Raw genomic sequence first — 144,179 nt, 5'->3', positions numbered from 1 at the left:
TTGTTTCTTTGTTTATCAAAATTATACATGCAAAGATTAAAGAAATAATTCAGAATAATTTAGTATTGAAAGTAAATCTTTATTTCTTTCTCCTACTCTATCCCATTCTTTGTATATCCTTTACTATTAAGAACACAGTCTGTTCTAGAACCGTTAAGATTTCTGTGTTTGACTACTGTTAAGCTGTAAAATTAAAACCTGGTAAAGAGTATTTACATTGTTGTGACTATATATTTGAAAATATTTTTATATAAATACTATTATTTTAAGTCATAAGCATAACAACAATAAATATATATAACTATAATCATAAGAAAATATGTTCTAAAATCTATCAAGGTTATAATATTATTTTACCTGAGACCCATGTTAGGTCATATTCTGAGTCAAGAATATTAAATTTTGCTAATGTTCAGTTTTATCTTACAGTTTTTATAGAAAAGCTGTAGTGAGGTAAATAGTACGCACTGAATTCATCTGTTTTTATGTTTTTCCTCCCTAAAGCAGAAGCTTCAAATTTATTTTCTAATATTTAAATTCCCTAGTTAAGGGCAGAGACAAGAAGATTTAAAATGTCTAATCTCTTAGGGTTTAAAACTACAAGCAATTACGGTATGTTGGATTTATTAGTTTTGTAGATTAAAATCAGTGGGATTTTAGCAATTAATGACAGAATTGCATATAATGGTCTTATGGTATTAATAGTTTTAGTAAGCCATCTGTAGCAGTTTTCAATTCTCAACATAATTGCATAGAGTAGTTTATGTTTTCTAAAGAAAAATCTCTAGACAAACTGTGCCTTGTTTTACTTCTGTTTTAAGTTTATCCCCTGACTGAATCTGAGATCTATGAGAGTTATTCCTCTTTGGAGATTTGGGAATTTTCAGAAGTATAGAGATAATAAAATTGTGATTTGAAAAACTGCATACTATTTAGAGGTGGCAGCTTCTTCCTATGCCAATATCAGTGTTTGATTGTCTTTTTTGCAAGTGGGGGACAGGGTAGAAGAGAGAAATACTGTTCTCCCCTTTCATCTGGGTGTTCAAGTTTATCATTTGGACATAAGAATGTTTCACCCACCTGGAAATCAGTTTGGGAGAATAGAGTCTGTCAATTGGCATTTAGTTACATGACACAGATGGTCATTTCTCTTCTAACACATGGATGTGTGCCATTGACCGTTTGTTTTTCTTAGTGTGAACTTTAGGTGCAAGAATTGAGTTAATCTTAATTTACGGCAATCTCATCATTCCTTAATATCTTTTATCTTCTTTAATGATGTTTTCTCTCTTTATCTTCAGTCCTTACCATCATTCCACTCTGTCTATAAGCACTCACTTTGTTGAATTTAACATATTTCTTTCTAATCTTATGTTCCTGTGTTTATTCAGGTATACATCCTTAACAAACATGCTGCTATTTTTGTGTGTGTGAGGTTTTAGTTTACATACATGGTACTAGGCTGTAAAACACACTCCTGATTGATCTCCTCAACATTCAAAATATATTTTATTATTATAAAGTATATTATTTATTATTTATTTTTTCCATCATATACATTTATTACATTTTACTTACCTATTCTTTTAGTGATGGACAGCTTGGAGGACCCCAGCATTTTAGTATGAGAACAATGCTTCAACAATTATCTCCTAGGTGTCTCCGTAAGGATGATTGTTGGGTGCCAGGATATTTATACTCTGACTTAATGTTCTCCCACCAATAGTTCATGAGGCTTTTAGTAATTGATGTTATCTGATCTTTTAAATTTTGCCATTCTAGTGTATGTAAAGTGGCATCCTGTTCTTTTAATTTGCATTTTTCTGATTACTAATGAGGTCAAACATTATATGCTTATTAGGCGTTAAAGGTTTTTCCTTTTGGAAATTGCCTGTTCCTAACCTTGCCCATTTTACTTACAGATTTCCAGTTTTTTTCTGGATGATTTATAAGGATGCCCTGTATATTGTAATCAATCCTTTGTCTTAATTATCGTGACTGTTTTTCCTCAGTCTGTCACTCATATTTTGTTTATGAAATTCTTTATTGAACATGAACTTTTTACTCAGTTTAAAACATTTTCAATAATTATTTTTTTTCCTGCAAATGTCCTTTTAGTTTAGGGTAATTCCTAGATTTTTGCTAGCTGCTTTGTCATGGCTGTCCCTAGTATCTTGTTTTCTATTATATCATTTAGCTAGTTGCTATTGTTAAAGACAAATGTGTAGATTTTCATGCTAATGTTTTACAAGGTTTTCTCAACTCATTAATAGACGTATTTTGTTAATTTTCTGGGGTTGGCTATGCAAGAGATAATATTTACTAAATAATAGTAATTTTACCTTCTTCAAAATCCTCATACTTGTAATTTCTTTTCTTTGGCTTATGGTTTGGGGCTATGGCTTTCTTATGGCTTATGGCTTCTAGTACAGTGTTGAGGAGTGGCAGTGTTTCTGATGTTAAAGGGAAAATGTCTCCACTTGTGCCATTGATTACGTGGAAATTTGGGCAGATATTTATCAAATTAAGCAAGTTCCCTTCTACTTCAGATTTTACAAGTTTGTTTTTTTTTTAATAATAATCCTATAAACTATTGAGATTTGTGTAATGCCTTCTCTGTCTCTGTTGAAATGATCATGTCTTTTTTTCTGCTTTAGTCCATTAATATGGTGCATGATGGTGGTTAGATTGTCTGATGTTACAGTTTCTACATTCCTGGGATAAACTGTCAAATTATGATGTACACATTTTAATATAGAATTAGAGCAGTTAGCTTCCATTTTATTGAAGATTTTGGGATCTATGTTCATGTATTGAAATGACCCTATAATGTCATTTTCTTGTATCCAGGTTTGGTTTTAGGTTAATCCTTAGCTTTGCAGTATAATCAGGGAGCTCACATTCTTTTCATACTTGCTAGAATTTCTTGAACAAGACAGAGATCATCACTGCCTTCAAAGCATTTGATAATGGGCCCAGAATTACAGTTGATCAGCAGGAAACCTATTGACAGCTTTGTATCTGTCGTAGTAATTTGTTGAAAATATTTAATAACAGGCTCTCTGTGGGGGGTCGTGAGGGGAGGGGGTGGCTTCCTGATTTAAGTCTTTGCCAATATCTGTGGTGTAAATATTGCCGCTGTGTCCGATTTCAAGCTAACAATATGGTCTCTGAAGGATAAGTTGTGAAGAAATGAGCATAATGAACTTCTGTTGTCTGCCACAGGCTGGCCCCAGCATAGCACTGGTCTGTCACCACATCTGACTATGACAACCTTCAGAGAATAATGACAGTACTTCACTTCCACCTTCCAAATCTTTTACACATTTCTCTTTTGGCAAGAGCTAACTCAGAATCATTCATGGAAGGGGATTCTGGGAATCTTGTCAGTTAACATATCATTTTTAGCTTAACAGAAAACAAACTGCCAGAATTACCACTTACAATTTATTTGATGGCTCTTGGCCCATTCAACTTTCCTATTTTGATATTTTACATATTTCCAAAAATGTATGCTTTTTGTCTAGGTTTCACATTTGTTACCATAGTTTTCCATAGCATTTTTATATTTTTAATACTTGTTATATTGTAATAATTTATCCACTTTAATTCTGATATATACATTTTAAATTATTTTTCTTGATTTGTCTTGCCAGGGATTTGCTAATATTAACTTTTGGTTTTGTCATTTATTTCCATTTCATTGATTTCTGTCCTTATCTTTATTATTTCCTTCCTTCCTCCCTCCCTCCCTCCTTCCCTTCCTTCCTCCTTCCCTCTCTCCCTCCCTCCCTCCCTCCCTCTCTCTCTCCCCCTTTCCCTCTCTCTCCCTGCCCCTTTCTATCACTTTTTCTTGTTTTGATTTTTTACTCCTTTAACCTGTTTATAATATCCTTTTTTTTGTTCCTTATGATGTTTTTCTCCCTCAGGTGTATGTTATCTGAAATAAATCTGTTTCCCTGACTTTATTTGGCTTGATAGTTACTTGGTGTATCCAACTTTATTCCTCTCTTTTCTTTTTGTAAGAGTTCATTTGCTTTTATTATGAGTATCATAATATTAATATTCAATATTATAGTCTTGGATTTGTTTCTACAGTTTCATTTAACAAATTAAAATACCTATTTTTCAAACATCACAAAGATTTAATGATACTTCAACATATACAGCCCACTACCATCAAATATATTATCAAATATTTTATTTATGTGCTGTTTTTCTAACCATACAAATTAGATGATATTTTCATCATGCTCACTAGAGTAATTTTTATTTTATAGTAAATTTGATCTTAGAGTAAATTTTTATCCTCATTTATCATTTTTTTGTTCAAGATTTCTTCTTGCATTTTAAGCCTTTTTTCAGCAATCATTTCCCAACTTGCTTTTTTTTTAAAAAATAAATTTATTTATTTATTTTTGGCTACGTTGGGTCTCCATTGCTGCATGCGAGCTTTCTCTAGTTGCGGTGAGTGGGGGCTACTCTTCGTTGTGGTGCGCAGGCTTCTCATGGCGGTGGCTTCTCTTGTTGTGGAGCTCAGGCTCTAGGCACATGGGCTTCAGTAGTTGTGGCACATGGGCACAGTAGTTGTGGCTCGCAGGCTCTAGAGCGCAGGTTCAGTAGTTGTGGCACACAGGCTTAGTTGCTCTGTGGCATGTGGGATCTTCCCGGACCACAGCTTGAACCTGTGTCCCCTGCATTGGCAGGCAGATTCTTAACCACTGTGCCACCAGGGAAGTCCCCATTTCCCAACTTTCTAATGTACGTTCTTTCAGATAACTTTAGTGAGTGTATATTGGTTGTAAAGTTTTGTCTGAAAGAAATGTATTTGTCCTTTGTTCTTGAAATTGTAAATTTTGCTAAATTTACAGTTTTGGATTAACATTTATTTTCTCTCAGAACTTTATGGAGATTTTATTACTGTGTCTTCTGGCTTTGGTTACCAGTCAAGTGAAGTCAACCATAGATTTGTCTTTGATCTTTGGCTGCTTGTCAGATTTTCTCTTTGTCTTTGGTATAATTCAGTTTTCGTTACTATGTCTTTTTTTTTTAATCTGTTTTTTTATTGGCGTATAGTTGCTTTACAATGTTGTGTTAGTTTCTGCTGTACAGCAAAGTGAATCAGTTATACATACACATATATACATTCTTTTTTAGATTTCCTTCCTATTCAGATCACCACAGAGGATTTAGTAGAGTTCCCTGCTCTATGCAGTAGGTTCTCATTAGTTATCCTACTGTATATATAGGATAACTAATATCCTATATAGGATATAAGTTATATATAGTAGTGTATATATGTCAATCCCAATCCCCCAATTCATCTCACCCCCACTTCTGCCTTGGTAATCGTAAGTTTGTTTTCTAATCTATGACTGTATTTCTGCTTTGCAAATAAGTTCATCTGAACTATTACTGCATGTCTTTTTTTGGTGATTCTTTTCATTCAAACTTCAGATTTTTGTTTCCCAAACCAGAGTATTACTGTCCTGAAGCCATCGTAAGTGTTCTCACTTAAATGTTTTTTCTCCTTCATTTTTTTCCCGTTATTTTTGGAACTCCAAATTTAAGTGGTGGAATTTATACGTTTTCTCTTTTAATTTCTTTTCATATTTGATTTTCTTTAACTCTATGTACTTACTACTTCTGAGTTGTTTCTTCGTTTATATTTTTCAGTTCATTAATCGTCTTGCCAGAGGTGTCTAATTTTCTGTTTAATTGATCCAATATATTTTAAATTTTACTTATTATTTTCCATTTCTAAAACTTCTCTTTGGTTCTTTTTCAAATTCCTGATAATTTTTAATAATCTCTTTTCCCCCTCTTTGTGCTTTCAATTTATTTTTTTCTAGTTCCTTAAATGCTTTAAATATTCTTAGTTTGTGTTCTAGATCTTCTAGTCTTTACAGTCTTCAAGTATGTGTTTTCATTTAATCCTCACCATAATTATGTCAGCTTGTAACTCTCATTATCCCTATTTCCAGGTAAGGAAAACTGAGGCTAGGAATACTAAATAATTCACCCAAGGCACAAATTTAGTGAGTATCTGGGCTGAGATTTTAATGCTGGTCTTTTGACCTTAAAAATGTTGATGTGATTACACCTGATTCTTCCATTCACTATTTATTGAGCAACTGGTATATGTACCATTAGAACTCATACTAGACTGAGTGCATTGAGGGTGGGAATAATGTCACAATCAATACTGTATCCCAAACATCTATTATAAAACATAAAAGACTGGAGACAATATTTGTTGAGTTACATAGTCAGTTATTGTCATTGGATCTCATTTATGCATCTCCTATTACTGTAGAGGCAGTGAGTTTATAGGATCAGTTAATATTTAGCTCATTAATTGCAGACTGCCTCTGCAGTAGGGCATGAGGGCTGATGATAGAATATCTTTGGTGTCTTCATTATGTTCATCTTTCTTTTTCCCAGTCCATTATGGACACCACTGCCGCATTATTCTTTCTGTAGTATAACTCTCATCATAAAATTCCTTGAGTCAAAAACTTTCAGTGTTATTTCTCTCTTGCCCACGATACACTGTCCAAACTGTTCTCCGTGGCATTCACACCAGTCTTCAGTATGGTCCCAACCTTCTATTTCAAGCTTATCTCCCACGACCTCCATACAGTAACAACCGCTAACACTCACTTTCCAGGTATGTGGTATCCTCTTAAGAGCTTGATATGTATCATGTCATTTAACCTTTGAAACAAATCTTGGGATATGTACCATTATCCTTATTTTACAGATGAGGATGCTGAGGTTTAGAGGGCTTAAATAATTTGCACAAGTTCACACAGCTAACAAGTGGTCAAGCTGGAATTGGAATACAGACAGCCTCGTTCCAAAGCTGATGTTGTAAATCACCCACTGCATATTGCTTACCTGTACCCTGTTTTGAAGCCAAAATCAATCATTCATCGGGTCCCAAACCTACATTGTACTTTTTTGTTTCTGTGCCTTTGTTTATATTTTGTCTTTCTTCTGGAATGCTTTGTGAGTCACATGCCAAAATCTACCACAGGTCTAGCTTATATTTCATTTCTTTCAATTCTTCCCTCATTTCTCAACTCCTAAGGCACTAGACATATCCTTCCTTATAGCATCATCCCAGAAACATTTATTAGAGTGATCTTTATCTTTGCCCTTTCTCCCTGGCTCAGGGATCCATTTCTGGAGGGTAGGTGATGTCTTTGTTTTTTCCTGCAGAAACTTGCATGGGGATTGGAGTCAGCAGAAGAGAGTTTAGCTGCTGCTTCTGCCATTTGGTGGGTGTGATCTCGAGCAGACGGCTCAGTCTCGATGCATCTGTTTCCTCACCTGTAAAATGAAGATGACAACCTTTTAGGGGCTGTGATGAGAGAGAAACAAGGAAACCCAGGGAAAGCTGCTGGCACGTAAGTGGTGGTCATCCAATGCTACATTCTCTCCTCCCACTTAGTGCAAGTACAGAACCTTGTATATATTGCATATTTGGTAAAAAAAAAAATTGCTGAGAAAAAGAATGAATGTTCATAAGGTCTCGTGTTGATGGACTCTGCCAGTGTGTCCTTCATTGAATTCTTTGCATGGGATTTTCCTGATGTTGCGCCTCCTATTTTCAAATAAAAGCTGCTGGCCTCCTGGTGCATTTTTCAGGCCACCTTACTTTTTCTAGGTGATAGTGACTCTAATTGTTTCAAGAGATAAACTAGTCCTTTCTATTGAGTTAGTTGTCTAATGTTTCTTTCTTTGAGGACAAGTAAGTCTTCATCCATTTCAATGCGGAGACTCCTATAAATAATGAATCCTTGTGGGAATTGCCTGTCAGGTTGAAAGGGAGTTTCTTGGGTAGATGGGCTTTTTTTTGAGCCTATCGCTCAAGAGTGTTGTTCTCCTTATTCAGAGGACTAACGTTCTTTCCATTTCCCCTTGTCCCTGTGAGCGAATGGTATAGGGTTTGTCCTGTGGATAACTGGGGAGTTGGAAATAGGATTCTTCATTGCTGAGATCACCTTCAGCTTAATAGATGAGAAGAGAAAACCTTTCATTTGTGGGTGCTGTATGGAATCACTATGATCAGCAGGTCACAGTGGGTCCGGTCGCAACTGGATATGGAATTCTCTCTTCCTACTCAGTGTCACTGTCTGTCTGCCCTCTGAGCAGGTTGTAGGGAAATTTTCCTGGAGCTGTCAGCCTCTGAAGCAAATCCAGGGTCCTACATGATATTCTTCTCAGGCATTCTTCTATAACAATTTTCATTTAGGAGATGGAAAACATTTTTGGGGGGGCTCTAAAATAAGGTGTTTTTAAAAGGTTATTGTGATATATAGTCTTTAAAGAACTTAGTTTTATTTGCATATTAGTTTTCTGATACTCTTTATATCACAGTTTAAATAATAAGAACAGCTCTTATGAATGCCTTGGGAAAAGAACACAAAAGCATCCTTTTGGACACTTTATAATAGCTACACTATGCAGACTCTCTCTGCAAATGTAATCAAATGAAGCAATCTTTTATACACAGCAAAATAAAGCTGTTGTTGTAATTAGTGTGAACATACCAAACAAAACAAGGCTAATTACTGGAGGGGAAAAAAAACAGAATGAATTTTGTGAGAAATAGGCCATCTTCCTCACTAGACAGGATTTTTTTTTTTTTTTTTGTTCCCCCAACTCTGGAGAATAGGAATTTTGATGACATTAACACAGCTTATTAATGATCATTGTAACTCACTCCATCCACCTAATTAAATCATCAGCTACAATTGGTAACAGGGGAGCATAATTTAAATGGAACTGTTCTGACAAACTAGACGCCACCACACTCCTAAATATTTAATACTCCCTGTGGCTGGATTCACGGGAATGTTTGAGTCATTTAACCACGTCTTTCAAAGGTGACTGACAGACGTTTTCTATGCCTTTTAAAATAAAAGACAAATTAATTATAAATACACTTCTGATTAAAATCTTTTGTCTTTGGGTATAATGTAGATTGAGAAATTATAATTAAAACCAGTTTTTTTTACTCAATTAATAAGATGACTGAGCCCCTGAAGGTAAATTGATTTTAAGTACTTTATTAAGACCAGGAAGTAGAGATAAAAAAAATACACAATTGCGTTAAAAAACTAGATAAGAAGCATAAGGAGGTTTGTTTACTGAGCATTTACTATGTAACAGCACTAAGGTAGGTCGTGAGGATGTAATAGAATGGAATGATCCCTGCAGTATGACAGCAGGGAACACAGATATTAATAATTACAAGTGGAATGAGTGCCCCCAGGAAGACAGGGAACGGACAAAATCTTCGACCTGACACTTATTCTAGGTCTTAAAAGGGGGAGAAACCGTGTAAAATTATGCCTGCCTGCCTCCCACCCCGCCCCTCGCCTTGGATTTTGTAAACAGTCCCCGTTTAAATTTTATTTATTTATTTAAATTTTATTTTTTTCTGTTTTTATCCCTTTGGAGAAGTTTGGATTATGTTTCCTCTATGGATTTGTGGAAATCCAAAGTATTGTGTGCCTTCCTGGCACTTAAACAAGAAAAGAGTGTACAGATCTGCCGTGCTTGCTACCAACAGCAATCCTTACTCGTGGTTGTTGGGATCAGTTTCAGAGTTTCTGCAGACCAGAAGCTTCCACCTCAGATGGCTCCTGGCCTCTTAGTTAGTGGCTGTTTCCATTGCTTTTCTGGTTGCAAGGCTGGCACAAAGGAGCTGGGCAACTTTGGGCTCCAGGTAGCAGGGAAAGCCTGATGGGCATCAAAAGTGACAATGAGACGGGAATAGAAAGTTAACATTTCCTAACACTAGAGCCTCTTCTGTATCTTGTTGAATTTCCCACAATCTATTTGCCTTATGAATCAGGGCTATTTTTTTCTGACGGTTCCTACCAAGGTCAAAGAAAGATTGGATATGCCACTTTGCTCTTTCAGGATGGCTTTTGTATATGTGTGGCTAAGCATTTGCAATAGGTCTTTTGGATTATTTCAGACAGAAAAGAAAGTGTCAGAAAAGAAAGGGAAAAGCAGGGAGAGTTTTTCTGGCAGTAGAACAGCACCTGCAGAATCTTACAAAATGTCATCCTTGAAGATCGGAGAGAGGTGCACCATGCTAGAGAGGAGAAAGTTGTTTGAGGTGAGCCTGGAGAAGTAAGCAAGATAAGCTTTATTTTCCTCCCCTTTGGACAGATGTAGAGATTATAGGTTCGTGGTTGCCAAAAAATGTCAGGCCTACTAGGTTTTTAAAAATAAACTTTTAAATCTTAGAATAGTTTCAGATTTACAGGAAAGTTGCAAAGAGAGCACGGAGAGTTCTACCTCACACCCAGGTTCCGCTGTTATTAACATGTTACACAGGTATGGTGAATTTGCCGCAACTAATGAACCAATATTGATGTATTACTATTAACTAAGTCCATACTTTTTCAGAGTTTTTTACTTTTTACCTAATGCCTTTTGTTTTTCTATTCCACTCTCCCATCTAGGATACCACATGACATTTAGTCGTCATGTCTCTTTAGGTCCTTTTTTTGGGAGGGGGGGTGGGGAGAAGGTAACTATTTTTCTAAGATTGTTGCATTCTATATGAAGTAATGATTTTGTCGTGTACTTAACCCATTTACATTTCAGGAGTGTTTTTGCTTTAGCATTTTGAAATTTAGATGAACCTATTACCTTATACCCGCCATTTAAAAAAATTTGGTATCGTCCTTTCCCAGCCTTCCAAAGCAAGTCAAGTTTTGCAGCCTGTGCTCCCATGGCAGTCTCTTCATCTGTCTAGATGGTCAGTAGGTCTCCATATTGGAGAAGTAAGATGAGGGTCAGATTGTTTACTGCTGATGGCACCTGTAGAATTTGGCTTGTTGCTCATATAAACACTTGAAATTGTTATTAGGCAAAGACTTGTCTTTTTTTTTTTTTTACAGCAGTATACATATATATGTTTATATATATGTATGCACATGCAAGTAGATATGTATGCATATATACCTGCATATGTGTGTATGTGTATATTTCATTCCGTTATTTTTAAGTCAGTTGCTGAAAAATAATCTCTCTTGTGTAGGCACTATAGCCTAGGCAAAGATAGTCCATGACTGGTTCAAGGAACCTTTCTTTGTAGATGAATGTGAAAATGTAATGGATCAGGTATAATGACTACTCTACTCTTTTATTGCCTTCATTAAGGATCTGGGAGCTTGATAGTGCTTAGAAACTTCAAACAGATCTTATGAGTGTTGGGTCTGTAGAGAAGTTCCAAGCCAAACACCATGAACACTGACAAATTTCTGTGTTTTAGTTGCATTTACATGATGGATTGTCAAATAAAAGGGCATGGATATGACAGTTTAGTTTCACATTAATCAGATCCTGCTTTATTGCCGTCACAAAAACTTCTAGGGTCAGGATCCAGAGGGCCTGTGAGTCTGAGACTCATAAATATGGTTTTATAATGTCCGTGTGAGGTTATTAATGTTAATTGCTTGTGGTTTTTCCCTTGGTGTTAAATTCTCCATTGCTATTTGTGGTTTATTCTGAATTCTGTGGTTGGAATTCCCGGTGTTCCTGAGACGGTACGCTAATATGCATTTTTGACTTGCCATTTACTATCTTGAGAGGCATAGTGGCTTTTTGGCCTCTGAACAGTTGTCCAGAAACAGAAATGCTTAGTGTTCTTGTTAAGTAATTTTTCTTTTTTTTGTGCCCATAAATTTTCCTGTGTGGGGATTTGTTGGATCACTTTTTAAAAATCTTTGTAAGGCTCAGTTTCCTTCTGTAAAGCAAAGATAATAGCGGTACCTTCTTCACAGTGTTGTTGTGAAGGTTAAATATGCTAATGTGTGTAAGGGGATGAACCTGATGTGTGGCATTTATTAAGTGCTAAATAAATGTCATCCACAAAAGCCATTTGTACTCTCAGGATTAGATAACAGGCTATTGCAAAACTTGAGCATCTGTGGTGTGTTCCCACCTTTTTTTTTTTTTCCTCCTCAACAATGCCTAGCCCTAGACCTCAGCATCAGGTAATAAGTAGCAACCTCTGAAAGGCCCATTAATTTTTAGAGGCCACTTATGCACCATTGGGTAAACTGGCTCGCTAGGGTCTCTAAATGGCATCCTGGAAGAGTTAACACTTCTTTCCAAAAAGGAAAAGTAGTTGATTCCTTTCTCACTACTATTTTCAGAGCCATTAATAATAATAAAAGCCTCTAAATAATGGTGAGGCTTCCATGACTGCTTTGAGGAGTACACTATTTTTTATTCTCTCTCCAAAAGACCTATTACAGCTCTATCGAGTTGTTTGTTCTTTGATTTCCATCAAAGAGTAATTCCAGCAAAGGTTAACAAAGGCCTCTCTCTGTCTCTCATATTGCCTTTCTGTTATCTGACTTAACATTTACTGATTATGAAAAACTTACATCACCAAATAGTTTAATAAAATAGTTAAATAGAAGAATTGAGTAAAATGAGAAGCATAGCATCTGTCAAAGGCTTAAAGGACATCGTGGGCCTTTTTTTTCTTTTCTTTTTTTTCCTCAGTGTACACAGCTAGAAGAAATACTAATTATCAGGATAACTCCTGGATTGTGATTAGGAAGGATGAGGCGAGAAAGGGAATAGAATTGTCCTTCAGGTGTAAGGAACTTTCAAGGTATCTGGTCCACCATGTTGTTGGAAATGAAATTTACAAAACCAAAAAGACAAGTTGCTTATGAATTTTAGTAACTTTAAAAGTTTAGATACTGAACATGGGCTGCAATCTTTCTGCCTGTTTATATGAATAGGTTGTGTTTCTTTCTTACTTCATCTCTCACACTTGGCCTCGGAAATAGTGGGGGAATCTTTTCACAGATTCACAGCCCTTTAGAAAGAGGGCTCAGTTGACCACAGCTAGCAAAGGCATAGCATTTAGTAGTTCACCTTGTCTCCATTTGTGTTGGTCACTGATTTTCACCAAAGTGGACAGTAGGCTGGTAGGTAATTAACTTACACTCAGATTTCTAGGTACAATTTTACCAGTAACCTTCATTTCAGAGCTCTTTTTTATAAAAACTTCAGGATTAATACGATGCTTCCAGTTGAACCCTGGGTAGAAGAGGGACTTACTTTGGGGTCTACTAGATTAATACTCCAGGACTTGTGAATGATATCAAGGGAGGTCATTCTCCAATGCTGATTATGATTTTAGGCAAAAAACTTCGATTTACAGTGAAACATGCTAAATCTTGGAGAACCCAACCCCTTGAGGATTGCTGCAAGCAGAGGATATTGTGACATGTCTGCAGAAGGTTTTGCCCAAGGTCCTCCATTACTCTGGGAAATGCTTATTTTATTTTATTTTGGTCTTTTCTAGTTACACCTGATCTCGGTGAGGTTTCTTTTCCTCTGCTCCTGGCCAGGCTGCCCTGCTGTACATCATTAACCCTACACTCTGGGGAACTGATCCCCTGACAGCCTCTTTGATATTAGATTAGATCCCTTCCAGGCTGCATTTAATTGACTGAGTTCCTAGGGGGAATAGCTGGTTCCCATTCCCTCTCTCTATTTTACTTGGCCACTCTTTTTTAGTAGCTGGCTTGCAAATTCATTGTGCCTCTGTGAAGAAGGAAATGTGACAGATAAAACAAATGCTTATGATTCCAAATTCTCCTTTTTTTCTCCCCCTTCTTATGTCTGTGGTTAGACCTGTCAATGAGCTGCTTTGTTCTTTTTGAATTCTCTTCCTCCAAGTAATAAGAAAGTGGCTTCTTTCCTCTTATGTCCTTCTCACTGTACTTTATCTATTTTTCTGAAAATGAAAGACGAGAGGACTGGTAATTAAAACACCAGTTCTTTTTCCTTGGCTTGAATGTCTTCCCTTCTGTTTTTAAACTTTCAAAATCTTTTACTTTTCTTTAACGACTCCTGCACTGTAAATGTTTTTTCGTGATCTTTCATTTTCTTGCAGTGATTAAAAAATTCAAACCACCTTGTTTTCCCCAAATATAAAAGTAATATATGCTCAGTGTCAAGAAGTCAAACATTAGAAAGATACATAATGTGGAAAATAAAAGATGCCTGTAATAATAACTCCCCATTTCCCCCCACAAACCTAATCTTTATTTTATTTTATTTTTTTAAAATTAATTAATTTATTTATTTTGGCTGTGTTGGGTCTTCGTTTCTGTGCGAGGGCTTTCTCCAGTTGCGGCGAACGGGGGCCACTCTTCATCGCGGTGCGCGGGCCTCTCATTGTCGCGGCCTCTCCCATTGCGGAGCACAGGCTCCAGACGTGCAGGCTCAGTAGTTGTGGCTCATGGGCTTAGTTGCTCCGCGGCATGTGGGATCTTCCCAGACCAGGGCTCGAACCCCTGTCCCCTGCATTGGCAGGCAGATTCTCAACCACTGCGCCACCAGGGAAGCCCTAATCTTTATTTTTTGATGTGTAATCCTCCTCATTTTTCTATAGAGTGTTAATTTTTAATAGTAATAATAATATCACTTTCCAACAATTAAAAAAAAGTTTGGGGGGCGGTAGTTAAGATTCATTCCTGTCCCTTCTCTAAGACACATCTGAAGGCTCTCGAGCAAACACCCTAGAGTCCAGTCTGAATTGAAGATTTAGAAGTGGTTGAAACACTTAAAATCTGGTTGAATCATTGAAACCCCTCTTTCTTAATCCTTCCATCCCCCAGTAGAGCTCTGAGTTGTTAACCATGGTCTGTAATGTCACAGGCCAGTTATGTCCACCTCCTTGTTCCCTGCCCTTGACCTTTTTTCTCTCATGTGTCTCCCCTTGACATGAAAGCTCAGGGAGAAGACCACAGAGATGTACTGGCTTTGAGCTTTGCTATTTACCACCTCTGTGGTCCTGGGAACATGTCTTTGTGTTCAAAATGGAAAGCATGCCAATTATTGTGGTTGCTATTACTTGAATTTCTCTTTGTGTCTGAATAATTGCAATTAAGAGATTATGAGAGACCCATCTACAAAGCACTAGTTCCCCTTCTCCTTTAGGGAGAAACAGGACTCTGAGATGGAGATAAGCCAGGCAGTGACTGGGTATACCTTCCAACTCCCCACAAACTGTGCTTCACCCTGAAGCCAAATTGTTTAAGCCCGCTTTACCCACCCACCTCCCACACCCCCGTGTCCAGTTTTATGAGAACTTTCTTTTATCGTTTGTTTTCTCCTGGTATAAGAACACGAATTAGTCATACTTCAAATCCAGGGCTCTTGACGGTGACTTTGCAGATAGTCCAGTGAATTTGAAAATAATTTTGTGCCAATCAACAGTATGCTATCAGAGAAATGCTGTCATCTATTAAGCTTTTATTCCTAAATCTCTGTATAAGATAAAGTATAAGAAAGCCTCTGTCTTTTCTTCTGGGTCTTAGGATGAAATAACCCCAGAGGAATTTTCCCTACCCTTCTTTCTGGTATATTATCTTTGGAGGAGAGGCACCAGGCAGAAGCTGGTTCTGCTCAGGTTGAAGAAGTTGTGAGAGGCCCTTTAAACTCTCTGAACTCTAGATACAGACTAGAGTTTTTGAAATTTTTATTATATCAAATACATTAAAAAAGAAAGCCCCAAGACTCTACTCAAGTTCTTTAGCTCCTCCAGGGATGGGAAAGATGTTTTTTAGAAGAATCATACCATGAGGCTCACTGTAAGCTACATTCATCCCAAAACATGACACGCCCAATTCTTGAAACCAAGGGTGGAAGAGTTGGTGAAGGGGGCTTGGAGATTAGTGATATTACTCTTTTTTTTTCTGCTTTGTTCTAACACACTGATGAGTTGTTCTTTTTTTTTTTTCTCTTTTTGTGTCCTTTTAAAAAACTGCTTAACATCTGAAACCAATTAGGTGACTTAAGGAAAGTTAGAAAATGGTGGGAAATGGAGTTAGCCCACCCAAGTCATTCTCTGACAACTTAACTGGTACCTGTAACCACTTAGGAAATTATTGCTCTCAGGATGGTCCTGGCACCTTTTAGGGGCACCTTGTTGCCTGTTTATATTCTTTCCCTGATCCTCAAATTATCCTTGTCATTCCACGGTAATAAAAGTTATCACTTTGTGGTCATCTCTCTTGTCTTCATCTGTGATGACTTGGTTATTCCCAAAGCCAGTGGTATTGAGTCCCTTGGTGGGGATGAGAAGAAAACTTGATACACAGGTATTAACACTTTTTAATTTGGCTCCTCAATAGGTACTCCTTACGTTGCAACTCTAGATTTGCTTTTTCAATTTCTAATTGTCTCTAACCTTGAAAAACTTGAGAATAAATTCTAGGGGCTTTGTTGGAGGGTAACTCAAATAGCATCACGCAGTTTCATATTTAAAATTCTTTCTCTATTTATGCTAATCAGAGCCTCAGGATTGGGTTAAACATTTTAGCTCTTTGTTTACTTTTAGATGACTCTGTCAGTTATTCAAATACATTTATGTCATGTCTGTTATATGTCAGGCATTCTTTTAACATTGAGAAAAGACAGTTTCCCTGCCCTAATGAAGTTCTTGTATCCATGGGGGAAATAGAAAATAAACAAGAAAACAAATAAATGTATAATTATTTTAGGAACGATAAGCACCAGATGTAGAGTGTCATGTAGAAAGGTAAAGCTGACTATAAAATAAGAACTGTTACAGGAGAGAGGGATATTTAGATGGGATGATCAAAGGATGTGATAATTGATCTCAAACCTGAATGAGATGCAGCATACCTCTTTGTGAAGCCCTGGGTAAAGAGAGTTTTTGGTGGAGGGAACAAAGTACAACAGAATCCCAGAATGAGCCATGAAGACCTCATTCTTCCAGGGAGGCTGGAGCAGAATAGGTGAAGGGTAGGGTGGCCCAGAAGAGCCAGAGTAGAAACTGCAAACCAGACTGTACTGTAGGTCATGACAAGGAGTGTGGATCCTAAAACTAGAGAAAATCATTTCTACTTATTTAAGACTTTCTGTTGTGAAGTTGTCTGAAGAACTTGCCTCATTATTTCTCCCTGGAGATCTGTCAGGGCTTCTCATGACACGATATTTTATTGATTATAAGCTGAGTTTTTTTTTCATATTTTTTACATCTCTGAATTTGGAATGTGAGAATGTCTTGGCTTAGTGTCATCATTTATTTGATACCATTTGTATTTCCTGGTGGTAAATAAAATAGTGGAGCATCTTATAATTGATGTCTTAGATTTGGTAAAATATGGTACGTCCAGTTTTCCAAACTGGTTCATAATTGACATCTCTCCCATCTCCCTAGCTTGATGGAACAGAGCAACAGTCAGAAGCTCTTAAGTACTGAGATATTTTCTTAGAGAATGAGTGCCTTTCAACCATATACCCTTGGCAGTCAGTCCTAATCGTGCCATTTTCAAGATGATGACTGACTGGAAACAGAAATGTAGCTTATGGCTTTCGGGCATAGTTTATCATGTGCAGAGCTAACTATCACTATCCTGACTTTATTGCTAGTCTGCACTAACTGACTGAGCTAAGCAGATAATAATAAACCATTTGTGTATTTAGCATGTAGCAAATTTAGCATTTAGCAGATAATGATAAACCATTTGTGTATTTAGCACAAAGTTTCCTAATTCGCAAACAACTTTGATGATTCTTTCATTCTCTCCTGAAGTTTTAAAACCACATACGGGATCTTCTTTTGGTGTGAATGGACCAGTGGAGCTCCCCTATTAAAATAATTGTTTGCTTTCTTTCTATATTATAGACTCTGAGCTTCTTGAGGGAAGGGACTGTGCCCTTCATTTCTATATTTTGAGTGCCTACTAGAATGCCTTGCTCATGGTAGATATTCATTGAAAGTTGATTAAGTAGATGAAAGGAATCACAGTTCATCAGCTCAAGTAGCTTATGGTCTAAGGAAGAACTAACTTTTTTTTTTTCTTTTTAAAAGAAACTTTATGTATTTATTTGTTTGGCTGCATTGGGTCTTCGTTGCTGCACGTGGGCTTTCTCTAGTTGGGGCAAGTAGGGGCTACTCTTCATTGTGGTGCGCGGGCTTCTCACTGCAGTGGCTTTTCTTGTTGCGGAGCATGGGCTCTAGGCGTGCGGGCTTCAGTAGTTGTGGCACATGGGCTCTGGAGCGCAGGCTCAGTAGTTGTGGCGCACGGACTTAGTTGCTCCACGGCATGTGGAATCTTCCCGGACCAGGGATCGAACCCATGTCCTCTGCATTGGCAGGTGGATTCTTAACCACTGCGCCAACAGGGAAGTCCCGAGCTAACTTCTTAACATATTGAAAACTTAAATTCCTAGTTTAGGAGGAATGTCTGTATTTCAACCCAGATATCAAAATAAAAGTGGCTTTCTTTATGATTTTTATAACTGATCTCATCTTGTTCTTGGACTCCCATTTCTGCTGACAACAGAAAATATTTAAACTTCATGTTTAAAATGAACTCAAACTCTTTGGATATAAAACAATCTTCTTTGGGTAAATATTCAGTCAGTTCAAAGTTCAGGAACTTTATCAAGTCTATTTTTCTTATTAAGCAGCCTTTCTTCTTCCTTCCCAAGATGACTTGGTTCAAGTGATACACTCTGTTTCTTGGCTGGTCTCCAAGGAGATGTTAGTCCATCAGTTTACTGGGTGTCTGGGCAAGTGATACCGAGGCATAGCATGTTTTGGTCTTTTGGGAGACATCATATTGGTTTCGTACTGCCATTATGTGAGGAAGCCCAGGCCAAGCAGAAAGGCCATGGGTATGTATTCCAACTGACACTAGCCGCATCTCGGTTCTCCAGTTGATAGCCGCCATTGACTGCCGGACCGCTGAGTCAGTGAGACTTCAGATGCTTCCAGACGTCAGCTTTCAAGTCTTCAAGAAGAGGCTTCAGCTGACTGGGAGCAGAGACAAGCCATCCCTGTTGTGTCCCATCTGAATTTTCAAAAAATTTATTTTATTGAAGTATAGTTGGTTTACAATGTTGTGTTAATTTCCACTGTACAGCAGAGTGATTCAGTTATACATATGTATACATTCCTTTTCATATTCTTTTCCATTATGGTTTATTACAGGATATTGAATGTAGTTCCCTGTGCTGTACAGTAGGATCTTGTTGTTTATCCATTTTATATATAATAGTTTGCATCTGCTATTTCCAAACCCTATCTGAATTTTTGACCCACAGAATCCATGAGCATAACAAATGGTTATGCCTCTAAGTTTTGGAGTAATTTGTTATATATTCCTTGATGATATGCAACCCTTTCTCCCTCCTTCTTTTCTCTATCTCCTTCCCTTCCTTCAAAAAAAAAAAATTTTTAAAGATTCACAGTATTTGGTGGACAGTCTTAAAAGTAAGGAGTATTTCTTCAAGTCTATAAATAATGAGTATTTTAACCGTGAGGTGCTTGGAAAATGTGTTACAGAAAAGGATTCACTTTTTTTTTTTTAAAGGACTTTTGTTACAGCCAAATTATATGAAGAAAAAAAATTAAACTCAGGACAATTCCACCAGCCTCACCCCAGGCCAAAAGCTATTTTCATTAGAGGAAAAAATGTTTTTCATTTCCTCAAATGTGGTAATATGTGCACCCAAGTAAGTACAAAGTTGAAAGTCAAAAGTTGTGATACAGCTGGCTGCATTACTTGATCTCTATCTGAATGTTAGTCGCATGATTATTGGAGTTCGTTGTCACAGCAGGGTGGGGAGAGGATGTGGCTGCATCTAAAGGAAATTACATTTGCTAAAAAAATATGGGTGAAAATGTCTTCAGCAATTACCACAGGTCATCTCTGCTGCATACAGCAAATGGCAGAGAAAAAAGGCTGTGCGAAGGAGCAGAAAGGAGGGTTAGAACTGGGCCGTTGTGCTGTGCAGAATCAAAAGGGACCCCCCCCTCATAATGCAGGCTTGGAGTAAACAGCAATAATATTAGTATAATGGGCTGTAATAAATTACTAGCAGTTTTTAAGATTTCTGTTTTGTTCTTTCAGGTCAGCAAAAATGCCATCATCTTTTCTTGCTTTGTGTCGTCTGCACTACCCTTTTAGACCCAGATGATTCCCATTCTATTCCAGCTGGCTGCCTTTAGATTTTTGAATTAGCACTCAATATATTTTAATTCAATTTGGAAACTAATGGATGCCTGAACTTATTTAGCCCATCCATTCAAGCATCTTGAAGTGCAATTCTAATTGAAGCAATTTTTCTAATTACAATTTAATTCTTCATTTTTCTCTGTCTCTCAAAAAAATTAAACTGCTCCATTGATGGCTGGAAAATTCTAGGTAAGCAGTAGAGAAAAGCAAAATCCCAGTGTTTCTTCCAGATTTTTTCCTGGTAAAGTGGAAAAGATAAGCATTAAGTAATATTAGATTTATGTTGATTGTAACAGTCTTGTGTACAACTTGGCTTATTTTTTGTCCAAATTTTATGGGTAGTCTGGAGGTCAAATTGTGTTTCTACCCAGAAAAAAGACATGTGAAATAAAGACATAACTTGACATGGTTAAGCTATCAGACAGGTGTTTCTCTTGTTACCTAGCTTCCAGGGGTTTCAAAGGGTTCAGATATTTGCATTTTAAGGTCAAGATCAGCATATTTCCGCTTCAGTAAGCTAAGTACATATTCTCTATGTCCCTTTGCTTTGCTTTTTGAAACTTTCTTCCTTCACAGTGGGAGAGAGATGCTTGAAGCCAAAACAGAAAGTGAGGCACTGCTCTTCCCACGTCAACAATAAAATGTTATTTTCCTGTGTCACCAAGAGTAAAGTGTCCGGACAGTCTTTTAGTTGGGCCATGTTGAATCAGCTAGAGGGAATAGTAGTAGCTCTTTGCTGGTCTGCTCATCAAGCCTTTCTGTCTCTTTTTTTTTGGGTAATGCACCTAGGCTCCTGCACACTGGAATGGATGGAACTGTGGTCCGCCTTGGTTCTATTATCCATCTCCCTGGCAGCAGAAATTGATCCTAAGCATGGGCTCATGAACCATGCAAAGACCACTAGAATCCTTACGTGATATTGGTATATAGACACTGGGAGAAGGAGGCTCACACCTTCCAATAAGGGTACTTGTTTGGCAACTGTTCCCAGGGTTCCTGCCATTCTGACTAACCTATTTTAGTTGGAGGATACATAAATACAAAGAGAAACAGTGTTGGAATGAGTGGAAGATGGACACAGAGAGAATATGTGTCCCACAGCTTGGAGTTGCTCATTCTTTTCCCTAGGTCCTAGATTTTTGTGGGCTTTTCATCAATTCTGTAACCTACTTCAATATTCAGGTGCATGGCCAACACATTTCTCTTTTGTAAAGGTTATTTTGAGTTGGGTTTAACTTGCAACTAAGTCATATTATGTTGGTCTGCGTGGGTATCTGGGTATACGTAAGTGTGTATTTCCTTCTATCATGAGAGATCCATGGGGCTGGCCATCCCTATTACCTTTTTTCCCCCAGCACCCTTATCATTTTTCTATAAAGTAATTCCAGAGATAGTCATTAACGACTGTGTCCTGGTTGTTGAAGTTTCAAAGACCAATACGAAATGGGTTCTACTCTTAATGATGTCAATCTAAAAATATTAAGAGGCAATAATCAAGCAAAAGCATTTTTTTGGGATTAAAGAATTGCAATTCAGAGTACACAGATTTGGGAACAAAAGTCATGGCGTTTTAAAGACGAAAACGGGACTGTTTACATACTTGGCTTACAAAGAATTTTGATTGGTATTGGTGGCAGAAAGCTAGTCTTGGCTAAACATGATTGGTTGCTAAGGCTATCACTAAGCAGAAGTCTGTACCTGGAGCAAGTTGCAGGTATTCTTGTGGAGTTCTTGGAATATTTGGAATATTTGTGGTTTAGCCCAGTTCAAAAGTTCATGTTTCACCCTGTGAGGACGTGAAAGGCCCACTTCTAAATGGCCTCCTAGCTCTATTTTAAAACCCCTTGACATAAGTGACTTAATTTTATTTCATCTTTCACGTCTAGCTTTTTTGATCCGGATCTTTCTCTGAAGGCATTGCTGATCAAGCATAGATTTGCTTAGGCCTGTGTTGCTGGGATGAACATGTTCCTGAAAGTCATGTCCTACGTGGGGGTAATTTTTAAATCTCTAATGGTTATTTCAAGGAGTCAGTGTCATAAGGGTTAGGCCACATTTGAGCAACAAGAAAGCAGTCAGGAAGTGGTTGTTAGGTAGTTTCCTTGCCTGGGAACTTCATTAAGCCACCAGGAAGTTTAGATGAATACGCCTTATTTATCATTTCAACCTGTTGAGTGACTGTAATCTTGGTGGTTGTAGAGGTTTTGGAGAAGAACTGAGTAAGTAGTAGTATAAGAAGTTTAAACACAGGTACATATAGAAAAAATTCCCCAAAATTATCACCGATCATATTTTAGATCCTGATCTTAACCTATTGCCTATACCTGAAGGAAGCCAGCTAAAAACATCAATAGGGAACCAGAGGGTGCCATTAAAAGACATTGGAATGGAGAGATCTTGTGGTATTTTTCTAATTTTCTCAAGTTCTAATTCAGTTTCACCAGAAGTATTGATCCAGGTACAGCAGGAGGTGTTGGTTATGGCATAGATGTTGTCTTATTCTGCAAGGAGATAATAGAGTGTTATTCCTTGCTAGGGAACCCAAGGATTGTTGCTGCTGAGCCAAGGCTCCAGCAGTGGGGTTTGCTAATTCAGCTACAGTTAGGGGTAAATTTTTTATCAATAGGTCATTATGGATCACACCAATCCAAGGAACAGATTCTTTGCCACTGGTAATCAATGCAGAGTAGATGGGGTTTGAAAAGAGGGTTGTCAAGTTTTATTTACTTGGGTTTTTTCTTTAACACTTGAAATGGAATACTATGGTAGCCCAAAAGACATTGTCCTGCCATACGCCAACTGTCTAGACATTCATAAGCCCATGGTTCTCCTCTGTAATCACATACAAAGGTGTAACCAGAAGGGGTACATAGTACATCACCAAGAGTATAGTTATTTATGATTTCTTTGATAGATATGGATTTAGGAATATGTTCCAGCCAAGAAGGGCAGCTGGGTAATATCCATTTGCCATACTTTAGAAGGTCCTTTAGGTAAGTCAAAATGTCCAGGAGCTGTGTGGATAGTCTTCCCTGGATTGTATTTAAGACATACAATACAAACCAGTCGTGCCTCTTGAGCAGCCCTAGAAATATATCCCCATCTATTGTTTCGTGAAACTTACAAGTTTATCAACTGCCCAGTGGGTCATCTGATGAGCCATTTCCATGAGGGTCATTTTTTGGACTCTGGCAAGGCAAGTTTCTTATTTGGGCCAGACCATAAATTGTTCAGTGGATTGAAACTGTAACCATTGTCAGCCCGATAAAGATTTTCCTTGCGAGGTGCCCTAGATTGGTCATCCTTAATAATGAATTTTAGATATTCCGTCAGGAGGTAATTAATGTTGGCTATAAGAGCCTTGGTTTTGATAGATTTTAAGGCAGCCTTCACTGGTTAATCAGCCAAATTGTTGCCTTCAGCTTCTTCTGAGTCTAATTTTGAATGTCCAGGAACTTTGACAGTGGTCAAGGCAGATGGAAGTTAGATTGAATCTAGTAATTCATTAATGAAGGATCCATTCTTAATTTGAGATTTTCCAGAGGTTAGAAATTTTCCCGGTTTCCAGAACATGCTAAAATCATGAAGGACCCCAAAGGCATAATGATTGTCTGTATAAATGTTTGCAGTTTTACCTTTTGCTGAAGTCCAAGCTTTAGTCAAAGCCTATAGTTCAGCTTGTTGAGCTGAAGTGGCTGTCAGCAGCAGAGATGCTTTAGCCACCTCAAAAGGAGTTATAATAACATACCCAGTGCAATATTTCCCTTCATCATTTCTTAAATAGGAACCATCGGTAAACCATGAAAGTTTGGCATTCATAATAGGTTACCCCAAGGCATTTCCTTCCTTTTCACATATGAAAAGGAAGAAGGAAATTGATAATTAGGGTGTCCGAATAATGTAGATAGGCTGAGGAACCTTTCTTTTAATTGGCAGGAGGTGCATGAACATTCTTTTCCCATTCTATAGGGTTAGATTTATCAGATTTTAGCAAGACATAGAGGGGTTGAACTATTAAGGAAAAATTAGGTATCCAATTTCTATGATATCCTACCAGCCCTAAAAATCCTCTCAGTTGTCTTTTAGTTTGTGGTTGCGGGAAGTTTAAAATGCTTTGGAATCTCTCAGGGTCCAAAAGGAGTCCCTGATCTGAAATTAAATGTCCCACATTTAACTTGAGTTCGGACAAATTGAAGTGTCTCCTTGGAGACCTTATGGCCTTTGGCTGCTAGTAGCTCGAGGAGGTGAATACTGTCCCATTCACATGCTTCCTTGCTTGGAAGGAGAGCAGAGGAGGAGGTCATCAACATACTGCCAAGGGTTGATTCATATGGGAAAGTAACATCTGCCAAGTCTGACTTTTAAAATCTGTGAAAAGTAGGATGGGCTCTGTATAGCTGTGTGACTTGACAGTCCAAGTAAATTGTTGTCCTTTCCAAGTAAAGGAAAACAAAAACTGACTTTCAGGATCTACAGGAAGACTGAAGAAGGTGCTGCAAAGATCAATTATAGTAAAGAATTTGCTTTCCATACGAAAGGAAGTTAGGAGAGTGTGGGGGTTAGGGCCAACTGGATATTGAGAAATGACAATGTTATTAATGGCTCTGAAGTCCTGGATAAATCTCCATTCTCATCCACGGTTTTTTGGTTTTTTTGTTTTTTGTTTTTTTTAAACAAGGAAGATGGATGTGTTACAAGGGCTAGTGCAAGAGATTATAAGACCTTGGGCATTATATTCTTTTATAATTAGTTTAATTCCTGCAAGGGTCAGATGGTCAAAAGAATCTGATGTTGGGGAGAGGCTTACTTGGATTTATTTGAATTTTTATCAAGAGTGCTGAGTGAATACACCAGGTATCTGTGGTGGCTTTTTGACCAAAGCTTTTCAGGAACTTGCTCTAAGAGGGTTAAGCTCTCATTATTTTCCTTAGTTGGTTTAAGGTTCAAAACTGTTAAGGACATTGAAAGGTCTTCAGTAGTGCCAGGTGAATTGGAGGCTAAGTTGAGTTCCAGAATTATTTCTCCCTTTTGAGAAAAAAAGATGGCAGCATGGTATTTTTCTAAAAAGTCTCATCCTAGTAAGTTGACAGGAATAAAATTGATCAATAGGAAGGAATGGTTGTCCTGAAGGGGGCCCAGATGGAAGGGTAAAGGAAGGGATTTGTAAGCTGTAAGGGTTTTATTAGATACTTCCACTATTTGAATGTTTTCAGTACTCTGAGGAAGGGGTTGTTTGAGTTTGGTGAGGTTGAGCATGGAAAGTGTGACTCTATATTGATTAAGACAGTAATGACCTTGTTTCTGATCATAAGGGAAGTTTCACCTGGCTGAGTAAGGGAAAGATCAGAAAAACTCCTTAATTGTCTTTGAAGGAGCTTTCATCCATGGAGGAGCTAAAGGCTTAACATTGGAGGATTGTTTAAAAGTGTTTTAGGTTAAGACAATCCTTTTTCCAATGACCAGGTTTTTTGTAAATAATGGCAAACATTTTTAGAGTTTGGAGGCTTTGATTTAGTTTGCCAAGGACTTTGGGAGGAGGCTGATGGCTGTTGAAGCTGGAAATTCATGATTTTAGTGGCCTTTCATTTATTTGATTTTTGTATGGTTTGCACCAGTTGTTTGGGCAGTTTAACCAAATCAGGAGTTGCCATAGTTTCCCAATTAAGTTGAGCTCACTTTACTAGAAGTGCAAGATCTTCATCTAGGCCATTTATGAACATAGAGTTAAAAGACCTCTAGTATAGGGGTCTCCAACCCCCAGGCTGCAGACTGCCAGTCTATGGCCTGTTAGGAACTGGGCCGCACAGCAGGAGGTGAGCAGCGGGTGACCGAGCGAAGCTTCGTCTGCCACTCCCCATCGCTCCCTATGGCTCGCATTACCGCCTGAACCATCTTGCCTCCCCGCCCCCCTCCATGGAAAAATTGTCTTCCACGAAACCGTTCCTGGTGCCAAAAAGGGTGAGGGCCGCTGCTCTAGTAGATTCTGTGTCTATAGGGCATCGAAAGTTTTCCTTAAAAGCAATTTCAAGTCTGTTAAAATAGTCATGCATACGTTCATTAGTCCTTTGAGTGCATGCTTGGATTTTATTCCCATCAACAGGTTTTGGGAGGGACAGAGGGATGGCTTCATATAAGACTTTTGCTCTTCTTGGTGCTTTAGATTTATCATTTGACATGGTTTATTGAAGATTTCCATACGGTGGTGGCCTGACCTTATCCCATGAGCATGTAAATTAGTTGACAGAAATAGGAAAACCCAGGTTCATAGGTTTGAATGACAATGTTAAATTTCTCTGCTAAAGAGTGAGTAATCTTGGGAAATTCCTTGGCTATAATTTGTAATTCTGCCTTAGTCCAAGGTTTATAAGCTACATTTAAAGGGGTGCCTTTATTATTCAATATTAGGTCTTAATTTAAAGGGATGAATTTAAACCAGTTGAGTGGAAAAGGTTGGGGCTGGAGGATTGAGGGGACCTTCAGGGTCTTGAGGATACAAAGGAAATTCAGCAAAAGAAGGGTAAAGAGAAGGAAGAGAGGTGGAGGGTAGAGTACAGCCTTGAATAGCAGAAGGAGGTGACAGAGAAGTGTTATGAGTCTTATGTAATTGGGAAATCTTTTTGGAGAGTTTAGAATTTATGTATTGGAGAGAAGTGATTTTGGATTCATAGACTCATTTAGAGGCTTCTAAATACCAAATTAAAGCAAGCATTCCATTCAGTTTGTTTAGTTCTATGGTTTTTAAGTTTATTGTGCAGGAAAACAAGTTTGGGGACTTCAAAAAAACTCCATTATGGCCATTGTAATTATAAGTCATCCTTGGTGTTGGTCCATTGAGATATAAATTTAAAAGATAAAGGACCATGGTTTTTAAACATAAAACCAGCTGACTTCCCTAAGGGAGGATAATCCTCTTGGGAGGACTTAGGAAAAAACAATCTCATAATTAAAGGAGCATCTAAAAAAAAAAAAAAAATTAAGAATGCACCATAGGGATGTAACCATGAGGCAGCACCACAAGATGATCATCTCCCAGGACAATTGCCCACCTGATCCCAAAGAACCTCAACCAAAGGAGGGAGGTCAGAGCCTAAGAGGACTCTCAGTTGAAGGAGATGGTAGTTTGTGGAAGTGGTGTGCACAAAAGGCTCAGGTGGGTACCGCAACTGGTTCCAGGTGATGCTGGTCCTATGGCAGTGAGGTGGCTTGAGATCCCACTTATGACACCAGTTATGTCAAACTAAAAATGTTAAGAGACAACAATCAAGCAAAATCATTTATTTGTCATCAATGAATTGCAATGTGGGGTACACAGATTTGGGTAGCAACTCAAATAGTGTCCCGCTAGGGAGCAAAAGTCAGGGATTTTTAAAGACAAAAAAGGGAATGTCTGCATAATTCTCTTAACAGAGAATTTTGATTGGTGTTGGTGACAGAAAGCTAGTCTTGACTGAACATTATTGGTTGCTAAGGCTATCACTAAACAAAAGTCCCTTCCTGGAACAAGTTGTAGGTATTCTTGTGGAGTTCTTACAATATTTGGAATACTTGTGGTTTGGCCCTTTTCAAAAGTTCGTGTCTTACCCTGTGAGGATGTGAAAGGCCTACTTCCTTAATGGCCTCTTGACTCCATTTTAAAACTCCTTGACATAGCGACTCCATTTTATTTCACGGTTCACAACGAGCATACAGACTCTTTGTGGGGACTGACATGTAGATAACAACAAAATAAGCCACATTTCCTCAAATATTTTGGAAACACTAGCCCTACAAATTATTTTGTAAAGAAAGGGATTCCTGTCTTCAAGAATTTCATGACTACATAAATTTGAAAAATACATTAAACCATAATATCTTTTTAAGTTTTACAGTGCATAAAAAACTCAGAAATGCTACAGAAATGGTACATCTTTAGCCCAATATTTCATAATTACTGAAAATGGAAACCCTTGGTTCCTGTATGACCTATTGACAGTCTATGAAATTAATGGTCCTCAGAAAGTATTTGAATAGAGATAAATAGACAGCTATGGCAGAATGGAGATGGTAGAATGAATTCACCTTGGCAGGGAATGGAAATGACTTCACAGAGGAGGTAAGAATTTGAATTGGGAATTGATGAGTGAGTTCACCAGCTTAGGAAAGGGAAAGAGTATTTTGGAAAAAGTTACAAGATGTGGAAAGTCAGAAATATAAAAATAAAACTATGCTTTATCTGGGAATATATAATATTCCCATGGGATATTGGAAAGGGTACAGAAAGGAATAATAACAAGAAAAACAAGAAAAGAAGATGGGAAAATGTAAAATGTCAGGTTAAGACAGTGGGAGCTCATGCTGTAGTGATGAGCCACTGAACATTGTTGCTTTCCTGGAGCATGCATTTTTTTCGGTCACTTAATATTTTGGGAACAAATATTTTTTATTATCTAGGGCATTTTTTTCCCCAAGTACAGTGTTTAAAATTTTGCTCTTTGTCAGAGTAAACATACTAAAATGGAGGAATCTGGTTTAGAAAGAATGAGTTTTGTTTTCTTCCTGTTAAAAAAAAAAAAAATAGGAGTCTTTTACCCCCAGCAACAACAAACCAAGACTTTATTGTAGTTTCAGCCTCTCCCAGAAAAGTGACCCTAGAAACAGTCAATCTGAAATTTCGTGATCAACACTGGTGAGGTAATCTGCATGATAAAGACCCGGAGGACATGGCCTGGCCTGACACAATCCTTTCTTTTCTTCTTGCCCCACCCTCCTTCTGCTTAAAAAAACCTTCCACTTAATACAGCCCCTCAAGTGCCCTTCTATTTACTAAATGAGATGCTGCCTAATTCATGAACCCTTAAATAAAGCCAATTAGAGCTTCAAATTTACTTGGTTGAATTTTGTTTTTTAACATTCCAGTGTCCAAAAGTTTATCTCCTCTAATATTCTGTCTTATGTATATAGAGCCTAGCTTTAAATTGGAACACATTTGGTGATAAACAATTAATACCTTTTGGTGCCAACCATTAAGGATATTTGCATGTTATTAAGCTTTATTGAAGATAAAAATTTTTGGAAAGTCCTCTTCATTCCATTGTACATGTTTAAATTCCTCTGAATCTGATTTAGAAATGTCTTCCCCAGCAACTCTATCCACTCATTTATTTAATAAGTATTTTCTTAGTGCCTAATGTCTGTTAGAATCTCTGTTAGGCACTATGGTGGGAGAGCTCCCAGACTCAGTGATCTTTGAGTCTAATGGAGAGATAGAGAAGTAAACAGAAATTCCAATTTAATATTGTTGTTGCAGGAAGAGGAACCCCTTCCAGGGCCTGAGAGTGGGCTCTTATCTGGCACTTGGAAATGAAGTGTCCCAGGAGACACACGTGCTGACAAAGCAAGAGACTTTATTGGGAAGGAGCACCTGGGCGGAGAGCAGCTGGGTAAGGGAACCCAGGAGGACTGCTCTGCCATGTGGCTCGTGGTCTTCGGTTTTATTGTAATGGGGTTAGTTTCTGAGTCTGCCACGTGGCTCATGGTCTTCGGTTTTATTGTAATGGGGTTAGTTTCTGAGTTGCCTCTGGCCAGTCATTCTGACTCAGGATCCTTCCTGGTGGTACACACATCACTCAGCCAAGATGGATTCCAGCGAGAAGGATTCTGGGAGGTTGGTAGGACTTATGGACTGGTGTCTCCTTTCTCCTTTTGACCTTTCCCGAATTCTTCTGGTAGGTGGTAGCTTGTTCGACCTCCTGCTGTAAGATAACTCATGCAAGTGATTACTATTGTGCCTGGCCAGGGTGGGTGGTTTCGGTCAGTGGTTCCCTTAACATTATGATTAGGGTAAATACAGTATTCTGGGGAGTCTGTCTGATGGGATACCAACTCTCTTCCTGTCTGTCTGTGTGAAGGGTCAGAGAGGGCTTCATGGAGGAGACCATGGCATTCAAAGTTGAATCCAAAAGGATGAACCAGATATAAGAATAAGGAATAATCCAGAAATAAGAAAATGAATGACAGTGAGGTTGTTCTGGGCAGACAGAAGAGAATGTGTCAAAGATCAGACAGGAGACCTCAGCATTCAGTTTGGCCTTGAATTTGCAAAGGAAAGGTTTTCAGGAGATAAGACTGAAGAGGTAGGCAGAGTACAAAGGACTCTCATATCATTTAAAGTTATTTTGATTTTATTCTGAAGCCTATTCAGCATTATCAAAGTGGTTTCAACACTGATTCAGTTTGCATTAAAAAAAACCTAATTCATGTTAAGTATGGAGAGTGGCAAGCCTGGAGGCTGTCAGGCTGCAGAAATGTCTAGTCAAGGCTAGAGATGGTGGTGCCCTGACTCATAGGAGGGGCAGTGGTGATGGAAAGAATGTGTTGGAGAGAGGTGGAGAAGGGGGAGACAATTGGTTTTGGTGTTTGATTGGATGTGGATATGAAGGGAACAGAGGAGTGGAGATCTGATTGAATTTTCTACCCTATAAACTTTGGTAGCCTTTGAATGCATCAGCTGTCTGATAACTAAAAATATTTATCTCATATATTTGTTTATTTTCCCTTCTTGTTTATCTTTTTTCTAAGCATAAGACTCAAGGGGGAGGGATGAGTTTTTACTTTATATAGTACCACAGAAAGCACATAGAGGATGCTAAAAAGAAAGATAGTTAATTTTTTTTTCTGAATAAAGAGTCACATTGGCTTTTTTCCTTTCTTTCTTTCTCCCTTTCTTCCTCCCTCCCTTCCTCTCTCTCACTCTTTCTTTCCCTCTCTTTTTTCTTTCCCTTCCTCCCTCTCTTTCATTTCTTTCCCTCTTTCTCTCTTTTCTTCCTTCCTTCCTTCCTTTCTCTTTCTCTTTCTCTCTCTTTCTGTCTTTCTTTCTTTCTCTCTCTTTCTTTCTTTCTTTCTCTTTCTTTCCTCCCTCCCTTCCTCCCTCCCTCCCTCCCTCCTCTCTCTTTCTTTCCTTCCTTCCTTCCTTGTTTCTTTCCCTCCCCCCATCCCCCCCATTCTTTCTTCTTTTATTCTTTCATTCTTTTTTTCAAGAAGCAATAATTGCTATTTGCCACACTGGGGTATTTCTTTCTACTTAAATACTTAAATACAAACTAACAGCATTTAACTAGATTCTTGAACTTCTCTATTACTTTATCCGGATGTTTAAAAAGTATTTTTGGTTATTCAGTTTTCTTTTCCAGTTGCCCTCTATGGTCAGCTAAGTGCTTTTTATCTTCTCTCACTAATCATTGCTATCATCTCTGGCAAAGTTATCACTGATATTCTCACTTTACAGGTCAATTCTGTCCTGTGGGAGCAAACTGAATGTAGAGTGTCTGATCTGGCTCTTCTAAAATATAAATGAGGAAAGGGAGGAATGCCACTGGTATCTCAAAACACCCTAGCTATATAGCTCCACTGAGCTTTGCATGCTCCTCATTAATCAAAAACAGGGAGTCATGGGACACTATTGCTGGATGCTCCAAAAGTATGGGCCTTGTTCAGAAAGTCTAGCTAAGCAGAGATCCTGAGGTGTCGGCAGAAGTGGGAGAGGAAGACCCGTCATTTGTTTGCTACTTGCTATGTACTAATCACTGTGCCAGCAACCGGTGGATTAGATATCTGTTCCCACTTGACAGATGAGCAGACTGATGCTTAGAAATTTAACCAACTTGCTCAAAGCCACGCAAATAGCAAAAGAAACAGCTGGGATCAGCAAAGCCCTTAGTCTGTCCATTACCACTTGCTTCCTGTATTCTTTGCAGCTGGCTGGGGTATAAAAACATGTTGCAGATATTTATATCACTGAGAGTGTGTGAGCAATACTGGAATGAGGAGAAGGACCCAGGAGAAGGTTGAATTGTCCCTTATTCCGCCATGTTCATTTGGAGACCTTGGTTGTGGTTCTGTCTTTGTTTCTTTCCAGGTTTCTAATGTTGAGCAATTCATTTAACTAACTTGGACTTTACTCAGGGCTGCTGGGTCTCGTTCTGCAGTTGGTGCACTGCACACGAGCACTAGGTTGAGAGGGTGATTGTGATGATCAGCCCTGAAATGAGGCTGCATTTATCCAGAGCTTCATATAGGCTAGCAGGGGCCCTGACTTTAGTTTTCTTATTTTCAGACTAGGCAAAATCCTCATTGAAGAAGATTATTATCTTTCAGGTAAGTGGAACAAGCACTTGTGTTCTGTTCAACATTTTACAGGAAATCTTACCATTTTCTTGAACCGATGTTCTCTGTGAGGAAGTATCTCCCAAGATATTACAAGGGCAGGAATGAGGAATGTATCTTTGAATTTTATAAAATGAAGATTGGATTCCTAGCTCTACCACTTCCTAATTTTAGGACTTTGGGCAAGTTACCTCTGTAAACTTTAAGTTCTTTGTCTGTTCAATGGGGGTCTTGATAATACCTACCGCACAGGCTTGTGAAATTAAAATAAGTTAATAGATGTAAAATTTTGGGGGCAGCACCTGGCAGAAATTACATTTATTGAGTACTTACTGCTGTGACTGTTACTTATCATTTTGTGTCTTCCTCCTAAAAGGAGCTTTCCTCACAAACAGTAAATAAGTTGTCAATTTTGACTTTTTTCCCATTGGGTATGGTATCTGATTTCTTTGCAATACTTTTTTCTGTTAGCAGGACTTTTTTTTATCAGTCAGCTCAAATTGACTTAAGCCCCCCCGCAAAAAAAAAAAGAAAAAAAAAAGGATTGGTGTTATATACAGCTGGAGTCAGAGGTTCAAATGATGTTGGAGGATGGAGGCCTTTCTGTCGGGTACCTGTTTTCCTATCTTAGCTTCATGATTAAGCAGGATTTTTCTACTCTCTAGGCCCATAGTTCCTGGCTTTATACCCTCTTTTTAATCTTCAAATTCAGCAGAAATCGTGTTTTTCTTTTCCCAAGCAATCTAACAAACGTCCCTGAACTGTGAATCTTGACTTTCTTGGAACATGTGTTTATTTCTGAATTGGTAGGAATACTCTGATTGGTCAGGTCGGGTGCACCTGCCTATTCCAGGAGCTGAGGGAGAAGATGGGGTCAAACAACATTCAAAAACTGGGGAGAGGTGGTTCCTCAACAGAAAAGCAGGGTGCTATTGCCAGAAGAAGAGAGAAAGGGTATTAGGAAGGCAAAAAAATGAAAAATGACAAATGTCCACCACATTCCCTCTGCCCTTTTATTTTACTATTGGCTTTTGAAATCTATAAAAAAAAATGGACCATCTTACAATAATATTCCTTTAAACTGTGTGGAAAAGTGATTTACATTGTAGCTTGGACAGTGTGGAGAAAACATAAAGTAAGGGAGAAAACAGTGGTTTGGGATTTTTCTAATTGTCCATCTGCCTTGCATGAGTTGTGTGACCATTGATATACACTTGTCTTTCAATATACACTTGTATTTGATCCCAGTTGAGGAGGCTGGGATCAATTTATTAGGTGAGCTTCCAGCTCTAATTCTATGATATTCATGAAATAATGCCCATTACTGGCAATCGCTATTAACTTTATCTCTTTTTCCATCTGACAGTGGAGAATGGTGTATGTATACCTTGACAGACTTTCAAATACCATGAAATCTTTGATCTGTTGGCTTTTCAAAATCAGAAAGAACCCTGGTATAAGACACCAGCTTTTCTCCAGATTCGCCTAGACTAAAAACCCCCCCTACCCTTAATAGAAAATGTCATATCAGGAGAAAGTCAGGTTTTATCTTCTACTCCCATCTTCCCTCTCTGTCCTGCTTTGCCTCTGTGCAAAGGAACGGGAGAGAGGAGCTAATATTTGACTTGGATGGAGTAACTCCCAGGGTGCCCTTGGAATTTATATACTAAAGATGGCAGGGTCACTTAACCTGGTTTCCTAAATGACTGTACGGAGTAGGGCCTCACTCGCCTATCCCCCATCCTCCATTTCCACTGGCCCCAGCAGATTTGGACCTACTGTGGACTGTTATGTGAGAGTGAAATAATCTTTTGTTGTGTTGAGAGCCACTAGGTATTTGGTTGAATTTCTTACTGCAACCCAATCAGCCTAATTTAGAGTACCATGGATTTTGGAAGGGGAAATACTGGTTAAGACATCACAACTGCAGCTGCACATGTTGGCCCATGCTGTATTTGTTTTATTTTTTTTATTGAATTTGTTGCCAATTAATTTTATATAAAACTTAGATTTCCAGCTTTTTTTGAAGAATTAGAAGAACTTGGCAATTCTTTGGCAAAATTAGAAGAACTGGCAATACTGAGACTTCGTTTCCCCAGGAAGGCGGTCTTTTGGGAGCTCAGTGATAGTCGCCTCAGTGAATGGAGCCCCTGTGCTAAGTTTTCCACAGTCCATACCATTGCCTTGTACTCCCTGACCTAGCTGGCTTCACTCATTTATTTATTTTTCCTGACCTGTGTAGGGATTTGAGCTTATGTCCCTAATCTAAAGGGTAAGCCACCAAGTGCTCAGAGGCTGGCCCTAAAACTATGGCAACCATGAGTACAAAAGGTTGGGAACCTGCCTCACTTAGGAATAAATTCTCCTGTGCTATTTTTAAAGTTGTATGTGTAACACATGGTGGTTGATGGGAAAAAAGCAACAGTCTTAATGCTCAGAAGCAGATACCTGCAAGAATTTGCTGTGGTCTTTTCCCAGAACTTTCTATGTCAGAGAATTTGAAAATGGGAAATGATGGATTCGAAGTTTGTAGTCCCAACCAAGCTAAACCCGAGCAGTCTGCCTCATGGTGCAGGTAGGACAGAAGTCAGGATGTTTGTGACGGCCCTTCACTGTGAGGGAATTTCCGTGGCGTGATTCCATAGCAGGGCCACGTGCCAGGCAGCATGTGTTCACGTCTGTACTTCTCCTGTGTGAAGGAAAATAACGCTCTGTCCTGCTGCCCCTGGCACACTGAGCTTCAGTTCTTCTTAATTTAAATCCTCTTAAATGTCTGTAGGAAAGACTGTGGAAATTCTCAGTCATTTGCCATCAAGGATATCAAGATGATAGGGGAGCACTAAGTGGAGAAGGATCCCTTGGGCGAACCACCTTCCTACCCTGCTGCCTGCAAGAAGCATTTCCTTTTTCTCAACCTGGGGAGCCTCTAAATGATAGTGCAGGGGGCAGCGGAGAGAGATTATTCAGAAGAGGCAGCAGGAAGAAAATAACCTCATGTATGTTTTAGTTGTGTTTGCTGGTCAGGATGCTTTCTGGAACCAGAAGCACACAGAATTCCACCTTCCCTGACCCCTACCTGTCCCCTTGTCTCCCAGGTCACTCGTCAACACATCTCCAAGTCTTGGTCTCTGGCTTGGCTGTGGGTCTGCTCCCCTGTGCTGTCCCATCGAATCTCCTGTCAAGCCCGTGGTGTTGGCGTTCGCACTGCAGGTCGTGTTTGTGTTCGCTTCTCGCTTATTACTCTCTTAAATTCAATTAGTACCCTCTTGCCGTGGGAGGCCAGTGTGCTCTCTGAGAGCAAGAAAGAAGGAGCCCTAGAGCTAGTCTGTGGCCCTGTCTTGGCATTTTCGTGGAGTCCTTACCTCCTCTCCAATTTAAATTCAGTCCACAGCGAGGGTCACAAATCAGTGGTTGTTAGAATGTATTATGAAGAAATAAACATTTATCAAATTGCTTTTCGAGAAGGTGAATAATTTAGCAAAAAAAAAAAAAAAATGACTACTACCAGCATCACAACAAAATTGTGCTACTGACTGACAATTTATTTTATTCCTCTGAGATGCTAGGAGCTGAAGCATGCTGAGTGAATATTGATCAGCTGGATGCAGATAAATACGGTTCTTTATAATTCTTGGGTTACTAACTTGTTGCCGATTAAGAGCTAAAAAAAAACATTTAAATGCCCCCCACAGTATTAGTATGGACCCTGGGGACCCTGGGATGCTAGCTTGCATTGCCAACTTATTTTTTAATCACCACAGAAGCACAAGTTACTGTGGGAGTACTCGGGAGAAGCCTTACTCTTTGGTCTATCCGTGTAAAGCTGTGTTCCCCCCAGGGAATGTTTTTCTGAACATTTATCATTATTCTCTTTTCTAATATTTATTGAGCACTGGAAGTGTGTTAGGTACCATATTATTTCTTTTATGTAACTGACCTAACAGTCCACCTAACAACCCTGTATGGTAGGTGTTGTTATTTTCATTTGACTCATGGGAAAACTGATACTCAGGGAAATTCACTTGTCCAGGGCTACACGGGTTGTGAATAGCAAAGCAGAGATTTGTGTCCAGCTCAGTCTAATTTCAGAACCCTTGCTCGTTAAACACAGCTGTATCCCATATTGCTTAAGATGTGAACCACTTATGACTGGCTCTAAAACCATCTTCCATGGAAGTTTATGATTTGGAGGAGTCCATTATGGCATCTCTCTTTTCCACAAATGGGAAATGAGTAGAATTTCTCTAAGCCTAAACAGAATCAGCAACCTCTGGAAACTCACATAGGGAGGCCTTCACATGTGAACAGAGCCAGGCTGCTTGTTCGGCGTTACATCTAATTCGTTGGTCGCCCATTAAGCACCCACTGTGAGTTCATGTGTGAGGATGAAGGCAGGACAGTGAGAGATTTTGGGCTTTGGATTGATTAGGGGGCAATGTAAGATTACGGGCATTGGAATCAGTTGCACAGTGTTGAAGTTGGAATGTAGAGTCCATCGCTTATCAGTTATCTAGCTTTGGGTAGGTATCTTCACTTTCAGCCTAAGGCTCCTGAACTGGTAAGTAGAGTTGATGGTAATTATTGTGCTACCTATTTGTTCTCAGAGCCATTCTTCACTCTTCTGTTCTACTCCAAATCCAGGCGGGGACTGATTCCGCAAACTCCCTTGTCAGCTGACTTGTGCTGGATTTGGCCAATGGGATCTGCTGGTGGGAGAGTGGAGGGCTGGAGGAACATAGAAGTTAGGGTATTTCTCCCTCTGTCTGCTTCCTGCAGCCTCTCTGGCAGCAGCTGCATCTCTCCCAGGGCTCCAGCTCCCAGCAGACAAGTTGGTTATGGCTTCAGCTTTCACCACTGAGGTTGACCCGTGGGCTCTGGTGACATGCCCTCTCCCTTATCTCTCCAGCCCTGAGGTAGCAGCTTCCTGTTTTGGCTCAATTCTGAGCAGCCTTACTATCCCTGTTAGGCTTCTCAACTCTCCTATCACCTTCGTGACTGATTTCCTACTTTAAATGCTCTTGGTTTGGAACACCTAGAGTGTTTTCTGTTTTCCTAACTAGACTGTGACTTAATCTTTCAGGATTAAGTAAAAAATGCATTTAAAGCCCCTACTATGTAAGAGATGTTCAAGAAGCCTCAGAATGATTAGGGATCAGGGATAGAAGGAAAGTATAAATTAAAAGATGATAAAGTGGGTTGTAAGTGAGATAGTAGAAAGTGCCTCCAGGCAGACACTGGACACTTGGGTTTAACTTCTGCCTCCGGGTTAAGCCATCTATGAGAAATTAGGTTAATACCTTAAGTGCTAAGGACCTCACTTTACCTACCTGTTCAGTAAGACATGTAAAAAATAATGTATTTCTCAGATACAAAAAGGTAGATATTAATTCGGTTGGGGATAAATGGTGGGGATCCGGGAGAACTTCATGAAGGAGGGAAAATTGGCCTGAGTCCTGAAGGATGACTAACCCAGAGACTATTGATGTTACAGGCAGACTGGAAAGCTGGTGAGGGTATAAACATTCTAGATAAGGGCATTAGAAAAGACCACATTAGATAGCCAGACAGCTCTTGTTAGGAACCAAACAGGAGCAAGTCTATTGCAGATGTTTTGGAATCTTCAGTTAGAAGAGAAGGAATAGGTTGGATGACATTCCCAAATTCCTCCCATCTCTTTTCTTTATCCTTCACTTGTCACAAGCCCTAATCTTAGGAGTCATACCAAGAAATAACCAAGAGGACTTCTGGCAAGTTGAGAGCTTTGATTTCTTTGTAAAGATATTTGTCCTCTAGTTCTGCTACTCAGTGGATAATTTGGGGTTTCAAATAGACTCTCAAGAGAGATCATTCCATGGACCTAGAGATTATCATACTAAGTGAAGTAAGTCAGAAAGAGAAAGACAGGTACCACATGATATCACTTATATATGGAATCCGTGACACCAATGAACTTATCTATGAAACAGAAACAGACTCGCAGACATAGAGAACAGACTTGTGGTTGCCAAAGGGGAGGGGGAATGGGAACGGGATGGATTGGGAGTTTGGGATTTGCAGATGTCAACTATTATATGTAGGATGGATAAACAACAAGGTCCTACTGTATAGCACAGGGAACTATATTCAATATTCTGTAATAAACCATAATGGAAAAGAACATGAAAAAGAATGTGTATAACTCAGTCACTTTGCTGTACAGCAGAAATTAACACAACATTGTAAAACTATACTTCAATTTGTGGCTTCCCTCCTGGTCCAGTGGTTAAGACTCTGCTTTCCAATGCAGGGGGCTCAGGTTCGATCCCTGGTTGGGGAACTAAGATCCCACGTGTCATGCAGTGTGGCAAAAAACAAACAAAAAACCAAAAAAAAACTAGACTTCAATTAAAAAAAAGATTATTTTTTTATATCCTGAATCAAATAAGAGGTTGGTGGGACATTGGATATTCAAACTTTTAGGTCACGTTTGTAAACTGAGGGAGACCTGTAATAACAGCCTCTGCAGACACCCTTAGAGCCTCTCCTATTTAAGTAAGAAACTATAATCAGACATGTCAGTATTCCTGGGATGCAGACTCTTCTTCAGTGCTGTGACTTATTTTAATGTCCTGAGATATATTTGAGTAAAAAAACTCCAAACAACTCATGAGTTGGAGATTGGCCTGGGACAGCTGTTTGGGAAACTCTTCCTTTAGTATTTTGGATGCATTATAATTTTTGGCATTTGCAGTGGCTGTAGGCTGAGAAAATATTTATTGGGTGCAGAACATCTTTGCATCTGTGAGTGAAACCTGTCTGTGGTCTGAGGCTGGTGTTTTCCCCTGGGGGCTTTCTCACATGGTGTTTAGGAGGAAGGAGTCAAGTTGGGATGAGTGGGACTAAAGGAACGAGCATTTCCAAAAAGCTGTTGCACTTTGCAATTTGAGCTTCCACTGCCAGATAACTTGGCAGGCACCAGAAACAGCTACTGCAGGACTAGAAAGTTACATGAATACCAGAGGGAGAAAACTGATTTGCTCACTAGGAGGCTCTATTAAGTGAACATCTGTTAACTGTAAAAATCCCATGCACCAAATGGGAAAATATATAATGAAATTCAGAGCTTTTGAGCAAATTAAAGTCGTAAAATACCAGTGGGCAGGAATCACTGTGTGTTTCACTATTCTGAAATTTACATGGAAACTTGGAGCAAGGTGAAACAACGGGGAAACACTTAAGATTTTTTACTATGGGTATGGAATAGAGCTATCCTTTTGCTTTGGGAGGAAGCTGGCAGTTGGGGGAAAATGCACTCAGTGAGGAAGTTCATATGAAAAGCTCCCCAGCTGATAACTGTTGACATAATAAAAAACTGTGGCTCTGCAGTAGGAAGGCTTGAGTCAGAACAAGGAAAGTCTGGGATGTGGCTCTGTCCTTTGCAGAGTTGGGGACCATTACAGATTTGTGCTGTCCAGATGCTACTGAAATCCTAAAGGAGGGAAGGGAAAGAGCAGGGGATGCGTGGTTTTTCCATATGGTGTGCGCCCAAGACAAATGCCTTAGCAAAGTAGTATGTGGAGGGAATTGTGTTTAAAATGCTCATCTCATTTGGTGCAATGAATACAAAGGACAGTGCCTGGGCAACCTTTAGATAGGGATTTGGTGCATGCTCACAGTTGTGGAAATTCCACTAGCTGTTTCCTTGGTTGTTTTGAATTGTAACCATCCTAGACTAGGCAACAAGAGAAGAACACAGGTTAACTAGGAAGAACAGATCTATGTGGAAGATAGGGTGAGGTCAGTTTAATTTCAGTACTGCGTAAATCCCTGTGGCCACTTGGGCGTTTGTCATATTAATGGCTTTGAACGTTTTAGACCTAGTGGCATTGGAGTTATTTAATCTTGTGATTATCTTTGCTGATTTCCTATGGGAGCAAAGGAGGGGTAGGGAGTTAACAAGGGGATGTGAAGCATAACAAAGGGGTCAAAGGTACCTAGCACACGAGAAAAATTTTGATTATTGTCAGGTGCATATAAATGGAATGGGCTTCTGGACGGATGTGCTTTGCCCCACGTTTTGCTGAGCTCTAATTGGAGACCTAGCTTCCCTAATTGTGTGGTGAGGTCTAGTTACTCTAGTTAAGAGGGAAATTGTGTATCAGAGGGCAGAGGGTAAAGCTTTTAAATAAGGCTTCTTTCCCAAATGCCTAAGCAAGAAATTGGAACAGAAATATACTGTAGAGCTAAAAAGTCTTAAAGTGCCTCTTAAATCTTTACTACAATTACCATAATACAGAATAATAGAGCTGATGCTATTTTTAAAAGCTTTTGAAGGTTGCAAGTAGCAGCCATAAATTGTGGGTTGCAGAAAATCTGTAACTGTAGTTTTTCAGGGGCTTTTTATTTTAATGAAAGAGAAAAGGTTTTAATAAAACCAGAGAGAACTAACAGGGGACATTGTGAGATAATGGGACTGTCTCCTTAGCGCTAGAAGTGCAAAGGAGTCTAAATGATTGGCGAGTATGTGCTTATTTAAAAAAAAAAAAAAGAAATCAGATTCTCTTTCCTGGCCACATTTGGGGACATTTGGGTAAGTTTGATTTATTAGGTCAACACCATGGAGGTAGCCAAGCATGAGAACAAGAAAGAATCTGACATTAGCTGAGGTGTGAATAGTTGAGAGAAAATGAGGCAGATATTCTGGCTCCCTTTGTGAAGGAAAGAACAAAATGCCATTAGCATACCTTGCTGTAAAGAGAAGCTCAGTAACAATGACCTGATTCACCTGGAGAAAATTCTTCCCATGTCTGCTGAGATTTGTTGTGGGTGAGAGTTCTGAAAGAAAAACTTCAGTGTGATGGGATACTTTCAGATGCCTCCCCTCCCCCACCCATTTCTACAAATAGAAAGAAAGGAGGAAATAAAGACACCTCACACAGTATTATGTTTTTCTGCCTCTGCATTCTTTGCCCAGTCTTCACCACAGCAAGCTGAGCTGAAAAGCGTTTTGTAGTTTAAACCATCTGGGGCTCCATCTACCAAACTTCCTTAACAAACCCACCTGCCATTAATAACAATGTTCTCTTGACTGTCAAATTATTATTGACTTTTAGTTGATGTACTGTGGATACAAACATCAGTCACTGATATCCAATGGTATTGATGTTCTTGGTTAGTCTCTAATTGTGATATATATAGTGACAGTGGGGGGGGGGCAGCACCCACCCAGAGCATCTGAGGCGGCGGGGTGTATTAATTTACCTGAAAAAGTGACTTCGAAGGGGAGTTTTATTGGATGAGTTGCATAGGGATGAAAGGGAGGAGGAGAAAGTGGAAGAGGGAAGGAGGAGGAAAAGTGGAGGGTTAAGACATTGCATGTGTGGTGGGGAAAAGAAACATTTGAAGTGGACGGGCGAGTAGAGGTCAGACCAGAAAGGGTGGTGGACATGGTGCCTGATACCCAGGATCTTTCAATAAATATTTACTGGAAGAATTAATGAATATCTGGCTAGTTGTTGGCTTTTAATTGTTCAATTAAAGGTCCATCTAGTCACTTTCTGCCTTTTTCATTTTTACTGATGGTGTCAAAGAATGCATATGTGTACATCTTTCACTCATGCCATTCTTTACCACATATGTTTTCCAAACATCTTTCAAGCCAATGCCAGTACTTTCTTCTCCACAGAGATTTCCCTTCTATTCTCTTTAGGATGTAAATATTCTGTACAATTCCATGATAAGGACTCTTGGTACCATCCATGCCTCTTTCCTCCTATGATCTTGTTAGTGCGGTTATTTATAATTCTCTCTTTTCGCTTGTATGATTCTAATCTCCTTGAGGGAAGATAATCTGATTTTTGTTTTTTATTCAAACAAAGTCACAAAAATTATAATCATCCTCATCAATTTCACTCAGTCCCATGTAATTAATTATTTTTTTCATCTTGATCTTTTGTTAGCACTTTTATGAGTTCATCAGTTTTCCATTAGAGTTCTGAAAATGCTTATTCATTCAGTTCAGCAGTATAGTCAGTTAACAGAAACCTGTACTTGTCAGAGGCTTTTCCATGAATTCCTTGAAGATGAAACCCTTTTATAGGAACATATTTGCAGAAGCATCAGAGTACACCCAGAACTGTCTGTAAATGACAAAAGACTTAAAAATGACTATGGTTAAAGATTTGATGAAAGTTCATAATAATGCAATTGACAAGGAAATTTAGTTATTTCTGAGATATACATTTTAAACTAATAACTAGAATTTTGACTTATAACATTATACTAGAACATATAAGATTTTTAGAAATTTCATGTAATGTCTGAAACATTTATATTAACATATTTCCATACAAATAACCCAAAGAAAGTTTAATATTAGTTGTCTTTTTGTTTGTCTTTTTATATTGCAGGTTCTTATTAGTCATCAATTTTATACACATCAGTGTATACATGTCAATCCCAATCTCCCAATTCAGCACACCACCACCCCCACCCCACCGTGGTTTTCCCTCCTTGGTGTCCATATGTCTGTTCTCTACGTCTGTGTCTCAACTTCTGCCCTGCAAACCGGCTCATCCGTACCATTCTTCTAGGTTCCACATACATGCGTTAATATACGATGCTTGTTTTTCTCTTTCTGACTTACTTCACTCTGTATGACAGTCTCTCGATCCATCCACGTCTCAACAAATGACTCAATTTCGTTCCTTTTTATGGCTGAATAACATTCCATTGTATACATGTACCACATCTTCTTTATCCATTCACCTGTTGATGGGCATTTAGGTTGCTTCCATGACCTGGCTATTGTAAATAGTGCTGCAATGAACATTGGGGTGCATGTGTCTTTTTGAATTATGGTTTTCTCTGGGTATATGCCCAGTAGTGGGATTGCTAGACCATATGGTAATTCTATTTTTAGTTTTTTAAGGACCTTCCATACTGTTCTCCATAGTGGCTGTATCAATTTACATTCCCACCAACAGTGCAAGAGGGTTCCCTTTTCTCTGCACCCTCTCCAGCATTTGTTGTTTGTAGATTTTCTGATGATGCCCATTCTAACTGGTGTGAGGTGATACCTCATTGTAGTTTTGATTTGCATTTCTCTAATAATTAGTGATGTTGAGCATCTTTTCATGTGCTTCTTGGCCATCTGTATGTCTTCTTTGGAGAAATGTCTATTTAGGTCTTCTGCCCATTTTTGGATTGGGTTGTTTGTTTCTTTAATATTGAGCTGAATGAGCTGTTTATATATTTTGGAGATTAATCCTTTGTCCATTGATTCGTTTGCAAATATTTTCTCCCATTCTGAGGGTTGTCTTTTCATCTTGTATATGGTTTCCTTTGCTGTGCAAAAGCTTTGAAGTTTCATTAGGTCCCATTTGTTTATTTTTGTTTTTATTTCCATTACTCTAGGAGGTGGATCAACAAAGATCTTGCTGTGATTTATGTCAAAGAGTGTTCTTCCTATGTTTTCCTCTAAGAGTTTTATAGTGTCTGGTCTTACATTTAGGTCTCTAATCCATTTGGAGTTTATTTTTGTGTATGGTGTTAGGAAGTGTTCTAATTTCATTCTTTTACATGTAGCTGTCCAGTTTTCCCAGCACCACTTATTGAAGAGACTGTCTTTTCTCCAATGTATATCTTTGCCTTCTTTGTCATAGATTAGTTGACCATAGGTGCGTGGGTTTACCTCTGGGCTTTCTATCTTGTTCCATTGATCTGTTTCTGTTTTTGCGCCAGTACCATATTGTCTTGATTACTGTAGCTTTGTAGTATAGTCTGAAGTCAGGGAGTCTGATTCCTCCAGCTCCGTTTTTTTCCCTCAAGACTGCTTTGGCTATTCGGGGTCTTCTGTGTCTCCATACAAATTTTAAGATGATTTGTTCTAGTTCCGTAAAAAATGCCCTTGGTAATTTGATAGGGGTTGCATTGAATCTGTAGATTGCTTTGGGTAGTATAGCCATTTTCACAATATTGATTCTTCCAATCCAAGAACATGGTATATCTCTCCATCTGTTGGTATCATCTTTAATTTCTTTCATCAGTGTCTTATAGTTTTCTGCATACAGGTCTTTTGTCTCCCTAGGTAGGTTTATTCCTAGGTATTTTATTCTTTTTGTTGCAATGGTTAATGGGAGTATTTCCTTCATTTCTCTTTCAGATTTTTCATCATTAGTGTATAGGAATGCAAGAGATTTCTGTGCATTAATTTTGTATCCTGCTACTTTACCAAATTCATTGATTATCTCTAGTAGTTTTCTGGTGGCATTTTTAGGATTCTCTATGTACAGTATCATGTCATCTGCAAACAGTGACTGTTTTACTTCTTCTTTTCCAATTTGTATTCCTTTTATTTCTTTTTCTTCTCTGATTGCCGTGGCTAGGACTTCCTAAACTATGTTGAATAATAGTGGTGAGAGTGGACATCCTTGTCTTGTTCCTGATCTTAGAGGAGATGCTTTCAGTTTTTCACCATTGAGAATGATGTTTGCAGTGGGTTTGTCGTATATGGCCTTTATTATGTTGAGGTAGGTTCCCTCTATGCCCACTTTCTGGAGAGTTTTTAATCATAAATGGGTGTTGAATTTTGTCAAAAGCTTTCTCTGCATCTATTGAGATGATCATATGGTTTTTATTCTTCAATTTGTTAATATGGTGTATCACATTGATTGATTTGCATATATTGAAGAATCCTTGCATCCCTGGGATAAATCCCACTTGATCCTGGTGTATAATCCTTTTAATGTGTTGTTGGATTCTGTTTCCTAGTATTTTGTTGAGGATTTTTGCATCTATATTCATGAGTGATATTGGTTTGTAATTTTCTTTTTTTGTAGTTTCTTTGTCTGGTTTTGGTATCAGGGTGATGGTGGCCTCATAGAATGCGTTTGGGAGTGTTCCTTCCTCTGCAATTTTTTTGGAAGAGTTTGAGAAGGATGGATGTTAGCTCGTCTCTAAATGTTTGATAGAATTCACCTGTGAAGCCATCTGGTCCTGGACTTTTGTTTGTTGGAAGATTTTTAATCACAGTTTCAATTTCATTACTTGTGATTGGTCTGTTCCTATTTTCTGTTTCTTCCTGGTTCAGTCTTGGAAGGTTATACCTTTCTAAAAATTTGTCCTTTTCTTCCAGGTTGTCCATTTTATTGGCATAGAGTTGCTTGTAGTAGTCTCTTAGGATGCTTTGTATTTCTGCGGTGTCTGTTGTAACTTCTCCTTTTTCATTTCTAATTTTATGGATTTGAGTCCTCTCCCTCTTTTTCTTGATGAGTCTGGCTAATGGTTTATCAATTTTGTTTATCTTCTCAAAGAACCAACTTTTAGTTTTATTGATCTTTGCTATTGTTTTCTTTGTTTCTATTTCATTTATTTCTGCTCTGATCTTTATGATTTCTTTCCTTCTGCTAACTTTGGGTTTTGTTTGTTCTTCTATCTCTAGTTCCTTTAGGTGTAAGGTTAGATTGTTTACTTGAGATTTTTCTTGTTTCTTGAGGTTGGCTTGTATAGCTATAAACTTCCCTCTTAGAACTGCTTTTGCTGCATCCCATAGGTTTTGGATCATCATGTTTTCATTGTCATTTGTCTCTAGGTATTTTTTGATTTCTTCTTTGATTTCTTCAGTGATCTCTTGGTTATTTAGTAATGTATTGTTTAGCCTCCATGTGTTTGTGTTTTTTACGTTTTTTTCCCTGTAATTCATTTCTAATCTCATAGCATTGTGGTCAGAACAGATGCTTGATATGATTTCAATTTTCTTAAATTTACTGAGGCTTGATTTGTGACCCAAGATGTGATCTATCCTGGAGAATGTTTCGTGTGCACTTGAGAAGAAAGTGTAATCTGCTGTTTTTGGATGGAATGTCCTTTAAATATCAATTAAATCTATCTGGTCTATTGTGTCATTTAAAGCTTGTGTTTCCTTATTAATTTTCATTTTGGATGATCTGTCCATTGGTGTAAGTGAGGTGTTAAAGTCCCCCACTGTTATCGTGTTACTGTCGATTTCCTCTTTTAGAGCTGTTAGCAGTTGCCTTATGTATTGAGGTGCTCCTATGTTGGGTGCATATATATTTATAATTGTTATATCTACTTCTTGGATTGATCCCTTGATCATTATGTAGTGTCTTTCCTTGTCTCTTGTAACATTCTTTATTTTAAAGTCTATTTTATCTGATATGAGTATAGCTACTCCAGCTTTCTTTTGATTTCCATTTGCATGGAGTATCTTTTTCCATCCCCTCACTTTCAGTCTGTATGTGTCCCTAGGTCTGAAGTGGGTCTCTTGTAGACAGCATATATATGGGTCTTGTTTTTGTATCCATTCAGCCAGCCTGTGCCTTTTGGTTGGAGCATTTAATCCATTCATGTTTAAGGTAATTATCGATATGTATGTTCCTATGACCATTTTCTTAATTGTTTTGGGTTTGTTTTGTAGGTCCTTTTCTTCCCTAAGTGTTTCCCACTTAGAGAAGTTCCTTTAGCATTTGTTATAGAGCTGGTTTGGTGGTGCTGAATTCTCTTAGCTTTTGCTTGTCTGTAAAGCTTTTGATTTCTCCATCAAATCTGAATGAGATCCTTGCCGGGTAGAGTAATCTTGGTTGTAGGTTCTTCCCTTTCATCACTTTAAGTATGTCATTCCACTCCCTTCTGGCTTGTAGTGTTTCTGCTGAGAAATCAGCTCTTAACCTTCTGGGAGTTCCCTTGTATGTTATTTGTTGTTTTTCCCTTGCTGCTTTCAATAATTTTTCTTTGTCTTTAATTTTTGCCAATTTGATTACTATGTGTCTCGGCGTGTTTCTCCTTGGGTTTATCTTCTATGGGACTTGCTGCGCTTCCTGGACTTAGGTGGCTATTTCCTTTCCCATGTTAGGGAAGTTTTCAACTATAATCTCTTCAAATATTTTCTCTGGTCCTTTCTCTTGCTCTTCTCTTTCTAGGACTCCTATAATGTGAATGTTGTTGCGTTTAATGTTGTCCCAGAGGTCTCTTAGGTTGTCTTCATTTCTGTTCATTCTTTTTTCTTTAGTTTGTTCCGCAGCAGTGAATTCCACCATTCTGTCTTCCAGGTCACTTATCCGTTCTTCTGCCTCAGTTATTCTGCTATTGACTCCTTCTAGTGTTGTTTTCATTTCAGTTATTGTATTGTTCATCTCTGTTTGTTTGTTCTTTAATTCTTCTAGGTCTTTGTTAAACATTTCTTGCATCTTCTCGACCTTTGCCTCCATTCGTTTTCCGAGGTCCTGGATCATCTTCACTATCATTATTCTGAATTCTTTTTTTGGAAGGCTGCCTATCTCCACTTCATTGAGTTGTTTTTCTGGGGTTTTATCTTGTTCCTCCGTCTGGTATGTAGCCCTCTGCCTTTTCATCTTGTCTATCTTTCTGTGAATGTGGTTTTTGTTCCACAGGCTGCAGGATTGTAGTTCTTCTTGCTTCTGCTGTCTGCCCTCTGGTGGATGAGGCTATCTAAGAGGCTTGATGGGAGGGACTGGTGGTAGGTAGAGCTGACTGTTGCTCTGGTGGGCAGAGCTCAGTAAATCTTTAATCCACTTGACTGTTGATGTGTGGGGCTGGGTTCCCTCTCTGTTGGTTGTTTTGCCTGAGGCAACCCAACACTGGAGCCTACCTGGCTCTTTGGTTGGGCTAATGACAGACTCTGGGAGGGCTCTCGCCAAGGAGTACTTCCCAGAACTTCTGCTGCCAGTGTTCTTGTCCCCACGGTGAAACAGAGCAACCCCCTGCCTCTGCAGGAGACCCTCCAACACTAGCAGGTAGGTCTGGTTCAGTCTCCCCTGGGTTCACTGCTCCTTTCCCTGGGTCCCGATGCACACACTCCTTTGTGTGTGCCCTCCAAGAGTGGGGTCTCTGTTTCCCCCAGTCCTGTCGAAGTCCTGCAATCAATTCCCACTAGGCTTCAAAGTCTGATTCTCTAGGAATTCCTCCTCCCGTTGCCGGACCCCCAGGTTGGGAAGCCTGACATGGGGCTCAGAACTTTCACTCCAGTGGGTGGACTTCTGTGGTATAAGTGTTCACCAGTCTGTGAGTCACCCACCCACCAGTTATGGGATTTGATTTTATTGTGATTGCACCCCTCCTACCGTCTCATTGTGGCTTCTCCTTTGTCTTTGGATGTGGCGTATCCTTTTTGGTGAGTTCCAGTGTCTTCCTGTCGATGATTGTTAGCAGTTAGTTGTGATTCTGGTGTTCTCGCAAGAGGGAGTGAGAGCACGTCCTTCTACTCCGCCATCTTGGTTCCTCCTCTTCATTCCTGAGCTCACATAATCTGAGTTTTAAAAAATTTCTCCATCTACCTAGCACAAGATTGAAGCTTAATGAATATTTATTTAAAAGCCTGAACAGTTGATTCATAGATCTCATCAAAAGATCCTGTGGTATAAGGAGAGTTCCTGTTTTGTTCCTGTTTTCTCTAGTTTCTGTTAATTTCATGCTGTTATTTTTTTTTTTAAAAGAACATTAGTAACTCATTCATTTCTCTAACATATATGTAGGGAACGTCTATGTGTCAGTGCTGTGATACGAAGGTCTTGCATTTAAGCAAAAGAAGAAAGAGAGACACTTTAAAATGATAATGTAATGCGATAAGGAAGCAATAAAAAAAGAGACACGTACAACGTGCTTTCAGAAAACAGTGAAAGAAAGCGTTACATGTGCCTGGAGAAGACATCATAGTAGATGCACTGGTATCATGACAATATTTCTGGATTATCCCTTTATTCATCAACTCCAAAGTAAAGGGTAGACTTAATTTTCTCAAACTCTTACTATGAATTTGATTTTGGATGTGCTTGTTTTGGTCTCTATTTCAAATACTTTATACTTTTTAAATTATAGTAATAAGTCACATAGAAAGTTTGGAAAAAAGTTTTTAATGAAATAAATCTTTCATAATTCTGCTTGGAAATAATTACAGCTAATATTTTGGCATTCTTTTTTACTTTTTTTTCTCCTCTCTTGTCCAGGCATATGTAAATAGTCCTATATATTTAAAAATTGAGATCATATTATATACATTTTTATATCCTTACCCCATTTCCATTCTATAACACTACAGATAACATGTCTATACATATAGAGAATATGGCTTTTTTTTTGCTGGGGGCTTACCTGAAACATTCTTTTTTTTTTTAATTAATTTTTTATTGGAGTATAGTTGCTTTACAATGTTGTGAGACTATAACTTTTATTCCTTAAACTTAGATATATGAAAAACATTGCATTTCTTTCGCTTCATGTTCTTAAAATTTTTTTATTATGTAAAATTTATAAATAAAAGCAGAGAGCAATGAACCCTTATGTTCCCTTCACCCAGCTACAGTAAATATCAACTAATGGCCACTGTGGTTTGATTTATACCAGTATGTATTCTTCACCTCCTCCCAAACAAATTTGCAAGTACCATAAATATTTTAGTATGGATATCTGATTCCTTAATATCCTTAAATACCCAGTTAGTGCAAAATTTTTTATTAGTTAATCTGTTAAAATCAGAATGTAACTAAAATCTACACATTGAATTTGGTTGATATGTCTCTTAAGTCTCTTTATTTTCTTGAGATTTATTTGGCTAAGGAAATGTGTTGCTTATTCTGTAGTATTTCCCTCATTCTGGATCGTGCTGATTGCAACCATTAAACTTTATTTAATATGTTCCCATGTACTGTGTATTTTGCATTTAGAAGTTTGAACTGATTCAGGTTCTTATTTTTTTGGCAAAAATACAAACATATGTGGTTTGTGTACTTCCAACAAGAGATAAGTTGTTTGTCTTTATGGGATGTTCGTAGCCTAGATAATCATTGGCTAGATTTATTATTAGGGATTTGCCAAATGCTGATATTCTTTACTTTCTTTAAAGATGTCATTCTGTTGTCTTTATGTTTACATATTCTCTGATGAGAAGTCATTTATGTTTCTTTCTTTTTTTCTTCTCTGTACATAATCTGTCTGTATTTTTCACTGATTGCTTTTAAGATTTTCTCTTTATCGCTTTTTTTTAAGCAATTTGATTATTATGTGTATCGATATGGTGTTCTTTGTATTTAGCCTGCTTGAGTTTTGTTGATCTTTTTGAATCTGTGTGTTGAAAATTTTCATCAAATTTGGAAAAATTATGTCCATTATTTCTTCAAATGATTTTTCTGTTCTTGCTGCCATTCTGCTTGATATTTTCCTACAGTTTACTATGGTTCTGTTTTTCTTTGTGGTTTTTTTTTTTGTTTTTGCTCTTTTTTACCTCTGTGCTTTATTTTGATACATTTTATTGCTATGTTTTCAGGTTCCCTGATTTTTTCATTTGCAGAGTACAATTTGCTATTGAGACTTTCCAGTGAAGCTTTCATTTCAGATAATGTATTTTTCATGCCTCAAAGTTCCATTGAGATCTTATATCATCTGTTTCTCTCCTCATTATATTCCAGTTTCCTTTAAATACTGAACATTGTTATATTAGTTGACTTAATGTATGTGTCAACTAGTTCCATCATCAGTGTCACTGCTGAGGGTTTTTTTTAAACTGATTTTTTTCCAGGTTTTGGGTAACATCATTGCTAGGGCAGAATGAGTTATTTATTTTATTTTGTCTTTTAAGAGGAGGTAAGTTCCATAAAGATAGGGCTTGTCTGTCTTGTTCACTGATATAACCTCAGAATGTGGAACAGGGTTTAACTAGGGTTACCCACCCTGTCAGTGGCAGAGCTGGAGTTGAAAATCTGAGTTCCTTGGTTGGGTAAAAACTGAGATGTGTATATATGAATAAATACTCACAGTACTCACTCCTTACTCTGGTCTGAGGAAATTTCTCTTATTTCTTTGGCTTTTAATTTTGTTCCCTCCCTCCCTTCCCATACCTAGCATTATTTCTTCTATGAATCTCCACCTATAGTAAGAACTCTAGACTTGGGCTTCTCTTGCTTTTTGCCCTGAAAAATACCTGAGTTGAGGAAGCAAAAATAGCCTGGCCATTGCTTGAAACTGGAGGAGGGTGAAGGAAATATAGAAAGGCAAAACTGAATGAACATTTGTAGAAATTATTCTCATAGACACACACACACACACACATACACACATACACACACACACTCCTACACCTGATTAGTTCTTCAGTATAGAGTACTAGAAGTATGATTACAGGGTCAGAGAGTATATACGTTTACATGCTCTTGTAGCATCTTGCCAACTACTAGCATATGGAGAATTTTTGAGTTGAACACCACCCAGATTTTCTAGCCAAGAAGTAAAATGGAGAGCTCTACAACACAGTGACTGTTCACTTTAGTGCTCTCCTTAAGTCTGTGTTCATTCAACAGCAAGTGTTCTGTCAGCATCTAAAAACCCTGTGTGTTGCCCCATTATCTAATCCAGAGTTGCACTTGCTTGCTGGGTTCCAATAGCATCCAGTTTTCACTGGTCCTCTAACCAGGCAGTTCAGTGAGTAGCTCAGAGGACATGACACGAAAAACAGAAAAGAGACATCTGTTGTACATTTACTAGACTAATCCATTTCAACCCCTTTAATAATTTCTTGTTTCTATTCCAAAGCGATATCAAGTTATTAGTGCATTAAATTTAGGTACTGAAGCACCTTGTTATTTATAAGAATACAACACATTAAAGACAGGAGAAAAAAGGAGTCAAAGATAAAAACAATGATTAGTATTAGTGTGAGTATTGCACCCTTTTTCCTGATACTGAGATTATGTTTGGGATAGGTTTCCATATAGGATAGCATTTGATCACTGGTCAAGCAGATACCTGCTTTCTTTTGCATTGTCTCCAAAATTTTAACAATTAAATATTTTATTGTAAAAGTTTAATGTGACATTGATTATTAAAAATTATACTGAAGTGGTGAACAGTTTCTTTATTATAACTGATTAATATTTTTTAAGAGCATAATATAGAACTAGAACTCTAGATGGTTTTACAATATTATTTTTAACATACTCCCCACCTCTGTTTTGGCTCCTTTCTTCTTTGATTCTGTAATTGTTAACCTTACCCTTGGAGTCTTCAGAGCTTTAAACATCCAAGTCATCTTTAACTTCTTAGTCTTTCCTCCAGCTACTATGCATCACGTTTCTTTCATAATACCTATATTAGTTTTCCAATTTTCTGTAACAAATTGCCATGGACTTGCTGGTTTAAAACAACACAAATTTATTATTTTATAGTTTTGGAGGTCAGTAGTCCAAAATTGGTCTCACTGGAGTAAAATCAAGATGTTGGCTATGCTGTGTTCTTTCTTGAGGCTCTAAGGGAGATTCATTTTCATGCCCTTTTCCATCTCCTGGAGTCTGCCTGCATTCTTTGACTGTTGACCCCTTCGATCTTCAAAGCCAGAGACATATGATTGAGTCTTTCTCATGTTGTATCACTCTGCCAAAGACTTTTCTGCCTCCCTCTTCCACATTTAAGGACCCTTGTGACTACACTGGGCCCACCAAGATAGTCCATGTTAAGCTTTTTATTTTAAGGTTTTCTGATTAGCAACCTTAATTCCATCTGCAATGCTATTCTCTCTTTCCACTTAAAATAATATATTCACAGGTTCTAGGAATCAGGATATTGCTATATTTGAGGAGCCATTATTCTGCCTGTCACAATAACTATCATATCCATTCCTTCTTTCATGATTACCAAGTGAATCTTTTATTTCAGGCCCATTTATTAGGATCGTTGCAATAGCCTTTGACTTTCTTCTCTGCCATTAGTTTCTCATCTCTCCAGACATCCTAATCTCCATTGGCAGACTCATCTCCATAAAGTCTAGTGTAGAGTATTTTATCTGTCCTCAAAAAGCTTCATTGGCAGCATTTTCAGTAAGGCAGTATTCCCCAAGCTCTTTTGATTATGCAGCCTATCTATACAAATTTATGTACACATTAATGTTTTTATTTAATTATAATTTTTGTTCATATGCTATTGTACTAGTGTTTTATAAACTTATACACCTATGTAAAATTTTCAAAAATATGTGCAAAAGATGAAATAAACAAGCTTTTAAGATAGTTAAAAATTTTGTGTATAGTACAAAATTCTCATTTCTTAGTAAAATTATTAATATTATCAGTAAGAGAAATGTGATGAAGTTATGCACCATAATTTTATGGAACTCTTGGCTTAACACTTTAATATATTGAATATCTTGGACTACATCCAGATTATTTTGATACTTGTTATAGATGTTATTAACTAAAAAAAGTTGCCTCATAATATACATACGAGAGAATACATTGTTTACTACACTGTCATGATACTCATTTTCAATCTGCTTTGCCAGTTACATGAAAGTTTTTTTTTTCACTGAAATTTGACATGTAAATTTCTGCCTTCTTTAACATTAGTCAGTTTTGCTTGCAGATTAATTAATCTTGCACAGTAATCAGTCAAACATTTTTATATTAACAAATGGCTCTAAACAGTCTGAAACTCATTTAGAAGATTTGTGTTCAAGCTAGAAAATTCCATTCCCAAATTTAAATGTATTGATATGTATTTAACTATGTGACATACTTCAGTTACTTAGGTAACAAAAATTTTTAAATGGGAAAATTCGCAAACATTAATATTTTAAATGTTTTTTCCATAGCTTTTTTTCTCTCCCCAAATAAGTTACTTTCTTAGTCATTAAAATATTAACATTTACCTTCAAGGGACAGTTAAGGCATGTATGATATTTTAAATCTATTGTCATAGAAGAGGCCTGAAAAATTGGAATTTATTTCTCTAAAAGATGTATAATTCATCTTTAATTTGACAACTCTACAACTCTTTTAAACACTCTTCATTAAGGTAACCAACAAACATCTGAGTGATATATAAGATGTTCTTGATGAGTGCTTATCTTATTATAAAATCTTATTATAAAGTATTATAAGATCTCTACTAGTTAAACATATTCACATTATCTAACATCTCAGGGCAGTTATACAAGCACTGCAGATGAGGGCAAGATTGAAGGAAATGACCTGCTCTGTCAAGATTCCTTTCAAAATTTCATGTCTATCCAACATATGGGTCAAGTAAGGAAGCTATAGTGATCTTTGTCTTACAATTTTTAGATAAGAAATGTAAATAGATATTCTAATTTGTTCTTCCTCCCCTCAATGGTTTAATTATTTTGTAAACCCCAATTTATAGGCCTCTGTACTAGAGAATAAAATTTATACTCCCTTGTATGGAGTTCAAAGCCTTCTAAGATCTCACTTCTATTTGAAGACTCACTTGTAATTTTCTATCTTATATATTTCCTCATGTTTTTCAATCTACATAGACTACCATACTAACCTTCTTTCCTCAATTTTTCCTTATCTCGTTCTCAAAATTCCATCCACCCTTCAAGCCACAGGACGTGACTTACTGCACTTGTACAGCAAATGGTGGTTGAATGAAAGGCCTTCTGTTCACTTCTTTTGGTGTACTTTTCTTAACTTGTAGTTACATATCCATTTATTTGTTGACCTGTTTGTTTGTTGCTATGACGAGACCAAGCTGCACAAAGACATATGGGGACTGTGGCCATCAAATAAATATTTGCACCTAGGTCTGTAACTAGCACAAAGTAGGTGCTTTGTAACAGTATACTGGGGAATGAATAAAGGTTATATCACCTGAAGCCTTCACTGATTCCTCATCCCACCAAGCCATAACTAATATTTTCCTTTTATGTTCTCAAAATCTGTACTTTGTACAGAGTAGGTACTCAATAACTATTCAAGTAGAATACGATTCAATAAGAGGCCCAGGCTTTTTGGTTGGTTGTTTTTGTGATTTTCTTTGCTTTGTAGTTGCATCTGACCCAGTGGTAAAAGCACAAGTGGAATTTTGATTGCTAGAGTGTCATATAGTTGAGATGGAAAGTTGTTTGGAAGGGTGCCTGATGCTGAACATCAAACCTGTAGTTGTTCACTTACCAAAGTCATGTTTGTGTATGTTACTTCACAGCAATGTGCAAATTGCTTATGGCTGTACCCAGTAGAGTGGTACTCGATCTGAGCTCATTTGCAGCAGTTTAAAAGCAAACTCCAGAGCCCAATATCACAACTGTTTTCTTCCTTTTTGATCTTACCTCATTAGGAGGACAGGGTAAGGGTTGTATAATGTGTTGAAATCTGTCAATACTTTGTGTGTCTTATTCATTAAAACCTTCAGATGCTGTTTTCCTAGCGGCTTCATTTACCAGGGAGGGCGAGCAGAAAAACACTAAACAGGTGTTCTTGACTTGGAAAACAGCAATTTCAAGCAACTCACAAGGGGAGAAGTTGGAAATTTTCAGATTCTGAAGTTGTCACTGGGAGATAAATTTGGGTTACACATTCGCTTCTCGTAAACAGACTTTTTTAACATAAATTTCTGCTGTGCACGAGGCACCTGATTTCTCTGGGGGCAGACATGCTTCACAGAGCAATCGTGCTGCAAAGAGATAGTGTATATTTTCCCAGACTTCTTCCAAATACACAAATATGAGCTGGAGGAGTAGTATGCTGAGCTGCTAATATAGAATTCTAGCTTTCCTGGCAGGGAGAAAAATACCTATGGTAAATATTTGGCTTGATTGATGGGAAAGTGTCTGAATTTTGACTAATCTAAACTTAAATGTTTCTATAATACTATAAGAAGATTATTGGTCAAATAAACAGTGAGATACCTTAAGTATCTTATATAAAAGGACTGCATAGTACTGTGTTTCTGAAGCAGCAGCAGCTTTCTGAAGCAAGGGGAAATTTAAAAGAGATATTTCCTATGGCAGTGCTTCTCAAAATGTGGTCCCCAGGGCAGTAGCATTAGCATTACGTAGTAGTTTGTTAGAAATGCACACTCTTGGGCCACACTCCAGAAGTACTGAATCAAAAACTCTAGGAGTAAGGTCCAGCAATCTGTGTTTTAGCAAATGTTTCAGGTGATTCTGATGTATGCATACATTGGAGAACCATTGTTTTACTGGAATTTGATTCAGTAATTCATTCGACAAATATTTATTGGGTATCTAACAAATTCTAGGCACTCTTTTTAGGCACTGACAATACAGCATTGTGAACAAATAGTCAAACTCTCGCTGTCTTGTATTTTGTATTCTAGTGAGCAATCTGGGAAAGTCAAAGGAAATGGGAATTCATTAGTTTTCTTTATGCCATGTTGGGCACTGCAAGATGCCCTTTTCCGTGACCATGGTGTTTGAAGTAGGCTTGGCATAAGTTGCAGTGTAAACATTTGGGAACTGAACCGCACTTACTTCATTTTACAGTGTTACTTTCCCTTTCATGGACAGCTCTCTTGGGACTGGTTCCAAGATCTCTATCTAGATGCTCAAGATGCATGACTTACCTAAATGGGCAGTTGATCTGCATATATTTTTGTTCCTCCAGTAATTTATAAATCATCATTCTGTGTTTGACACTCTAGTATGAGCATTGGAAGTGAATTGATTGGCATGATTCCTGACATCTGGGCTCTTATTCTATAAGGATTATCATTGAACCAAGTGGTATAAAGGACATACAACTTGTTAAAAGTCAAGAGACCGATGGCTTAGACTATTAAGTAAGTGTAAATAAACATTCTTATCATGAAAAATTGGAACAATAGTGCATCCTGAGTACTTGATGTTAGGTAGGCTAGAATCAATAGGAACTTGCTGCCTTTTATCTAGCTAGTCATTTATTCAAATGCTGTTTTTCCCAACTTTGAAAATTTTCATAAGAAATAAGTCAAAAGACAAGTACAATAAAGACCTATATAATATCCTTTAAGATTTACTATCTACGTTTCCTCATTCTCTCTCTCTCTCTCTGTCTACACACACACACACACACACACACACACACACACACACACACACACACTGAGTTTCAACATTCCATTTGAAAATTTAAGTTGCAGATATTTAAAAATTTCAGCCATTAATAATTCAGCATGGATCTCTTAAGAATAAGGACATTTGGCTAAATTATCACAGTGTCATTGTCATTTCTAAGAAAATAACAATTCCATAAATCATTGAACATCTAAATCTTCCTCAGATAATCCCTCCACTTTGTTTTCACCATGACACTGATGTATTGAAGAGTTCAAGTCAGTTACTATGTATAATCTCCCACATTTTGATATGCTTGATTGTTTCCTTTTGGTGTCATTTAATGTGTGTATCTCTAGCCCTTGAATTCACTGTGCACTAGAGTTTGGGTCTGGAGACTCAATTGGATTTTAAGTAGATATATGACTGCCCAGAATATGGCAGTCACAGTATGGTAAGCAAAACAGATGCATTCTTGCTTTTATGAAGCTCAAATTATAACCAGGGAAGACATACACTAAACAAACATATTATGGACCTATATAAAGATAACTTCCCCTAATGGTAAGTGCTGTGATGAAAATTAAGTATGATGATGTGACAGTGAGTTAGTGATAGTTTGTTGCAGAGGGGATGGCCAAGCAAGACCTCATTGTGGAGATGATATTTGAGCTGTGATCTGAGTGGAAGTGACAGGAAGCGGGGGATAGGGGTGAAAAAAATTATTTGCTAAACCTGCTGTCTGAAACAAAGACTTCTTAGGGGATCATGAGTCTCTTGAATGAAGGAAGTACTTAAGTACCAAGGAGGTACTTAAGTACCTGGGAAGTACTTAAGAATGTGAGGAGGATAATCATGTGAGTTATTGGACAGAGGTTGGTGGGAACAGTCTTGATCAATCAGATAATAATTCCAGTGAATCATGGAGACTGTTCCCTTTTGTTAGTAGCTGCCCATATTGTTTACCTGGGTGGGTACAGTGATGTGAATGCAATGGACAAAGAGAAGAAAGTCTAAAAAAACATCAAGAATTATAATTCAAATTTGTCGAATATTATTGTCTATCTTTATCCTCACAGGTTCCTAAAATGCCAAAGAGAACTTGATTGGGAGTCATAGGCCAGAAAAATCCAGTCTTCCACTGTGGAAAGCTGGGAAAGTGGAGTTATTCTTAGTTGTTTTTTTTTCCCATGTTTATCATCCTTCCCATCCCTTCAAAATATATGTCCTTTTATTATTCCGGTCTGTTTTTATGATTTGCTGGAGCACACTCTGGATGCATTTATGAATGTAACTTTATTAAACACATGCAGGGACTTCCCTGGTGGTGCAGTGGTTAAGAATCCGCCTCTCAATGCAGGGGACATTGGTTTGAGCCCTGGTCCGGGAAGATCCCACATGCTGCAGAGCAAAAGCCCGTGCACCACAACTACTGAGCCTGTGCTCTAGAGCCCGTGAGCCACAACTACTGAGCCTGTGCACCACAACTACTGAAGCCTGCGCGCCTAGAGCCCATGCTCCGCAACAAGAGAAGACACTGCAATGAGAAGCCCCCCCCACCACAACGAAGAGTAGCCCCCTCTCACCACAACTAGAGAAAGCCCGCACACAGCAATGAAGACCCAGCGCAGCCAAAAATAAATAAATAAATTTATTAAAAAAATAAGAAAATAAACACATGTAAATAAATATGAGTAACGGCATTTGTAGTGACTAGAAAGGAGAAACTGAAGAAGATGCTTTTTTTGAAGAGTTTTTGTTTGGCTCCTTGGCAGAAAAGCAATATAAACCTGGACATTCAAGTGCATTTGTATGCCATAATAGTGCGGTGGATGATTGTGTCAGATGAAATATCCACCTGCATACAGAGTACACAGCTACTAGGAAGTATCTATTGTTGATTTCTCATCTAGCATCTGACATAGCCTGTGCGTGAGGTTTTTGACAACTGTCGGAGAGCAAAGGAAATGCTACCTCTAGAAGTGCCTGGGGTGGGAACAGACTGAGCTCTGGCTGCTGAGAAGAGAATCCTCAGAGAGAGAAACACACTGGAGCAACTGACAGTCCTCATAACTGTTCCTGATACGTGTTCCTCACTTTAGGCCTCAGTCTGCCCATCTGTGAAACCCATCTGTGAAACCCATCTGTGAAGTGTGTTTATTGAAAATGCTTGATATATTGATGTGTCAGGAAAAAGAGCTAAAAAAGAAAACATTCAGCAGCTATGTAGTACTTCTAGGGATTTGTAATCAAGCTTATGGTTCTGTGCGAGTTGGATTCTGTTTATAATTTATGTCTTTCATAGTAAAATGCTGTATGTGTGTGTGCATGCACGAGCTTGTGGTTACTTTGGAGAAGAAGAACCAAAGAGGAGGAATACATTATTCCATTATAATACTAAAACATTTCAGGGACATTCATAGTTAATTTACATGCTTTCAAAAGACCATGGTCTTTCTAATAGGAATTTCTGAGATTTGGAGAACATTCTAAATATGTGTTGTCCAATATGGTAGCCACTCGCTATGTGTCACTGTGGAGCACTTGAAATGTAGCTGGTGTGAATGAGGAACTTAATTAATTTAAATTTAAATAGCCACATGTAGTTGGTGGCTACCGCTTTGGACAGAGCAGGTCTAAAGAGATGTGGAAGAAATACTTTTAAAAAAGTCACCGTCTGGTTATGCAGTCTGCCAATTAAATTATTTTATTTTTGGATTCTGATTATTAGTATATTCTCTTGTGTTTAAAATGTGCACCAGTTCCTACTCTCCTGACACCTTCTTCCCCTTCCTGGTCTTACACATATACACACAATTCCCTATTTTACTCTGCTGTTATTGCTAAGCACGAAAATTTTCTTTTATATCCACACTTCCTGAGGCAGTACTGTATGTACATAATTATGCTTCATCAAATTCTTCACCATTTGTTCTCCTTTAAAATTAAGAACTGGATGTTCACTCCTGATTTACGTTCTCAAAGGTAGCTGATGTCTTCCATGGTGGTCACAGCCTTCTCCTTAATGGTCTCATAGTATTTCCACTATTATCAGCCCCTGCCTTAGGACTACTCTTTAGTCTCCTTAGTGCTGCAACATTCTGAGTGTCTCCTTCTTCTCCCGTTAGTCATTTTCTTTTCTTTCCAGTTTCCTTCAATATTATGGATGTTTACTACAACTCAGATTTGCTATTCTAGATTCAGCCAAAAGCTCTGATTTATGTCTTCGGTGAGAAAATCTATCTAATTCTGATCTCTTCAGTGGTCTGTTTTAAAATCTTACACTTTCTCCTTGAAATTTCTTGTTTGATGTGCAAAAATCTAAGTTTAATATTAAAACATAACTCATATTTTTCCTATCAAAATGAATCCCCCGTCCTATGTTGAAAAGGCACCACTCTATTTCTGGTTACCCAGAGTTGAAGGGGTTGGTCATTCTTGACTTTTTATGTATTTTTATGGTCCCTCTCAATTCAGTCAACACATGCTGCTTTTATGAAATATGGAATGCTTCCTGAATTTGCATGTCATCCTTTCTGAGAGACCATGCTAATTTTCTCTGTATTACTCTAATTTGAGTATGTTCTGCTGAAGCCAGCAGAGTTCCTCCTTTCTAGTGGATGTTGGGTTATAACGAGTTTCCTTTTCCACTGTCCATATCCTGGCTTAGGTTTTCCTTGGCTCGTATGTGCATTATTTTCAGCCCCCTAACTGGTGTTATTACCTTCAATCTCAGTTGGGGTTGTACTAACCACTCCAGTTCTATATCTTCTGACTGTTGTGCATGCATCTTGCCCTCCGGGTACATTGGCATGCCCAGTCTCATTGAATCACTCTTGCTTTTCCAACTATGTGCTTTTGCTTAATGCTGTTGGCTCTGCCAAAAATTAAATTGTCTTATTAGTGTATTCAAATCGTATATGCTTAAAACTTTCAAGGTTTATTTATACATTATTCACCAACTGTTTATTGAGTATATGCTGTGTACTGGCATTGAACTAGGCACCTATGTCTTTAGTGCTCAGCTCATAAGAAGACAGAATCTCTGCTTTCACGGAGTTTACATTATAACAGGGAATCTGACAAGTAAATATTCAGTTATGGTACCATGTGATAAACTTCCGTCTCATCATCACATGGAAACCATCCCAAACCACTTTGGCTTCTCTGAACTTACGAAGATTACTCACTGGCCACTTAATTACATTACTTACTTTTATCTGTTCACCTACCGATTTTTCTATTATGTGTTAATTTCATTTCCTCTATTGGATTGCAAACTATTTGAGGGCAGAAGATACTTTGTATACCACTGAATATACCCTATGGCCTCTAGCCCACAATGTTTCATATAAAAAACACAAATACCTGGCAGTTTGTAAGAGGGCTATATTTTACCTTTGGGAATCTTTCCTATGCACTACATAATTATTTCTCAGTCAACATAAAATACAGAAATCTGATAACAGAGAAGGTGAGATTTGTTTATACTCATCCTACATTGAATGATGGATTTAAACATGCAAATTGAATTACTTATGCTATTTAAAGTATATTATGTATTACAAAATATTAAGTGCTTGTATTTCAGAATTCCCTGATACAAAATACTCATAAATCTTAAAATGAAGAACGTCAATTAGAATTGAATTTCCAAACTACTGTGAATTTATGCTAAAAATCAGAAGCCAAGAGTAAAATATTATAGTTGTTAGATTGTAAAATCAGATGTTGATTTTTTAAAAATAAGTCTTTTGTTAATATAGTTGGACTTATGAAGCCCTAATTGGATAAAGCAGATTTTTCTGATAGAGTGATCTTTAAAGGTAAATGTAAATGACCAAAACTTTTCAGTATTGTCATCAATTAAATAATTTATTATTGCATTTTAATCTAATCCTGGCTTATTCCCAGATGTTGATTATATTTCCTGTTAAATTAAATTTTCATAGGAACTTCTTTTTCTTTGCTTTTAGTTTAATTTTTAAAAACCTCTTTATTAAGTTGTAATTGACATAGACTACACATATTTAAAGTGTAAAATTTGAGACATTTGGACATATGTATATACCAGTGAAGCCATCAGCACAATCACGTTAATGAAAATATTCATCACTCTCAAAAGTTTCCTCATTCCCCTTTGTAATTCCTCTGGACTTTTCTCCATCTCCCCTACCAAAGGCACCCATTAATCTGTTTTCTGTCCATGTAGTTTTGCATTTTTAAAGAATTTGATGTAAATGAAATCATACAGAATTTGCTCTTTCCTGTCTGGTTTCTTTTCTCATAGTATAATTGTTTTAAGATTCATCCATGTTATAGTTTAACAGGAATTCACTACTTTGTATTTGCTGAGTAGAAACACAACTGACTTTTGTGTATTGTTTGTGTATCCTACAGCTTTACTGAGTTTGTTTACTAGTTCTATCAGGTTATTTTTGTGTGGAATCTTTAGGATTTTCTTTTCTTTTTTTTTAAAGATTTATTGATTGATTGATTGACTGATTGCTATGTTGGGTCTTCGTTTCTGTGCTAGGGCATTCTCTAGTTGCGGCAAGCGGGAGCCACTCTTCATCGCGGTGCGCGGGCCTCTCACTGTCGCGGCCTCTCTTGTTGCGGAGCACAGGCTCCAGACGTGCAGGCTCAGTAGTTCTGGCTCACGGGCCCAGTTGCTCCGCAGCATGTGGGATCCTCCCAGACCAGGGCTCGAACCCGTGTGCCCTGCATTAGCAGGCAGATTCTCAACCACTGCGCCACCAGGGAAGCCCCAGGGATTTTCTATATATAATATCATGTCCACTGCAAGTAGAGAAAATTTTATTCCTTTCTTTCCGATTTAGTTTCCTTTTTTTTCCTTTTCCTACCTAATTGCTCTGGCTGGGACTTCCAGTGCTATGTTGAATTGTTTAGTGTTTCATGTATACATCCTTTACATCTTTGGTCAGATTTATCCTTAAATATAATATTTCATACTTTTTATGCCATTGTAAATGGTATTTAAAAAAAATTTGAAATTCTGATTATTTGTTGATAGAATAGAGAAATACAATTGGTTTTTATGTACTGATCTTTCATCCTGCACCTTAGTAAACTCATATATTAGTTCTAGTAGCTTTTTGTAGCGTTCATTGGATTTCCTACATAGACAATCATGTTTTGCTGTGAATAAAGATTTTTACATGTTCCTTTCTAATCTTTATGCTTTGCTTTTCCTTCCCTGATTGCACTGCCTAGAACCTCTAGTACAATGTTGAATAGAAATAGTGAGCGTGGACATCCTGTCTTAGTCCTTATCTGAGGAGCACCGTTTGGTTTTTCAACGTTAAGTAACATAGGCTAGATGTAAGTTCCTTGTCAGATACATGATTTTTTCAAATGTTTTCTCCCATTCTGTGGGTTGTCTTCATTCTTTGCATGGTATTATCTGTTGTAAAAATGTTTAAATTTGAGGTAATCCAATTAAATATTTTCCTTTGGTGACTTTCTTTATTATTCTTTTAATTCTATAGTGTCTATAGTAGTGTCTCCCATCATTCATGATACTGTTTTTTCCCCAATACCCAACCTATTATTTATTCCATCATTCCTGATGTTGTTAATTTGTGTCTTCTTTCTTTTTTATATCATCTGCATGATAAAATATTTATCAATATCTTATATCAATACCTTGATAGATGTATTTATCAAGATCTCAAAAAGCCAAGTTTTAATTTTATTGGATTTTAAAAATTGTTTTTGTTTTCTACTTTTTTGGTATCTGCACTAATTTTTATTATTTCCTTTATGATTCTTACTTTGGGTTTTATATGCTTGTCTTTTTCATATGTTTTAAGGTGAAATCTGAGGTCTTTGATTTGAGATATTTCTTCTTTAGTGCTTTAGATTTTCCAGAAGTACTGCTTTAGAGATAGCCTGGAAATTTTTATATGCTGTGTTATTCACTGCAGAATACTTGCAAATTTCAATTTAGATTTGTTCTTTGACTCATGGGATATTTAGAAGTATGTTATTTGGTTTCTGAATATTTGGGGATTTTCTAGATATCTTTCTCTTCTTGATATCTATTAATATCATTATGGTCATGGAACATATTTTGTATGACTTGAATAATTAAAAATTTATAACATTTTATGATGCAGAATGTGGTAAGTCTTTTGTGTGCACTTGAAATTATTTAGCACATCAGGTCTTCCTGATGAATCCATCTCCTTATTTTTTGAAGTAAACTTCTTTATCCTAGGTAGTAGTCTTTGTTCCGGTCTCAGTTTTGTCCAATATTCCAGAGTCACTGCAGCTTTCTTTTTTTTTTTAAATTGTGGTAACATTGGTTTATAACACTATATAAGTTTCATGTGACCACCATTATATTTTGACTTCTGTATATACTACAGTGCGTTCACCACCAAAAGTTTAGTTTTCATTCATCTCTATACAGTTGATCCCCCCTTTACCCATTTCACCTAAACCCCCTTTTGCCTTTGGTAACCACTACTCTGTTGTCTGTATCTATGTGTTTGTTTTTCTTTGGTTTGGTGTGTTCATTTATTTTGTGTTGTTGAATATTCCACTCATGAGTGAAATCATATGGTATTTGTCATTTCTGACTTATTTCACTTAGCGTTATACCATCATGGTCCATCCATGTTGTCACAAATGACAAGATTTCATCTATTTTTATGGCTGAGTAGTATTCCATTGTATGTATATGCCACATCTTCTTTCTCCATTCATCCACTGATGAACACCTAAGTGGTTTCCATGTGTTGGTTACTGTAAATAGTGCTGTGATGAATATAGGGGTGTGGATATCTTTTCACCTTAGTGTTTTCCTATTATTTGAATAGGTAGCCTGAAATGGAATAACTGGATCATATGGTAGCTGTATTCTTAATTTCTTGAGGAATCTCCATACTTTTTTTTTCCATAGTGGCTGCACTAATTTACATTCCCACTAACAATGTAGGAGGGTTCCCTTTCCTCCACACCCTCTCTTAACATGTGTCATTTCTTGCTTTTTTGATAATAGCCATTCTAACAGACATGAGGTGATAGTTCATCGTGGTTGTGATTTGCATTTCCCTAATAATTAGTGATGTCGAATGTCTTTTCATATGCCTGTTGGGCATTTGTATGTCTTCTTTGGATAAATGTCTGTTAAGATTTTCTGCTAATTTTTAATCACGTTATTTTGTTGTTGTTGAGTTGTATGAGTTCTTTATATATTTTGGATTTTAATTCCTTACTGAATATATGATTTGCAAATATAATCTTTTATTTGGTAGGTTGTCTTTTCATTGTGTTGATTGTTTGCTGTGCAGAAGCTTTTTAGTTCAATGTAGTCCTATTTGTTTATTTTTGATTTTGTTTCCCTTGCCTGAGGAGACATATTCAGAAAGACTGCTAAGACCAATGTCAAAGAGCACACTGCCTCTGTTTTCCTCTAGAAGTTATATGGTTTCTGGTCTTACATTCAAGTCTTTAATACATCTTGAGTTGATTTTTGTGTATGGTATAAGGTAGTGGTCTAGTTTTATTCTTTTGCATGAGGCGGTTCAGATTTCCCAGCACCATTTATTGAAGTCTGTCATTTTCCCATTTATATTCTCTGCTCCTTTGCTATAAATTAATTGTTTGTATATGTGTGTATTTATTTCTGGGTTCTCAATTCTGTTCCATTGATCTGTGTCTATTTTTCTGACTATACCATGCCGTTTGATTATTTTGTAGTCTATTTTTTTAGTGTAGTTTTGATAGCTTTGTAGTACAGTTTGAAATCAGGGATTGTGGTAACTCCAGCTTTGTACATTTTTTTCAGGATTGCTTTGGCTACCGGGTCTTTTTTATTTCTATATAAATTTTAGGATTTTTAATTCTATTTCCATGAAAAATGTCATTGGAATTTTGATAGGGATTGAATGTGTAGATTACTTTAGGTAATATGGACATTTTAACAATGTTAATTCTTCCAATCCATGAGCGTGGACTCTCTTACCTTTTCTTTGTGTCTTCTTCAGTTTATTTCAACAATGTCTTATAGTTTTCAGTATATAGTTCTTTCGCCTCCTTGCTTAAATTTATTCCTAGGTATTTTATTCTTTTTGTTGCAATTGTAAATGGGATTGTTTTCTTAATTTCTCTTTCTGCTAGCTCATTGTTAGCATATAAAAATGCAACAGATTTTTGTGTATCAATTTTATACCTTGCAACTATATTGTATTCCTTTATTATTTCTAATAGTATTTTGATAGTGTCTTTACGGTTTTTAATATATATATAAAAAATCATGTCACCTACAAATTTCAATAGTAAAAGTTTTATTTCTTTCTTCCTTCCTTTTGCTCTGACTGGAACTTTCAATACTGTATTGAATAAGAGTGGTGAGAGTGGCATCCTTGTCTTGTTTCTGATCTTTTTAGGGATAGCTTTCAGTTTTTTACTTTTGAGTGTGATGTTAGGTGTGGGTTTGTCATATACAGCCTTTATTATGTTGAGGTATTTTATATGCACTTTATTGAGAGTTTTTATCATAAATTGGTGTTGAATCTTATCAAATGCTTTTTCTGCATCTATTGAGATATTCATATGATTTTTATCCTTTACTTCGTTAATGTGGTATATCATGTTGATTGATTTGTGAATGTTGAACCATCCGTGCATCCCTGTAATAAATCTTACTTGATCATGTATGTTTCTTCTAATGTATTGTTGTATTTGGTTTGTTAGTGTTTTGTTGAGGATTTTTCCATCTACATTATCAGAGATATTGGCCTGTAATTTTCATTTTTTGTGTTGTCTTCGTGTGGTTTTAGTATCAGGGTAATGTTGGCCTTGTAAAATGAGTTAGAAACTTCTTTTCAATTTTTTGGAAACATTTGAAAGTAGGTATTATATCTTCTTTGAATGTTTGGTAGAATTCACCTATGAAGCTGTCTGGTCCTGGACTTATTTTTTTCAGAGGTTTTTGATTACTTTTTCAATCTTCTTATTAGTGATCAGTGTATTCACTTTTTCTCTTTCTTCATTATTCAGTCTTGGAAAGTTGTATGATTCTAAAAATTTATCCATTTCTTCTACATTGTCCAATTTGTTGATGTATAGGTATTCTTAGTATTCTCATATAATCGTTTGTGTTTCTGTGATATCTATTTTAATTTCATCTCTTTCATTTTTGATTTTATTTATCTGAGCTTTCTCTGTATTTTTCTTAGTGAGTCTAGCTAATGGTGTGTCAATTTTATCTTTTCAAAGAACCTGCTCTTATTTTTATTGATCTTTTATCTTTGTAGTCTCTATTTTATTTATTTCTGCTCTGATTTTATTATTTCCTTTCTTCTAACTTTGGGCTTCATTTGTTCTTCCTTTTCTAGTTCCTTTAGATGTAAGGATAGACTGTTTATTTGAGCTTTTTCTTGTCTTGAGATAGACCTATATTGCTATAAACTTCTCTCTTAGCACCCTTTTTTACTTTATCCCGTATATTTTGTATTTTCCATTTTCATTTTCATTTGTCTTCAGGTATTTTTTTTTCTCTTTCTCCTTTAACTTCTTTGGTGACCCAATAGTTGTTCAGTAGAATGTTGTTCAGTTTCCACATATTTGTGATTTTTCTATCTTTCTTCTTGTAGTAGATTTCCAGTTTCATACAATTGTGGTTGGAAAAGACACTTGATATGATTTAAATCTACTTAAATTTAACGAGACTTGAATCCCAGCATATGGTCTATCCTTGACAGAGTTCCATGTGCACTTGAGAAAGTGTATTCTGCAGCATTTGGATGGAATGTTCTGTACATTCTATGAAACCTATGTGGTCTAATGTTTCATTTAAGGCTGCTGTTTCCTTGTTGACTTTCTTTCTAGATGAGCCATCCATTTATGTAAGTGTGGTGTTAAAGTGCCCTATTATTATTTTGTTGCTGTCAATTTTTCCCTTTATGTCTGTTAATAATTGTTTTATATATGTTAGGTGCATATTTTAATCACTGTTATGCCTTCTTGATGAATTATCTCTTTTATTATTGTACACTGTCCATCTTTGTCTCTTGTTACCTGTTTTGGCTTGAAGTGTATTTTCTTTGATATGAATATGGCTATACCTGCTTTCTTTTGTCTGCTATTAGCTTAGAGTATTGTCTTCTATCTCTTCACTTTGAGCCTATGTTTGTCTTAAGAACTGAGATGAGTCTTCTGAGGCAGTGTATAGTTGGTTGTTATTTATTAATCAATCCAGCTACTCTGTCTTTTGATTGGAGAATTCTATTCATTTACTAAATGTAAATGATTATTGATAAATGAAGACTTAGTATTGCCATTTTATTTTTTGTTTTCTGTTTGCTCTATATTTCCATGTTTCTTTTTCCTTGTTTCTGTCTGCCATTTTGGTTTGGTGGTTTTCTATGATGTTTTCCTCAGTTTCCCTTTTTTTTTTTTAATGTCTCTGCTCTAGATTTATGTTTTGTAGTTACCATCGGGTTTGTATAAAATATCTCATAGATAAAATATTCCTTTTCCTGCCTGTAGCATCTGATCTTCAGTTGCCTCTATGAATTCCATCCTTTTCCCTTCTCATTTTATGTTTTTGTTTTTTCAAATTATCACTTTTTATGTTGTTTGTTACCAAATTGAAGTAGTTATAGTTATTTTTATTCCTTTAAAAAACCTAGTCTGTTTTAGAGTTTCAATTTTCTGATTCTGTCTGTCTATTTATCATCTTACTCAACATTTTGTGTACTTTTGCCTTTTTGTTTCAGGTAGAAGAGCTGTAAGGCAAGTCTAGTATTGATGAGCTCCCTCAGCTCTTGTTTGCTTGGGAAAGCCTTTATTTCTCCTTCATATCTGAATGATAACTATGCTGGAAAGAGTATGTTTTTTGTGGACAGTTTTATCTTTCAATATTTTGAGAATGTTATTCCACTCCCTTGTGGCTTATAGAATTTATGTTGAGAAATCTGCTGATAGTGTAATGGGGGTTACTTTGTAGGTTACCATCCTTTTTTTCTGTGGCTGCCTTTAAAATTTTTTCTTTGTTGTTGACTTTTGGCAGTTTTCATATAATGTGTCTTGGAAAAGGTCTTTTTGCATTGAGGTTTCTTAATAGGTTTTCTCTTAACTTCATTGACTTGTAGATGCAGTTCATTCCCCAGGTTTGGGAGGTTCTCAGCTATTATTTCTTTAAATAAACTCTCTATGCCCTTCTCCCTCTCTCCTCCTTCTAGGATACCCATTAGCCTTATGTTGCCCTTCCTAAATGTGCTGGATAGATCTCTTAGGATTTCCTCATTTCTTTTAGATCTTAATTCTCTCTCCTTTTCTACGAGGATCATTTCTAGATTTGTATCTTCAGGCTTGCTAACTCTCTCTCCCATATGGTCTGCTCTATTTCCAATGCTCTCTAATGTGTTCTTTATCTCATTTATTGCATCTTCAGCTTCAGAATTTCTGTTGGTTCTCTTTTAGATTTAAATCTCTTTGTTAAAGTTTTCCTTCTGTTTACTAATTTCATTCCTGAGCTCCTCGAACTGCCTTTCTGAGTTTTTTGTAGCTTGTGCATTTCTTCGTGACAGCTATTTTGAATTATCTATCTGTTAGATCACTCTATCCATGACTTTGGTTTTTGGAGAATTGTCATTTTCTTTTTGTGATTTAGCGTTACTGTGGATTTTCGTGGCACTTTATGAGTTGTTCCTCTGCTGTTGCATTTGAAGTAGCAAACACTTCGCTTCTTTAGGTAAAGCTTTCTTTACTTGATTGTAAAAATTCAACAGATTAGTATTTAGAGACCCTTCTTTTGTTTTTCAGTAGGTGGCGCTATAGCACAAGTTTTTGGTTTCTCCTACCTGAGCTGCCTCTGGTTGTATCGCTCTTTGATAATCCGTTCTTTCCACCCTCCACTGCCTCTGCCACAGGTCTTGCCCTGTGCCCTTACTGTTGCTTCTTGTGCCTTCGGGCAGGCTTCTGCCTTGCTGTAGCCAGTGTTGCTGCTGTTGCTGGTGTAGCTTCCTGGGGTGCCCAGATGGTGGGCGCCTGCACTGCCTCAGGGGTAGCCTGGGTCACAGACTCTGCCTCTACCATATCCAGGTTTGTTAGGTTCATGGGCACCGCCTCTTGGGTGTGGGGGCTGGAGTCGCAGGTGCCTTTGCAGCTAGAGGGATGGAGTGAGAGGCCAGACTACTTCTCTTGCCCTGTTCTCAGCAGTGGAATGTGCTGCTGCAGTCAGGGGACTAGAGTTGTATGCACGGCCTCCCCTGCTACTCCTGGGTTCTCGGGGGCCACAGGGTCACCCCTTGTGCTGGGGCGGATGGGATCCCCAGCATCGCCTCTGTTGTTCCCGCCTTCTGCTTCCTCTGTGTGTTCCATTCCACCCATCTTTAGATGTGCACATGTGTGGACCTCTCCAGTGTATGTTGGGCAGAAGAACCTTTATGATGTTATGGACGTTTTACTGGGTATATATTGAAGGGGACAGAGAAAGGGAGCAAAGTGTCTTATGATGCAGTGATGCTCATGTCACCCCCTCCACCTTTTTTTTCATTAGTGTTACCATGGTATGTGTCTATTTTATCACTGCTTTTAACCCATTAGTGCTTTAGATTTGAAGTGCATTTCCAAAAGAAGCACATAATTGGATTTTGCTTTGTATCCAATCTGACAGTATTTGTCTTTTAAGTGTTTAGAACATTGATATTTTCTGTGATGATCAATAAAATTTAAATCTACCGTATTGCTCTTTTCCCACATGTGCTTTCTTGCCTTTTCTCTTTTTTTTCCCCCTGCCTTCTTTGGTAATAATTGGGTAGTGTTTATGATTCCCTCTTGTCTCCTTTGTTGACTTACTAGTTATGATTCTTTACTTTGTTATTTTAATGGTTGCTTTAGAATTTGTGGCATCCATATTTGACTCATCACAGTCTACCTTCAAGTAATATTATGCCACTTCACATGTCATGTAGGAACCTTACAAAAGTATACTTTCATTTTTGACTCCCTACCTTTGTGATATTTTTGTCATACTTTTAAGTATATTATAAACATCATACCACATTTTTAATTATTATTTTTGTTTAGGCAGTCAATTATTGTTTATAGAGATTTAAATAACAGAAATTGCATATTTATCCAGATAGCCACCATTTCTTGTATCTTTCATTTATTTGTGTAGATTCATATTTCCAACTGATACTGTTTACTGATATTTCTGCTTGATGGATTTTCTTTAACATTTCTTGTAATGCAGATATGCTGGTGATGAATACTTTCAACTGTTGTATGAAAAAGTCTTCATTTTGCTTTCATTTCTTGTTGAATCAACTTTATTTTTAAAAACTGTTTAGGTTCACAGCAAAATTAAGAGGAAAGCAAAGAGATGGCCCATGTATCCCCTGCCCCCATATATGTATAACCTCCTCCCCCCACTATTAGCATCCCCCACCAGAGTGGTACATGTTTTAAATATGATGAACCTACATTGACACATCATTATCACCCAGAATCCACAGTTTATATTAGACTTCACTCTTGGTGTTTCAAATTCTATAGGTTTAAATGTATAATGGCATATATCCACCATTGCAGTATTATAAAAGTTTCAAGTTTTTTTTTTTTTTTTCAACTCACCGCCTTTGCTTTATTGCTAAGCACTTCAGACAGACTTAGAGATGTCTTCTTTGAGGAAAGAGTCCAGCAAGATCAAGAATCCAGAAGAGACCAAGACTGTGAAACAGATGTGTTGGGCTGGAAAATCCCCTTGACCACAAGAATGAGGAAATTGTGGTCGCTTTGTCTTCTACCCAGTCAGGGCCCAAAGCTCCTGCTATACCTTATCTTGAAGTGTCAGCAGGAGAATGGTTGTAGCTGCTCAGCCTGGGGCCCACCTATCTCTTACCTCAAATCTCCCCTGAGTGACGTGGACCCCAAGAACTCTTTATTGGGAGGATGAGGGGCAGAGGTCTGTCTTCTGTAGCTTCTTCAGTCTGGCACTGGGCTCGTGGACCCTACCTAATTGGTGCCACGGAGCTCTCGCCCTGTCTTGTCCAGGGGCCCCAGGGTGACTTCTGCTGTTTTTCCTGTAGGATCTATGTCAGGGAGTGGCTGGAATCCCTGCATCACCATCATCTTGATGTGGAATTGTTGCAACCGGGAAGAAACAAAATTAACAAGCAGATTAAAAAGGCAGGGGCCAAAGTTCAGTAAAAGGATTATGGCAACTAGAGGCCCAAGCAGGGGGTAAGAACCAGGTCACATTTTGGTAACATCTCCTTAATTGCAGTCTAGATAGTCAGCACTTGGGTTACCCTGCCCGAAGGAATGAAGCCATTTGACGTCGTCACATGTTCTTGACGTCCTTTTCTACTAGCCCAGTGTTATTGATGTAGGTGCAACGTGTCTTGTTGATAACTGCACATACTCCTTGTTTGGCTAGGAGGAAGTCCAAGGCCAGTCTATTAGCCATCACTTTATTAGCCAAGGAACTTAGAGACAGCGAGAGTCTGGTGAGTGCGCTCCCTGTGGATTCACTCAGGACAGACAGGGCATCTGAAAGATTGTGGAACAATGCTTCGTGATAAACAAAGCCTCCCCAAGGGGCCACCAAACCAACAGCAGCTCCATTTCCTGCCAAAGGAGGCCAATTGCCCTTTTGCCCCAGGGGTGGGTGATGTTATAGATGGTAATACCTGGGTTTGTTTGGTTACTCAGTTGGCCTAGCATTACATTGTCCTGTAAACAGAGCATTGTCTGTACAAGGAAAGGCCACAGCTAATCCCAGGAAAGGGAAAGAGGGATTGGATTTTTTTGAAGAGGACAGTCAGTTTATATCTGGACCACAAAGGAATAGATGTCCGGGAGGGATACATGCCTGACATACTGTTGTGGAATTAAACCACTTCAGTAGAGAGTCTACCCAAGGGGGTTCCAGTGCAGTTGGAGGAGAGGATTCCACCATTGAATAAGGGTGTATGAGTCTTTTCGAAGGCTTTCAGAGAGGCAAAAAACATGTATCACACGTGGGGAAGATGTGTGTCAGACGCTTGGCTCCAGGCCTGTCCAGGAGAGACACATCCCACCGGCCGGCTGATCTTGGGGGCACCAATGGGTGGCATTGCCTGTTTGGTCTTCGCAGTTAAAATTAGGGGTAATGGCGGTGATGCCAGCCACCGGTGCATTGCAGATTTTAGTTCCAGGCTTCTGGCAGGGGCAGCAAGATGAGTTACTTATCAATACGGTTGTCATTTGGCTTGGGGATCACCTTCTTGGGCAGGTTCATGGGAATAGCTGGGAAGTGTGTCTTCAGGTTCCTTGAATCCAGGGATCCGAGTCAGGGCACCAAGGCCCCTAGACTGATGCTGGTTTACCTCAAGGTCTCCAGCCGGATCACCGACAGCCCTCTACAGAGAAGCAGTTCTGGAGAGTCCAACTTCCCGATGGAACTGGGGGGAGGGGGAAGCAGAAACGTGTCGAAGGCTGAGGACCAAGATGGGGCTCAGGCGGAGGCTGGACCCGGGGGCTAGGTTGGCTGGCGGGTTTGGGCCACCTCCCCAGCCCCTCCAGGCCCGGTTCCTCCCTCGACCGTGGCACATGGAACCATGGAGGACAACCTCTCCAACCTCGTACTTGATCCGGAAGGCAAAAGTTTCAGTTTTTTTTAGGAAAAGCCTTCCGTGTCTCTTGCCTATTCATCCTTCCCTCCCCCAACCCCTGGCAACCACCAAAACCAGTTTTTTTTTTTACAGTCTCCATAGCTTTGCCTTTTCCGGAATGTCATATATTGGAATCGTACAGTATGTAGCTTTTATAGACTGCTTCTTTCACCTAGTAATAGGCATTTAAGGTCCTCCATGTCTTTCCATTGCTTGATGGCTCACTTCTTTTTAGCAGAATAATATTCTGTTGTCTGGATGTGCCACAGTTTATCTGTTCATCTACTGAAAGACATACTGGTTGCTTCCAAGTTTTGAATAAAGCTGCTATAAATATTTGTATGCAGTTTTTTGTGTGGACATAAGTTTTTGACTCCTTTGAGTATGATGTTCTTTATGTTCAGAGACTGTACCCATTACAGGAGACACCCCATCTTTCACCTTTGATCCACCTTTTCCAGTCCTAGCCTGCTATCTTGCTGCTGGGGCCCTTGATTATTCTACTATATCTTATCCAATGTTGATATTTATTAAATACTATTTAATACCATTTTAGGGTTGATTCATCTTCTGTTTGACTTACAGACTGGGAGTCTTGAACTGTAAGAGATATAATTTTCTAAAAGCCTATAACTTCTTAACTACAATTACCAAGTTTTTTTTTAGTCACTTGTTTTAATCCTTTAATTTCACCCTTTGGCATTTTCACAGCTCATCAGCACACTGGAAGTGAGGAATAATTTTGGTTAAATATATCTTTCTCTTTTTCTTCTTTGAGAAACGCTACTATGACAATGCATTTATTGTTTTAATGTCTTTAAAATCTCATAAAATATATTTGATTATATTTGCCTGTATTTGCCTAATAAGGGTCTCTTGTTCTAAAAAACTAAGTAAGTGTTTTGAGTATCAAATGTTAAGTTGGAGCAAATTCACATTATTGAACTGGATTTTTTAAACATGAGGAGTTTTAAATCTGAGTTATATGGATTTAGTTATTGCATGTAATAAAATGTGGTCACTGTGTAGGCTAATTTTATTAACCATTCTAAATAAATGAGGAATTACATGAAAACAAGATTCAGGAAGTTTTGAGAGTATATTCATTTCACCAGTGTAGGAGAAATTCTTAAGGCTGACCTGTTGGCAGAGTGTCCAGTTGGATAGAATGATTGTTGAAAATGCTGCCTTGAATAGAACTGTACTCATGCCATATGAGGTTGATAACCATCTTATTTTCCATCATTGTAAGTCTTTGGTTGTCTGAAAGGTACTATGCAAAATCCAAAATTTTATCACGTCTTAAATCTCTGATGGTCAAGATTGATTACGAGTGATTTTTTTAATTCTTTTTTTCTGCTGCTTTGCTGAATTTATATACAATGTATGTGTAGTTTATGTGTAGGTTTCTAAAAAAATTAAAAACCCTTTTGCATACAGAAAATATTTTCTTAATTTATGATCGATAGATTAATATACTCCAACTACCTTCAAAGACTTGTGCTTTAAAAGCTTTTAAGTGCAACCATTTCCTTAATCAGAGAATTATTTGGGTAAGTTTAGCATTGGGTTAGAGTAGAGGAATAGAAAAGAAATGTAAATGTGACATACTTTGGAAATTACCGGCAATGGCATTCTTGTCTCTCCCATTACCAATAGTTAATGTTTTGGGCACTTCAGATTGCCATATCTTTAATGAGAATTAGCTCCTACAGGGCCTAAGTATCAAGGGCTTGGTGACAGTAGTTTATTTTACTATCTGCAAGATAAGTAAATCTCAGCATTCCAGATGCCATAGAATTCCTATAGCCGCTGCAGAGAGCTGACTATATTGACATCTGGTCACTTGGCAATTATAGCCTTTGCATGAGAAGTTGCTGTTCAAGGTGATTTCTTTCTCATGCATTCTAAATACCAGCAATACCAGGGCTGATGCAAAGTCCCTGTCAAATTCTCCAGACTCCTGATATATGACCATTGGTCAGTAGTTTCAAGCTAGCATTTTCAGTGTACTTCCAAACATCAAGCTTTTCTATAGCGCTTCTGGAGCTGGAAAGGTGGCCTGGAGGGGAGGGGTTGGGGGAAGCTTACCACAGCCAATTGCTAAATTTGAAGGTTAAGTTTGCTTTAAATATTATTTTTGTAAGAAGGAAAATTACCCATTAATCTTATTCTATGATCCTTGGGCCCAAGAAAATTAGAAGAAGGAGAGCCTTTATTAAATACACACAAGGGTATATTTCTTTCCTTTTGCGTATAAACATTGGGAGTGATTAATTGGGGTTTTCCCATCATATCTTACAAAGTCAAAAAACTAAAGGAGGGCTGATTATTTATTAGCTTGAAGTATAATCATCTCGTGGCGTGAACATTTCCTTGGGCAATTTTTGACAGCAATGAGATGAATGGTTCAATGGTGTATACTGATTGTAATTTACAATTATGCTTTTGAATGCTGTCATAGAAATGATCTCATGTATTGGGGAGTCACACTAGATGTGTTCATGTAGATGAAAGACAGTTGATTAGATTTATTTAATATTGTTTTAGGAGTGAAAACTAAGGTCAGTAAATAAAACTTACAGAACTAATAGATGGAAGAATTTACCAGAAAATTGAGTTATTTTAAAAAATGGAATTAGCTCTCTCTCTAGGTAGTGAATTCCCTGTTGCTAAATTGGATGGTCAGTATTGGGACAGGTAGCCTCTGATATCAATCTCATTTATTGAATATTTGCTATGTGTCTACATTGTAGTAATAAACTCAAAGGCTTCCTAGGACAGGTAAACCCAGGTTAAGGCCGTGGAGTGTGGTGTCTGGGGCAAATTGGAGAATGCCTTCTCTGCTTAAAGTCACTTAAATTCAAATAAAAAATAAAGTCCACTGTGCTGGCCAAACAAAAGATCTAACTAACCTACTGCATTTACTGTGGTAGGCTTATTCATATACAGGAGTTTTATTTTATCATTAAATTCAACACTACATTATTCTGGTTTTACAAATACAGGACCTGAGACTGGGTAATTTGGCTGTGCTCAAATTAGCTATTCAGTGGAAGAACTAGAATCATGGTATGGTGGTTAATTCATTTTATCTTCCTGATAACACAGACCTTAAGAGGTTAAACTGCTTCTCTAATATTCCCAGGTATTTTCTGAAAAAGCCCAAACTCCAGTACATGGTCCATTTTATTCCAAGTCAGTTTGGATTCTTTCATTGACATCTGTTGATGGCAGTGCCGTTTTTTAGATGATGACACAGTAGGTACTTGGGAAGGGTTATCTGTATATAATTTCAGGCTTGGCACCATAAGGAAAATGAGAGAGGGTGACACAGACAGAAGCATTTATTTAACTATTTAAATAAAATAGTTGACCATAGGTAAGGTATGGTGAGTGTAATGGGTTGAATAGTGTCCTCCCAAAGTTGATGTCCACTCAGGACCTCAGAATGGGTTTGGAAATAGGGTCTTTGCAGCTATAATTAGTTAAGGATCTAGAGGTGAAATCATCTTGCAATTAGAGTGCACTGAAACCCAGTGACTGTTGCCCTTATAAGAGCAGAGGACACATAGAGAGACACTCAGGCACAGAGGAGGCAGAAACATTGAGAAGAAGGCCATGTAAAGGTGGAGACAGATACTGGGGTTAAACGATGCTACAAACCAAGGAGTACCGAGGAATGCCAGCAACAACCAGAATCTGGGATAGCGGCCTGGGGCAGACTGTTCCTTAGAGCGCCCGGTAGGAACCAACCCTACTGTCATCTTGATTTCAGAATTCTAGACTCCATAACTGCCCATAAATTTCTGTTGTTTTAACCCACAAAATTTGTGGCAGTTGGTTATAGCAGCCTCAGGAAATGAAAATGGTAAGATACTCCAAAAAGTCTTTCTGTCCCTCAGTGCCCACTCCCACGCACACATAAACATATGTGCTTTCCAGCTCTGGGTCCCTGGGTCCCTGGAAATAACATCACTAGAATTCTTTTTAAGTATATTATTAATAAATTCCTATCAAAATAAAAATGTCTTACCTGGGAAGAGTAACATATCAAACTTTAACTGAATAGCAGAATTCTTTTAAAAAATGATGATTGTTTCTAATATCTTACTGTAGACCCTCTTATGCTGGTTCAGACAGTATTTTAACTGGATTTGAGTGAGGATATTTGAAGGTAAAAGTCAAGTGCTTCTGGCTTTTAGTTTCTGAGAGTTGCAATTATTATAAATCATGACTATATCTTTAAAGCATACTTTATATCATATTAATGTACTAAAATTCATGGTGATACAGAATACTTGATTATAGTTTGCAGCCCAAAGGAAGGTATTTTTAGAGCAGTAGATTTAAATTTGGTATTGAGTGTGTTCTTTATTTTTCAAGTGTAGTAGGACTACAAATTCATGTGCTAGCTGAAAATCTGAGAAGATACTTAGGCCTATATTTCTTACTGCTTTAGGTTACTTGGAAGGGTAAATATTTTAATGCTTACACTTTCTGTCTACTTTCTGTTCAGGTACTCACATGCAGGCTTTATTAAGCATAAAGAAATAAACCAAGTCTAAATTTATCATGTCTTTTTATTCATAATAGAATAAAGCATAATTTTTACTTCCTCTACATAAAATGCACATACATCTCCCCTACAAATTTGAATTATTTTTCTCATTTTCTTAGAGATGATGATTTCTTTTTTTTTTTAGCATCTTTATTGGCGTATAATTGCTTTACAATGTTGTGTTAGTTTCTGCTATATAACAAAGTGAATCAGCTATACGTATGTATATATCCCCATATCTCCTCCCTCTTGCGTCTCCCTCCCACCCTCCCTATCCCACCCCTCTAGGTGGTCACAAAGCACAGAGCTGATCTCCCTGTGCTATGCGGCTGCTTCCCACTAGCTATCTATTTTACTTTTGGTAGTATATATATGTTAGTGCTACTCTCTCACTTCGTCCCAGCTTACCCTTCCCCCTCCCCATGTCCTCAAGTCCATTCTCTACATCTGCGTCTTTATTCCTCTCCTGCCCCTAGGTTCATCAGAACCTTTTTTTTTTTTTTTTTCCATATATATGTGTTAGCATATGGTATTTGTTTTAGAGATGATGATTTCTTAAGAAAAATTCCAGCAGAACTTCTGAAGTGATATTGAGAGAGGGGAAGCAAGGGTGAATGATGAATTTAGGTGTTATTTCATGTTTTTAAGCCTAAGACTTACACAAGCTCTTTTGTCCTATCACTGCAGTGCTTTGAAATTTCTGGTATTTCCTTGGCTCACCTTCATTGGCTCTGTAAATACTATTTCTGTATTACTGTAGATTGGGGTTTCATACATTGCACTATTGATGATTTGCACCACGTAATTCTTTGTTTTGGGGTGCTGTCTTGTGTATTATAGGATATTTAGCAGCATTTATGGTTTTACCTGCTAGATGCGAGTAGTACTCCCTAAGTAGTGACAACCCAAAACATCTCCAGACATTACCAAACGCCCCTGGGGAGCAAAATCATCCCTAGCTGAGAAGCACTGAAGTTTACATGCATTTTCTCCTTGACGTTAAACCTCTCAAAGAACTTCCTGAGGGTTTGGGAATGGTTAGTTGCATTCTTTGATTTTTCCCCATATCATTCATATTACAGACTACCAGAATTTTAGAATTAATTCTGAAGCTTCATTATACAAATTCAAAATTCAAGATTCAAAAACCTATGACTTGCCTCACCCAGCCACAGAATGGTAGAAATTGTCTTAGATCCTATAACTCTTTACATCTTCTAATCCTTGTTTACCTTCCCCTGTTTTATGATTACTAATGCTAGTATACATTTTAATTTTTCCTTACTCTTAGGTCTAAAAATCTTTCCATCTTTATCCACCATTTTCTCAGTAATTCTTTGTCATTGTCTAGCGTTCCAGTCTCTCCACTCTGCTCCATGTTTCTAGTTTCTAGTTTAGTGCAGTAGACAAATTAATACACTTTTTTTTTCTTGCACTTGAATGATGCTTTAGGTTCATTAGGTCTTTTTTTTTTCTATTTAATCATTTCATTCATTCATTTGCCAAGTATTTATTGAGTGTTTTCTAGAATCAGGCCCTGTGCAAGATTCTGGGCGTCTAGTAATGAATGAGACTGCTTGTCACTGTTGAACCAAAGATAACTTTTGGTACAAACAGATTTAAAATATCTTAATAGGGCATTAATCAAACTTCTCTTGGCTTACTCTTTCCTATACTTCTCATTAGCTGAAATCTGGTTTTGTAGCCATTGGTAGGTCTGACATTTCTCTTCTTTCATGTTCTCTACTTTCAGTGGCCAAGCACTTTAAATAATAATGTTAGTTACCAAATGATCTGTGGGGACCTCCCCCCTCCCACCCATGAACTTCTGGCTATTGTCTTCTCCCCACTTCTTCAGAAAACCCATGTATTGTTCTCCTCCTCAAAGTGGAGTCTCATTTTGTCATTCCCTTACTTAACTATCTGATCCTCTGAGGATTTGCTAGTTCATCGTTGACCTATAGTGCTACAATTTTTCAGTCAGTTACTTTGTGGAAGAGTGTTATAAGATAGAAATAGTATGTGACTCATATGTACTTTTACATTTTCTTGTTGCCCATAAAAAAGATAAACAGTTGAATTAATAATGTATTTTATTTAACCTAATATAACAAAATATTTACCATTTCAACATATCAGTATAAAAATGATTAATGAGATATTTTATGTTTTTTGTTTTGTACTAAGTCCTTGAAATCTAATGTTTGTTTTCTACTTAAAGCACATCTCACCTTGGACTAGCCATATCATAAGAACTCAGAACCCCCTTGTGGCTAGTGGATAATCTGTTGGATGTCAGAGGTTTGGAATATTAACTTTTCCGGTCTACCACTGCAAAAGTGCAGAAAGTCCCAGCCAAGGTGTTATGGTGTCCCCAAGATTGACATACCCTCCCACTCCAGAGATGTGTTTTCTTTTAATCGTCTTTTAAGTTTTTTCATATTGTCATTAGAAGATCCATTTAAGTGTGTGTTCCATGGAAAGGAAAGAGTTAGGTCTGTTGGATTCCTCACTGTAGTGAGTGTAATAGTCTGGGGCTTACACTATTATGTCCCTATAAAGCATGCTGTACATCTCGTAACAAGACTGCCATTCATTTTTTCAATAAATCCTGCACAGGGGTATTAGGGTCTGTGAACTGACAATTGACTTACTGCCTGGAAAATTATTCTTTATTGATTTATATTGCATGGAGCAGACTGGAGATCTATAGTGTCTCTAATCAGAGAGAAAATGCTAAAGTTAGTGTCATTCTTATTTAGACAGGCAATTCTAAGGAGGAGAATTGGTTTAGCACCTCTAGGTGACATCTACATATTATTCAGTTTTTAATTCCTGTAATCCGTGAATTATAATACATAAAGAAAGTGAGACCAGGATAATTAATTTAAAAAAAGCCAAAGATTCGTTTCTGCAAATAAGTATTTTAAATGTCCACCTGACATTCTCTTTCTATGTGGAATGGGACACCTTGGCTTGATTTTTCTCTGTATCATATCTGGCTTGTTATCCACATATTGAAAATGCAAGTGTTTTAAATGAGAAAGACCTTTCAAATAGAAAGTGCTCTAAGTTGATAAATCAAGTTAGGGGAGGTTTCTAAAAAATATATTACAATGATTTACTTAATTTCTACAAGCTAGTACTTCAGGAAGCTCTCTAAGATTGGGAAGGGGCTGAAATCACCTGCCATCTTGCCCTGCCTTTTTGAGCCTCCTTCTGTAATCTGTTCTAATCAAGAGGCTTCTGTCCAGTGCATAACCTGAATTTAATTTAAATGCAAAAAGACAAAATACAGCAGCATGTCAGATCACTGGTTGGGCAGAGGGCAGTGGAATCAGTAGGTTGCTATACCTGTATATACTCTGGGTATGTGAATTGGCTTTGGTTGTTCTACAACTTCCTTGAAATTGTATGTAAAACATGTACATGTGTGGTTTTGTTTCTTCTGTTTTTTTCCCCTAGGGAGAGGGTCTGTATATCAGATTCTTAAATTGATTTAGGACCTTCAAAAAAATCTCAGATGCATATTGTGTGTTCACTGTTGAATCCACAGCACTTAGCACAGTACTTAGCATAAAGCAGGTCTCTAAATATTTGTTGGATAAATGAATGCTCTCAAGTTGTGTCAACATGTCAAGTGCGTTTCCTGCAATACTCTAGTTTCTCCAAAGGAAACACTTTTTACTTTGCCTGGTTTCTTGTAGTGCCTACCAAATGTAGTCACCCACAGTATTTATATTTAAAGGTAAGCTAAGATTGCCATTTGGGATGTGGAGCTCAAGCTTTTGATCTGATCATGCCAAGTGACATCTTTCCATTTCCTATAGCTTTTCTTTCTACTATTCCTATTTTATTTTTCTGCCCTGGCTCCCAAATCTCTTTCCTTTCCTTTGATGCACCCTAAAATGGTAGATTCAAGTGGGAGCTTGGGAAGATTTCCCCCCTGAAAGGTTAATGATGAAAGACATTGTTTTGACATCCATTCAAAGACACTTTTTATTTGATTCAATGGGAAATTAAAGTTTGTTTATTTATTCAAAAGGTGTATATTAATTGCGAATCACATTCTGTGCTTGGCCCTGGGGACACAGCTGCACACACATACAGACCTTGTCCTTAGGGTGCTTACAATTTAATATGGAAGTGACTATATACAGATTTTTAGCCAAAGGCTCTGTGGTTTGGTTTTATGTCAAGTAATTTCACCAATAGGAAACTTGGATGCAGTTCATTGCCTTGATCTCTTGTGAACCGAGTATATTTTAAAAGCTTTTTATTGGTGCTTATGGGCTCATCATGGTGCCTTGGGTGACATACAGAGTCCTGTGGAGCAGAATCTGAGCAGTTGAATTTGATTTTTGACTGCTGGACCCTCCTTTGGGGAGTGGGTTAAGGCATTTTAAAAAAATAAACAAAGCCAGACTACTCCTTTGTCACTTTATTTTTCTGTCTTCCAAACTAAGACAAGAAAAACAAAAGCACGGTCTTCCCGAGAAATAATTTCTAATTCTAAACTTTTCTACCATGAAGGACATGTCTAGATCTTTTATTTACCGTACAGCACACCATGAGGTTTAGTATTTTTCCTTATTCTATTACTTAAAAAAAAATCCAAGTGACAGAGATACTGGGTCTTTAAAAACTGAAAACTAGATATTATTTGGTTGTTGTAGACAAGCAATTTAATGAAAATGCTACTGAAATGCTTTTTCCTCTATGAAAACTAGTAAATCAATTACAAAAGCAATTTCCTTACACAGTATGATTTTATTGTGTTTGACCAGGGCATTTGATGAGTATTAGTTCTTGCTGAGAGCAAAGAGTAAATTTTATTTCAAGCTTTTCTTTCATGCAAACAGCGAGAGAAGTATCAGAAGGGCAGTTGGACAGTAGCCTTGCCTGGTTGGTGTGCACAGAGGATGGGGGAACCCATGGGCTGGTGTGAATGCCTCATTGTCTACACTGAGAAAGGCAAGAGAGAGACTCTTTTTTTCTAATAAAAATGGGGGGAATGATAGCAAATTCTCACATCTGGGTTTATTTCCTACAGGAGCAAGTACTGTAGTATTTCTTCCTTCTTCCTGCGAGAATTTCCTCTATTAAATAAACACATGCCTACCCCCAATTCAAACAAAACATATAAATGTACAACAAGAGAGAAAAAAAATCTAGGTCTGATGTGTGAATATACTGGAGTGGGAGATTAGAAGCTGTGGATTTCATTTCTACCCCTGAGCTTGATTATCCTTGGTCCAAATATATAAGAGCAAAAAAAAAAAAAAAAAAAAAAAAAAGGGCCTGCAAGCAAGAGCACCACCTAAATGAGCTCCAGAGACGGGTGTGAGCCACGGCTATCAGCGCAGACCCCAGAGACAGGCATGAAACGTTAATGCTGCTGCTGCAGCCACGAAGAAGCCTGTGTGCAAGCACAGGTCAGTATCCACACGCTGCCCCTCCACCCCATGCTGGGAGCCTGTGCAACCTGCCACTGCCAGGGTCCCATGATCCAGGGACAACTTCCCCGGGAGAACACACAGCGCGCCTCAGGCTGTTGCAACGTCACACTGGCCTCTGCTGCCACAGGCTCGCCCTACATTCCAGTAATGACTACCATAACTTTCCCTCCCCCCGGCCTGAGTGAGCCAGAGCCCCCTAATGAGCCGCTGCTTTAACCCTCTCCTGTCTGGGTGGGAACAGAAGCCTGAGGGCAAACTACAAGCAGAGGTGCGGGCAAACCAAAGCTGAACCCCAGGAGCTGTGCGAACAAAGAAGAGAAAGGGAAATTTCTCCGTGCAGCCTCAGGAGCAGCGGATTAAATCCCTACAATCAACTTGAGGTACCCTGCATCTGTGGAATATCTGAATAGACAATGAATCAACCCAAAATTGAGGTGGTGGACTTGAGGAGCAACTGTAGACGTGGGGTTTGATGTCTGCGACTGACTTGTTTCTGATTTTTATGTTTATCTTAATATATTTTTAGCGCTTGTTATCATTGGTGGATTTGTTTATTGGTTTGGCTGCTCTCTGCTTTTTTTAAATTAATTTTTTTATTTTAATAGTTTTATTTATTTATTATTATTTTTTTCTTTCTATTTTTTCTTTTTTTCTCCCTTTTCTTCTGAGCTGTGTGGCTGACAGGGTCTTGGTGCTCTGGCCTGGTGTTAGGCCTGAGCCTCTGAGGTGGGAGAGCCAAGTACAGGACATTGGACCACCAGACACCTCCGGGCTCCACGTAATGTCAGTCAGCGAGAGCTCTCCCAGAGATCTCTGTCTCAACGCTAAGACCCAGCTCCACCCAACGGCCAGCAAGCTCCAGTGCTGGACGCCCTATGCCAAACAACTAACAAGACAGGAACACAACCCCATCCATTAGAAGAGAGGCTACCTAAGATCATACTAAGTTCACAGACACCCTAAAACACACCACCAGACATGGTCCTGCCCACCAGAAAGACAAGATCCAGCCCCACCCACCAGAACACAGGCACCAGTCCCCTCCACCAGGAAGCCTACACAACCCACTGAACCAACCTTACCCACTGGGGGCAGACACGAAAAACAATGGGCACTACGAACCTGCAGCCTGGAAAAAGGGGACCCCAAACACAGTAATTTAAGCAAAATGAGAAGACAGAGAAATACGCAGCAGATGAAGTAGCAAGGTGAAAACCCACCAGACCAAACAAGTGAAGAGGAAATAGGCAGTCTACCTGAAAAAGAATTCAGAGTAATGATAGTAAAGATGATCCAAAATCTTGGAAGTGAAATGGAGAAAATACAAGAAACGTTTAACAAGGACCTAGAAGAACTAAAGAGCAAACAAACAATGATGAACAAAACAATAAACGAAATTAAAAATTCTTTGGAAGGTATCAGTAGCAGAATAACTGAGGCAGAAAAATGGATAAATGACCTGGAAGATAAAATAGTGGAAATAACTACCACGGAGCAAAATAAAGAAAAAAGAATGAAAAGAATTGAGGACAGTCTCAGAGACCTCTGGGACAAAATTAAATGCACCAATATTTGAATTATAGGGGTCCCAGAAGAGGAGGAGAAAAAGAAAGGGACTGAGAAAATATTTGAAGAGATTATAGTTGAAAACTTCCCTGATTTGGGGAAAGGAAATAATCAAGTCCAGGAAGTACAGAGAGTCCCATACAGGATGAATCCAAGGAGAAACACACCAAGAAACATATTAATCAAAATCAAACTATCAAAAATTAAAGAAAAAATATTAAAAGCAGCAAGGGAAAAACAACAAATAACCTAAAGGGAATCCCCATAAGGTTAACAGCTGATCTTTCAGCAGAAACTCTGCAAGCCAGAAGGGAGTGGCAGGACATATTTAAAGTGATGAAAGGGAAAAACCTACAACCAAGATTACTCTACCCAGCAAGGATCTCATTCAGATTTGATAGAGATTAAAACCTCTACAGACAAGCAAAAGTTAAGAGAATTCAGCACCACCAAACCAGCTTTACAACAAATGCTAAAGGAACTTCTCTAGGCAGGAAACACAAGAGGAGGAAAAGACCTACAAAAACAAACCCAAAACAATTAAGAAAATGGTAATAGGAACATCCATATCGATAATTACCTTAAATGTAAGTGGATTAAATGCTCCAACCAAAACATAGACTGGCTGAATGGATACAAAAATAAGACCCGTACATATGCTGTCTACAAGAGACCCACTTCAGACCTAGGGACACATACAGACTGAAAGTGAAGGTTGGAAGAAAATATTCCATGCAAATGGAAATCAAAAGAAAGCTTGAGTAGCAATTCTCATATCAGACAAAATAGATTTTAAAGAATATTACAAGAGCAAAACAAGAACACTACATAATGATCAAGGGATCAATCTAAGAAGAAGATATAACAATTGTAAATATTTATACACCCAACATAGGAGCACCTCAATACATAAGGCAAATGCTAACAGCCATAAAAGGGGAAATCGACAGTAACACGATAATCGTAGGGGACTTTAACACCCCACTTTCACCAATGAAGAGATCATCCAAAGTGAACATAAGGAAACACAAGCTTTATATGACACATTAAACCAAACCAGATGGACTTAATTAATATTTATAGGACATTCCATCCAGAAACAACAGAATACACTTTCTTCTCAAGGGCTCATGGAACATTCTCCAGGATAGACAATGTCTTGGGTCACAAATCAAGCCTTGGTAAATTTAAGAAAATTGAAATCGTATCAGGTATCTTTTCCAACCACAACACCAAGAGACTGGATATTAAATACAGGAGAAAAACTAAAAAATACAAACACATGGAGGCTAAACAACACACTACTAAATAACCAAGAGATCACTGAAGAAATCAAAGAGGAAATCAAAAACTACCTAGAAACAAATGACAATGAAAACACGACGGCCCAAAACCTATGGGATGCAGCAAAAGCAGTTCTAAGAGAGAAGTTTATAGCAATATAATCCTACCTTAAGAAACAAGAAACATCTCAAATAAACAACCTAACCTTACACCTAAAGCATTAGAGAAAGAAGAACAACAAAACCCCAAAGTTAGCAGAAGGAAAGAAATCATAAAGATCAGATCAGAAATAAATGAAAAAGAAATGAAGGAAACGATAGCAAAGATCAATAAAACTAAAAGCTGGTTCTTTGAGAAGATAAACAAAATTGATAAACCATTAGCCAGACTCATCAAGGAAAAAAGGGAGAAGACTCAAATCAATAGAATTAGAAATGAAAAAGGAGAAGTAACAACTGAAACTGCAGAAATACAAAGAATCATGAGGGATTACTACAAGCAACTCTATGCCAATAGAATGGACAACCTGGAAGAAATGGACAAATCCTTAGAAGAGCACAACCTTCCAAGACTGAACCAGGAAGAAATACAAAATTTGAACAGACCAGTCACAAGCACTGAAATTGAAACTGTGATTAAAAACCTTCCAACAAACAAAAGCCCAGGACCAGATGGCTTCACAGGCGAATTCTATCAAACATTTAGAGAAGAGCTAACACCTAACATTCTCAAACTCTTCCAAAATACAGCAGTGGGAGGAACACTCCCAAACTCATTCTAGGAGGCCACCATCACTCTGATACCAAAACCAGACAAAGATGTCACAAAGAAAGAAAACTACACACCAATATCACTGATCAACATAGATGCAAAAATCCTCAACAAAATACTAGCAAACACAATCCAATAGCACTTTAGAAGGATCAGATACCATGATCAAGTGGGGTTTATCCCAGGAATGCAAGGATTCTTCCATATACGCAAATCAATCAATGTGATACACCATATTAACAAATTGAAGGCTAGAAACCATATGATAATCTCAATAGATGCAGAAACAGCTTTTGACAAAATTCAACACCAATTTATATAAAAAGTCTCTAGAGAGTAGGCATAGAGGGAACTTACCTCAACATAAATATGACAAACCCACAGCCAACATTGTTCTCAATGGTGAAAAACAAACCATTTCCTCTAAAATCAGGAACAAGACAAGGATATTGGGTCACCACTATTATTCAACATAGTTTTGGAAGTGTTAGCTACAGCAATCAGAGAAGAGAAATAAAGGAATCCAAACTGGAAAAGAAGTAAATCTGTCACTGTTTGCAGATGACATGTTACTATACATAGAGAATCCTAAATATGCTACCAGGAAACTACTAGAGCTAATCAATGAATTTGGTAAAGTAGCAGGATACAAAATTAATGCACAGAAATCTCTTGCATTCCTATACACTAATGAAAAATCTGAAAGAGAAATGAAGGAAACACTCCCATTTACCATGGCAACAAAAAGAATAAAATACCTAGGATTAACCTACCTAAGGAGACAAAAGACCTGTATGCAGAAAACTATAAGGCACTGATGAAAGAAATTAAAGATGATACAAACAGATGGAGAGAAATACTATGTTCTTAGATTGGAGGAATCAACATTGTGAAAATAACTCTACTACCTAAAGCAATCTACAGATTCATTGCAATCCCTATCAAACTACCAATGGCTTTTCACAGAACTAGAACAAAAAATTTCACAATTTGTATGGAAACACAAAAGACCCTGAATAGCCAAAGCAGTCTTGAGAAAGAAAAATGGAGCTGGGAGAATCAGGCTCCATGACTTCAGACTATACTACAAAGCTACAGTAATCAAGAGAGTATGGAACTGGCACAAAAACAGAAATATAGATCAATGGAACAGGATAGAAAGCCCAGAGATAAACCCACACACATATGGTCACCTTATCTTTGATAAAGGAGGCAAGAATGTACAATGGAGGAAAGACAGCCTCTTCAATAAGTGGTGCTGGGAAAACTGGACAGCTACATGTAAAAGAGTGAGATTAGAATACTTCCTAACACCATACACAAAAATAAACTCAAAATAGATTAAAGACCTAAATGTAAGGCCAGACACTATAAAACTCTCAGAGGAAAACATAGGAAGAACACTCTGACAGAAATCACAGCAAGATCTTTTTTGACCCACCTCCTGGGTGGAAATGGAAATAAAAACAAAAATAAACAGATGGGACTTAATGAAACAAAAGCTTTTGCATAGCAAAGGAAACCATAAACAAGACGAAAAGACAACCCTCAGAATGGGAGAAAATATTCGCAAATGAGGCAACTGACAAAGGATTCATCTCCAAAATTTACAAGCAGCTCATGCAGCTCAATATCAAGAAAACAAACACCTCAATCCAAAAGTGGGCAGAAGACCTAAATAGACATTTCTCCAAAGAAGATATACAGATTGCCAACAAACACATGAAAGGATGCTCAACATCACTAATCATTAGAGAAATGCAAATCAAAACTACAGTGAGGTACCACCTCACACCAGTCAGAATGGCCATCATCAAAAAATCTACAAACAAATGCTGGAGAGAGTGTGGAGAAAAGGGAACCCTCTTGCACTGTTGGTGGGAATGTAAATTGATACAGCCACTATGGAGAACAGTATGGAGGTTCCTTAAAAAACTGAAAATAGAACTACCATACGACCCAGCAATCCCACTACTGGGCATATACCCTGAGAAAACCGTAATTCAAAAAGAGTCATGTACCACAATGTTTATTGCAGCACTATTTACAATAGCCAGGACATGGAAGCAACCTAAGTGTCCATCAACAGATGAATAGATAAAGAAGATGTGGAATATATGTACAATGGAATATTCCTCAGCCATAAAAAGAAATGAAATTGAGTTATTTGTAGTGAGATGGATGGACCTAGAGTGTGATACAGAGTGAAGTAAGTCAGAAAGAGAAAAATACCGTGTGCTAACACATATATATGGAATACAAAAAAAAAAAAAAAAAAGATTCTGAAGAACCTAGGGGCAGGACAGGAATAAAGACACAGACGTAGATAATGGACCTGAGGACACGGGGTGGAGGAAGGGTAAACTGGGATGAAGTGAGAGAATAGCATTGACATATATACACTACCAAATGTGAAATAGATAGCTAGTGGGAAGCAGCCGCATAGCACAGGGAGATCAGCTCGGTTCTTTATGTCCACCTAGAGGGGTGGGATAGGGAGAGTGGGAGGGAGATGCCAGAGGGAGGGGATATGGGGATATATGTATACATATAGCTGATTCACTTTGCTATACAGCAGAAACTAACACAACATTGTAAAGCAATTATACTTGAATAAAGCTGTTAAAAAATAAAAATAAAAAAAGGCCTGCAAACAATTTACTGTGTGCCTAGTTACTGTCCTAGGATTCATGTGACACATGTACCCCCTTCCCTTGTCCGCAGTATTTTTTGTATCAGCCACAGATGATTGGAATTTTGCCGCATAGTAGTTAAGAGCCTGGACATTGACCCAGTGTTTCCTAGTCTGTTTTCTCACCCTAAAATGCTGACCATAGTAGCATCTATGTCCTTCTAACTCATAGCGTTGTACTGAGAATTAAATGCGATAATGGGTATGCTCAACAGATGTTAGGCACAGAAATTGCTAGAATGACTGTGACATGGTATTTTACTATAGGAATCCAGAGAAAGGAGGTAGAACAATTTTCTTAATGATTTCTCCCATTCCTCTACATCCCATGCTCAGAAGGTCTTCCCTTCTCGATGCTGCCTCAGCACCTTCTGTAGTATCTTATAATGTTATATTAAAACTATGTATTTAATTAGTATCCACCCCGCTTCCTCAACATGCAAGCTCCTACATGGTATATAGTCTATTACTTAATATTGTTTTCTCAGCACCTGCTTCTATTCTTGGAGCAGAGAGAGAGCTGAAAAATATTCTTAAAACAAGCAATGGAAAGCAGGAAAAAGTCAAGAGCTGGAGTGGTCTTTTTGAAGATAGTATGAGAAATTAATTGCAAGAGATGAACACATTCAAGGTAGTGGCAGCAGAGTAAGGGCAGGCTAGAGGTGGTGGAAGGAAAAACCTACAATTAGAGAAAGAAGAACAACAGTGCAACAGGGTTCCCTTTACATTCCCACCAACAGTGCAAGAGGGTTCCCTTTTCTCCACACACTCTCCAGCATTTACTGTTTGTAGATTTTTTGATGATGGCCATTCTGACCGGTGTGAGATGATATCTCATTGTAGTTTTGATTTGCATTTCTCTAATGATTAATGATGTTGAGCATTCTTTCATATGTCTGTTGGCAATCTGTATATCTTCTTTGGAGAAATGTCTGTTTAGGTCTTCTGCCCATTTTTGGATTGGGTTGTTTGTTTTTTTGTTATTGAGCTGCATGAGCTGCTTGTAAATTTTGGAGATTAATCCTTTGTCAGTTGCTTCATTTGCAAATATTTTCTCCCATTCTGATGGTTGTCTTTTGGTCTTGTTTATGGTTTCCTTTGCTGTGCAAAAGCTTTTAAGTTTCATTAGGTCCCATTTGTTTATTTTTATTTCCATTTCTCTAGGAGGTAGGTCAAAAAGGATCTTGCTGTGATTTATGTCATAGAGTGTTCTGCCTATGTTTTCCTCTAAGAGTTTGATGACGTCTGGCCTTACATTTAGGTCATTAATCCATTTTCAGTTTATTTTTGTGTATGGTGTTAGGGAGTGTTCTAATTTCATTCTTTTACATGTAGCTGTCCAGTTTTCCCAGCACCACTTATTGAAGAGGCTGTCTTTTCTCCACTGTATATTCTTGCCTCCTTTATCAAAAATAAGGTGACCATATGTGTGTGGGTTTATCTCTGGGCTTTCTATCCTGTTCCATTGAACTATATTTCTGTTTCTGTGCCAGTACCATACTCTCTTGATTACTGTAGTTTTGTAGTATAGTCTGAAGTCTGGAAGCCTGATTCCTCCAGCTCCGTTTTTCTTTCTCAAGATTGCTTTGGCTATTTGGGGTCTTTTGTGTTTCCATACAAATTGTGAAATTTGTTGTTCTAGTTCTGTGAAAAATGCCATTGGTAGTTTGATAGGGATTGCAATGAATCTGTAGATTGCTTTGGGTAGTAGAATCATTTTCACAGTTTTGATTCTTCCAATCCAAGAACATGGTATATCTCTCCATCTATTTGTATCATCTTCAATTTCTTTCATCAGTGCCTTATAATTTTCTGCATACAGGTCTTTTGTCTCCTTAGGTAGGTTTATTCCTAGATATTTTATTCTTTTTGTTGCAATGGTAAATGAGAGTGTTTCCTTAATTTCTCTTTCAGATTTTTCATCATTAGTGTATAGGAATGCTAGAGATTTCTGTGCATTAATTTTGTATCCTGCTACTTTACCAAATTCATTGATTAGCTCTAGTAGTTTCCTGGTAGCATCTTTAGGATTCTCTGTGTATAGTAACATGTCATCTGCAAACAGTGACAGCTTTACTTCTTCTTTTCCAATTTGGATTCCTTTTATTTCTTTTTCTTCTCTGATTGCTGTGGCTAGAACTTCCAAAACTATGTTGAATAATAGTAGTGGGAGTGGGCAACCTTGCCTTCTTCCTGATCTTAGTGGAAATGGTTTCAGTTTTTCACCATTGAGGATGATGTTGGCTGTGGGTTTGTCATATATGGCCTTTATTATGTTGAGGAAAGTTCCCTTTATGCCTTCTTTCTGGAGGGTTTTTATCATAAGTGGGTGTTGAATTTTGTCGAAAGCTTTCTCTGCATCTATTGAGATGATCTTATGGTTTTTCTCCTTCAATTTGTTAATATGGTGTGTCACATTGATTGATTTGCGTATATGGAAGAATCCTTGCATTCCTGGGATAAACCCCACTTGATCATGGTATCTGATCCTTCTAAAGTGCTATTGGATTGTGTTTGCTAGTATTTTGTTGAGGATTTTTGCATCTATGTTGATCAGTGATATTGGTGTGTAGTTTTCTTTTCTTTGTGACATCTTTGTCTGGTTTTGGTATCAGAGTGATGGTGGCCTCCTAGAATGAGTTTGGGAGTGTTCCTCCCACTGCTGTATTTTGGAAGAGTTTGAGAATGTTAGGTGTTAGCTCTTCTCTAAATGTTTGATAGAATTCGCCTGTGAAGCCATCTGGTCCTGGGCTTTTGTTTGTTGGAAGGTTTTTAATCACAGTTTCAATTTCAGTGCTTGTGACTGGTCTGTTCAAATTTTGTATTTCTTCCTGGTTCAGTCTTGGAAGGTTGTGCTCTTCTAAGGATTTGTCCATTTCTTCCAGGTTGTCCATTTTATTGGCATAGAGTTGCTTGTAGTAATCCCTCATGATTCTTTGTATTTCTGCAGTTTCAGTTGTTACTTCTCCTTTTTCATTTCTAATTCTATTGATTTGAGTCTTCTCCCTTTTTTCCTTGATGAGTCTGGCTAATGGTTTATCAATTTTGTTTATCTTCTCAAAGAACCAGCTTTTAGTTTTATTGATCTTTGCTATCGTTTCCTTCATTTCTTTTTCATTTATTTCTGATCTGATCTTTATGATTTCTTTCCTTCTGCTAACTTTGGGGTTTTGTTGTTCTTCTTTCTCTAATGCTTTAGGTGTAAGGTTAGGTTGTTTATTTGAGATGTTTCTTGTTTCTTAAGGTAGGATTATATTGCTATAAACTTCTCTCTTAGAACTGCTTTTGCTGCATCCCATAGGTTTTGGGTCTTTGTGTTTTCATTGTCATTTGTTTCTAGGTAGTTTTTGATTTCCTCTTTGATTTCTTCAGTGATCTCTTGGTTATTAAGTAGTGTGTTGTTTAGCCTCCATGTGTTTGTATTTCTTACAGATTTTTTCCTGTAATTCATATCTAGTCTCATAGCATTGTGGTTGGAAAAGATACTTGATATGATTTCAATGTTCTTAAATTTACCAAGGCTTGATTTGTGACCCAAGATATGATCTGTCCTGGAGAATGTTCCATGAGCCCTTGAGAAGAACATGTATTCTGTTGTTTCTGGATGGAATGTCCTATAAATATCAATTAAGTCCATCTTGTTTAATGTATCAGTAACAGCTTGTGTTTCCTTATTTATTTTCATTTTTGGTTTTCTGTCCATTGGTGAAAGTGGGGTGTTAAAGTCCCCTACTATGATTGTGTTACTGTCAATCTCCCCTTTTATGGCTTTTAGTTTTTGCCTTATGTATTGAGGTGCTCCTATGTTGGATACATAAATATTTACAATTGTTATATCTTCTTCTTGGTTTGATCCCTTGATCATTATGTAGTGTCCTTCTTGGTCTCTTGTAATAGTGTTTGTTTTAAAGTCTATTTTGTCTCATATGAGAATTGCTACTCTAGCTTTCTTTTGATTTCCATTTGCATTCAATATCTTTTTCCATCCCCTCACTTTCAGTCTGTTTGTGTCCCTAGGTCTGAAGTGGGTCTCTTGTAGACAGCGTATATACGGGTCTTGTTTTGGTATCCTTTCAGCCAATCTACGTCTTTTGGTTGGAGCATTTAGTCCATTTACATTTAAGGTAATTATTGATATGTATGTTCCTATTACCATTTTCTTAGTTGTTTTGGGTTTATTATTGTAGGTCTTTTCCTTCTCTTGTGTTTCCTGCCTAGAGAAGTTCCTTTAGCATTTGTTGTAAAGCTGGTTTGATGGTGCTGAATTCTCTTAGCTTTCGCTTGTCTGTAAAGGTTTTAATTTCTCTATCAAATCTGAATGAGATCCTTGCTGGGTAGAGTAATCTTGGTTGTAGGTTTTTCTCCTTCATCATTTTAAATATGTCCTGCCACTCCCTTCTGGCTTGCAGAGTTTCTGCTGAAAGACCAGCTGTTAACCGTATGGGGATTCCCTTATGTGTTATTTGTTGTTTTTCCCTTGCTGCTTTTAATATTTGTTCTTTGTGTTTAATTTTTGATAGTTTGATTTATATGTGTCTTGGCGTGTTTCTCCTTCGATTTATCCTGTATGAGACTCTCTGTGCTTGCTGGACTTGATTAACTATTTCCTTTCCCATATTAGGGAAGTTTTCAACTATAATCTCTTCAAGTATTTTCTCAGTCCCTTACTTTTTCACTTCTTCTTCTGGGACCCCTATAATTTGCATGTTGGTGCGTTTAATGTTGTCCCAGAGGTCTCTGAGACTGTCCTCAGTTCTTTTCATTCTTTTTTCTTTATTCTGCTCTGCAGTAGTTATTTCCACTATTTTATCTTCCAGGTCACTTATCCGTTCTTCTGCCTCAGTTATTCTGCTATTGATCCCTTCTAGAGAATTTTTAATGTCATTTATTGTGTTGTTCATCATTGTTTGTTTGCTCTTTAGTTCTTCTAGGTCCTTCTTAAACGTTTCTTTTATTTTCTCTATTCTATTTCCAAGATTTTGGATCATCCTTACTATCATTATTCTCAATTCTTTTTCAGGTAGACTGCCTATTTCCTCTTCATTTGTTAGGTCTGGTGGGTTTTTATCTTGCTCCTTCATCTGCTGCGTATTTCTCTGTCTTCTCATTTTGCTTAACTTACTGTGTTTGGGGTCCCCTTTTCGCAGGCTGCAGGTTTATAGTTTCCGTTGTTTTGGTGTCTGTCCCCAGTGGCTAAGGTTGGTTCAGTGGGTTGTGTAGCCTTCCTGGTGGAGGGAACTAGAGCCTGTGTTCTGGTAGATGAAGCTGGATCTTGTCTTTCTGGTGGGGTGGTCCACATCTGATGGTGTGTTTTGGGTTGTCTGTGGCCTTATTATGATTTTAGGCAGCCTCTCTGCTAATGGATGGGGCTGTGTTCCTGTCTTGCTAGTTGTTTGGCATAGGGTGTCCAGCAGTGTAGCTTGCTTGTCGTTGAGTGAAGCTGGGTCTTGGCATTGAGATGGAGATCTCTGGGAGATATTTGCCATTTGATATTACATGGAGCTGGGGGGTCTCTTGTGGACCAGTGTCCTGAAGTTGGCTCTCCCACCTCAGAGGCACAGCACTGACTCCTGGCTGGAGCACCAAGAGACTTTCATCCACACAGCTCAGAATAAAAGGGAGAAAAAATAGAAAGAAAGAGGTTAAAATAAAATAAAATCATGTAAAATAAAATAAAATAAAGTTATTAAAATAAAAAATAAAAATTATTAAGAAAAACATTTTAAAAAGTAAAAAAAAGGAAGAGAAACCGGATGGACAGAACCCTAGGACAAATGGTGAAAGCAAAGCTATACAGACAAAATCACACACAGAAGCATACACATACACACTCACAAAAAGAGTAAAAGGGGAAAAAATAATATATCTTTTCTTCCAAAGTCCACCTCCTCAATTTGGGATGATTCGTTGTCTATTCAGGTATTCCACAGATGCAGGGTACATCACGTTGATTGTGGAGCTTTAATCCGCTGCTCCTGAGGCTGGTGGGAGAAATTTCCCTTTCTCTTCTTTGTTCGCACAGCTCCAGGGGTTTAGCTTTGGATTTGGACCCGCCTCTGTGTGTAGGTCGCCTGAAGGCGTCTGTTCTTCGCTCAGACAGGACAGGGTTAAAGGAGCACCTGCTTCGGGGGCTCTGGCTCACTCAGGCCGGCGGGAGGGAGGGGTACGGATGCGGGGCGAGCCTGCGGCAACAGAGGCCAGCGTGAAGTTGCACCAGCCTGAGGTGTGCCGTGCATTCTCCCAGGGAAGTTGTCCCTGGATCACGGGACCCTGGTGGTGGCGGGCTGCACAGGCTCCCGGGAGGGGCGTGGCACACTATTTTTTGAAGAACTGAAAAAGTACAGCAATATATCTAGCAGAGTAAAATGTTAGGGAAGCCAGGAGAGCAGAGCATTATGAGAAACAGGGAGCATGTAGAGCTAAGAGGTTAAAGAAGACTGGAACAACAAAGCATTTATTGGATTTAAGAGCAGGAAGGTCATATTTGTTACTTTAGTATGAGTGATTACAGCGAGAAAACAGAAATCATCCAGTGGAAATTCTCACTACTTGCTACCCTAAAGCCTGCAATCCTATGCTGCCCATGTTGTGAAGGTTCCAAAATATCATTCTTTCTGTGGCTCAAACCCTAACATCGGACAAGGGAAAACTCTCTCGCTGAGTAGAACCTTCGGCTGGTACCCAACCCTGCCTTGCAAGGACACTTCATTTCCAGGCTCACCTTGAATAAGGTATTCTCATTTGGTGCTTGAAGTCTAGAACTTGCTTCTCCCTCTGTCATGAATTGCTAGAGGATAGGTGAAACTTTATCCTACCCCCAATGTCTTTTTACTTGGAGATATTTTTCCAGAGAGGGCATGATAAGTCATCTGTAGTGTCCCCTGATTTATTCTCATTAGGCACTAGGCAGAACCTTGTTCAGTGCCTACCGTATAGATTTTATTTTATCAGTGTTTATATTGAATAAATGAGTGAAAGAATAAATGAATACAGGAGTGCATGAGTTACCATATAAAGTAGGATTTTGGTTAAAGCCCTTTGTTTTCAATTTCCATTCTGATTTGTTAAATAGAAGTAACATTGGTTTCATGTGCAACATTAATATTTCTACTTCTGTATACACTGCAGCATGATCACCACCAAAAATTTAATTTCCATCTGTTGCTATACAGTTGCCTGCTTTTACCTATTTCTTCCTTCCCCCAGTCCCTTCCCCTCTGGTAACTACTACTCTGTTCTCTGTATCTACGTGTTTGTTTTGGTTTGTAAATTTATTTATTTATTTTTGTTTGTTTGTTTTTATCTCATATAGGAATAAAAATACGGTATTTGTCTTCCCCGTATGACTTATATCACTTAGCATAATACTCTCAAGACCCATTCATCTTGTTGCAGATGGCAAGATTTCATCTTTTTTTGTGGCTGAGTAGTAGTATATTTTATAGATGTATATACCACAATTTTTAAAATCCATTCATACATTAATGGACACTTAGATTGTTTCCATATCTTGGATATTGTAAATAATGGTGTGGTGACCATAGAGGTGCAGAATCTTTTCAACTTAGTGTTTCATATTCTTTGAATAAATATCCAGATGTGAAATAGCTAGATCATATGGTAGTTGTATTCTTAATTTTTTGAGGAATGTCCATGCTGTTTTCCATAATGGCTGTACCCAATTTACATTCCCACCAACAGTGTAAGAGGGTTCCCTTTTTCCACATCCTTACTAACACTTGTTTTTTCTTTCCTTTTTTTTGATAATAGTCATTCTCATAAGCTTGAGGAGGTATCTTATTGTGGTTTTGATTTGCATTTCCCTAATAGTTGGTAATGTTAGCCATATTTACATGTGCCTGTTGCCCATCTGTTTATCTTCTTTGGAAAAATGTCTGTTCACATCCTATTACCATTTTTTAAATTGGGTTTTTGTTGTTGTTGTTGTGGAGTTGTATGAGTTGTTCATATATTTTGGATATTAACCCCTTATTAGGTATATGATTTGCAAATATCTTATTGCATTCAGTAGGTTGTCTTTTCATTTTGTTTCCTTTCCTGTGCAGAAGCTTTTTAGTTTGATATAGTCCCACTTGTTTATTTTTGCTTTTGTTTCCCTTGCCTGAGGAGACCTGTCCAGATAGATATTGCTAAGACTTGTGTCAAAGACTGTACTATGTTTTCTTCTAGAAATGTCATGATTTCAGATCTTACATTCAAGTCTTCAATCCATTTTGAGCAGTTTTTGTGTATGGTGTGAGATATTGGTCTAGTTTCGTTTTTTTTTGGCATGTGGCTGTTTGGTTTTCCCAGCACCATTTATTGAAGAGACTATCCTTTCTCCAAGTATGTTCTTTTGCCCCTTTGTCGTAATTTAATTGCCCATATACATGTGGGTTTATTTATGTACTCTCAGTTTTGTTCCTCTGATCTATATATGTTTTTCTGCCATTACCATGCTGTTTTGATTACATAGCTTTGTAACATAGCTTGAAATCAAGGAGTGTGATACCTCCAGCTTTGTTCTGCTTTCTCAGGATTGCTTTAGGTATCCTGGGTCTTCCATGGTTCCATATAAATTTTAGGATTTTTTGTTCTATTTCTGTGAAAAACATTGTTGCAATTTTGATAGGGGTGCATTGAATCTGTAGATTGCTGTAAGCAATATGGACATTTTAACGCTGTTAATTCTTCCAATCCATAAGCACAAAATATCTTTCCATTTCTTTGTGTCTTGTTCAATTTCTTTCAAAAATGTCTTATAGTTTTCATTATATAGGTCTTTGACCTCCCTGGTTAAATTTATTTCTAGGTATTTTATTCTTTTTGTTGTGATTGTAAATGGGATTGTTTTCTTAATTTCTCTTTTGGCTAGCTCCTTGTTAGCATATAAAAATGCAACAAATTTTTAATGTTGATTTGTACCCTACAACTTTACTGTATTCATTGATTATTTCTAATAGTTTTTTGGTAGAGTGTTTAGGATTTTTCTATATCTAAAATAATGTCACTCACAAGTAGTGACAGTTTTACTTCTTCCTTTCCAATTTGGATGCCTTTTATTTCTTTTTCTTGACTAATTGCTCTGGTGAAGACTTTCAGTACTGCATTGAATAAGAGTGGTGAAGGTGGTCATCCTTGTCTTGTTCCTAATCTTAAAGAGATAGCTTTTAGTTTTTCACCATTGAGTATGTTGTTAACTGTGGTTTTGTCCTATATGGCCTTTATTATGATGGGGTATGTTCTTTCTATATCCATTTTATTGAGAGTTTTTTAAATCATAAATGATTGTTGAATCTTGTCATATGCTTTTTCTGCATCTACTGAGATGATCATATGATTTTTATCCTTCATTTTGTTAATGTGGTATATCATATTGATTGATTTGCAGATGCTGAACCATCCTCACATCCCTGGAATAAATCCCACTTCATCATGGTATATGGTCCTTTTAATGTATTGTTTTATTTGGTTTGCTACTACTTTGTTGAGGATTTTTTCCATCTATATTTATCAGATATATTGGCCTGTAATTTTTTTGTGTTGGTTTTGGCCTCATAAAATGAGGTAGGAAGCATTCCCTTCTTTTCAGGTTTGTGAAGAGTTTGAGAGCGATAGATATTAAATCTTTGATGTTTGGGAGAACTCACCAGTGAAGCTGTCTCATCCTGGACTTTTGTTTTTTTCAGAGGTTCTTGATTACTGTTCAATCTCCTTACTAGTAATTGGTGTTTTCAGCTATTCTATCTCTTCCTAATTCAGTCTTGGTAAATTGTATGATTCTAAGAATTTATCCACTTCTTCTAGGCTGTCCAATTTTTTGACAGTATTCTTTTCTAACCTTTTGTGTTTCTTTGGTGTCCATTGTTATTTCTCCTCTTTTGTTTCTGATTTTATTTATCAGAGCCTTCTCTCTTTTTTTCTTAGTGAGTCTAGCTAATGGTGTGTCAATTTTGTTTATCTTTTCAAAGAACCAGCTCCTATTTTCATTGATCTTTTCTATTGTCTTTTTAATATGTATTTCATTTATTTCCACTCTGATCTGTATTGTTTCCTTCCTTCTACTGACTTTGGGCTTCATTTGTCCTTCTTTTTCCAGTTCGTTTAGGTGTAAGGTTAAATTGTTTATTTGAGCTTTTCTTGTGTTTTGAGGTAGGCCTGTATTACCATGAACTTCCTTCTTAGTATTGATTTTGCTGCATCTCATTGATTTTGATATATTGTATTTTGAATTTCATTTGTCTTCAGGTATTTTTTAAAATCTTTGATTTCCTTTTTCAATTCAGTAATTATCAATAGCATGTTGTTTAGTCTCCATCAATTTGTGATTTTTCTAGCTTTCTTCTTGTAGTTGATTTCTAGTTTCATACCATTGTGATTGGAAAAGATGCTTGATATGATTTCAGTCTTCTCAAATTTATTACTTCTTTTGTATCACAGTATATGATCCATCTTTGAGAATGTTCCATTGTGCACTTGAGAAGAATGGGTATCCTGCTGCATTTGGGTGGAATGTTCTATATAAATCTATTAAGTCCATCTGGTCTGATATTTCATTTAAAGGCACCGTTTTCTTCTTTACTCTCTGTTTGGATGATCTGTCCATTGATAAAAGTGAGGTGTTATAGTCCCCTAATATTACTGTCTTGCTGTCAGTTTCTCCCTTTAGGTCTGTTAATAATTGTTTTATATATTTTGGTGCCTGTGTGTTAGGTGCATATATAAATAATAACAGTTACATATTCTTGATGAATTGTCCCCTTTATCATTAGATGCTGTCCATCTTTGTCTTCTGTTACTTTTTGAGCTGAAGTCTTTTACCTGGTATAAGTATGGCTATACCCACTTCCTTTTGGCTGTCATTAGCTTGGAGTATCAAATTCTATCCCTTTACTTTGAGCCTATGTTTGTCTTTAGAGCTGAGGTAAGTGTCCTGGATACAGCATATAGTTGTGTTGTTTTTTAATGTATCTAGCCACTCTATGTCTTTTGATTGGTGAGTTCAGTGCATTTACGTTTATGGTGCTTATTGATAAATGAGGACTCAGTACTGCCATTTTATGTTTTGTTTTCTGGTGCTCTGTCTCCAATGTTTCTTTTTTCTTGTGATTTTGTCTGCCACTTTGGTTTGGTGGTTTTCTGTCATCTTTCTCTCATTTTCCTCTTTTTTATGTTTAGTGTCTCTGCTCTTGATTTATGTTTTGTGGTTACTGCGATGTTTGTATAAATGTCTCATAGATAAAACAGTCCTTTTTCTGCTGAAAGCATCTTATCTTCAATTACCTGTATGGATTCTATCATTTTCCTTTCCCCCTTTTATGTTTTTGTTGTCTCAAATTATTGATTTTTATGTTCAATTTGTTACCAAATTGAAGTAGCCATAGTTAGTTTTACTGCTTTTTAACCTTTAACCTTTGTGCTTTAATTAAGTGTTCAACACCTATTATGATATAGAGTTGCATTTTTCTGATTCTGTTTATCACCTTGCTCGAAATTTTATGTACTCTTGCCTTTTTGTTTCAGATAGAAGAGCTCCTTTAAAAACTTCTTGTAAGGCAGGTCTAGTGTTGATGAACTCCCTCAGCTTTTGTTTGTCTAGGAAAGCCTTTATTTCTTCTTCACATCTGAATGATAGCTGTGCTGGATAGAATATTCTTGGCTGACAGTTTTTATCTTTCAATATTTTGAGAATGTCATTCTACTCCTCCTTGGCTTGTAGAGTTCCTGCTGAGAAATCTGCTGGTAGCCTAATGGGGGTTCCTTTGTAAGTTACCATACTTTCTCCCTGGCTGCCCTTAAAATTCTTTCTTTGTCATTTACTTTGACAGTTTTAATATAATGTGCTTGGAGAAGGTCTTTTTGTGTTGAGGTTATTAGTTGTTTCCTTAGCTTCATGAGCTTGTAAATCCAGTTCTTTCCTCAGGTTTGGGAAGTGCTCCGCTATTATTTCTTTAAATAAACTTTCTACTGTCTTCTCCCTCTCTTCTCCTTCTGGGATACCCCTTATTCTTATGTTATCCTTCCTAAAAGGGTTGGAGTGTTCTTTGAATATTTCCTCACTATTTTTAGATATTATCTCCTCTTCTACCTGTATCATTTCTAGATTTGAATCTTTGAGCTTGCACATTTTCTCTTCCACATGGTCTTCTCTATTTCCAGTGCTTTCTAATGTTCTTCATCTCATTTACTGAGTTCTTTAGCTCCAGAATTTCCATTTGATTCTTTTTTAGAGTTAAAAAATCTCTTTGGTTGAATATTACTTTTGTTCATTAATTTTATTCCTGAGCTCATTAAACTGCCTTTCTGAGTTTTCTTTCAGCTTGCTGAGTTTCTTCATGACAGCTATTTTGAGTTCTTCATTAGTTAGACCACAATATTCTGTGACTTAAATTTAGTTTCTGGGGGAATTTTCATTTTCTTTTGTGATACAGTATTACGGTGATTTTTTTTTATTTAATTTTATTTTTTTTTATATGCTTGATGGGTTATTTCTCTGCCAGCCCATTTGAAGTTGCAAACTCTTTTCTTTTTTAGGTAGGTCTTCTCCCCTCCTCCCCCCACTGGATTCTAAGGATTCAACTAGTTAGAAATTAGGTGCCTTTATTTTCCCCCAGTAGGTGTGTTGTAGCACAAGTTTTTCGTTTCTCTTACCTGTAATTATATTCGAGAATTGGCACTTTCTATACTCCACTATCTCCATAAGAGGTGTCACCCAGTGCCCTGGTTGTTGCTGCTGTGCCTGCCTGTGGTGTCATTGGTTTTTTGCCGCTGTTGGTGTCATTGGTATTGTTCCTTGGGGCACTGGGATGGTGGGTGTTTCTGCCACATCTAGGGTCTCCTGAGTCACATGCTCCACTGCTGCTAGGGGAGGGGAGAGTAGGACAGGAGCTAGGGTTGTGGGGGCCTCTGCCATGTTTGGGGTTTTCATGTTCCAGGGTGCCACAATTGTGGATGGGGTGGGGGGTTGGAGTTGTGAGTGCCTCCGTGAATGAAGGGATGAGGTTGCAGTTTCCTCTGTTGCTTCTGCCTGGTTCCTGTGTCTGTGGGCTCCACTGTGGCCGAGGCATGGGCGTTGTGTCCATTGCCTCCCCTGATGCTACTGGCTTCTCTGGGGTTGCAGGCTCGGCTACTGTGGCTGAAGGTCAGGGATCATAGTCACCTTCCACCTTTCACCTGATTCTGCCTCTTCTGTGTGTCCCACTTTTCACACCTTTAGATGTACAGACATCTGGAATTCTCTGGCATCCTGGTATGTTGGGCAGAGGCACCTTTGCTGAGTTGTGAGGGTTTTACTGGTTGTAGACTGAGGGGGAGAGACCAAGAGAGTGTCTCAAGCTGCCATGATGCTGAAGTCACTCCTTCATTCTGTTTCTTTCTATAAGTACTCAAACCTATATGAAGGGGTTATGTGGCTGGTAATTGCTGACAAGTAGTTGTGAATGCAAAGCTGGGGGAGTTAGAGCTCTGGATTGTTGCTATAAATATAAGAAAGACTTTGAATACAAGAAAGAGGAAAGTTATCTCTTCCAAATTGATTTAGAAAGTGGCCAGTAAGTTTTAAAAAAGGCAATAAAAACTCTGATTATCAATTCTAAAGTCAGTTTTGGAACCCAGAAACAAAACTGTGTTTTGAACATCCCTCTGTTAGTGCCACATTCTACAAAGTTTTACATTACTCATTTGCATGTTGGCTTCTCACCCAAGGCTCTGAGCTCCTCCAGGGCAGAAATAACATCTGCCTCTTTGTATCTTCTGTTGCACATAACACATAATAGGCGCTTGGTAACTTTCTTTTTGAAGAATGAAACAAGTTAGGAGATGATAAATTGGGGACAATGTTTAAGAGACAGAAGTAAAATGGAAAGTTTGGTTGAGAATTGATTGAATACTGATTAAAGGAAAGGCAGAATACTTGAAAGTACAGCTTCAGATTTTAGCTGAACTCTTCAGCGCTCCTCAGTATAAAATAAGGGTTTATAAGATGTAACTTGTTTGATAAGGCATATTTGAGGGCTCTGAACAAAAGTGGTAAGTAATTCAGGCCTCTGTTGAGGATATATAATACGTGATTCCCCAGAAGAACCAGTTTTCTTATGCAAGGGGTTTCTTAAAGCAGGGGGTGGTTGCCAAGGACTATGGGAAACTCTTAACAAAGCATAGAATCACTTTTTCCAGGGATAATGCAGTGAAAGCTAAAAGAGAAGAGCTGAAAGGCATCGTAGTGGAGCTCCAGAGTCAAGAGTTCTACTTCTCTCTTTTCCTCCATACGAATGGTGTCTCCTCTGCAATCTGACTTGAGTCCACCAAGAATAATCCCATATGCCCTTCATTTCTATATGCTTCAGCGTCTTCAAGAAGCCTAAGATTTCCCAGGTCGTCTTTCAAGACCTGGAGTTGCATTCTTATTTGGCTCTGCACATCCACTAATCTGACTTCATCTTCATCCTCTTTGGCCTCTTTCCACTCTTTCTAAAGGTGTAGTGTCTTTATCATTGGCAGTTAGAGTTCATTGTCTCTCTCTCTTCTCCCCCAAAGTTTCCAGTCTTGAAATCCAAAGGGTCAGACTGCACTTCCCTGCTACCCCTCCTTTGTTGTAGTCTTCATGGACACATAACTTCTCACTTTGTGAAGATTTTAACTCCTAGCTCCCTGTCCTTTTCTCTCATACTTTCCCATCATCATTGTGACTGATTTTAATTTTCCTGTTAATAATTCTTCTACCACCCTGATTTCCAAATTCCTTGACTTCTTCTCTTCCAGGGAACCTGTCCTCTACCTTCTACAGTCGTATCCTTCCTTAGCTGAACCCTAGACTGTCAGATACTCTAAAATTACAACTCTTCCATAATTTTAATTACAAGCATCTTACTCTCCAGCCATCATCTTTCTTGCTCACTCCCTCTAAAACACGTGGCAACCATTCTTTCACTCTGTTGGCTTTACACTAACATCACATTTTCATTGCTATTCTCTCCTTCATACCTTACTTAGCTTGAGTTCTCTGGCCTAACTGTGAAATATCTCTGCTCAAACCTTGTACTGCAATTCAGGGTTTGACCATTGCTTGACCCTATGTCTGATCCAGTCTTGTACCTGCTCATTAGGACTGGGTCACTCCTAACCCTGAGCTAGTTTGACACTAAGTTACTTTATGCCATCTTGTTGAGAATCAGACCCTGTTTTACTCTTGCACAAATGACCAGTCATGCTGAGATAATGACCAATCCTGAGAAAGGCTTTCATTGCTTTCTTCTGTAATCAAAAAGTGCTTTTCAGAATCCTATCTTCCTGGGGTAGAAATTCCTCCTTCTTGTCCTATATCTAGCCGAAGACTTCACACTCAGAGAAACTTACTGTCCACTCCAGAGTGACTTTCCCTTGCATGACAGACTAATACATTCAGCTTTGATATTTCTGGTCTTTGGTTATTCTTGAACAGGTCTGCCATTTTAATCACTTCCCTAATACACTCTCAACTATGTTGTCCTTTCTTCCTCTACCCCTTCATTGTATTTACATAGAAACACGCATGGTTGAATCCAACTCTCTACGTACTATGCTTCTGGACCTAGATGGTTGAACATGACTGGAGAACAAAGCTATGTTGAATAGTCTTACTTGAAATCCATGGCCGCTTTATTCAAGTGGACTTATCTACTGTTCAGCCATCCTACCTCATTTTCCTAGTCCATTCATTCTTTTACTCTCCTAGACGACTATTTCCTTTTCATCTCATTTTCATTAAACTTTCAACACATACTGTCTCATCTTCATTCTCATTTGATAACCTTGCTTCCTAGTTCACTGAGAAAGTAAAAGCACTTAAAAGAAAATTTCTACATGGTCCCATTCTGGCATCTGCCAGTCAACTTGGAACTATATCCATGTAGTCTGCCTTTCCTTTATTTTTAGGAATGAAACCTCAGTGTTTCTCTCTAAGGCCGAACTCAACACTTGTGCTTCAGCAGTTTCCCCCCCTCACTTCCTTTTTACTGATTTATTCTAATAGCATGCAAATATGCTATAATTTCTCACATCTGAAAAAACATTTCCTGGCTTCACATTTCCCTCTAGCTTCTGCCCTATTTTCTGACCCCCTTTCCTATAAAACTCCTTGAAAGAGGTGTCTATTTGCTTGCTCCCAAATTCCTTGAACATACTCAAAACAGTTTTTATCCCCATCACTCCACTGAAAGCACTTGTCAGAAAAATCCAACGACCTCCACATGGCTAAAAACCAATGGCCACATCTTAGTCTTCATCTTTCTTGACCTCAGATATAACACTTGGATTCTGGGTTACTGTTTTCCTCTTAGAAATTAGACACTTCTCTATCTCCTTTGCTAATGTTTCCTCATCTCATCTTAGTCCTTGGATCTCTTCCCTTCTCTATTTACTCTCACTCCAGAGTGATCTTATCCAGACTCTCGCTTTTAAAACTATTTAAAAACTGGTGATTTCTAAATCTGTATCTGCAGCCTGGACAGATATGAACTCAGCTATCTGGCTGCTATCCCAAGAGTTCCATTTGGATGACGAATTGGCATCTCATACTTTATATGTCTGCAATTTAACTGCCAATTCCTCTCTCCTTCCCAACCTGTTTCTTCTTGTCTTCTCCATCTCAGTAAAGAATAACTTCATCCTTCCAACTGCTTATACCAAAATCTTGGATTTGCCCATGACCCTTGCCTTTTTCTCCAGTCCTACTTCCAATGAGAAAATCTAGTTGGCTCTACCTTTAATTTATATACAGAATTCTGATATTTTCTAATTATATCTACTGCTATCTTCCTGATTTAACAACCATAATTTCTCACTTGAATGATTGCAGTAGTCTCCTAACTGTTCTCTTTCCTATGCTGACATCCATTTGCAATCCAGTAGTCAAAATGATTCTTTTGAAACATGTCAGATCACAGCATCTTCCAGTGGTTTCCAACAACATGGACATACCACTCAGAGCAAAAGAAAATTTTATTACAATGGCTTACAACACGTTTTGATATCTGATCCTTTGTGATCTCCCAGATACCATGTCCTACAATTTTCCCCTATGCTTCCTAAACTTTAGCCATACTGACCTCCTTCCCCTTCCTCAAACCTGCCAAGCACACCTCCACATCATGGCCCAACCTCACATACTCTTCCTTCTGCCTGACACTTCTGTTCTCCAGTAATCACATGGCTTTCTCTCTCCCAATTGTGGTCAAATATTGCTTATTTGATAAGCCTTCTTTTTTTATCTTATTGCTTATTGGATAAAAGCCTTCTTTTATCATCATAAATAAAAATTCCCCCTCCCCCTATTCCTTTTCTTCCTTATCTTGCCTTATTTTTCTCTTCGTTTATCATTTATATTTTATATTTACTCTTGTTTATTTGTTTACCATCTGCCTCCTAAGCAGTAAACTTGGAGTTGTGAACCCCAGGCCATCATGAGGGGCCCTGTTGTGTTCTAGTGGCCAGCACAAAGCAAGTGCTTATTATGTATTTGTTAAATTAATTGATATGAGATCATTCTCTCTCTTGGTTTCCTGACTTTGGCTTTTGCAAAATGCTGTTGTTTTATTAAAACGCTGCACACAGTGCTCACCAAGAAACCCCAGATTATCTTTTCCCTTCACATTCAGCTACTTCTAGTTTGTCGTTGTGTTTAGTGATTTACCCTGCATGTCATTTCCCAAATGCTTTTCCACTTGACTTTTTTTTTTTTTTTTTTTAAGCAAGAAAACAAGCACATAAGCAAATAGAAAATACTCATAATGAATTTTATTAGAGTGAGGTAAAAATTGAGAAATATTTGTGGAGTAACAATGGCTTTTGGTGATGTTTAAAATGGCCGGAGGTTTGGCCAAGTTGGGGAGATCTGGAGGGGATGCTACACTCATACTGCAATAGAGTAGAAGCCTTGAGGAGGAGACCACATTTGCAGGAATAAGTTGGAATCCATCCAGAGTGGGTTGTCAGAAATCTTTGCAGGCATTCCAATTGATTTAAAATGTTGCAATTAGCACTAAAACCCATTATTTATCTATTTCAGCCTTCTCATCGGAATGCCATCTACTCGTTAAAAGGCACACTTTGTATAAAGCTCATGATCATTCTGCCCCTGGCCTGAGGATTTGGTCCTATTACCCCTTTGCTGGGAAGGGGTCCTTTCCTCTTGTGGCAGTTGGGGAGATGGCAACCTCAGCCCAGATCACAGATGGTGATTGAAAACGATGCGATTCAACCTTCTTAGGTGACCTTGACTAGGCTGCTCACAGGTCTCTCCGTGCTCCATAAATTACAGGTAATTACGCAGAAATAGGAGATCAGCTCATTCCCTTGAGTTATATGTGAAGTGCAACTGATTTCACTTAAGGCTGAGCAGCAGTAAAGTATATTAATATCAGCTTAATTTGTGGTAATTGAGGTAGCAATAAAGAATTATCCCTGGAATATTTTATTCCCATGATCATCTGAGTGTTTAAACTATGGAAGTGGTTTTTTTTGGTCATAGTATAAAATGTCCCATTCTCTCCCATCAGGAACTTAGTGTAATTAGTGTCTGGCAGACAACACTGTGTTCAGTCATTTCCCCTGTCCCTTGGATGCATTTTTATTAACCAAACCGTCAAGTAACCTTATTTATTATTCTAGATAGAAGCATTTTGATCTCATTAACATGGATAATTTTCTCCAAACTTATGTAGTCATGCTGCAGCCAAAGCTCCCTTTATGACAATTAAAATATACTATTTTTTTCTTCTGGTGCCCTACTATACAATTATGGTACCATTCAAATCAGTAAATTTATTAGTGTATTAACACACTAATTGGATTACAAACACATCCTCTTATTTATGAAATGTTTATGATTTAATTGACTTGTTTAAACTAATTTTCATCTCCCTTTGCAATTATAACTTGTTGTTAATTGAACTTATTTACACATGGAATACTGATACTGCATTCCCTTGTACCAAGGAAATACATCTAAAGGTCTCATCAGAGGGTTAGGTTTTGGCTCTATTCATTGGGCACCTGAAACTGCTACTAGAGATAATAATCATCATGTAATATTCATTTGCTGAAATATGTAAGAATTAATTGCAGTAACTTGTAGGACAAATAAGTATGATTCCATTAGTCTGTAATTATTCATTTATTCATGCACACTATATGTGGAAGAGCTATTGCTTGAAAAACAGTCATTTCCTCCCTCCCTATTTAGGTAGGGGTCTATAACTGCAGTGGCCAGGACCAATGTCACGGAGATAATGGACACAGTGACATGTTTTAGAATGCTGTTATTTTGTGCTGCTGTTTCCAAGTCTGGAATGCTCTCTGAATTAAAGATTTTTAAAGGAGACAAAGAGACATGCACATTTATGGGAAGTAATTTCAAATGCATTATAATGCACAATGGTAGTGATTTACATCCTTGGGGTAAAAATCATGACTTGAGTTTAAAACCATATTGTCTTGGAAAAAGGTAGCTAAGACATAAAACAGAATTGTCTGTGGTGATTTTGAGGACCTTTGGTACTATGGTTTTCCAACTTGCAACTTTGAATTTCCTCCTTGTCATTACTCTTGTTGTAAGATATAAGCCCATGCAGAAAAGTACATAAAACAAAGATGAATACCTGTGTGACCACTTCCCAGGTTAAGGAATTGATTGTCACCAGCATGTCTTCCCGTCCCCTCCAATGTTTCTCAAAGGTCACCATCATCCTGACTTGTAGGGGAATTACTGCTCTGCTTTTCCTTTTAAGTTTATACCTAAGTATCTATTCCTGAATATAAATTTTCCAACTTTATATGGACAGTCACACACCACATATTCTTTTGTGTCTGGATTCTTTGGCTCAATAATATGTTTGTAAGTATATGTTCAATATCCAAGTTGTTATGTGTAGCTGTAGTTAGCTTATTTTTATTGCTGTATACTATTGCATTATATGAACATAACACAAATGATATATCTGTTCCATTGTCGATCAGCATTCTGGTTGTTTCCAGGTGAGAGCTATGACATAGATATAATGCTGCATTTGGGTATGTACTTTGGAGTGAAATTGGTAGGTCAGAGTTGTGCAATTTACTTCCTAAAAGTAGCTTATGAGAATTTCCATTGTTCCACATTCTTGTTAACCCTTATATTGTCAATCTTTTTAGCTGGTGCAATAGTATTTAGTTCTGATTTTAATTTGCATTTTCCTGATGACTAATGAGGTGCAACACCTTTTCATATTTATATTAGCTGTTTAGATGTAAGTTTCCAATTATTCAGTATTTTTATTTATTGAAGTCTCTTTTGGGCTTTCTGCCCAAGGCTTCTCAGATCTTCCCTCTATTCCCATGCAGTGCCTGCCCCACCTTGCTGGACCATGTCCTGAGGTTTCTATACCCTTAACATATTTTTACCCATAACTATATGAGTACTTCTCCGCTCTCAAGTATTTTTCCCAACCTGCACTTCTAAACCCATCTGGATTTGGAGCCTGGGGAAGCCTTCTCTTTAAGAGCAGTTGGAATTCTATAATGCAACATATCTGCTTTAAAATAAACAATGCCTGTGGTTACTTACCCTGTGAAGATTTTTACCTTTGTTTCCTGAGTTTTCATCAAAATTCCTATTGGCCTCTCAATAATTCTTAGAAAGAATTAACAAAGTTATATATAAAGTATATATAATTGTTATCTTCCATGTTTGGCAGGCATATAGTCATGTAATACTCACACCTTCATTGCGAACAGTCTGTTCATGATAATTTAGGTATTCTCTGAGACATAATACATGTTTTTCTCTACCATCCTTCTATTTCCTTCTGCTTTCTTACAAACAGATTTGTTATCATCCATGTTTTTACTGTGTTCAAGACAATCTAGGCTTTTTCTATCATGATCCCCAAATTTCTTCCATCCTCTTTCCATTTCCTAATTACAAAACCATTTTCACATTTTTACGTGTTTGTTATAGCATCATCCCACTTCCAGGTACCAGTATCTGTATTGTTTTCTTTTGCTGTTCTAACAGATTACCACAAATGTAGTGGCTTAAATTAGTACCTTATGGTTCTGAAGATCAGAAATCTTAAAAGGATCTCACTGGTAAAATCAAGGTGTTGGCAGGGCTGCATTGTTTTCTGGAGACTTTAGGGGAGAATCTGTTTTCTTGCCTTTTCCATGGAGATTCTGTAGACCACCTACTTTCCTCAGCTCATGGCCCCTTCCTTTCTCACATCCCTCTGACACTCAATTTCCTGGCTTTCTTTTTTTCTTACAAGGACCCTTGTGATTACATTCAGATAATCCAGGATAGTCTCTCCATCTCAAGGTCATGGTAATTGGCAACCTTAATTCCATCTGCAACCTTAGTACCCTTGACACGTACCATAAAATATTCCCAGGTTCTAGGGACTAGGACGTGGACATCTTTATTCTATCACAGTTTTCATATGGAGAAAGGGTTAGAAAACATTGTGAATCTCAAATGCCTTTTACTTTATGAAATCTTTGTCTTGCCTAAACTGATGTCCTTGAATTTGTTTATAACGTTGTTTTCCAAGCAGAGAATTGACCTGAATATCATAAAACATTGTAGATAAAAACTTTCACAGAGTAAAAAAATTCGTGGGAGAAAAAGTGAGAGTATGATAATGGTCAAAATAGATAATTTCAAATGTGAAGTTGGCATAGTTTGTTTGGGAAGTCCCTTTTACCCTCAGGCAGATCTCACAGCTTGAAACAAATCTGTTACACTGCAGACATATTTATCATTTTCACCACTTCATTCGATTTGCGTTATAAGAAATTCATTTGGAGATGCTGGAGAATACTTCTCAAATGCATGCTGTTGATTAAACAGGGCAGAGTAGCTGTGGACCAGAATTGGTAAAGAGTTATAGAGGGAGAAAGCAGTGGGAGTTGATGTGAGTAATGGTGTCTATCCACGCCTTGAAAAATCCTCTTTAAATTACCCTTGTGAGTGGACGGGAGAGCGCCTTCTCTTGAAGCCACCATCAATCCTCTGCCCAGGTTGCAGTTCTCTTTAATACATCAGCCTCTTCCCTTCTAGCACACTTGCTCTTCTGCTGTCTGGAGGTAAGATGCTGTAGTCTTCACAGTGACAGAAGGACATGAGGGCCATTGATTCAAGAGTGAAATCAAAGGACAGAATATTTAGCCTCAAATCCTCTAGAAAATTAAGTCAACCTCCTAGGGTGAAGGTTTTCTCAATAGAAGGTGTACGAAATTGAGTTGAATTGAAATTTTGGCTGATTCTTTTTTAAAGGAGGGGAGAGTCCACTGATTAGTCATCTTCCTTTGCTACTTCTTAGGGCATATTCTCATGTTTCTAGCTATTGTTCAGGAGTCATTTTTAATGGCAACATTTACAATGTAGTCCTGTAGTAGAAGCAATACAACTAGTAGTTAGGAGCACAGTTTGAGTGATATAGACTTATTCAAATCCCAGCTCTACCACTAGAGAGCTGTGTGGCCTTAGGCAAATTAATAAATTTTCTTATCTGTTAAATGGGAATAATCATATCTAACACGTTGGGTGGTTATTATGATTAAATGTGGGACGATACACGTAAAGCACTTACTGAAGAGCTTCTGTATAGTATCTTGATAGTATCATTATCATCATCTTCCTCCTTCAGGCTTCTTCAGTTCTTTCAGGAGCCACAAAATAAATTTAACTGTGTTGGAAGCTGAGTGTAAGAGCTGGTGTGTGTGAAAACTGTAACAAATTGGTGACAAAGGAACTTAAGTTAAAAATTACTTACAACACTTGGTGCACCAAATAAAATATGACTGTGGAAACAACCTTGACATTCAGACAGACAGTTAACTGCCTTTGTCAGAGATCTTTCATCACCAATGACCACACTGTAGGGGAGACTTAGGCTGTGGACATACCAGGAATTCAGAGACTGATTCTACTGCTATGGGAACCACCTTTTCATTAGGGTCATTTCAGCTGACCCTAAACTATGAAATAAAAATATCTGTATCTACCTTATAAGAATGCTGTGAGGATTAGCGCTAATGTCTGTAAAATATCTAGCAAGGGCTTGGAAACTATAGGTACATAATAGATGATAGGACTGTATTCTCTCAAAAACAAACTTTCAACAGATTCTCAACTTCTACGGTACCTGTTAGAGTTATTTTAGTCTTTCTAGAATGCCATCTCTGTCCCCTCCATGGTGAAAGTGATTCTTATTTCTTTATTCTATCACAAAACCCCACATAATCAGCTGTATCCAGGTTTAGTAGGGCACAGGGGAAAGGGGAAAGATTCCATTGTCCAGTTACATAAATACAAAAATCTATTCATGCTATGTCAAGAATAAAAATCTTAGCATGTATGGTCTCACAGAACCAACTTTATACATTCCGGTCAGATTTTGTAAAATAGTATTCATACTTCTATGTGGGTACAGTATGCTTTTGTGGGTACTTATAGGGCTGTAAACACTGTTTCTAGGGGAAATCACTCCAACCAAGCAGATTATACTTGAGGTGCAACCTAATAGAGTGGTAAAAAGTATAGGTTCAGGAGTCAGAGAGCCCTTCATCGAAATCCTGGGTTTACCACTTAGCGGCTAAGTGACAGAGTGAGTTTCTTAATCTCTCTGTCCTTCAGTTTCTCCATCTGTAAATGAGGATGGCATAAATACATCCCTCATGCAGTATTTGGAGGAATAAATGAAATAATATATGTCACACTTAATAAGCACATAGTAAGATATCAAGTATTAGCTGTTTAATATTACTGTTGTTATTGTAGGTTATGTTTAAACACTCTTTTTAGAGTTTGCCAGTGTTTATATTCTTGGAAATGAGAGGGCAATTGAGAGAGGCCATTTGAGATACAAAACACAGTGTCCTAAATGAATATGTTATTTTATGCATTTACCCAGCAGTTGAGAACCTTAAGATGAAAGTGTCTGATGGTCTTATATTTAATTATTGTTGTTCCCAACTTTAACCCTGAATAATGCCAAAAGCAGACATGTAAGAGAGACATCAGAAATGAAAACCTAATAATGACCTTAGAACAGTGATAAATATTTTGTTATCTTGTTATAGTGGAGTTTATTTTAAAATATATGTATTTTGGAGTCTAATATAGTGTGGCCTTTTCCTAATACTTTAAACAAAATGTATGTAAGAGAATATAATGCTTTCTATTATATTGTAATTGATTCTCCTATATCTTTACATGTACAGACACACTCTTGTGTTTTCTCAGCCCTTGTATCTTTCATTAAATGAAATAACATGGACATAATATTAAATAAAAGAACAAGGGTGAAAATAACTCAGCAGTTTGTGTCTGTGGCATTTTCTATTACTTATCCCGGGAGGCACTAAAGCGTGGCTTTTGTTGATTCACAGTAGGAAATAAAAGTTAAAGCAGTTGACTATGTAATCCGTCTTTCCATACACAAATTAAATATCTCTCTCAGTGTTTACATGGTGCTTATTGCAGAATACAGAGAAATATGCCTTAGCACATCATCTAAGCAATTTTTCACTTGATATTTAGCAAGATATTAGATGCATTTTATAGACTGAAAATAGTGATAATACTTAGAATAAAACTGGATGTGCAATGCTGGTTATCTAAAGGTTATGGGATAAACTATAATGTATATAGGAAGGATCCTATATAAGCTGTATTAACTATATTTTCTTATTTTCTGTATTGTTCTCTTATGGCAAACAGGGCCTCACTGATAGGGGTGGAGGATGAGGGAGCAGGAAGGGGAAAGAGACTGCCCCATTCCTAGAGATAAGGAATACTTGCCTGGCAGTGTCCCTTTGATATGCAAAGCAACCAATCCTGAGTACTACCCCCTTCTGCATCCTTTTGTCAGGCTCCTGCAGTCTGGGACACAATCCTCTTGCCCTGAATCACCCCAATTCTAGGTACTAGAAGACTGGAGACAACCCTATAGCCCGCAGTCCACTGAAGTTATTCAGACCATCCAGTCCTAAGCCTACTCAGCTGCTTACATTTTCTTGCTCATACCCTCATGAAAACCACAATAAAAGTTTTGACCCACCTTTTCCTCCTTTCTCCTCACTCCTTTTACCTCCTGATTGACCCTGGTGTTTCTCTTTGTGGCCCTGCGTGGTATGCCCCCCTGCTCTTAGGAACTGTGGGTAACAAACTATCTTTTCAATGACAATCATCTCCTGATCTATTGACCTGAATAAAAACAAAATCCAAGGTTCATTTTAAAACATAAATCCAGGACATTTTTATAATTAAGATTAGCTTTGGTGTCTACAGAATGACAGGAGAAAACATTTTTTCCCCCAAAGCATGGTTGGGAGAGAAAACGGTAATCAAAGAGAGTGTCTTTTTCCCTTCCTTCCTTCATTCATTCTTTCTTTCTCCCAACAACTTTTGATTATTTTTATGTGTTAGATATGACTTTAAGCATGGGGATACAGCTTTGGGGGAAATAAATCCCTCAGGGAGCCCAATCCAGTGGGAGAACGACAGAAACAACGTTGAGTTTAATCTAGGGTACTAAGCACAAGAATAGAGGCACGTTCAAGAGAGTGGCCAAGTAACCACTGAAGTGAGACAACAGGCTGAAAATAATGAAGGCAAGAAATATTTCCAAGAGAAAATGATATTCAGTTGAGATTTCCTTTTCCTTATTCTTCTTTAAAAGTAATGTTTGTTGAGCTGAAATGTACATATGATAAAATACAACTTTGAAAAGTGTTCAGTTCCGTGACTTGACAAATGTATACAGTTATATAACCACCAGCACAATCAAGGTATAACATTTCCGTCACCGCAAAATTGTTCTCTTTTGTCTCTTTGCAGTCAGGCTTCTGCTCTTAACCCCTAGTCGCTGGAAATCACTGATCTGTTTTCTGACCCAGTAGTTTTGCCTTTCTCAGAATGTCACATGAATGAATTTATACAAATGCGTGTGTGTGTATTTTTCCCCTTTTATTCTGTTTCTTGATTTATGTGTCTGTCTAGTACCATACTGTTTTGATTACTGTTGCTTTCTGGGATGTCTGGAAATGTAGTCTCATAAATTCTACAACTCTGTTCTTCATTTTCAAAATTGTTTGGGGTTTTTAAATTTCCTTTGTCTTTCCCTATTAATTTTAGAATCAACTCCTCAATTTCTACAAAGATTCTCCTGATATTTTGAATGAGTTTGCAATAGGCCAACTTTAGAAGAATTGACATGTTCCTAATAATGAGTTTTCTAAACCACAGTCATGATTCCTTATGTATTTATTTAGGTCTTTAAAATTTGTTCTCAGCAGTGCTTTGTAGATTTTGGTCTACAGCTCTTGCACATATCCTGTTTAATTTATCCCTAAGTGTTTTATGTTTTGATGCTGTTATATGGTATTATTTCTTTAATTCCAGTTTCCAACTGTTTGTTGGAAAAGTACAGCTGGTTTTATAGATCTCCACTCTGACCTTCCAGCTTCTGCCATGCAGTAGAGGTTTTGTTTTATTACATGGTTAAATATGGGAAACAAAGCAAAATAAGATGAAATACTCAGCTATGATCTGTTCATATATTTTTATCCTTTTCATTTACCTGGGAACAATTACCTCCCAAGAATAGTTAGGGACTACTAACTCATTTCTTGGTACCAATGGAAGAAATGTTCATTGCTCTCCCTACTTGGTGTGCTGGATGGTTGTGCTGTGGCCGGTGAGGTGCGTGAAGTTTCCAGATCACTAGTTGGAGGAATCACTGGGTAACATGGACAATTATTGGTTAAGTATATGTGAAATATATTCAGGAAAGAGAGACCAAGAATATTGAGAGTGTTCTGAACATTATTGTTACAGTGATATTGATGTTTATTATATGGACATATATACAACTATGTTTTTATATATATTTATTACTTAATTTTTGAATAAATCCTTTTGGGTGCAATGAGCTCAAAAACTGGAAGTGCATACTTAAAAAAATTAAGTACTAAATTAGTTTTTCAAAAAAGTTGATAAAGAACATTTAGCTTATGCTAAATATTTGTTGACAATTACTACCCACCATGGGGACCACAGTGATATTCGTGACTAAATAGGAAACAGAAGACAAATATGCTAAGGAAGGATCAGAATTTACTTCAAAAGTTAATAATTATATTAAAAAGAATGTGCCTGAAGACTGTGATTTAATATGCAGCTGCAGATGGTATGTTTACATCACTCTGTGAAATATCATTTATCATTTAAATAAAATGGCTGTTTAAAATAGCTTTTATTCAATTTTTATTCCAGATTATCTTGTACAAGTATGAAAACTTAAGCAGTAGCTGTGAATGTGTTAGCTGTATTAGCAGAAGAATATCTCCAATCATTAAATGATGTCAGGTTTATACCAGAGTGTTCAGATCCTTCAAACAGAAGACTAGTTAATTCCAGTAGTGCATCAAATTTTTTTTTTCCCATTCAATTTATGGAATCAAAGTTAAGCCTTTGGACATTCATTTTGTCAAATGTGAAATGTCTGATATTATGGTGGATGCTTTTGTGAAATTCCATTAAAAGGTTCACCATTCAAAATAAAATTATTTGGTTTGCTGTATTACTAAAAAGTGTGGAGCATAGCATCATAGGAAAACAATATTGTTACTAAATTAAGAAAATTTGGAGCCGTGTGCTTGGTATTCATCATGGTGAGCACGTAATTTATCATTGTTCCTAGTCTATAAATGGTAGCAGAAGCAAGAGTTGTCACATTTATACAGTTTAAATACATACACAATTTAGAGTAACTGAACTACAAAATTTTTATGTGGGAAGCTCTTCTGAATAAGAGCAAAAAAGTAATTTTAGCTGACATGCAATTTCCATCTTTGCTGCCCACCATCAATCAGATATTAGAAATGTTTTGGGCTCTGAAATATTTGGAAATAAACATAAATGTTCTTCCATGATATTGAACTTTTTTTGACAATGAGTCATCTAAAATTTTTACATTTTATTCAAAATTAGTTGGAAATATTTAATCAATGTATTATGAATGGAGCACCAAGAAACATCAGTTCTTAATTCTTTTTATCAAATTGTGATTGTTCAAAACAAAATTTATGAACAGGAAACTATTGCAGTGCATCTCTATTAAAACAAGGGAAGATCAGAACAAATTAAATATTATTCCCCCAATGGTGTACAAAATTTCAATTTGAAATTCTGTAATTGTACTTTGGAATATTTCAAATGGTGGGAAACAGTTTTTGATGGAGCTCCTAATTTTAACTTAATAGGAATAAACATTTATATTCCATACTGGAATGGATTGAGTTTGAGTAGTTCTATGAGTTTTCAGCCTTTATATTTGGTGAAAGATGTTAAGAATATCTAAAAATAGAGAAGACTTATTTGAAGATTTTTATTTTGTAAAAATGGTTGTGAAGAAAGATTCTCTTAATGGAGGCAAAAAGTCAGCACCTATAAATATATTGGGTTGAAATATTTACAATATTCAAATGTTGGAAATGAGAATAGTCTCCATTTAGCAGTTTGTTCTGCTTACCTTGGAACCTAAATAGAGAATGATAGAGAGGAACCAATTGAAAGTGTCAACAATTTAAAATCTATTAACTGTAAAATGCAAATTTGAAGATTGCAAACAGTTTGTTAATAAAGTAATAAAAAGATTATATTGGAAAATATATACTTAGAACAATACCTGTGACATGGTATGAGGGACATATAAGATAGGAATGATTATTCTTCTTATGCTACTTTTAAATGTACAGATAATTAATAGAAACCAATTTGCTTAAATTAACATGTGTGTATGTTTTTATTTTTAGAAATAATTTTATTCATTTTTGGAAATAAGTTTTGAATAGAGCTATTTTATAGTCTAACAATATAATGAAGCAAATTGTTGGTCAATAAATGCATATTCCAAAAAGGTTATATTTTAATGATCTTAGTTCTGCTTTCATTCCCCATATTTTCTCAATTATGTGGCCACTTATCAGTTTAACATTCAGAGATAATTGGCATTATCACATTGGTATATATCTTTCCGAAGATGTATATTTCTTAAAAAAGTCTTAAAATATAATTCATCTTCTTACTATAAGATTCTTCTTTGAGTTAAATATTTTTAACTAGTTGCTAGAGGTTGCATATTAATATAAGAAAATAATACATTGCTAACATTTTAGCAAAATATTTCACAACTACAAAATGAGTATTCAGCATATAAAATCTGTTTAATTTATTAATCCTTGTCTTACCTTGTCCTTGCCATTTCTATTATATTCATTCCATATTTTCATTACTCTTTGTATCATTACTATGATTATTTATATTATATAGGGCAGGGGTCAGCAAACTGTGTTCTCTATGCCAAATTGGATAGAGACCAGTAGCTTCCAAAGCCCGAAATATTTACTATCTTGATTTTTACAGAAAAAGTTTGCTTTCCCTGGTATAGGGGGAAAGTGATTTAAAGAGTATTGTAAGGAGAGTTCAGTCAATGGAAATGGTACCTTCTACCTGCTAGATCTACCAACAGAAAAATATGGGCTGGCTTTACATCAGATTTAGGAGAAATAAAAGCATCTGATGAAAAGTTATGATTCATTTTAATAAATAGGTTACATAAAAAGCATATAATTAAGCATATTTTATTATTTGATTTATAGACTGAATTTTTATTAGTTTATGGTTTGTTTTTGCTATATTAGCAGTTAACATCTGTTAAAAACAAAACAAGATTCAGCAATGTCATTGAAGAAGGAAGCTCCAGAACATTATTCCAGCATGACTTTCTTATCCCCACTTCTCAGCCTCTCTACAAGTGCACACATATATGCATGTGCTTGAGACACTAGCACATGACACACAAGGGTACACATATATACAAATATTTACATAAATATTATTGTAAATATAAGTTTATGTGGGCATTTACCCATTGTCTATAACATATTATACCTTATACTATACTGTAAGTTGGCTTGTTCAATTAAAACATTGTGACCAGTTTTCCATAAAACTGCATCCTAGTTTTAATTTTTGATATTTTCCCATTGCATGTATGAACTACAGTTAATTTAATCTCTTTCCTAATTGGGGGAACTTCAGTTGATTCAGTTATTTACTATTATAAACATTATGTAATGACTATCTTGTAGTTAAATTTTGCACATCATCCTAATTCATTTTCTCTAATTTCTAGAAGTGGAATTTATGAAACAAAGAATATCAGTATATCAATACTTTATTTTTTATTGCTGAGTAGTATTCCATTGTGTGGCTAAGCCACAATTGGTTTATCCATTGTCTTCTTCATGGACGTTTGGGTTGTTGTAGTATTTGGCTATTATGAATAAGGTTGCTGTAAACATTTTTGTACAAGTTTTTGGATAGACATATGGTTTTACTTCTCTTGAGTAGATACCCAGGACTAGACATGCTGGGTCATAAGCTAGATCTATGTTTTATTTGTCAAAAAATGTCAGCAGTCCTCCGAAGTGGTTGCATCTTTCACATTCTTACCAACCAAGAGACCATGGTTCCACATCCTCACCAGTATTCTGTTTTTAGCCATCAATCATGTTTGAAGTAGTATCTCAATGTGTTTTTTAATTTGTTTTTCCTTGGTGACTAATAATGTTGAGTACATTTTCTTGTTTTCCTTAGACAATTAAATTTGTTTTGTTGTCAACTATCTACGTCTTGTATTGATTTTATAAATTAGGAATTTTAGGGTATTTTTGTTGGTAATTTATAGTTCTTTCTTTCTTCTGCATACACGTTCTTTGTCAGGTATATATGCTGAGAATCTTTTTTCCATGTCTGTGGCTTGTTTATTCATTTCTTACTTGGGGTCTTTTGATGGGTGAACATTTTATTGAAGTTCACTTTATCACTTTTTGGGTGTTACTTGTGCTTTTGTGTCCTGTCCAAGCCTATCCCACGACTCCCACAATCACAGAAATATTCTTTTATGTTCTTTTCTAAAGGCTTTTTGTTTTTAATGATTACATTTTGGTTCTACGATCCATCAGATTTTCCATATGAATGGCTAAAGGAGTTGAACTCGAAAATTTCTGCTCAGATTTTCAGTTTCTTAGCCTCTCGATTGAGGTGATTGGCAAATGCTGATAGAGATGACTGGATAAATGACCCTGAATGTTGGACTCTGGATAAAAAATTTTATCCACATTCCTAGTTGTTCTCAGGAGGAGGCTTTTTCCAAAGCAAGAGAGTCCAGTAGGGTCAGAGAGGAGGTTATTCCCCTTGTTTTCAATTTCTCAGTTTTCCCATATACCCAGAGGTTGTTCTCTGTTTGTTTACATTGGTGTTTGTCAGGCATATAGATTTAAACTCAATTCTGTTCGTTTTTTTGAGTGTATATATATATATATATATATATATATATATATATATATATATATATGTATGTATTTCAGAGAAAAGACCAAAAAAAAAAAAAAAAATGAGGGAGGGAGAGAAGAATTCTCTGTAATTTAGTTTTCCCAGCTGGAAGCTTGGTGAAGAATAGGGAAGCTCCTGTGGCTGGCTGGATGTATCTGTAGGGGAGTGATCCTTTAAAGAGAAAGGGATTTTTTTAAAAAAACTTTTAATTTTATATTGGAGTAGGGTTGATTAACAATGTTGTGATAGTTTCAGGTGTACAGCGAAGGGATTCAGTTATACATGTACATGTGTATGTATATCCATATACATGTGTCTAATTGGTTTCAGATGCTGAGAAAGGATTTTATTGTGTGGTTGAAATCAGCTGGGACTAACTCCTTTTTTTTGCCAGCAGCAGCCCCCATGTTACTCAGTTTATTATTTGTAACAGGTGCCAGTTACCATCCTCACAGTGGGACTTGTGATACATGGCCTGGAGTGCATGGTAAACACTCTAGAAGCTTCAGGAAGTGTTCCACTCATCTGTGGCTACCTAACAAATGACCCCGAAATTTGTTAGTTTAAAACAACAAACACTTTATTACATCTTATGATTTTCTGAGTTGAGGATTTAGGACTTATGATTTTTAGTTGAGGGCTTGGCTGGGTGACTCTTCCATGTGGTATGGATGGCAGTCACCTCACAGTATTCAGCTGGTGGAGGGCTGCTCTTGCCCCTCCAGGACGGCTTCACTGTCATTCAGGTGCCTTGGTGGGGATGGTTGGAAGGCTGGACTCAGCTGGAACCGTCAACCAGATTGCTCATAGAGGTCTCTCCATGATGGCAGCCTTGCAGTGGTCAGACTTCCAATGAATAAGGCAGAAGATGCATAGCCTTTTATGAGCTACCCTCTAGAAGTCATTCAGCATCACTTCTGGTATATCTTATTAGTTGAAGCATCTACTAATTTACCTCACTTCAAGGGGGGGCTATGTAAGCCCCACTTTTTGATGAAGTATCAAAGATTTTGCATCCACTTTCAAAACTACCACAATCTGCCCTCAAATTGGCTTGAGATCCAGGATCTCATTTTAAATCATGTCCGGGAGCAGGTGAAGCTCTTTGAGTTCAGTTACTTGGGCACAATTCTTGTTCTGAAGAATTGTGAACTTAAGGAATAATGCCTTGTCTCCCTCCCACCCTCAAGACACATATAGGCAAGATACCGTGATGGGAACTAGCCACATTAGACACTCCTGTTCAGTAAAGGAGGGGTATGGGAGGTATATGGCAGTCACTAGTAGAGCACTTCTGAAATTCAGCTGTGTACATATTGTCAGTTTCGTGAATGGGGCTCAGTCTTACTCTCTGTGAATGATTCCATGCAACTCTTGGTTCTGCCTTCTGAGTAGTACGTTCCCTAAAACATAGCCAATATTGCAGCTAAGTAACTTTCTTCATCTGTTCTCTGCCTATAGATTTTCGCATTTTTATGAGTCTTAGAAGCACTGTTGTCTTGTTGACAATGTAAGCCATGCTATTAGTGTTCCTTAGAATCTTCTCTGTATAAGTGAAAGGGTGTTTGAGGTACTGACTTAAATCTTTCTCACATCTTAAGGAAGGATTTTACAGCCAAAACCTTGGGTTCTTTGAGGCTGTGTTTTATTTGCAATGCTCTGAATTTGATCTTTTCCCTAAGGCTAAATCTTTTAGAACATTGGGTTGCTTATAAAGACTCCCCTGGACCCTTTACATTTCCTTCCAATTCTGTTCAAAAACTGAAGAGTTCATTCTTTGATCAGTTGCTTCCCCCTTTCATTGTATTATAGGCATTGAGGATAGGTCAGATGGTATCTCCAACACTGTCCAGAAATCTCCTTAGTAAGTCATTGAATTCATTAAGTATATGTCCTATTTTCCATGTTAGCCCAGGGGACAGTGTTGCCAAACTTTTTGCTATTGCATAACAAGAATTTCTTTTCCTCCAGCCTCCAAAATATTTTTTCTCACTTCAAGCCCTTTGACAGCCAGCTTGAGTCCTATCATGCTTTTATTCATTGCCTGTTTCTCAGATTCACACCCCATGTTGTACCTTTAGTGTTACCATTTCTGTTATCAAATTCTGTACCTGCATACCAAACTGCCCCAAAACATAGGGACTTAAGCCAACAGCCTTTTTATTATTTCTCTTAAATTTCTGTGTCAAGCATTCAGGCAAGGCATGACTTGATTTTTCTTTTGATCAAGGGGATATTGATGGAGGTCATTCCATGACATTCTGCTAATAAAAGAGCTGGTTGGGCATACTGGCTTCAGTTATACGTCTGGCACCTTGGCATGGATGCCTGGAGGCAAGACTTAGCTGGGAGTGTTGACCAGAGTGCCTACACATGGCTCCCCCAACATGGGCTGTTCAGAGCAGTAAGGCATTTTACATGGAGGCCCAGGGCTCCCTTAGAGAGTGTTCCATTGAACAGAGCACAGGCTGCATGATGTTAGCCATTGAAAAAAATTTTGGAAGTCGCAGTTACATTTGCTGTGCTCTGTTAGTCAAAGCACAAAATGAGATTTCATAGATTCCCACATTTTAATGCTGCCATGTAAAAAACCTGCTCTAATTTCAATAGGATTCATTCTTCCCCCGCCCCCCTGCCCCCCGATCTCATTTGCTTCTCTGAGTATGAGGTCTGAGAATAATTCTGCTGGGAGCTTCTTCACTTACTCCCCATCTTGGCATTTCCTTTGTGTAATGGGAATTCCAGTCTCTAGTCCTTCCTTCCAGTATTCATAGAATTGCCTGAAAATATCTAGCACTTGTATGGAACAGTTAAAAAAATTTTTTTTCTAGTTGTAATAGAGATTTGTTCTACCATATTTCTTAACTGATTTTAAGGAAATTTGAAGGTAAGGAGTGCGGACATCTATCCATAGGCTCATGTTTTCATCTGGAACATGAAAAATAAAGTTTTAAACCATGTTTAGAATTAAAGAGGTAAATTAATTTTTAAAGACATTAAATTCAAGGTACCTAAGGGATACTCACAGGAAGGTCTCTAATTGCTATTTAGAATCATGAACAGAATTATTTATTGAAACCCAAGCTTTAACATAATACTAAGCTCAGCTAGTTTTTGTAAATGAAATGATGCTCGTTTCCTTTCTTCTAATCTCTTCCTTAGTTTCAAAAACATAAATGAGCTTCAAGGAGAGGATACAAGTCTTCTACTTCAACTAGTTCACACTCTAGTTGAATATAATTAAACCAGTATCTTAGGAATCATTATTATACGTTATATAAGAACCTTAAGAGTTTCTAGGAAACTGGAACGTTCATTTGTTTTAAAAATTAATTGTTATTAAGGAATGGTTTGGGAGGCCAATTCATGGGAGGAGAGAGAGAAATAATAGGAATCACCATGGAAATTGAGCCTAGACTTCCTTTGTTTGTTTTACTCATTCATTTGCTGATTTAATTATTTGTGCATCATTCTATCCATATGACCATCCAGTTATTGAAATTTTGAATTCTTTCCTTCTTTAGGGGTCTTGATGATAAACAACAGAAATCATGAGTGACTAATTTAAGCAGAAAATTGATTTATTTGTAGAAAACTGTGCAGCTCGTAGAGTCAAAGACCTGGACTGAGAATTCAAAGCAAACGGCAACACAGACCTTGGTAAGATAGGTGCCAGAGCTTGTCCATGGTCTTTTTATGATATAATTGTCAATACTGGACTCCTGATAGCACAGATGCCACTGTGAATAATCTCTGTCTCATATGCTTTTGTTTTCATTCCCGTGGCTTCAGAGTCCTGGGCAAGGGTGTCCAGTTGGCCAATCCTAGGTCTCATGCTCCAGGCCTAATTTCTAGGTATCAGAAAATGAGAATTTCTGGTACCATATGGCTCCTGTCAGCCCTGATTACTACCAATATTCATGCACTGGAGTTTTCACCAGAAGTCAGAGGGTTTTTGGATGCTGGATTACTAAACAACAAATGGCAAATGTTAACTCTGGCCACTCATTTGTCAGATTCTGTATGGATTGCTAGAGATGCAGTAGTGACCAAGAAATGTTCCCTGCTCTAAAGAATCTCCCAGTATGATAATAAAGAGGTGACAAATTAGTGATTTATATTAGAGCACAGGGCATAGCTTCTGGACCAATTAGAGGGAGTGCTGGCCTGGCCTAGTTTCTGGGAGGCAGTACAGCAAGTAAGATAAAGCTTCTTGGAGCACCTAAGCTCAGAACGAGAGGATAAATAGAAGTTAGCCAACCTTGGGGGTGTTGAAGAGAGGTGCTCCATGCAGTATTTGAGCTGCTCATTGCGCAAGTGCCTTTTATTCTGGCACTCTGCACTTTGGGGAAGAAATGACAGGGGCAGACAGTCCAGGAGGCCTTGACCAGATTAGGGAATGATAGATACTCTTCTGCATTCTTCTTTGAATTACATTTGATCGCATACATTTCTTACCACTGAGCCCATACACACACTCGGTAAAGACTGTCACTGTGTCATAAGCTTTATGTGCATTATCTCCTTTACTTCACCAACCCTACCAAAGTAGATATTACCTCCATTTTACAAGAGTTGAAACAGACACACGTGAAGGTTCAGCTGTTTTCCCAGGGTTACTTGGCTAACAGTAGTTCCGTCAGAAATTGAATCCAAGGTATTTTCACTCTAAAGCTAATTCTCTCACCTCAAACTGGATTCCTATTGTCTTATTCCCATTATAGTGCTTTAGATCCATAAATGCTCTTATTTCTTTGCTTGTGGAGTGTATTTAGTACTTGGAGGCTCTGCTCTGTGGATGAAAGGAACAGGTCACCTTTCCTTTATGCCTGCCATCTGCAGGATATGCATACATGAAAGGCCCATCTTATGTCACTCATTCCTTGTTTCAAGTGACTCTTGACTGGGTCCCACAGTGCTCACTGACTCAGTCAATTCTATTGGACTTTTGACAGAGATTTTCCTATTAGTTGGTAAAGCACACTCCAGACATTCCAGTTTTGCTTTTTCAAAATGAAGGAGTGAAAGTAAGGAGTTAGTTCAGAATGAAAAGACTCTCCTTCCATTCAGTAGAAGGGAGAACCAGAAGGAGTGTGGGGAAAGGGACAGACGTGAGACAGGTGGCAGGCGTGCTTGACCGTAGAAAGAGGGGTAGACAGAGGGTGTAGTTTCTGGTTCTAATTCCTAATTCTGGGTTCTTATGAGGAAAGATGAACTTTGTGTCTTTAGTTTTGTGACCTACTCTTTTAACTTTTATATACACACACATACACACACATTGTTGGGAGGTGGAGTGGGCTTTTGTTTGCTAAAAAAACCCAGTGAATTCTAAACACCTGATTAAAAAATGAAACCTGCATTTGGCATCACAAAGAACCATAAGATGGTTTCATTGAATTTTTCTTTAAAAACTTCAGTACACAGGTGAGTGTACAGACGGGCAGTTCTATACTTAGTTTCTATTGGCAGTGGTTCTACAAGAGGAATTGATTCCATGGCTCCTAAAACCTTTGTTAATATTCACTTGAAGAGAAAATCCAGCAGAATCACGCTTTTTTTTTTTTTTGTGATGGTTGATGCATACTAGATGAACATTCTTTCATCAAATACTCATGTTTAAAAAGTGGATCTGGCACATAAGTTAAATATGTATGGAGAGAAAAAAAGAGAAAGGGGGACAAAAAAATTACAACATTTTAAAATTGTAATTGAAGAATAAGTCAATTTATATTATGATCAGAGCTTAGTTTAAAAAATGAACTCAAAAGTAGTTCACCCTTAACTAATTACAGCATTTCAAAGAGAAAGAACATCCAGTTCTGGTAAATTACCTTGGGCTCAAGATCCATATTCTTTATTTCTACCTGATCTTCAGTGTCTGAAACAATCATGTTCCCATGTGACTCAATTTTTTCAGCAGACATCTCAATATATAACTGGAGATTTCCTTTTCCGTTTCATAATATCTCATTATGTTTTCTATAGGAGTTTTCTTAGTAGTCTGATTTATTGATAAAGTAGTTTTGCTGATTACCAAAATTGCCAGTAGTATTTTTTGCTCTCATTTCAAGTAAATAAACCCTTAAAAAATTATTCTGAATCTGGACTGAGAAAGCTGAGGAAAAATCTGCAGTTACTATTTTATGTTTGTTTTGTATCACACATTGTAGAGTGCTAAGAGAAGAGCAAATGCTTTAATTAAAAGGAACAATTTTCTTAGGAAAAACAATTGCTGTGTTTGCTAACCGAAGTGAAAGTGTTGCATAGCCAAACTGGGGCTTTAATATATGCCAGCTTTTTAAACACCAGCTGAACCAGTGGTACTTGTGACTGTATATTTATTCAGTGTAATTGATAAAAATGTTTAATTAAATATTATGAAGGGTAATTCTCTAACTTTTCTTATCAGATAAATTGAAACCACGAGCTTCTGATATTATTCTTGTATAATTAAACAAAAACACCCAAAGAACAGAAAAGCCATGCTGCCAAAGTTCAAGAGGTTTTAAACCACTTTTTTTTTTAATATTAATGAATATTTATTTAACAAATACATTTTTTTAAACATCTTTATTGGAGTATAGTTGCTTTACAGTGGTGTGTTCGTTTCTGCTTTATAACAAAGTGAATCAGCTATACATATACTAAACCACTTTTTTATTTTAATAGATTTTTTTTTAAAGAGTAAGAGGGTTTTTTGTTTTTGTTTGTTTGTTTGTTTTATAAATTTTATTTATTTATTTTGGCTGCGTTGGATCTTCGCTGCTGCCCAGGGTCTCTCTATAGTTGCGGGAGCAGGGGCTACTCTTCATTGTGTTGCGTGGGCCTCTCACCGCGGTGGCCTCTCCTGCCGCGGAGCACGGGCTCCAGGCACAAGGGCTCAGTAGATGTGGCCTGCAGGCTCTAGAGCGCAGGCTCAGTAGCCGTGGTTCACGGGCTTAGTTGCTCTGCAGCATGTGGGATCCTCCTGGACCAGGGCTCGAACCCGTGTCCCCTGCATTGGCAGGTGGACTCCCAACCACCACGCCACCAGGGAAGCCCTTTAAGATCTTTATTGGAGTATAATTGCTTCACAATACTGTGTTAATTTCTGTTGTACACCAAAGTGAATCAGCAATATGCATACATATGTCCCCATATCCCCTCCTTCTTGAGCTCCCTCCCATACTCCCTACCCCACCCCTCTAGGTCAAAGCAAAACACCAAGCTGATCTTCCTGTGCTATGCTGCTGCTTCCCACTAGCCAACTATTTTACATTCTCTAGTGTATATATGTTGATGCTACTCTCACTTCGCCCCAGTTTTCCCCTCCCACCCCATGTCCTCAAGTCCATTCTCTATGTCTACATCTTTATTCCTTCCCTGCAACTAAGTTCATCAGTATCAGTTTTTTTTTTTTTAGATTCCACATATATGTGTTAGCATACGGTATTTGTTTTTCTCTTTCTGACTTCACTCTATATGACAGACTCTAGGTCCATCCACCTCACTACAAATAACTCAATTTCGTTTATTTTTATGGCTGAGTAATATTCCATTGTATATATGTGCCACATCTTCTTTATCCATTCATCTGTTGTTGGACACTTAGGTTGCTTCCATGTCCTGGCTATTGTAAATAGAGCTGCAAAGAACATTGTGGTACATGACTCTTTTTGAATTATGGTTTTCTCAGGGTATATGCCCAGTAGTGGGATTGCTGGGTGGTATGGTAGTTCTATGTTTAGTTTTTTAAGGAACCTCCATACGGTTCTCCATAGTGGCTGTATCAATTTACATTCCCACCAACAGTGCAAGAGGGTTCCCTTTTCTCCACACCCTCTCTAGCATTTATTGTTTGTAGATTTTTTGATGATGGCCATTCTGACCGGTATGAGGTGATACCTCATTGTAGTTTTGATTTGCATTTCTCTAATGATTAGTGATGTTGAGCATCCTTTCATGTGTTTGTTGACAATCTGTATATCTTCTTCGGAGAAATGTCTATTTAGGTCTTCTGCCCATTTTTGGATTGGGTTTTTTGTTTTTTTGATATTGAGCTGCATGAGCTGCTTGTAAATTTTGGAGATTAATCCTTTGTCAGTTGCTTCATTTGCAAATATTTTCTCCCATTCTGAGGGTTGCCTTTTCATGTTGTTTATGTTTTCCTTTGCAGTGCAAAAGCTTTTAAGTTTCATTAGGTCCCATTTGTTTATTTTTGTTTTTATTTCCATTTCTCTAGGAGGTGGGTCAAAAAGGATCTTGCTGTGTGATTTATGTCATAGAGTGTTCTGCCTATGCTTTCCTCTAAGAGTTTTATAGTGTCTGGCCTTACGTTTAGGGCTTTAATCCATTTTGAGTTTATTTTTGTTTATGGTGTTAGGGAGTGTTCTAATTTCATCCTTTGACATGTAGCTGTCCAGTTTTCCCGGCACCACTTATTGAAGAGGCTGTCTTTTCTCCATTGTATATTCTTGTCTCCTTTATCAAAAATAAGGTGACCATATGTGTGTGGGTTTATCTCTGGGCTTTCTATCCCATTCCGTTGATCTATATTTCTGTTTTTGTGCCAGTACCATACTGTCTTGATTACTGTAGCTTTGTAGTATGGTCTGAAGTCGGGGAGCCTGATTCCTCCAGCTCCATTTTTCTTTCTCAAGATTGCTTTGGCTATGTGGAGTCTTTTGTGTTTCCACACAAATTGTGAAATTTTTTGTTCTAGTTCTGTGAAAAATGCCATTGGTAGTTTGATAGGGATTGCATTGAATCTGTATATTGCTTTGGGTAGTATAGTCATTTTCACAATGTTGATTCTTCCAATCCAAGAACGTGGTATATCTCTCCATGTTTGTATCATCTTTAATTTCTTCCATCAGTGTCTTATAGTTTTCTGCATACAGGTCTTTTGTCTCCTTAGGTAGGTTTATTCCGAGGTATTTTATTCTTTTTGTTGTAGTGGTAGATGTGAGTGTTTCCTTAATTTCTCTTTCATATTTTTCATCATTAGTGTAAAGGAATGCAAGAGATTTCTGTGCATTAATTTTGTATCCTGCTACTTTACCAAATTCATTGATTAGCTCTGGTATTTTTCTGGTGGCGTCTTTAGGATTCTGTATGCATAGTATCATGTAATCTGCAAACAGTGACAGTTTTACTTCTTCTTTTCCGATTTGGATTCCTTTTATTTCTTTTTCTTCTCTGATTGCTGTGGCTAAAACTTCCAAAACTATGTTGAATAAGAGTAGTGAGAGTTGGCAACCTTGTCTGGTTCCTGATCTTAGTGGAAATGGCTTCAGTTTTTCCACCATTGAGAATGATGTTGGCTGTGGGTTTGTCATATATGGCCGTTGTTATGTTGAGGTATGTTCCCTCTATGCCCATTTTCTGGAGAGTTTTTAATCATAAATGGGTGTTGAATTTTGTCAAAAGCTTTTTCTGCATCTATTGAGATGATCATGTGGTTTTTATTCCTTAATTTTTTAATGTGGTGTATCATGTTGACTGATCTTGCGTATACTGAACAATCCTTGCATCCCTGGGATAAATCCACTTGATCATGGTGTATCATCCTTTTAATGTGTTGTTGGATTCTGTTTGCTAGTATTTTGTTCAGGATTTTTGCATCTGTGTTTATCAGTGATATTGGTGTATAGTTTTCTTTCTTTTGTGATTTTTTTTTCTGGTTTTGGTATCAGGGTGATGGTGGCTTTGTAGAATGAATTTGGGAGTGTTTCTCCCTCTGCAATTTTTTGGAAGAGTTTGAGAAGGATCGGTGTTAGCTCTTCTCGGAATGTTTGATAGAATTCGCTTGTGAAGCTGTCTGGTCCTGGACTTTTGTCTGTTGGAAGATTTTTATTTGTTTTATTTCTCTTTTTCTTTATTTATTTTTGACTGCGTTGGGTCTTCGCTGCTGCACACGGGCTTTCTCTAGTTGTGGTGAGTGGGAGCTACTCTTTATTGTGGTGTGTGGGCTTCTCATTGTGGTTGGTTCTCTTTTTGTTGAGCATGGGGTCGAGGTGTGCAGGCTCAGTAATTGTGGCACACGGGCTTAGTTGCTCCATGGCATGTGGCATCTTCCCAGACCAGGGATCAAACGCATGTCCCCTGCATTGGTAGGTGGATTCTTAACCACTGCGCCACCAGAGAAGTCCCAAGATTTTTAATTATGGTTTCAATTTCATTACTTGTGGTAGGTCTGTTTATATTTTCTAATTCTTCCTGGTTCAGTCTTGGAAAATTGTACCTTTCCTAGAATTTGTCCATTTCTTCATGGTTGTACATTTTATTGGTATAGAGTTGTTTGTAGTAGTCTTTTATAATCCTTTGTATTTCTGCGGTGTCAGTTGTGATTTCTCCTTTTTCATTTCTAATTTTATTGATTTGCATCCTCTCCCTTTTTTTCATGATGAGTCTGGCTAAGGGTTTATCAATTTTGTTTATCTTCTCAAAGAACCAGGTTTTAGTTTTATTGATCATTGCTATTGGTTTTTTTCTTTTCTATTTCATTTATTTCTGATCTGATCTTTATGATTTCTTTCCTTCTACTGACTTTGGTTGTTCTTTGTTCTTCTTTCTCTAGTTGTTTAAGTGTAGGGTTAGATTGTTTATTTGAGATTTTTCTTCTTTCTTGAGGTGAGATTGAATTGCTGTAAACTTCCCTCTTACAACTGCTTTTGCTGTGTCCCATAGATTTTGGGTTGTCATTTGTTGCTATGTATTTTTTAATTTATTCTTTGATTTCTTAAGTGATCTCTTGGTTATTTAGTAGTGCACTGTTTAGCCTCCATGTATTTGTGTGTTTTACAGTTTTTTTCCTGTAATTGATTTCCAGTCTCATAGCATGGTCAGAAAAGATGCTTGATGCGATTTGAATTTTCTTAAATTTTCCGAAGCTTGATTTGTGACCCAAGATGTGATCTGTCCTGGAAAATGTTCCATATGCACTTGAGAAGAAAGTGTATTCTGCCACATTTGGGTGGAATGTTCTACAAATATCAATTAAATCTATCTGGTCTATTGTGTCATTTAAAGCTTGTGTTTCCTTATTTATATTCTGTTTGGATGATCTGTCCATTGGGTAAGAGGGGTGTTAAACCACTTTTGTTTGTAAAAACACTGGATAGTAATTGCCCATCTTGTTTCTTGTAACTGCCCTCCCTCTCTTTCTTTCTCCCATCATTATGTATCTATATGTGATAAGAATTGAAGAAAATATGGACTTTTCATCAAAGGGTTTTTGGACTAACTGCAGAGTATTGATTATCTGATAAGTAACACAGATAATAAATGCATAGGGAAGAAGGAAGTAAATTATATTCTCAAACTGATGGGGGAAACTCTATTCGAAGCGATTCATGTTTTAAAAGTTTCCTGATTAAACAAATAGACTGCACTGTTGACTTTATTTTAATTTCTTTGCTTCTTCAAGAGAGGGTGGATATTTTACTAGTAGTCAAACTTTAAATTGGCCTCACGTCTCAGCGTTAGCCATATATCATAGCCATATCATCCTCAGGATAAATATTTATTTCTGCACTTGTATATTTTAGCAAGTGAGCATTAAATACTCTTCCAAAGGTATTTAATTCTTTGACAGAGTAATTTGCACAAGTGTTCAAATGTCTAACAGCTAAAAACAGCTGTACCCTGATCCTTCCCAACCAACTTCCTGCTGCTACATCGCTTTCAGAAAAATTACTTTAATCCAGTTTAGCTGTTTCATCTGGGATTTACCTCCATGTCTTTTAAAAACATGGTTATCCTGCATACCTATTTATTTATTTATTTATTTATTTATTTATATTTTTGCTGCGTTGGGTCTTCATTGCTGTGCGCGGCCTTTCTGTAGTTGTGGTGAACGGGGTCCACTCTTCATTGTGGTGCGCAGGCTTCTCACTGTGGTGGCTTCTCTTGTTGTGGAACACAGGCTCTAGGCGCATGGGCTTCAGTAGTTGTGGCACGCAACAAACTTCTTTGTTAAAGAAGTTTCTTCTGTGGGCTAGAGAGCCACCCAGGAGTGACAGTTTACCTGACTCACTTGTTAGCTGTGCACCTTATGCAGTTATGTAACTTCTTTGTGTTATAGTTTCCTCATCTGTAAAAGGAGAATGATCACAGTGCCTTCCTCATTAGAATGTTAGGAAGATTCAATAGTTCTGGCCTCTTAGTAGGGGTTCATTGTATAAAAGCTACTATTATTATTATTTGTTCTCTATTCCCCAGGTGAAATAATACTGATAATATTAGTAGTTGTCATTTGGTGATCTGTTAGGTAAATTTTGCTACTAACTTCCACTATCTATTCAATCCTCCCACCATGGGCAAGTAAATATTATCTCCATTTTGCAGATAAAGAAGCAGAAGTTTAGCTAGGTTAAGAAGCCTCTCTAAGCTCACAAAGGTAAGTGAATCAGGATTTGAATCTAGAGAGTTTAATTCCGAGATGTCTGATTCTTAATCAGGCTGCTCTTCTCCGACTTGGATCCTCCCATTGCTGGGCTGGGAATGAGTTTCAGGTGTGCTGAAGGACTTCCTTCAGTCCTGGGAGGAACTTTTACTTCAGTGTGCCCCTCAAGTAGTTTTATATGTGTATGTATGTGTATACTGTGAACATAAAACAGTGGGAAAGGAGAGTGGTAGGTGCTCAGAAGATGCTGGTGAATTGAAGAAAGAGATAAACTTGTTTTAAAGATTTTTTTTTTTTTTAATTTTTATTTATTTATTTATTTATTTATTTAAATATGGCTGTGTTGGGTCTTCGTTTCTGTGCGAGGGCTTTCTCTAGTTGTGGCAAGTGGGGGCCACTCTTCATCGCGGTGCGCGGGCCTCTCACTATCGCGGCCTCTCTTGTTGATGAGCACAGGCTCCAGACGCTCAGGCTCAGTAATTGTGGCTCACGGGCCTAGTTGCTCCGCGGCATGTGGGATCTTCCCAGACCAGGGCTCGAACCCATGTCCCCTGCATTAGCAGGCAGATTCTCAACCACTGCGCCACCAGGGAAGCCCTGTTTTAAAGATTTTTGATTGGAAAGACTTCCATTCTCATCTCCTACCAGTGCCCACCATTTACTCCATCCTTCAGCCCCATGAAGCAGTCTGTGCACTTGACAAATATTCCCTCCATCACATATGCCCCTCTCCATTTGATTCTTTTCTACCTGCCCAGGATCTACTTTTGCTCATGGGACAGAGTGGGATTTGTGAAATAGGTATTTCATTAAGTAGTGACTCTTCCCCTAGACAAAGAGAGCCACTCTAAAGTTCAGCCGTGCTCCCACACAGTTTTTGCATACCTGGGTTGTGATTTTCATCACTTTGGCAGAAACTGGCCCTGTAATGGTCAGGTCTGCTGGACTGCAGGCTCCTTCAGGATGCAGTAGTTTAGCTTTTTGTCTCTATTCCCTTAAATGTGGTTTGAGACCCATATTATCCTCATCAGTGTCTGCTACTTTAATGGAAGCAAAATCTTTAAGATAGTCAAATTACTGTTTTTAGTTTGAAACCTTTTCTTTGGATTAGGAAGATGGAACATGAGTTTTGGACGCCATTTACAGTATTTATGGTTTGCAAGTTCTATTTTGATGGCAGTATTGTATTTTTGACAAGTAGAAAACTGTAACAAACTTTTTAAAGGCTGTGAGATGTGAATTAAACAGTCTAGGGTACCCATCAAAATCTAGATGTAAATTTTGCTTGAGACTGATTATTTTTTAATTGATAACTTGGTCTTGTGAGTGTTGTTGAAGCTCACATATACAAAGAAAGAAGAATACAAATGCAAGTGATCTGTGAATGATTTGACAACTTTCCAGCATTACAGAGATTGGAGTATTTAAATCCTTCCTTCACATTCCAGTGGTTTCTTAATCACCCATGGTATGAAAGACTTTCTTAGACTTCTACTGAAGCAGGTCTGATTAGAGAAGGAGGATTTTTACATATTCTGAGACATCTTAAAATATACAAGGTTAGTTATCCAGGAAATTATTGTCTGGGAGTAGGATTCTATTTGATGGTTTTGATTTATAATCACTGGACCTTATATAGAAAAGAAGGATATTCCAAGAATACCAAGATGTGATGAACATGATTTGAAGATTTTTGAGTGGAAAAAGGTTTTCATTCTAATAAAAGAAAAAAGAAGAGAATTGTAATCTTGAAATGTCCTGTGGCCTGCTGATATATTTTTTCCCTGTCTTTGTTATCATCAGCGTTTCTTAATATGTTTTCTTTTTACATTGCAATAACTCCTGGAATTTTAATATTCTAATCAAAGTTAGTGGTGTCCTACTGAAAGGAGAGAAATGAACAGCTAAAGTTGCAGTATCACCATTCAGAAACCTCATTGTATTTATAAGGAGCTTTAAAAAAAAAAACAGGCTCTGAGATCTGACAGATTCAAGAGTCGTTTCTTTCCTCTTTATTTCTTCCTTTATTAAGCTAACTTGCTCATGAATTATAGCTATTTTAGTAAATTTCCTATTGATGGTGTATTAGTCATTTTTAATGAAATTTTCTTTCTGTGTGAGGCAGTTTGACCATAGTTCCATCACCATAGCAACCAGTTGTTGGTATTAATAGTGCCAGAGTCATGGATTTTATTCCCAAAATTGACCCCTTAATATTACACTATTTTAGGCTTTCAGGTACATCCAGGCCAGTGTTTTCCAAGTGCATGTTTCAACAGAAACCCTGAAAGGTATTGTAAATGAGTTCATCAAATACCCCTGGTATTTGGGGTAGAAGGAGCATACCACCCACAGACCTTTCAAAGTGTGGACTATAGACTTATATTCCTATTTATAGGCCTATAAATACTTAACGTGCTGTTGAAAGTGCAGATTTGGGGACCATTAAGCTGACCTAATGAATTAGAATCTTTGGGAGTTCTAGAAACTACATGTCAAGCAAGTAAACCAAGTCTAGTCTGCTTACTGTGGGACACCAGAAATAATAGCATTTTCACTTATGGAGGGCAGCAGGTCATCATTAAATCTGTTTGTTATAAATAGCTGATTTTCAAATGCTTTCTTCAAACCCCAGTGGTTTCTTAATCATCTGTGGAATAAAGACTTTTCTAGACTTTTAATTTTTTATCATATTAAAAAACACATAACATGAGATCTACCCTCTTAACAAAATTTGAAATGTACACCATAGCCTTGTGAACTCTGACCGCAATGTTGTACAGCCAATCACTAGAACGTTTTCATCTTCAATGACTGAGACTTTATACCTATTGAACAGCCACTCCCGACTCCCACTAGATTATCTTAGGCTTTTGATAGAGCAGTTCTTTTTTTTTTTTTAACTTTTATTGGAGTATAGTTGCTGTACAATGTTGTGTTAGTTTCTGCTATACAGCAAAGTGAATCAGGTATACATATACATATATCCACTCTTTTTTAGATTCTTTTCCCATATAGGTCATTACAGAATATTGAGCAGAGTTCCCTGTGCTATTCAGTAAGTCTTTATTAGTTACCTTGTAGTAGTGTGTATATGTCAATCCCAATCTCCCAATGTATCCCTCCCCACCCCCCTTACTCCCTGGTAACCATAAGTTTGTTTTCTACATCTGTGACTCTATTTCTGTTTTGTAAATAAGCACTTCTGGTCAGAGAAGAGGGATTCTCTTCGTTCCATTCAAATACACAAAATGTCAAAAATTCAAAAGTATATTTAATTCAGTGGTCCAGTCAGATAGGCACAGACACATTTGTACTTTACTTTCGTACTATTTTTTTCACCAATGTTACCTGCTTGAAAGTTGTGTAGCACGTGGAAAGGATCAGAATGAATGACAGAATCTACAACTTAGAGTCAGTTTAAGAATCAGAAGAAAAGCACGTGAGTTGTGAGTTATTGTTTCTTTTGTGTAGCACAGTAGACAAGTGATAGAGAAATCTAGACAAGTAATAACACCTGATATTTAATATGGATTCATCCTTCTCTGAGGACACATTTTCATTGTTTCCTTAACCTGGGTAGATGCATGGTTATGATCTGTTTGGGGGCAGCCAGCAGCTGTGGTCCCTAATAAACATACATAATTTGCTTCATTTCTGTTCAGGCTTTTACAAATGTACCCGATGATATGGCAACAAACAAATAGCAAATGACTATCAATTAAACATATACAAGACACTGCTGGTAACTGAGTAGGTTATAAATATAATCTTTATACTCCAGAGACAAACAATGTATATTTTCTCTGGGTTATTCCACTTGTAAAGGTTGTGTTAGGATCAAAGCTCAGATTTTTCTGAAACCAAATGCAAGTCTACATCATGCGGTTGTATCTTTTGGAAAGAGATACAGGGAGGGAGGGAGAAAGGGAGAAAGGAAAAGAGACCATCCATTAAACAATGCTTTTTGGAATTGAAGTTTAGACACCTTAGAAGGAACATATTGACCTTTCCCTCCTTTTTTTTTTTTTTCATGCAAATCAAAGCAATGGGCAAGGAACACATTATAAATCCAGCAAGTACACAATATGAACATAGATTTCACAACCCTTTTGAAATTGAAGACTTGAGGGGTCATTGCTTTGTCACTTTTCAGTCACAGAGAATAATCTCTTCATTTCCACCCCTTTGAACCTTTAGTTTTAGACACATGTGCAGAGAATTCTGCTAAATTATAAGGGCAAGTCATTTTAAAGGTTAAAGGATGAGATACAGTTAGCCTCTAAATTCAGACCTGATTATTGAAGTCAGATTATCCTTTGGTTTAGAACAATGTAACCAGACATTTTAATGTATAAGTGTGTTCACTGGTGGACAATTAGAGTTGTCAGTTAAGCCGTCAATTGAAGAGGCAGGTTAAACTGAAATTGGTAGTGTCTTTCTGACCTTGTGCTTAGAAACATCTCTCTGGAAATACAATTGTGAGTTTTGAATTGGTGAGGGAAGTAGCAGAATCTAATTATGGCTAAAGTACCACTGCCTGCATTCTTTTCGTATACATCACAAACAACTGACCCATGAAATGATGGATACTGGATAGATATTCTAGAAAGGCATCAGTAATTGGTACTCAGGTAACCAAGAGGATCAAGCAATTTTTGTAGCCTATAATATGTTTTTGAAATAGAGTCCTGGTTGGGAAGAAAGAAGGATAAAAGAAAACATTGTTTTGTTTACCTTTATCCCTCTCCCATTTTATATGCATGTTTCTGAAATCTGCAAGGAGAATTCTGGTTCTCACCTGAGCATGAAAATAGCAGCTTCCTATCTCATGGCTAATTAGTCATTTTTAATGATCTCTACTCACTCTGAGACTCTTTGTCCAAAGCGCCTGCCACCATGGCAACCAGTTACTTAAAAACTGCATTAGGCTAAAAACAAACATTTGTGTGGGAAGAAAACTGTTTTTTTCTTTCAAATTTGTATTTAATTGAATGAGTGGTAATGGCAGGTGAGATGAGAGATAATTAACCCATACTATCAAGAGTTTCTGGGAGTAAAGACCGGGGTGAAGCATTCCTGGTTCAACCTCAACCTGCAAATAGCAGCTAGGGATGTATGAATTCCAAGACAAGCAAGAGAACAAAGGCAGGGTCTTTACATGGGTGTGGTCAGCTAATTTGGGGATGAAAAACAGTCAACATTTTGATCCAAGTCATTACTGAAGATTAGTAGTAATAAGTTCTCTTGTTCAGAAGACAGTTATTCTTAGTAATTAGATATCCTGATAGCATTTAATTTTGCACTTTGGCTTATCTATAAGGAATGGTTTATATTCTTAAGAATGGCAAATGTGAAAATGGATATGAGGGAAAAATTATTAAAGATGGGTAGATTCATTAATGATACTATCAATAGTTCCCACTCTAAAACCTTATTAATTTTTCCTCTTTCCCCTTTTTCTAAAATACTGTATTTTGCTCCTTTACAACCTCGCAATTAATTGGGGCAGGAGGATAGTTCTCTCTACTACATGTAAAGTTACGTCCAAAAACATGTTAGTGAAGTAAAACTAGATGAAGACAATTATAACCTAATAACTAAGACTTTGCCTTAATTCAAATTCACGATATATTATGTAATTTCATTGGTAAATTTGTGAATATGAATTGAATGATATTTTCAGTTCTTTATCTCTACTTTCCCTCCCACATGAAAACCTAGTAAATGTTTAGTATATTGGAGAAAGTATTTACTTCTGTTTTTGTTTGAAATTAATATATAAACTAACAATTAGATGAAATTGATGTTGTTTTTCCATAAATAGTATACTTAATTATAAGGAGATCAGACATCTACGAGGAGAAAATTGACCACCCTTAGCCATTTCCCAAGAGCCTTAGTCTATATATTAAGTGACATTTTGTCGAAAGATTGAGTTGCACAAATTAAAAAATATATAGACGAAGCAATGGACTGCCAGTTTGCATCCTGAGGTACTTCAATGAAATGTATTGTTATAAAATCTTAACCAGCTAGATTGCCAAAGAAAGAGGAATTCTGAGAGGTTGAATTTTCTACTTAACTGAAAATGAATCAGAAGGACATTTTTTTTTGTTTCAGTTTTGTTGCTAAAGAGTTCCAAATTCAAATTTCCTGCATCTTTCTCTTAAAATGTTCTGATGTAATTTTTAATTGCATTCTTTGGTAAGTGAGACTCTTGCTGGGGCAGTGTGTCATAATTCTGAACAATAATTTTCAGTGTATAATGCTAGAGATATAAATGATAAAGTGGATAGGGATAAATGTACCCTGACCCCTGCACCAGAGATTCCCAAACTCTATAACAGCCACATATTCCTGAGGCACGACTGACTTGATAAACCCTGTCTTCTTCCAATACGTCCTACGGTTTAAGCATATGCAGTTCTCTAATGAATAATGAATTATTAATTCATTTGTAAGTGCTACTGAATTCATTGTAACATGGTCATTACAGTTTTCCTTAGAAAAACTGGCTAGAAGTTTAACTTCTATTATGTGGAGAGAATAGTCAATAATATTTTTACATGATGATGAGCTGATATTTATTGACTGTTAACCGCAGATCAGATACTTTTCTAAACACTTTACATGTATTATCTCATTTAAGTTCTCATTAACTATGACATCAGTAGTTGGTAGTTTAATTTCCATTTTACAAGTAGAGAAACCAAGGCACAGAGAGATGAATTATCTGGTCCAAGTGCATATAGCTATATATTGGTCATTAATGAGATGTTTAAAAAAAAAAAATAGGTCTTCCTAATTGAAAAACTGGAGATCTACTCCTCTAGATGACAGCATACGTTAAAAAAAATCCTTGGAAGACTTTGTTTTGGTCATTTGTCAGTTGCTAAAGTTCAAGGTGAGATAAGAAGTCTGGTTGGTAATATGTAGTAATTGGGCTCAGGTTAGCCATGGTTTATTCCGAGTGGGTATGAGGGAGGTCTGTTTATTGGTCTCCAAGGCAATCAGGAGATGTATGTTGATGGGAAACATAACTGTGTCAGCTGGAGTGCATCTGCTTAGTATTCCTTGAGGATACCTGCTTTAGCCCTGTTTGAGGTATTCAGCACTGCGGCAGTCATAGTCTCTGTGGCCTCAGCAGAATCCAGGCGCTTATTTGCCAGGCAGACCTGAAATAACTGTTATTTATTTATAGCCTCTGGCATTGTCTGAAACATGCTGCAACACAACTAGGTTAACAACTTCAAGTTAATGTAAACAATCTGAAAATGAAAGCACCAGGTGCTGAATTGCAATTATGGCCAGGCAAAGAAGAAGGATGGGAAGAGGTAAAGGCACCGGCCATACACAGACTGCAGGGTCCATGAGCCATTCCTTAGGGGAAGTTGACAACGACTGGTTGTTGTTGGGTGCTTGATGCTATGAAGGGTGTCTTTTGTAAGCTTGTGCTGCTCACCATTTGGACATGACATTTATAAGGGAAGGGAGTCAGACTAAGAGACAGAATTTTATGACAGAATATTCCACTCAGAATTTGAGCCACTGTTCGAAACTCTGTAATGCACTCACAGCAAGTGCCAGTCCTTGAAATGGCCTTCGTGATCCGCTGTCCCGCTTCTTCTCTGAGTGCATCTGCTACCACTCTATTCTTTACTTACTCCATTCCAGTCACAGGTCCACTTCCTTGATGTTCCTTGAACATGCCTTGCATGCTTTCACCTCAGTCCTTTACTCGCTGTTCCCTTGGCCTAAAACTGGCATGTCTTACTCCCTATTTCCTTCAGATGTTTGCTCAGAGGTCACCTTACCAAAGAGCTATTCCTGACCATGTATTCCAGTTATCTGTTGCTGCATATCAAACTACCCCAAAACATAGTGACTTTAAGTGGCATTTTTATTATAGCTCACAATTTTGTGGGTGAGGAATTTGGGCAGGGCTTGGCTGGAAGAATCTATTGAAATTGATATTGACAGAGGTCATTCAGGGCTATTTAGTGGGTGAATGGGCTTGGAGGGAGGCTTCATTCACATGCCTGGCACTTTGGCAGGGATGATGGAAGGCTGGTCTCAACTAGGATGGTTTTCCAGTGTATTAGTTATCTCTTGCTGCATAACAAAGTACCCCAAAACGTAGTGGCTTAAAATAACAAACATTATTATCTCGAAGTTTCTGTGGGTCAGAAGTCTAGGTGGAACTTAGCTGAGTCCTCTGGCTCAGGGTTTCTCACATGGAAGGCAATCAAGGTGTTTTCTGGGGTTGCAGTTACCTTGTCTCGCCTGGAGAAGAAGCAGAATCCAAACTCATGCAGCTGTTAGCAGGTCTCAAGTCCTTGCTGGTTGTCGGTCAGAGATATTAGTTCCCTGCTACGTGGGCCTCTCTGTAGGCTGGCCACAACATCACAACATGGCAACTTGCATTCCCCGGAGTGAGAGATCTGGTGCAGGGCAAGGGTTGCAGTGGGCAGGAGATTGATCAAGCAAGACAGAAGACATTGGTTTTTGGAACCTAATGGGTGGATGTGACATTTCAACATGTTTGTGGTATTTATTCTCTTTGTTAGAAGTGAGTCACTAGGTCCAGCCCTTACTCAAGGGGAGGGGAATACACAAGGATATGAATGTTAGGAAGTTGGGATCATTAGGAGCCAGTTTAGATGCTGTCTACCACAACTGGAGTGTCTATGCATGACCTCTCCCATGTGATGCTCTCAGCAGCTCCCAGAAAGACTGGTCCAAGAGACCTGGGTAGGAGCCACAAGGATTGTTATGTTCTAGCTGCACAAGTCTCAGAAAATCACTTTCACTGGATCCTGTTATTGAAGAAAGTCATCAAGGCTAGCACAGGTTCAAGGGTAAGGGAATCAGACTCAACATCTTAAGGTAAGGAGTGGCAAAGAATTTGCAGTCATCCTTCACTTACCATAATACTCTGTATAATACAGCATGCCTCTCCCCACCACATAGCAATTATATTCCTTAGCCCTTTTATTTTTTCTCCATAGCATTGTATTTTTAAAAATTTGTTTATTGTCTGTCTCTAATAACTAGACAGTGAGCTCCCTGAGGTCAGGGAATTTGCCCTTTTGTTCACTGATACAACTCTGGAATTTACAGTAGTGCCTGGTACATACCAGGTTTTCAGTAAATATTTAGTACAATTATATGAGCCTACCAGGCCTTACGTGATCTAATCTGACTATTTCTCCAGTCCTTTCCTCTAGGTTAATATTCTCTAGCCAGACTGACTTTTTTTTTTGGTTGTTGTTATTGTTCCTAAAGCATGCAAAGTTTATTCCTGTCTCACAGGCTTTGTACCAGATATCTCAGCTTTTACTTGATTTCCAAATGACTGGGTACTTTTTGGCATTTGGGTCTAAGTTTAAGTGTGATACTTCAGGGAGAACTTCTGTATTATTAAGTCCCTGGTCATCATTTTCTGTTCTATCATCTAGTTTTATTTTCTTCATTGCACTTACAACTAATACATTCTGGTACCTTGTCTGTTTTCTCCAAAGCTCTATTTTTAGCACCTAGAACAGTGTCTGGCTAACTGTAAGCCCTCAATATAGTTTTGTTGAATAAAACAAATCTGTTGGTAATTAGTGTATGATAATGCTGATTTTTTTCTTATAAAATTTAGCTCACATTCAGTGCCTGTAAGTCTTCCTTGCTGGCATCACTTGCCCCCGTCTTTTATAGCTATTATCATGAAATCACTGAATGTCATTACACCACTTTTCTTAGTGACAGTAAAATATCTACTCAAGATGGGCCTAATGACCTGGAAGTAATTGCAAGAGTGTGCAAACAAAGAGAGTTGCCAGTTGGCCAACAGGGCTGATATTTTATGCACAGAGCCTTGTCCCCATGGCAACAAATCTGTTCCTGTACTTGATTTTAGACCTATCATGTGAATTGATAATTAAAACTTGGGAGAGCTTGGAAGAAAAACACCTGGAGACTAAGATCCTTTTAGAAAGTGTATGTCCAACATTGTGGAGGTAGAATAGAGAGCAACACTGAGTGCATTTGTGGGCTACATTTTGAACCTAGCAAATTTTCAGGACGTAGAGATATCTTCTTGCTTTAAAATCTGCACTCTTCTCTGTCCCCTTTTTCCCCCCAGCTTCAAAGCCATTTATTTTTTATAGACAATAAAATAACAGTCCCTCTGTCACTCTGAAATTTAGGAGAAAGGGATGAGCTCAGCATTAGTGGCAAGTTTTTGCTTCATTGTGTGGGCCCATCCAAATGACTGTGGAGGTAGTGGTGAGGTGAAAGAACAGAGGTCACTGGAATTCAGGAGTCTCATGCCTATTCCTCTTTGACAATGTAGAAGCAGGACGATTTCAACCTAGTCTGTTTTAGTCCATTATATGTCCCTCGACTGACCCAAATGCCTCCTTTTTTTGGTAA

The 144,179-nt window shown here is 37.5% G+C and overlaps 1 non-coding gene across 1 annotated transcript; it reads right to left on the bottom strand.

Annotated features, from left to right (window-relative positions):
* Positions 1-60,484: 60,484 nt before the first annotated feature.
* Positions 60,485-60,590, bottom strand: LOC118893692. The gene has a single exon (XR_005019546.1). It is a non-coding gene; the product is annotated as a U6 spliceosomal RNA (small nuclear RNA).
* Between the last annotated feature and the right edge of the window lie 83,589 nt (positions 60,591-144,179).

The sequence above is a fragment of the Balaenoptera musculus genome, chromosome 3, assembly GCF_009873245.2.
Source record: "Balaenoptera musculus isolate JJ_BM4_2016_0621 chromosome 3, mBalMus1.pri.v3, whole genome shotgun sequence".
Taxonomy (NCBI): Eukaryota; Metazoa; Chordata; class Mammalia; order Artiodactyla; family Balaenopteridae; genus Balaenoptera; species Balaenoptera musculus.
This window is presented reverse-complemented; position numbering and strand designations above follow the sequence as displayed.